This window comes from Stegodyphus dumicola, chromosome 9, assembly GCF_044657685.1.
Source record: "Stegodyphus dumicola isolate Sdum_Otavi_A_Nest chromosome 9, ASM4465768v1".
Taxonomy (NCBI): domain Eukaryota; kingdom Metazoa; phylum Arthropoda; class Arachnida; order Araneae; family Eresidae; genus Stegodyphus; species Stegodyphus dumicola.
Window position 1 is genome coordinate 104,807,212 of NC_140776.1, and position 144,179 is coordinate 104,951,390.

The 144,179-nt window shown below is 34.2% G+C and overlaps 1 protein-coding gene across 3 annotated transcripts; it reads right to left on the reverse strand.

The window, feature by feature from the left end:
* Positions 1-16,665: 16,665 nt before the first annotated feature.
* Positions 16,666-106,713, reverse strand: LOC118200808 (TRAF3-interacting protein 1-like). Of its 3 annotated transcripts, none has more exons than XM_085823858.1 (16): positions 106,360-106,713; positions 106,177-106,245; positions 105,918-105,966; positions 95,428-95,540; positions 84,865-84,966; positions 74,802-75,188; positions 57,214-57,258; positions 52,618-52,699; positions 52,506-52,532; positions 45,273-45,366; positions 37,218-37,316; positions 31,096-31,219; positions 29,075-29,120; positions 28,854-28,936; positions 24,817-25,040; positions 16,666-19,665 (listed from the first exon to the last, which is right to left on the reverse strand). In XM_085823858.1, the coding sequence occupies exons 1-16, from the start codon at positions 106,492-106,494 to the stop codon at positions 19,506-19,508; spliced, it is 1,839 nt and encodes a 612-aa protein (XP_085679984.1). In that variant the 5' UTR covers positions 106,495-106,713; the 3' UTR covers positions 16,666-19,505. The 3 variants fall into 3 exon arrangements, with proteins under 3 accessions (XP_085679984.1, XP_085679983.1, XP_085679982.1); XM_085823857.1 differs by having other exon boundaries at positions 29,075-29,117; positions 57,214-57,261; positions 106,360-106,706; XM_085823856.1 differs by having other exon boundaries at positions 57,214-57,261; positions 106,360-106,705.
* Positions 106,714-144,179: the final 37,466 nt, after the last annotated feature.

The following is a 144,179-nucleotide window of genomic DNA, read 5'->3' on the forward strand; positions in this document are numbered from 1 at the left end:
TGTAATTTTTTGGCTTTTCATATTATTGTGTTAATAATGCTTCATTTTAAGTGTTAACTCAATCAATCAATCAATACATGTATTGATGGGCTATCGCTAATATGTGCAATATTGCCGTCTCATTGATAATTCTGCCTGAGTATGGGCACATGACGTAACAGTCAGACGGGTAAGAGGAGGTCTGAGGTGAAGAGAGGGGGGGGGGGTGACCATGCACCACAAGGTTATAGAAAACAAAACATGAGACCGAAAACCAGTATAGGGCTTGACAAAAGTAAGGGAATCTGACTGATGTTATCAAAAACATACATAAGAATAAAATATAGGTATACAAACATTTTACTAAGAATAAATCAATACAGTAAAATTGGAAATCAAGGATAAATGTGAAAAATACAAACTATTTACACATATATACAAAATTGCAATTAAGTTGGAAAATTTGAGTCACGGGTGAGGTGGGCCGCGTAAGGTCTAATATTTGCATCCCCAGGTAAAATAATATAGTCGAGTGTATTAAAATCACTCAAATGGGAGCAGAGTTTGGCCTTTGTAAAGAACTTTTTGTTCATACGATGGATGAACTCCTTTATACGCTCAACTTTTAAATCATTATGTAGAGTGTCGTTGGATACATAGAAGTGAGCTTGAGTAACAAGCCGTAAGTACTTATTTTGTGTGATATGAAGTTTATTTAGATCTTTATTAGTGACCACTGCCCAGACAAGCGAGGCATAGGTAATAATAGGCCTTATAATGGCTGTGTAAACATGCCTTTTCCTTAGAAGATCTAGTTTAGAAAATTTTCCTATAAGCGGAAATAGATTTTTCATAGTGGAGAGGGCTTTGCCTCGTACTTTATTTATGTGATCACCTGAAGTGAACTTGCTATTGAGAGTGACGCCTAAGTAGTTGGCCTTCTGAACTCTGGGAACTTCAACATTAAAGAGCTTGAGTATTGCAGAGACAGGAGTTCTTTTGGCCTTTTTCTGTATGACGAGTAGCCGTGATTTCTGTGCATTGATAGAAATTCTCCACGCTGTGCACCAGTGTTCTATCTGGGGTGTGATGATCTGTAGTTTATTGAATGCATTATCGACGCTGAGTGACTTAACTGCCAACGCCGTATCATCGGCGTAACATTCCTACGAATCCATTTAAGTCCGTGTAAACACGCGGAAAGTTCGCCACATAAAATATATACAAAATTGGGCCTAAAACAGACCCCTGTGCTACACCTGCATTGAGTCTCTTCTGCGGGGATTTATCCTTACCGATATTCACGAAAAATTTCCGATTCTTGATAAATGAGTAGATAAGTAAGATTAAGTCCCTGTTGAAATTAAGTTTTAACTATAAGCAATTTCCCTTTAATATTGGGGCCCACCAGCGGCCGAGCGGTAAAGTCGCTGAACACTGGTAGTTCGGTCCGAGGTTCGAATCCCGCGAACGGGCTGGCTGCATGGGCGTTTTCGTGGTTTTCCCCATGTGTAACGTGTATACGAGCCAGTTTCCCTTAGAAAGTCCTCCACGAAGGCATCCCTCCCCTTAGGCAGATAGCCCTCGTGTGCTTTGCCATAATTAAATACACCAAACACCCTTTAATATTGTCTCTACATAAAGGCGCTCGCTAGACATTTGCACGACGGCGCCGATTAGGCTTGGCGCGGGCCTGATGGTGGTATAATTCAAGAAGACTTGTTTTCACTTATGGTACGTTTCCGAAAACATATTTATGTTTTTATAGCGGATATCAGAAAGATGAACCGAATGATATCGATTCATCCTACTCAACGGCAGCTACAGAGAATTTTGTGGAAAGCGTCAATTAATGGTCCAATTAAAACTTTTGAGCTGAACACGGTCACCTATGGCACAGTAAGTGCACCTTTTTTAGCCATGAGAACATTACGCCAGCTTGCTATAGATGAGTTCACAAATTTTCCATTAGCAGCTGCAGTTTTACAGAGTGATTTTTACATGGATGATGTGTTAACAGGGTCCAGGTTATTGAGTTCGGCAACAGAGCTACAGCATGAATTAATTGAGATTTTAAAAAGTGCAACTATGACACTGCACAAATGGTGTAGCAACGATCCGGAGCTTGCAGTTAACGTTGATGATGCATACACATTTCTGTGCGCGAATTAAGTTTCAGCTCTTGGTGTTTCCTGGAAAGCAGATAAAGATTGTTTTAATTTTAAAGTGAAACTAGAAAATGAGTGTGGAATTACTAAAAGGCAAGTTTTGTCAACAAATAGCGAGAATCTTTGACTCACTTGGTTTATTGGGTCCCGTGATAGCTAAATCTAAAATATTTCTTCAGAGACTATGGTTTTTGAAGCTCAATTGGAACGAACTTCTACCTGAAAACGAAGCCAAGAATGGAACCAAGAAAGGAAAGCCAAGAAAGGAAACACCAAGAATGGAACCGGTTTATCTCTGAACTGCCACATATATGTAAATTAGAAATTAAGAGATGCATTCTTATCGCAGAAGCAATTGTTATTGAGTTACACGAATTTTGTGACGCCTCTGAGTTAGCTTATGGAGCTGTAGTTTATTGTAAATCCGTCTCCCAATATGGTGAAGTAGTGAAAAGGCTTGTAACAAGTAACTCAAGAATTTCTCCTATAAAGCAAGTTGCCATACCAAGATTAGAGTTATGCGCAGCTGTATTGCTTGCGAAGTTAATGACTCGAGTAATATCTGCTCTGAAACTTAATACGAATAATGTATTTTTCTGGAGTGACTCTATGATAGTCTTGTCTTGGCTGCAAAAGGAGCCTGCTGTATGAAAACGTTTGTTGCTAATCGAGTTGCGGTGTTTCAAGAAATGACGGATGTGCGACAGTGGCGGTATGTTCCATCCGGTGAAAATCCGGCTCCAGGGGACTTGACTCAATCAAGCTTATTCAAAGTGAACTATGGTGGAAAGGTCCTGGTTTCCTGATGAAGGATAAGTATCCATGTAAATTGATTCCTAGGAAAGTTATTGTGAAAGACTTTTCTGATGAACTCAAAAAACTTAGTGGCTCTAAAATTTCACTTAGTCAATTATTTCCTAACAGAATTCTTAAATTTGAGTAATAACTATGTTAAACTTTTCCGTATTTTAAGTTTTATTTACAGGTTCTACAATAATTGCAAGGCTAAGAACAAGATTATCGGTCCTCTTAGCAGTGAGGAAATTAAATATGCGGAAGTAAAACTAATCAAAATCGTTCAAGAAGAAAAGTTTAAAAAAGAATTAGCTAGTCTCCAGAAAGATGGTAAAGTGGTTCCGAATAGTAAGTTAAGACGTTTGTATCTCTTTTTAGATAAGGAAAATATTTTGCGAGTAGACGGAAGACTAGCCAATAGTAAGTATAACCTTGAAAGAAAATTTCCTATAATATTGCGGAAAAATCATAGATTAACGATCTTAATAGCAGAGATGGTCCATAAAAAATACATGCACATCGGACCTCAAGAATTACTGTGTAATATTAGACAAAAATTTTGGCCTTTACGAGCTCGTAATCTTTGTAGGAAATTAGTCCATGACTGCGTGATTTGCTTTAAAGCAAAACCAGTCCCTTGTGAGCAGCTCATGGCCCATTTACCGCAAGAAAGAGTTACACCAAACTTCGCATTCAATTATGTAGGAGTTGATTTTTGCGGGCCATTTCTGATAAAGTACAAAAATCAGAGGAAAGGAGTTCTTAATGAAATATATTTATGAATTTTGTAACAAAGGCTTGCCATTTGAAGCTTGTTACAGACCTTACTAGTGAGGCCTTTATCGCAGCATTAAAAAGATTTGTTAGCAGAAGAGGTAAGTGTGCATGTATCTTTTCCGACAACGTGAGAAACTTTGTTGGAAGTAGTTTAGAATTGGAAAAAAAAAAAAAAAAAAAAAGAACAAATTGATCAATAAACCAGACGATAAGTTGGGTAATTATTTATCCATCGAGGGCATTGATTGGACTTTCATTCCTCCACGTGCTCCTAATCCTCCTAATCACGGAGGACTCTGGGAGATAGCCGTCAAGTTCGTCAAACATCATCTCAAACGTGTGGTGGGAAATTTAAAATTAACATTGGAGGAATTTTTAACTATAATTACTCAAATTGAGAGGATACTTAATTCACGCCCACTGTATCTTATGTCAGCTGAGTTAGACGACTTTGACGTCTTGATGCCTGGTCATTTTTTGATTGGAAGACCAATAACTGCATTAGTAAAAACCAGCATTTTAAATGCAAATGATAACATGTTAAACAACTGGAAAAAATTAACGAAAGTAATTCAGTTCATCTGGAAATGTTGGTCAAACAATTATTTAAGTACACTTCAACAAAGAAATAAATGGTATTATATTATGGAAAAAATAATGTAGAAGTTGGTACTATGGTTGTTCTACGAGAAGATAATACACCTGTTTGTACTTGGCCGTTAGGCAGAATTATAGAAACGCTAGCAGATAAAGATAATAAAGTAAGAGTCGTAAAAGTAAAAACAAAAAAAATGGAACTTTTACAAGGCCAATTTCTAAAATTTGTATTTTACCTTTACCTAAATGAGTAAAATTAAGGTAATTACAAGATGTATATCCATAAGATTTATGTTATTATGTTGTAATTAGATTGTGTTGTAATTCTATACTTGTGAAAATTTTAAATTGTTGAATGTGACCATGTCAACGCCAGGCTGTATGATCGCGCCTGCAAGCGCAGAGCCCCCGGTGAGAAAAAATTGTTACTGGTGAGCCAGTCGACAAGTTGACGAGATGGAGTAGGTTTAATAAATGAGTGTGTTTACCTTGAGTGCCAGTTTTATTTACAGTTCATTTTAGAGAATGAGTCTAGAACAATATTAAAAGTAAACCGTCCAGGCATAAAAACCTTAATCGGAGCATAAGAACAGCATAATTCAATCACATTCAAAACAAGAAACGCACAATTTACCAGTATTTGAGAATACGAAATCTGAGATCACCGAGGCGGGAGTAAAAACATCGTTTAAATGGATTTTAGAGCCACTAAAATGGATATTTTCATTGAAGTATAATACTCGAAATTTTACGCGATTACAGGACTTCGCTTATATCATTCAAGGAAGTAAAAATGGCATTTTTTAAAATCATACTCTTAAAAATTATTTTAATGATGTTTTAAACATCTGTTACATAACACATTTTTTTTTTAAAAAATCACTAATCTCAACCAATAAAGAATACCTTTAAATTCTTTATAAAATTTAATTAAGGTGAACCATCTCATTACGACTAACTGCCTCAGCTAATCACTTTTTAAAACTAATCAGCATTTCTCATAAAATAATTACATATCACTTAGTAAATATAAAAGTAGTAACACAACAACCTTGAGTTTGGCGTAGATTTATATCAAGATCTCAATCGATTTCGAGGGCAAATAGGTACAGGTCAGGAGCAAAGAAATCAAGACACTTGTTTTAGAAAACATAACTTCTCTAGAAGGCCCACTTTCATTGATGATCGAAATCTTGAGGAATCACCTGAAGCTAGCCTGGGGAATGCTCACGATAAGAAAATAGCAAAAAAAGAAAAATCCGCGAGTAAGCACGATAACTTCTCTTTGTATACATATAGATATGAATCTTTATGTGCAATAAGGATGACAATTAAGTTCATGATTAAAGACTTTTTATGTGTACATAATATTAATCTTGGAATTACCACCAAAGCGGATAACACACAACGGCATACGAAGAATGTTACCGAACAGCCACGAACAGACTTTTTATGTATACTTCATATATATACTGTTGCGAAATGCCCAGCTGTGTCAAGATAGCTTCCCCGCAAAGCGAGTTTAGGGTTTAAAGAAATTGGCAAGGAAAGGCAGGGTTGCCAGATTTGGCCCAAAATCGTCCAATTGGCGATGTGCTATAGACGGAGCCAGAACATTCTAAAACGAATTTATATCTGTTTTCACGAGAATGTTCTCAAAGACAGGTCAAAAGCTATATATATACCCTGCCTGTACGCGGGGTATTGAGAGTATCTTGATGTCGGTAGCATAGAGTAGTATCTTGAGTTCAGCAGCAGTATATTTCAGAGTAGTATCTTGAGTTCAGCAGCAGTATATTTCAGAGTAGTTCAGCAGCAGCAGTTCAGAGGTTAGCTTGACAGAGACCGAACCGAGTCGGGAGCTGTACTTTAGTGCTATGCCATGAAGCTGTGTTCACCGTTATAGCCTGTAGTCTGATGCTGTGTTGCTGATTGTTTCAGAGTGTTTATCGTAGGTTTTCAAAACCCACAATCTTTCTCTAGAAGACGGAACTGCGGTTCGAGCACAGTTTTCCAACAGAGTGATCGGCGTCGTATCCGACGAATTGCAAGGCAGAACAGGGACTCTATGGTGCTTCAACTTCAAATCATCAACCAAGGCTCTTCCCAAGAGGTTTCAGCTTGAACCATGCGCAGAGAATGGCAAAGGAGAGGAATGCATAGTCGAGTGCCTGTGAGAAAACCACTCATTTCTGCCCGACATGCAAGAATTCGTTTGCAGTGGTGTCGGGAAAGACACTGAACATCTGAGGATTGGAAACGGGTAATGTGGTCGGGAGAATCACGCTACAGCTTATTTTGCACTGATGGAAGACGTCGAATTTGGCGAGAATATTCGACAAGGGTCTGGGATACTTTATGGACGTAAATGCAACTATACATCGTGCCAGAAGTGTTCAAAATTGGTTTGCTGAACATCAATCTGACTTTCAACACCTTCTCTGGCCACCACATAGCCCGTATCTTAACCCTATAGAAAAGTGTGGGATATGGTGGAAAGGCGCATCCGACAGCACTCTCCTCTTCCATCTAATTTAAAAGATCTAAAAAAGCTGCATAGCTAATGCAATGGTATTCTCTGGACGTAAATGCACTCCAGAAGCATGTAGACTCGATGCTCAAACCAATCAGAGCAGTTATCCGTGCAAAAGGTGGTCTAATAAAATATTGATCTTGGATTTCTACTTGGATCGTACAGAAATGTTTGACACAACGGCTCTCACAACGAAACTATTACACTACGCGAAGGAAAAACAAGTGAAATAGACACAAGGAGGTGTGAGCTACTAAGAATGCATAAATGGAGCTGGCCGCAAGCTAACGGTATGAGTCAGCGCCCGTCCCTTTCGCCGTCGTCATCGAGAGCGTGGACAGCAATGATGGAAGGTGATTATCACAGCCAGCATTGGACAGAGTGGTTCCTATGGAAAGAAGGGATACGGGGTAGTGAGATCTATCGTCGCCTGGTGTCGGTGTGCGGAAACAAAGTACCCTCAAGGCGTACTGTATTCCGTTGGTTGGTCAAGTTCAACAGTGAAGTTGAGACCTCAGCCAAAGGTGTCAGGGCGGGACGACCAGCCCGCCCTGACAATCCGCCCTGACAATTGACAGAGTCAATCGCATACAGCAGCAAATGTGACAGCCGTGTGATTATGGCGGACAGGCGCATAACGTTCAACATGATTTAGGAAGAGATAAGGCATGCGCAAGGAACACTGCAGGCGATTGTGCATGGTGATTTGGAGATGTCAAATGTGTGTACAAAGCGGGTGGACCTCGGACCTCGAACCAAGACCTCAGACTACGCCTTGCTTGACAACATGAAGGACGCAGTCAGGGGCTAACATGTTGAATCTTCTGCCGAATTGCATGCAACTGTCCATAGGTGGTGCACCAACACCCCCACAGGCTGGTTTACAAAAGCCCTTCGGGACCTCCCAGCCAGATGGCAGAAGTGTATTGACATGGGCGAGGATTATTTCTAACTGATGTACTCTCAGAGTTTTGTTAATAAATTGTATTCCGCTCTGTGGCAGCATTTGCGTCATTCATTTCTGTACGACCTAAATAATTCATTGGCCAGTGTGTGTTAACTTCCAACTACCCGTTGTGAGGCTGTGCTGTTTGGTTCGAAACAAGAAGTTCTTCAGTTGTGAAAAGGACAACGTATACATAAAATGCCAATTTTTCTACTACTCAGACAACAAACAAGCAATAAATAGATTTTACAAAGGGGTCTACTTGCCCTTTTCCTCCTTCTTTATTATCTTCTCCCCCCAAAAAAACCATACATACAGTTGGCAAAAATTGCCTTTCATCTTAATACAAACATAATGTACTATGCATTCTCGATACAGAACCAAAAGACTAACTGCTTTTATCCCACGGCGCCAGTCTGTCTGTCTTTATACAATAAACATAAGCTTTCCTCCTTGACGGTTAGCTTTCCACTTCCTTTCTCCTTGAGGACGCTTAGGGACATCTCTGGGAGAAAAGCTGAGTCAAATATTTAAATTAACATCCTCCAACCAGTGATTTAGTGATAACAAATCAATTACTACCGGAAAAAAAAATAGATGCCAAAGAGTCAATTTACGTTTGCATTATACAATTACTTACTATATGGAACAAGGAAAACTAGGTATCCTCTATTATCTAAATGAAATATTCAAAATAAATTTAGAGAAAATTAATAAGTGTACGAAAAATTTATTTTCACAGCAGCAACAACAATGTATGAAAATAAATCTTTAAAAGAATTCGACGTTCATTATTTCAGTCTTTGTGGACAAGTTTAGCATTTTCACAATTTTTATTCGACCACTAAATCTAGTAAACTCTTCAGGAATAGTTTGCACAATTGAATCCTTTTCCGCAACCTCTAATAGCTACAGTTTCCTTGAAGAATGCTCTAAAGTTCCGGTTTTCATTTTTACTTGGGCTACCGGACAGCAACCATCCCTGCTTAAAAAATCTTTTTCACTCTGGCGAAAGGGCAATGGTGTCGTTTGACGTTATCTTTGCCAATCAGGACTACATCACTGATTCTTTTCACCAGTTCCCTAAAAGAGTTGCTCAAATATTCTTTCCGGAGCCAAAGTGGCACGAGATCACACAAGCTATCCCAAACGTACGTATGGAGGACTGCCAGTGATTTATGTATCCACGTCGCATAAGTTAGTCAACAGTTCTTAGTATTTCATAGAAAAGTTTCCTAATACACGTAACAGAAGTCATTTGATAGACTGAATATGTCGATCCCACTAACCGTTCCACCAGGCAGCGGTTGGAGGAAGGAATTTCTAAGTTACAAGTTTTGACACCTGTAATAGAAAGTTGGATTGTGTCCAATTTAAACATTTCAATGAACTGTTCGATCCTGCGAAAATGGTGCCATTGTCTGTGTAGATCGCAGAAGGTCATCCTCATTTTGCAATAAATCTTCTTTGCGCTTATAAAAATGTATCTATGCTCAGAAATAAGACTAGTTCTAGATGAACTCCTTTGGAAACTGCACAGGTAAACAGGATGATCTTTAAGAAAAGAGGTCCAGAAAGATGGATATTAATTACCTCAAAGGTGGCTGCATTGCAAATACGGTCCAAAGGTAAATGGATCAGGGAAGTTTTGTATGCTGTCGAGTTAAATCTCTTGTAGAAAGTACATTTGATTATGACACTTCTAATGGCTCGTCTAGATGTGATTACAAAATATTTCTCTCTTAATTTTGCATACAGAATGTTCATCCTAGAACGGTAATTTTTTATGTGAAGCTCTGTGATTAAATATGTGACTAGATGGGTTTTGGAGGAAAGCAGAACTAGATAGCAAAAAGCAAATTCACTCCCTCTATCAATAATCTTTGTCTTAACTCTTATTAATCCTTTGCCATCTTTAACACTCACTAGATCTTTACAGCTACAAGGGCGAGTCAAATGAAAGTGAGCCAATGCGAATATATGACAAACAGAGTACTTTATTTAAAGTTAGTCTCCATGAACATTGAGACATTTATCCCATTGACAAATGAGCCGCGTGATCCCCGTCTCATAAAACTTCTTGGGCTGTCGATTCAAAAAGTCTGTAACAGACTCTTTCACGGCGTCGTCCGACACGAATCTGGTACCCTTGAGATGTTTTTTCAGTTTCCCGAAAATGTGAAAGTCGCATGGCGACAAATCTGGGCTGTATGGAGGATGTTGCAGCGTGTCCCACTTGAACTTTGCCAGTTGTGTCTTAACCACATCAGCGACGTGGGGACGAGCATTGTCGTGTAGCAAGATCACACTATTCGTCAATCTTCCAGGTCGTTTGTTCTTGACTGCGACACGCAGCCGATCCAGCGTTGCACAATATCGCGAACTATTGATAGTCTCTCCACGTTTAGCAAATTCAATCAGTAATGGCCCCTGACGATCGAAAAAAAAAGTCAATAGCACCTTTCCCGAGGAAATGACAGCCTTTGCTTTCTTCGGGGGTGGTGAATTCAAATGTTTCCACTGTAAGCTTTGCCGGCGTGTTTCAGGTTCGTAGTGGTGGCACCATGATTCGTCTCCGGTCACAATTGCAGACAAGAAGTCGTCACCCTCATTGTGATACCGGATGAGATGAGTCAAAGCAGCGCCGAACCTCTCCGTCTTCTGGCGGTCGTTCAAAATGTTGGGCATCCATTAAGCACACAAAAGCCGATAACCGAGATGATCATGAATTATGGTGTGAACCGAACCGTGACTGATGTTCACACGCTCTGCCAGTTCATCGATGCTTATCCTCCGTTCTTGTCTAATCAGCTCATCAACCTGTGCAATTGTGTCGGGGGTGATTGCAAGGTGGCTTTGGCCCGGTCTTGGATCGTCTTTGCAACTTTCACGTCCTTCTCTGAACCGTTTGCTCCAACGCTTCCCAGTGGCCAATGCGATGCAATGTTCACCGTACACAGCAGTCATACGGCGACTAATTTCATGTTGGGAAACACCTTCAGCTGTCATAAACCTGACCACACCACGCTGTTCCTCTTTTGGAGCGTCCATTATGTCACGCTACCGTCTTCAACCCAGTGTAAGAGAGCCTTAAAGAACTTTTACCTCACACTTTCGTAATTTTTCGTTTTAACCTCACACTTTCGTAAATGAAGGCTGTCTCTGTGCTACGCGCATGCGCCGCAGATGATGGACCGAACCATTCTTGCTGAGGAGGGGTTGGCTCACTTTCATTTGACTCGCCCTTATATTTTCAATCTGCCCAAAACTATTAATTTGAACAGCCTTCCAAAGATGTTTTCCAGCCCTTTGAATTTCCAAAAGTTATAGGACATTTTCCTTGGAAACTGTCCATCTGCAAGCGTAATTATTATTACTGAACTTGAAATTCTAACAACTTTGAAAACTGTGAAAACTTACAGTACCATTAGTCGCTTCTGCGTTTACAGTGAGACAGGTCAAACAAGTCCTTTTTCCCTTACAATTTCATCTGTCTGACCTGTTAATGTAGGCCAGTATATCTCATGTTTATGAAAGAATTCCGACCCCGCATCATCTTGAAGTTAACATTATATCCTCCCGATGCTCCCATCATATAAGCAGCATTTAACTCGCCGGGAATAAAAAGCTATCGGTGTGGTACTGATGTTTTACAGATTTCCCCAACTGTTTCCCTTTCACCACTTCATTGTACCCACGTTTCTGCTGTAAGAGAGTATGTCCAGTAATACACTGGGATATTGGTCAGAGCAAATGCTTCGGGAATGACGACAGAAAATCGCGCTCCCAGTACACCAGCCAAAAGTTCGTGCCTTGGCCATTAGTCATTTTTTTAATGGTTAAAATCAGCCGTTTGCCCATAAATTGCGATAAATCTTTCTTTTCGTATCGCTCGTAGATCACTGTCGCGTACGCATGTTTTCTTGCATTGCAAAATGCATACAGCATCTAACTACTTCAGGTTCCAAATCCTACTTTTATTGGTAATTTTATACTCTGTACTAGCTCAATTTCATCGTTCTACTTCAAAAATATTGACTGATATTATCTCGGAGAGGAACATCCCATTCTGATTTCAGCGTCCAAGCCCCTTGTATCAGTATTTTAGATGGTAGTAACGCAGGGACAAAGTATCGTATTGGATAAAAAATACTCAAAGTTAGTTACAAGATTCCTTCCTTCGAAGACTTAGAATTCTTCAGTACTATTTCTTAAACTCTCATTTTTCTTGTTCCACACTAGACCAAGTACAGGAAGTGAAGAGTTCCTGTTCAATGCAAGAATTCCTGCAATGAAGACTTCCAGCTCAGTGAGAACTCAGAACTAATTTCGTTGCAGGAGCTAAATTTCGACATTCTTAAATCCATTTTGGTTTTGACCATAATTTCAGTAGTGTTTACAACGAAGTCTTTCAGCCTAGCCTCATTTTCTGTGGGTGAAATATAGTTATCCACATAAAAAGGATCTCGGTAATTTTTCTGCAATATATTTTCATTCTCCCAAAATGGTAGCGAACAACAGCTCCCAACAAAAGTGGACTGCAAGAAGCTCCAAATACTACTTCTGTTATGCTGAAACTCTTAAATTTGATTTTCATTTCTCTGCTCCAGAAATCTTAAGCAGTACTTATGTTCCATTTTAACTTCTATTTGCAGAAAAGCTCGTTTTATGTTATAATGTATTTCTCCCGCCTTCCTAGCGTGCCTTCGTCGAGTAGTGGTTCTGCACGCTGGGCCGGTATTCCAGAGGTCCGTGGTTCGATTCCCGGCGAAGGCGTTTGCTAATTTTTCATCTTTCCAGCTTCCAAAAAATCCTAATGTCTTTACAATGTCAGAAAAAACTCTTCTAGTTTTTTCACCTAAATCTCAGCAGAACGGATGGTATCTGTTCAATGAGATTTAGACTCTTTAAAAGACAGTCGTTGTGAGACGGATTTCGACCTATTTTGGAAGATGTATTAGAAACCGGTCTAATTTTTGTCGTTACACTGTCCATTTTGATTACCTGTTTGATGGGGAAGGAAATGCCCTTTTATTTCTATTCTTTCTCTTGGTACTCCCTCTAAATACCCTACACTAACCATTCTGGAAAAGAAAAGAAAAAACACTTATTGCAATCATCCAACTTGTTCAGAGTCTTTATCAGTTTCTTAGTAGTATTCGACAGTCTTCTCTCAGCAATATATTGATTAGATGGAATATCCAATCTATTCTTATGAATCCATGGAAGACTCACTCTATAATTAGAACATCAACATTTTGACTTACATCTTCCAGAAAGATCTCATTAAACTTATTCTTCCTCTCTTTTCCTGGATAATGTGTGTACTGGACCCTCATTCCAATGGTGCATTTTCCAAAGTTCTTGCACTTTCATTTCTCCAATAGCCAAGTTGATTATACAGGTCTGTGTATGCAATGCCCCTAGGGTAGAACTCTTAACCGGACCACAAACCATCCAACCTAACTTAGTTTCTACTGCCCTAATTCTTTCTGCAACTGTTTGATTCTTTCTGTTGAAAGTCTCCCATACACATTACTTCCTATTAACAGCTCGATTTTTGTAAAAACAGTCCCTAAATGAGATAACTAATTTTATTTTGTTTTAAGTTCTGATAGCAGTGAGTTTTTGAAACACAAAGAATATCACCACAAATACCTTCTTGATCCAGAAATTCATAGTTCAAGAACCTCTTTTGAATTTTGAAAGTCAAACATGGAACTTCTAATGAGCATCAGGATATGCCCCTCCAAATAAGATATGTGCTAAACTTTCAGTGGAGACAGGTTTTGGATTTAACAGTTTGGCAGTAGAACTCATTTAACACTTTGGCAGTAGAATTCATTTTGTTTCACTATCTAGAATAGTTACTACTAATGTCATAAGAGTTATATCTCAGGAGCACTCACTACTTGTTCTTGTACTCAGCACCATTTCGAGGAAATCATCCTTTATCTGACTCTTCTTTTCTTATCCCTGTAATGTGCTAACTGGGAACAAAGCATCACTAAGTGATCTTTAGAACAGATATGGCAACATATTTTACTTTTACAAAATTTTGTTACTTGAGCAGGTCGAAGAGACTTTAGACAACCCCTTTTTTCTATAAAAAATTTTTTCTTTTAAAGATAAAGAACATACAATGAAACAGTCTTTGCTTTTATGAATTTTGCTGCATAAGACATTTAATTTCTTTTTCAATGGAAAAAATCCATCATCTTTTGAATATTTAATTTTATCCTTTGACGGATCTGCAGAATTCACGCCAAAAACTCTTTGAAGCTAATAACACACATTCATCTTTTTCTACTACCTTGTGTAGAAATTCCATCGGTTGAGCTAGATGCCGAGTCTGACTCGATTTGAGTGGAATGCTTCGTCACAAGTTTTCACTTTTGACTCCTTTATGTTATGCAAACTTCTGTGCCACACTTTCGGAAGATCTTGGGATAGGCATGGTTCAATAAGTGAGAAAAGCATCTGAGCATTACTTTGATTACATTCATAGTTTATATTGCTCTTAAGTGAGCTTCTAACTTATCAACCAAGTTAAGAGCAAGTTTTCCTTTTGATTTCAGACATTCTGTTCAATGAAGTTTTAATTTACTTTATTAATTCCATTACCTAAACTTCCATTTACTGTTCCACATAGCCAATTCATCTTTTGTAATGCAAAAATTGCTTTTTCATAATTTCCACTAGTAACCAGATAACTATCAATGAGCTCTTTAGCTCGAATACTCGGTACTGTGGCCAGAGATGATAAAACATCAGTTTTGCGTGGTAGCATAGACTGGAAGATAAAATGAAAATTTTCAGTCACTTAAACCATCATTTTCATTATGGCTCAGAATTTAAGAGTTCACTATCAAATTTCCCTAAAGCAATTTCTGGTAGTTTCATTTCATTTCTCCTATTACCCCCACTAGATGAATCTTATTTAACTAGGCCTGACAAATCATAAACAGTTTCTCTTTTACTAATCTTCTGATAGTATTAAATATATCAGAATACCTGGTTGATGGGGAAGGAAATCGGAATATTCTTTTGCTTGCTCGGATTCCCTATCTAATATGCTTTGAGTCATTTTCTGATCGTCTAATAGAATGTTAAAAAAATTCTTGATGTAACTTGGTTAATTTGCTATTTAATTTTTCTAGTTTGGTGAATTTATCATTCAAAATTCTGTAGTCGACTCTAATAATTTGAATCCTTCATTTAGAATTTATTTCCGCCCATATCGCTGGGACTTGCTAACTGATAAACTTCCACCCCTCTTTCCCTACCACTAATCCTCTCAAGAGGATTTTGACTTGATGTCTATTTTGAGCATCCCCTCACTCACAAACATCCATGCCTTCTTCAGGATTCAAACCAAACTCCTTTAGTATGGCAGTAGTGCCACCAACCACTGCTCCATCTGGGTGATAAGAAACTAGTACTGCTGTTGCTTATATGGGTTTGTGTGAATGCTAGGTGAAAATGAAATTTGTTATTAACATTTAACCCTTTCTGGCACGCTACTCTTTAAAGTTGGAATTTTACCAAAAAAATTTGTAGGCAGTCTATTTAGGCCTAGGAGAGTATGCAGGTATAATTTTACTAAGATTGCACAAAACCGTTTTCATTTTGTGGGTACGTCCAAAGCGAACACACTGAGCCGCACGAGCTGCGATAGGTGAGCATTGCTGTGAAGCATGTATTACAGAAACTATTTCGTCTATGATTTAAAACAGTAGAATCTGATCTCAATAGCAGATTTAGCATAATTCAACTTAGCACCACGGGGAAGCCTGCTACTCTACTTTCCCCCAAAAAATACGGGGAAAAAAGGAAACTCTCATTATTTTGGCAATGCTGAGGCCTTTCCAAGCCATTTACACAATTTAAAAATTTTAAGAAACATAATTAAAATACTATAATATTTAAAATTAGTTACTGACTAGAAAAAAATAATTATTAAATATATATACAAATAAAAATCTACAGAAATTAAAACTATGCAAACTACGCACGATGAAAGCAAGATAAAAGAAGGGTCTGCTCTTGCTGAAAATCAAATAGCTAAGTGAAAACAAAGCACCGGGATCTTTAAAACCAAAAACAGGAAAGAATAACAACAAATATAAATAAATCTACGCTCTGAGCCTTCCCCGTGTTTGAAGCACGTGACCAGATTCTTTGAGCCACTTTCACGTGACAGGCGCTACCAGTACAGCGTTCTCAGTCCGAACACACCATACACTGAAGACTTCACTATACACAATATTTCAAAGATAAAAATTTGAAGTAATACAGAATGGGCAGATTAGCATATGAACAACAAAATTATATAAATATCTTTTTTTTCATTGATATTTTTTATATTAAAAAAAATCTGAAACATTTCTTTGAAAAATCAGCGTCTTTAAAAACAATATATCTCAACACTAATGATTTGCTTGTGTGGTGCTGCCATCTATTATTCATGAAAGAGATTAAAAGTAACCATTAGTGTAGTTTTCGTCATATTTATCGATTATTTTCAGTGTCTAAAGAGGGAATATTTTTGGCATGTTCACACCGAACACACTGCACCGAAAAGGGTTAAAACTGGACTATTCTTCTGCATATGCCTTCTGTATGCTGAAACAAGTCATTTTAAGAATCAATTCCGCTCAAACAGAATGAATTGAAAGTATTTTACTTAAGTGTGTGATATCATAATCATTAATTACCAAGTAGTTTTTGGCTTTCAGGTTTAGGTCATATGTTAGGTCATATGGCAATTTATGCAAAAGATAAATATCTTTTTATGTGAATAAATGTAATATTTTGAAAAATGCAGTAATAGATATAACTTTTAGTTTCATCAACAGCATAAAATTCAGTCCATTATTTGCATTGCATTTATTTATAAAACTTACATCTGACAAAACTTTTTTTTTTTTTTTTTTTTACAGAAATTCTGAAGCTGTACAAATTACATGAAACTTAAATGGAAAGCAATAGAGAATCACACTGTGCAGTGACATAATTCATATAAAAATCAACCTGTTTTAATTAGAGGGTTAAACAACCCAGATTCACAGTAATGAATATTTTCAATAAAACATATCACAGTTGCAAATTTTAAGTTATCTATACAACAACGAGAGACTTTATCATAAATAATTTATGCATAAATAAACAACAACAAATTATGCAAATCAACAAATAATACATATTTGGTAAATCTTTGGTGATGAAATTATAACACGACAAACATCCAAAAAATACAGGCTCTTTTCTGAAGTTAATAATACACTCTACAGTTGACCTACAGCAATACCCCAACTTTGCCACTAGTTAAAATAAATAAATAAAATAAAATAATAATAATAAAAAAAACTGGCTCCAAGGCAATGTAGCCACCTAAGATGCTGATTTTTGGAGGGCATCTAGACTAGCATCATTGTATAATTAGAGGGCACCATAGGAACAGTGGATGGGATATGTTACTCATCATAAGAAAGCAGTATAGTTAGAGCTCGAGATTTGGCAGAAATGTTAGATGTTGAACCTGTACTTTAAATACCAACATCCAGTGAAAGAAATGAAGGTTCAATTATAAACATTATGACAAAGCTCTAATAGATATAGAAAAGAAGTTCTAAAACTATTTCTTCAATCCATTTACAGATCTAACACTTCCAAGATAGTTTATCATATCAAGCTGCTCAGTTGTTTTTATAATAATATGAGCAACTTATGTGGTGAGCATAAACTGATGATTTTATTTTTAATAATCTTCAAGTTAGACAAGAATTGATCAGCAGAAACTTACGAAAATTCACAGTTTTTTTTAAATACAAATCATAATAATATTTAAAGGATTTGCTTCCCACATTATATGTATACTCTTTAGAAGATACTTTATCTCAATGCACAGAACAACATGCAATTTTTTTGGGGGGGGGGCGGACATAATTCCATTATTATTAGCTGCAATAGAGAGGGACTTTCCCAAGTTGAAACAGATAAGGACTTATTAGAGGTCATGTTTAAGTGAAGAAAAATTGAGTTCTCCCGCATTTGGATAAATAAAAAATGATATTGCTCAAGAATTACTGCATGTTGCTCAAGAATACGATATTAACAATTGAGCCTTACCATAGGTAAACAGATTTATGATAGGTTGCATTTATAATAGATTGCCAATATTAAGAAAGGCATATTTTTAATTAACTAAATAAAAGTATATTATGGATTATCAAATTAATGTGCATAATTTACATGGGTAGCAATTGTACTGATTGCTAGAGCACCTAAAATGCTGGAGCCAGGAACACTAACAGTAAAAGGGGGGAAATTGCTTTGTATGTTGTATGACAAATGAAATTAATTAGAAATAATCATCTCGCAAATAACATTGACCCAGATAAAATTTTTTTATCTAGTTACTATAAAACTGACTTTTATAATAACCTAAAATATAAATTTGGAATCCGTTTATAAACTGCTTAGAAAGCAAAGAAAAATGCTTGCCAAATAATCTCTAAAGTTATGCACTTAATTTCTCTTTAACGGATGGCACAAGTAAGCAATAAGGAAAATTACAGAATGCATAGATGGAAGTTTCAAAATAACCAGTTTTAAGTTCCAGAACACTGAGAACCTTAATTAAATCTGCTCTGAATTATGAATCCAAAAAATTTCCAAACGAGCATTAGAGCTGAGTGTGTGTGTATGTGGGGAAGAGAATATGCTTAAAATTCTCATATTAACTCAGATTAAAACACTGTTATACATTTCATTTTGTATGCTTGTGTTTTATTTGTAACTTTATACACCTGCTTCAAAAGAAAAAAGTTAAGAGATATTATTAGATACTAATCATATGAATTTAATGCTCAGTTTTTGAATAATACATTTCAGATACTAAATTTAATTGATAAATACATTTCAGGTAAAAATATATAAATTTTATCAACACCTTATTTTATAGAACAGTACATTTCATATAAAAATAATTAAAGGTTCAGAACATTCGTACAGTACATGACAAGCTGCTCAAAATTGAATGGTTTACACAGTAAATTTAAAACCTCAAAATAATGTAACTGGTTGAACGTACCTCTACATAAATTAAATCAGAAAATATTCCAAAATTTGCCGCCTTAAGTGACCACAGAAGAAACAGTAAATCAATTAAAATATCCTGTGACTGACTACATCTAGACAATATATTTTGAATGGTGGCTTGATTAAACCTTTCAACAATAAATACAGCACACCTACATTTATCCTTCAACAGTGAGCATTGACTAGATATGCAATTCAGTGTACTGTTTAAAGAAAAGGGATTTCCATCCCTATCAACAATGGACGGTTACCAGTACACAGGCATATGTTTCTGAGGCAGCGTTGTGGTAGTGGACATAAAAGAAGAAAAAAAATTACGAACATTTCTCACCTGCAGTAAAAGCATTCTGGACAAGGCTTCAACAAATGCATAAATAAAATTTCTAAGCAAACTGAAATCACTACTGTTTAAGTAGGTTTTCTTTAAAACAGAATCACATTTTAAAAAATGTGTTACTGAATATTTAAAATAACTTATGCATATGTGTATATATGTACATACATATAAAGCATCACCAAATATTTTCAGGCACAAGAGACTAATGTGCAGAATGCTGCAAGGAAGTTTTTGCAGCCAGGATGAAAGATCTGCACCAGAGCTGAGCAGTCACGACTTATGGTTGACGGAGGCCAACATCCTCTGTATTCGTTCATCATTTCTAGCGATGGATGACTTCAAGGCGCTGTTGGCATCCAGCTGATTTTGAACAACTTGATCTAGATCATCCAGCTGTGCTCTGAGTGGTTCCAACAGTGACTCGGTAGTACTATCAATAGTAAAAATAGTACAACTGATATCAAACAAATACCCAAATTTTAACAATATATATATTTTTCTGTAAATAATAAAAATGGATAATACACTTTTGCAAAACAGCAGGGAGGCCAGTTGACTTAGCACACTGATTTAATGAGCCCCTGCTACTGGGTTTGGTTTATGACCCAATTTTGATGGTGAATACCCCAAAGGATAGAACTGAGAGTCTCCCACCCCCCTTTGCCTATCACTGACCTGTCCAGAGTACTTTTGGCTTGAAAGCTTTTCAGATGCTCCCATGCTGCAAGATAATATACATTTACAAATCTCCATGCCTTCAGGATTTGAACCCAGGCCCAAGACTACAACTGGTTCATCTACTGCTACGGCAACAGGCCGACACTAACACATATATTGATTGGGTTCTACTTGGGAAGAAAGCTTATCAGCCTGTTTAAGCCCTGCCAGTGATTCTAAATACAAACATATGTCCAGGGGCATGTAGCTTTTAAAGCTGCCATCAAAGGAAAGGGCAATGGAAGAGAAGTCAGCCAAGCTATTAAACTGCTTTATTGTGAATGTTCAGCTGTTCGATGAGACAGCCAAGAAGAGGGCATGTTATTGTTTCAGTAAAATGGATCTGTTTTTCTTGAGATTTCTGATAATTTTATAAGTGACAGACATACTGATACAGATACATATATATATATATCGTTACAATATTACTGTCACAAACTGATGCAAATCCTGTGATGATAATTGATATATCTAAATAAACTAAGTAATCAATGCACATATATAAACACAATCATCTGCTCTGCACAAAGAAAAAAAGGGGGGGGGACGGTTCTAAAATTTTCCATTCTACTGGGCCGATTGATAAAATTTAACTTGTATTTTTCATGTCTTGAAATCACAAAAGATATACAGTACAAAGTCCATAATCTGGAGGTCCATTATCCAGAATTATCTATAATCCGGACCTCAAAGCGACAAACATTTTTTTGTATGCTTTACGTATGCGTGTAATGAGTTTATGCATGCACGTTTAATGTATAATGGACAGTATAAGCTAGACTAAAATTATCTTTACTGATTCTAAGGCATTTCAGTTAATGTTGCAGATTGCGCTGTTCCTTAATCTTCTAATTGGATCCGACTTATTATTTTTCACAGACTGTTAGAGCAATTTTATAAAAATTAAGCTTGAACTTTCGATTATGCCAAAAAGAGTATTCAATTCTGGAGCTGCCAAAGGATCTACAAAGCAAAAGCATGTTTCGATGTCCATCAAACAAAAAGTGGAATTACTGCAAAAAATGGATAAAGGCAAATCCATCTCAAAATTACGCGAGGAGTATGACATGCGAGGTTATGCGAGGAAAGTATATGACATAAGCAAAAAGAAAAAGAAACTTTTTGAATTTTTTTTGGATTCCAACACCCCACTTGCAATGAATAACAGAAAAAGGGTTCATTATGCTAAAAGTGACGATCATGACAAAGTGATGATTGAATGGGTCAGACAGCGTCACAGCAAGGGCGTGCCATTGACAGGTCCAATGCTGATGGCTCAAGCCAAACTTTTTCATGAAAAAATGAACTTAAACACTGAGTGCACATATTCGACAGGTTGGTTAACCAAATTTAAAAATCACCATGGGATAACACAAAAATTTCAGGTGAAAAAGCTTCAGCTGATACTGAAGCTCCTGAACAATTTGCAGATGAATTCATTGAACTCATTACTAGTGAACAATTATCTCCAGAACAAATTTACAGTGCTGATGAAACTGATCTTTTCTTGCAATATGTACTGCGAAATACCTTGGCAACCTCTACAGAAAAGGCTCCAACTGGTGTCAAAGATTCCAAAGCGAGAGACTAACAATTTTAGCGTGCGCAAATGCTGTAGGAACACACAAGTCAAAACTTTTCGTAATCGGAAAACGTGCACGACTTTGAACATTTAAGGAGTAACGATTTCCTCCGTTATATATCGCGCAAATAAAAGAGCATTGATGAACGATTAGTTTGAAAATCATTTTATACCCAAGATCGGCGACATTTGAATTCAGTTGGTTTACCTGATGACTTAAAAATAGTCCTGATTGTTGACAACTGTTCGGCGCATACTTCACTTAAAAGTTTTAGTGAAAGATAATGTATCTGTATTATTCTTCCAAATCGTACATCTGTCATTCAGCCTATGGATATGGGAATAGCGCATGAGCACAAATATAAAGTAGGATTTTTAAAATCTATGTAAAATTTCTTGAACAATGGCAACTCTTCAAGACGTTTTGAAATCTTTTAGCATAAAATCTGCGGTGTGGAGCATTGCAAGATCATGGGAGGATGTGTCTCTAGATACGTTAAAAAAATGCTTGGCATAATTTATGGTCAGCTACCATATTTCATGGTGAGGACGATGAAGATGATAGCAGCGAATTTGAAGGTTTTCGGACATTGCAAACTAAAGGTGAAATTTTCCAGTTATTGGATTTTGTAAAGAAATGTGGAGAAACGGTAATAAATAAAGATGATATAACAAAAGTTTTTCATTGTGATCAAGAGAATTAATTATTCTTGGCACAAACTGAAAAAGTGCACTAAGATATATTTCAAAATTTCTCAGTAAGTTTCTCACAAAGCCATGAAAAATGTAAGTTATATTTCATCAATCAGCACAATAGAATGGGAGATACAGAACTGTTCCATTTTTTCTTTCATGTAGAGTGTACAATATGATACAACACATCAAATAATTACAGTTACAAAATTTTAAACACTTATACAATACCAGTGTACAAGTACATACACACATATATACATTTATATAATGTTATTACAATATTACATATCAGTATTAATGCACTGAAGTTATAATATTGATGAATTGATACTAATGCTGTTATACAGTATTTATTGTGGAGATACAAGTTAATACAAAATTTGTAAAGATGTCTACGTATCATTATATCAATCTTGAAAAGTATGCATAACATATACTGGGAACATTAACCCTTAACTGCTACATACAGCCTTGCAGTTTTTTTTTATTTTTTATTTTTATTTTTTTTATGTGGATAATTAAATATTCTGCAATGGAAGCCATTTAAATGCCTTACATCTGACATCAGAACATTGGGTAGTTGCCTAACTGCTTAGGTTAAGTGCTTTCCAAATTCTTATTATTATATGGCTCATTCAGGTCTGGATTAAGACACACAGAGGTCTTTAAAGTTCTAGTTTATGACACTATGCTAGCCATTTATGCTAGTTTCTAACCTATTCCTCCTCTCAGTTTTGATTTAGCTGCCCTATACATTCCATGATAAAATAGAGAATGAGAATTTTTTATAATTCTAATATAATATATTAAAATTATCTAATATAATATATTCTAATATAATATCTAATATAATCTAATAGTATCATATCTAATATAATGTATTATAATATAATATATTTTATAATTCTATTTTTTTAATAATTTTTATAATTCTATTATTCTAATTATAATTTTATAATTTTGATCCTCCCCTTTGCTTACTGTCAATATTGCCCATCTTTCTACTATTCTGTTTTATGATTTCAACAATACTGACATCCACCACTGCCTGAAGAATAAAACTGAAAAACAGTTGTACATAACAAAGTATCTAATGGAAAGGTAAACACTTCAGTTAAGTGAGCAATTACCGTTTTTTTGGTAGTTTACTTCTTACAGGGGGATGGAACTTTTTATGAAAAGAAATTCATAAACACAAAAACTTTAGAAGCCTGGAAAGACTAATGCAAACAAAACACCTCAACCCCTCAAAAAAAGGGGGGGGGAACTTGGTCATCAGTTTCTGTGATTTAGAACTCATTCAAGCTTCTGCCTCTGTTGTTTATTTGTTTCCACTGACTGACTCATATGTTCAACATATGCTGTGAAAATAAATTTTTCAAGATCTAGGTATTTCCAGAACTGGTCAGTCACACATATACCACATAATTTCTAACTCTAGTTTATCATTTTGTTTTCTAATGTAATTTTATATACTGATGTGATTAATAAAAATTAAATTAATAAGCCTTCTCAGGGACTAAATTGAAAACACTCTTTAAATTCTTCCCATGTTCACCCCAGAAGTCCAAGGCCTACTCAGAGATTTACCCTTACAAAGGAAGAATAGTTGCTGTAATTTATTATATCAGTTTTGAACACTGAATCGAGAGCCATAGCTAAATCTTGCCTAAAACTCAAGACGGCATACTCAAAACCAACCATACACATGAAATTGTACAGTGCAAGATGATTTCTCTCAAATACTGACAGCCATTTATCAATTAATTCATATGTCATCTAGCAGTAGCATTATTATAGCTGCTAACCTTGTCACAAGAAAAAGAGGAAATTCTTGAGCAAAAGATGGAAGTTTCTGGGAGGTGTATACATAATGTGAAGATGTCATTTCAAAGAAATTTCAAACTGATTTAAATTTCATTTAGAATGAGTCATTCAGGTTATTGAACTATATATAAATATCATTCTCTCGTAATGTAATTAACATAATTGTATTTACTAAATTTTATGTTCTCTGGCTAATTCCATTTTGTCATTTTCATATTGAGAAAATTCCATGTATGGAAAGAATTTTATTTATCAAAGTACTTTGAAATATAACGAAAAGATAAATAATTAATATACATGTACAGTTAAACTTAGTAATGTACCATATATTCATTTAAAACAAAATTAAATTGATCAAACTCTGTTGAATCTTCACTGAAAGTTCTACAGATGTCTTCAGCAGACTGACATAATTCATATCAAATAAAATTTAATATGAAAAATTGTGCTAAAAATCAGAAGGGGTAGGGGAATCAAATTTGCAAAATTTTAATTTGATTAATTTCAGAGAAACATTTTCTTGAGTAAAGGCTGAAAATTAAAAACCCGCAGTCTTGGTGATCTACCGAGAGGCCAAAAGATGTGATGAAAACCCAAATAAGTTGACAACTATGGTATTGTAGTATTCCATGAAACATTGGTTTTATTACTGAAATTATTCTGAAATGCCAAGTATGTATCTTTTGGATTAAAAAAAAGTGGCTGAATGCAATTCGTTTAAAAAATAAAAACTTTATAACATCAAATTAGCTACTTTACCTTTGTTCTTTATGTAATGCAATCAAATTTTGTTCATGTTCTTTCTTACACATTTTAAGTTCCATTTTCATAGAATCCAAATCTTCTTGTAAGAAGTCCAGCATTCTTCCTAAAGGAAATGCATTTCTACTTAAAGCTTGCACAAAATTTCTAAGCTGTCCGAGTTCTTTCGATGCAGAGTCACGTTCTCGGTTTCGTGAAGCTTCAGACATTTGAGATTTATCCTGTTTGGAAAGAAAGAAAAAAATTATTTATTTAAATACAATGAACTTAGGCTTTTCTCAATACTATTTTAGAATTTTAACACAATATCTCAGGAAATGCTGTCCCCTTAAATTCCACAACATCAAACTATTCTCTTATTCAGAAAGTTTAAGTACACATTTTATTTAACATTTAAAAAATAAAGTGTTCTGAAATGCAAAAGAAAAGAGAAGATAGTTAAAAAATTATAGTTCTTCATTCTATAATTTAGTTCTTACAATTATTATGTATCCAAATTGTATAAAAGTTCTACATTTTTTTAACAAAATCTAAGAAACTGAATGTTTCCATCCCATTAACCACCCAACCACAGCAAAAGCAGAAAAATCAGGAAGCAAAGCACTGGAAAATTTTAGAACATGCAAAATTAGTAGTGAATTTCTGTTAATATGAAATAAAAAAACAAATTGACCCAGTTAAAATCTCATTTAAGTTTCTAGAATTTATATAGAAAATTTTCCTGAGGAATAGTACTATTTACAGAGGGTATCGGATGCAAAATACTTCCATGACATCAGCTGAGCGAGTACAATCTCATTATCTAGCTCCTTGTTCGATCATGAATGAGCAGCTAAACATCTCTAGGCAGGGAAAAGCTTTATTTAAGTTGCAGTAGCAACAGATGCCTCATGAATGTCATTTTGTGCTTGAAAAAATGTCTAGAAGTCAAATGTCAAGTGGCACAGCTGTACGTCTGCATGTTGACGTTCATAGAAGGAACACGGCACAGCTCTCTGTTTGCATGTCGGTGGCCATAGAAGGAGCATAACAATAAGAAATAATCACTACATTTCTGCTTTAGCAATGAACAGAAATGCTATAAATGCATTAATTGCTGCAGACCTTGATGCAATTCTGGACATCAAATGCTATGGCTAAGCATGGAACACAACATTACCACAAACATTACATCTAAGAAATTGATTGTTATGCTGTAGGTGTACAGATCATGGAAAGGATCAGGGTCAGATTAATACTTTCAGAGGTCCTAAGCACTTACAAGATTTTTCATGCCCAATCATACATTTACATCGATGCATTCTACGGTAAAACTGGCTTAGAAATGTTTCTGGTGCCCCTTTCCCGAGTTCTAAGTACCTTTTTAAGGTGCCTCATTTCCTGAGTATCTTTTTATGGCGACTCCTTTCTTGACTACCTTTTTGTGTGTCTCCTTTCCTTGATACCCTAAGCATGTACTTACTTTGCTTAATGGTTAATCCAATTTTGAAAAACTCTGCCAGAACAGTGCTGCTTATCCTAGCATCAACATTTATCACAATGTGAAACTATAGTCTGGCCACCAATGGTAGACCTCTTGCTGGAAAAGGCCTAAAAAATTCAACTCTCATTTTAGAGAAGAAAGGAATGTTCTTAAAATTTCCCCTTTGATGCAAACGCTGTTATTCTTTCTTCATTACTTTTAGGAAACATTTTGATTTTTTGACTGCTTGTATGCTAGGAGGTATTTAAAAAAACATGAAACTGCAGCAAAACCTTAGAAAAACATGAAATAAACCATTATATTTCACAAAACTGACAAGCTTTTCTTACTAACATTTAGTTTTTCAGCCTGGAAAGGAATGTTAGTCCTGAATAGTATTTTGAGTTGAATTACTATAAATGGGGTATTGCTTTTCAAATTGTTCTCACAAAATATTATCACCCTACATTATATTTAAAGAAATTAAATAATTAAGAATTTGCATAAATGTATACATGTATCTCGCACTGTAAAAAAATTACGGTACCTAGAGTCATCGAATTTTGCATAACGTAGTCCTCCACCCGAACATAGGCACCTGGAAGACTGAATTTTAAATTTGTTTCATTATCTATTTTTTATTTTGTAAAACTTTAATGAATTTTTTATTAACAACTCAACGATTCCAAAGGGAGCAATGGCAACAACACTGTACGGGGAAAACATTTTTCACCAGCGCACAAGACTATCTGTTGCAAATTCCAAAGATATGCTGTTTTTAAAATATTTTGTGGTATTGGTGTTGAAATGAATTTTATGTGGCAAAGAACATGATATTTAATAAATAAAAGTAACACACAAAACCACAATAATAAAAAGAAAAAGGAATAAAAGTTTTATATAAAAAAACTGAACACTGATGGGATGAACTGAGAAAAAGCCTGAAAAAACAAAAATGCATGCCAACACTTACTGCTGCACTGGGAATTCTAAACGTATTAGTATTCTAAATATATCAGTATTAATAATAGTAAAAGAAAGACATTAAAAATGTCAAATAAATTTTTATATAAACTGACTTTTACAAATAACAACACTTATAATATTTTACAAAGAAGGAGGGCGGGTGAGTGAATCTAAAAATTTTAAAAATATCTGAAATTTACAATATTTAAAAAGATTTAAAATAAAATTTAGCAGACTCATTCCACAATTATAAATTGCTTTAAATTTTTAAACTTGTATCATTTGAAATTACTCACATTATGCAAATTCCTTGTACAACAACAAAATCGTTCAACCAATGTTACAATATGGACGAGGTGGTGAAAGAAAACAATATTTGCTAATATTTTTCTCAAAATTGCACACTATTACCTGTATTCCACTATAGAGATTCCAAGAATAAATATTAAAATATACACAGTCTATCTCAAGTCACTTTGAATAGCATAGAAAGCATTCTTATAACTTTGGCATAATTTCACAGATAATTAAGACTTTATACCACTGATGTAAAAAGTCACTTTGCTGTACAGCAATACAGTGGAAGATGAAGAATCAATGAGTAAGTTGAATTTTATGTGGTGCAAGTGCTAAGAATGTGATATTTAATAAATAAAGTAAACACACAAAATGTTAATAATAATAATAATAAAAAAAAAAAACTGTTTTGCAAACCCATCTTAGTAAGAAAACTGAACATTGATAGGATGAAGTAAGGAAAGACTGAAAAAACATAAAATGTACGGCAACATTTAATGCTATTGGGAATTCTAAACATACAGTGCTATGCTGCTTTTAATTTTTTTTTGTAATTTTGCTATTGAATTGTATATGGCATAAGTATGAAGAATAATTAATAATAAAGTTAAAAAATGTATTACTATGGATTTGTAATCACACAGCATTAACATGCATTGGTAACCATGGCAGAATCAGAAACGATTTCACAAAACACATCTGCATAGTCATACCGCTGAATGTGAGACATCATTGGAATAGCATTGTCACAATCACAGCAAGCAGATTAGTAAATCTGCACTTCTTTTTCCACCTTAGTCACTTTGTTTCATTATCTATTTTTTTATCTATTTCAGAAACATTTCATTATCTATTTCATTATCTATTATTTCATTATCTATTTCAGAAAACTATTCTAATAATTAAAAAAAAAAAAAAAAACATTCAAGGGTGTTGCTCTTACTGAAGTCTTCATGAAATAGCAGCACTGCTCAGTTGGAAGCTTACAGATCTACTCACCGAGCCATTACTGATATGACAATAGCACAATGCAAGAGGCTTATCTAATGGTGTATCTTGATTAAATACTCACAAGGCAGAATGACCATTCACAAATGTGCAATGAAGTTTATTCCAGTTCTGCATTAAATAATGTTATATTGAGGTCAATTTCCAAGACATGCAGAGTAACTTGACATTTTCAAGACAGACTTTCTATTTCACATCTATTATAACAGCAAAGACTGAAGCTATAATATTTCTCCTACAACATTTGTGAGGAGAAAAAAAAATTTTTGAAGAATAATTTTTTTTAACTCCTAAAACTTACAATTTCCACTTTTTTGGTAGGAGTGTGTTGACTGCCACCTTCTAAATCTTTCTTCGTTTCAAGTAACTTTTTTACAAGACTTCCTATAAAAGCAAGAATGAGATAAGAAAAAAGAAATGCTAAATAAAATTTCAATAGCCAAGATCTCCATCAAAAATTAAAAAAAAACTTTTGTTCCAGATTAATTATTCTTATTACAATAATGAAAAACAGTAGATTACCTTTATCTTCTTCTGGGGTTTCAGCAGGCAAATTATTAGACTTCTGCTATTAAAAAAAAAAAAAAAAAAAAAAAAAAAAAGAAAGAGAGAGAGAGAGGCAGAGAAGTGCATAAAAATTAAAAATATGAATATAAAATATATTATATGATTAATTAGTAATTTAAAAAACAATTTAAATAACTTTAAAATAATCACTATTCTAAAATAAACATTGTGACATATTTCAATGACATAGTAAAGATATTTACTTCATAGGTTAAGAACATTTCAATAATGAATGGAAAGGGGCCTGGATTTTGATAAGATAATAACCTGAAATGCATGAGCAGAGAATAATAAGATTTAGGCCAACTTGAATGGTGTGGTGCCAACTGCTATTGGATTAGGTTCAAATTTCAGAGAAGGCATGAATGTCAGTAAATGTATAGTATCTTTCAGCATGGAGGTACTTTAAACAGTGTCGATCCAAAGGTCCCTTTGAGAGGCTATAATGGTAGAAGAAAAGGTTGGATATCCCCCCCAGAGTATTCACAATGAAAATTAGAATGAATCTGATTAGGGGCAACAGCTGATGAAACTTTGGTCCAAAGCCTCAGGCACATGGGCCATTCCAGCTCATTTAAGACTCGAAGAAGAACAATCAAACTCTGCTCGTGCACTGTGCTGCTTTGGGGAGTTCTTAATTAGAAACATGGTTCACTAATGACATACATAATTGCAGTATTATTAAAACTGCATTCTGACATCTAAAAAATTCTTCATTTTTCAAGAATAATTACACTTCTAAAAGCAGCAGTGACAGAACATATACATTTCTAAAGAGAACAATCTCTAATCACTTAAATGATTTTTGGTAGAACCATATACATTTACTGCTGGGCTTTCCAATGAAGTCGGTGTTGAAGAAATTTTAAAGGAATCAATGATAATGAAGGGATCAACAGTTGAATATGCACCGCTAAATTGATTAGAATCCCACTGATTAAAAAATTCATAATTAATTCCTTATTGATATAAATCTGTATCATGTAGAAAGGGAGAACTTAATACACACAAATTATTTAATAAACTCTATAAACCAATTAACATTTTTTAAACTATATAATGGAAAACAAGAAATAGTTGAATATTTTTGAATGAAGTGATTTAAAAAATAAATTAAGCAATTTTATTCTGAAGTGTAAAAAAAATGTTTTAGTGCATGAAGCACAGCCATTACATTCATCAAAATTGAACTTTTGTGCAATTAGAATCTGTGATTTTGTTTCTGAGAACTTGTTTATATTTGTAAAATTAATAATTGTAATAAACCCTTTTTTTCAAAACTTTGTTCATATTTAGTCTAATTATTATCTTTAAGTTGTTTATGCATAATTATTTATGCTATGTGCTGTATATTATACAGAAAAATGAAAGGAGGTCAATAAAGAAAAGAGGTCAGTAGAAGAAAAAGGTTTGGAATATATGATTTACAGAATAATATCCGTCTTTTCCGCATTTCTTCACTCTCAGTCTTGGTTTAGCTGTTACATGGTAAAACTGGAAGTGGAAAATTTTTGCGGTGTGCCCTTTCCTAGAGTCCCAAAGCACCTTTTCATTGTGCCCTCATTCCTTGAGATCTTAAACATATGCTTATTTTGCTTTTGACAACAACTAACTAGCAAGTAAATAGAACTATAGGGTTGGTATAAGCTATTTCAAATACGAGCTGTGGAAGACAAACAAAGATTACAATTCTTTATTTGCTCTCTTACCAAGAAAAGACAAAGAAATAAAAATTCACATCATTTTAGAACAACTCGGAATAGTTTCTAGGGTTGCCAAATCCTTGCAAGAATCAAATTTGAGAGTGGTATTTTTGACAATGTATGTAAGGGTATCGGCTAATACTCAATACCTTTATAATTTACAACCCTAGATTAACTGGATTCATTAGACAAAATAATCAATACACTTTTTATGATTTCTTTATAGTAAGAAATAATACCAAATAATTTAGCTAATTAAATTTAAATACATACTTGTAAGTCTAAATTTTCTGCAGGTTCTGTTTCTAGCAAAATGAAAGTTTCCTCTTCCTCTTCAGACTGATGGCCTTGATCCAATATCACATTTTCGACGGGTTTTGCAGTAGCTGGCCGCAAACTGGAACATCAAAATGCAAGTAAATATAATAACAACATTGCATTCAAAAATACTGAGGAAAAAAGGGTACTTAAGTATTATCAAAATCCACCTAAGTTGCTACATTTTCAGAACATGCCAAACAGTGGCAAAAATGTTCATAACAATCTTTCAGTAAAGCAACATTCCCATTTTTTCATGCATTCCAAGTTTTAATGGTTTTTATAGACAAACTGTGGTATTTGTTGCTTTTACTGAATCCTAAAATACTGCTTGTGGAGTTTGATCGCGATGGAAGAAACTGTGCTAAAATATCTGCAGGAATAGAGCATTTTGCCATAAAATCACTAAAGGGAACGATAATGAGATGCATTTGGTAGATAGCCAATGCACAATGCTGAGTTGGTGTAATTCTCTGATTTTTAGCCCAAACAGGCATTAGCTCAGAAGGGCTATTAGTCTCGAAATGGCAATTTGCATCAAATCGCTATAAACGGTTGTATCACTTTTCAAATTGCTGCCACCAAATATTATCACCCTATATAATATTTAAATAAATTATGAAGAATCTGCATGAATGTATGTTTCTCATACTGTGAAAAAACTACGAAACCTAGACAGGGTTTGTACACATTTCTGCACAGGACTTCTAAGAACCAAGAATGACAAAAAATAAGGACATATCAAGCAAACAGGAACTGAATAAACTAAAGCAATTAATCTACATTTGAACTTCAGTTTTATGATACAGTTTTGTAACTTGTAAGAATAAAATTAATCTAAATATGATGCACTATTATTAAACATAATCTAATATTGAACTTAATTATGAAACAAATTCAAAAATAAAATTAATGCCTTAATTTTTTCAAGTAATTAGCATTAAATTATAAAATTTCTTGAAACATTTATATTTTACATTTATAATAATCCCACACATTTTAAAGAAGATTAGTGGCTTTTTATTTAAATTTTATTAATAGTTAGATTTGTAGTAATTCTTTCTTTTATACCTCATTTTGTCACATACTCACTTAGTCCAGAGTTTCATGGGAATTTTATCACGTGGGAAATCAACAATAAAGATTAAAAGAAGGCAATAACTCATTTTAACATGTAGAGATAACTTCTAAAGGTGAGTTAAGCAGTTAGTTACAAATAATTAAGTTATGCAATTAATCAATAGATTACATGGTTACAATAACAATTTTTTTTTAATTTCTAAAAAAATATCCATTAACAAATAACTACGGACATTTTACAGCAGCTATAATGTTGCAATAACAAAATGTTTATGCATCTTTTTAATTTTAAAATTTTCCAGATATTTTAGCTAATTTACATCAATTTCCTTCTTTAGCATCTTTTCCAAGTTTATTTGGTTCAATAAACAAATTAATGTTCTCACTAGTTTCTGCTTCATTTCCTGATTTATAAATGTTTCAACAATATACCAGTGAAGAATAATTTTCTCTCACTTTTTATAAAATCAATTTCTTCTTCAACGAGTTTCCTCTTCATTTTAGAATTTTCAGATTTATTTAAAGATTTCTGTTATTCTAAAGAACTGATTGTACTATACTAGAATGTATAGGAAAAACTGTGAATTTTATTTCATTAATAGTATGAGTATTGAGAATAAATATGAAATAATATAAAGTCAGAGCTGGAACTAGAGCTAGTGTGACAGAATTTTTAGAATTTAGTGAAGCACAGAACAACAAAACTTAGGGATGGCAAAGTTTTTAGAATTTAGGGCAGGCACTGAGACATATGATAAATTTTTTAATAAATTGTCAGTTTTCAATTTCTTTGCTTTCTCAGATTGTTTCAATGTTTGTATCTAGAGTAAAGCTAAGAAAATTAAGGGAGGATAAACATGTTAAGAGAAAGACTTCTGGGATCAAAATGAGAAAATTCAAATAGTTTTGTTTTTACGTTTTTCCAAAAATTCTCCAAAAGATAAGAAATTCATCACACATGCCCATTACATGTTAATACCATGAAGATACTTTTCATTTTATCACATTTTATTTTTTTGGAAATTGTAAATATCAAATCCTTCTTAAATATTGCCTAAAAATCCTTCTAAATCTTCTAGAATGCAAGGTCTAAAATCTGAAAGAAAGATTATTCCAACCCACTCTGTAAGAGCATAAAGCCAGAAGAATTTTGAAAAAATTTCAGAAAGAAAAAGAGTAAAGTGAATTTTCAAGAGAAAACCAACAAGCATTTAAATATTCTGAAGCAATTACATGGGGGGGGGGAACTCTTACCATGAAAAAATATAAAAGACAAATGATAATTTTTAAATAATTACAGTAGAATTTTTTTTCTTCCTAACAAACATTTTGAAAATTGTGGTTTATAACATTTATTATCTTGTTTATTTTTCAGAATCAAAATATTCCAAAGTTAATAAAATGAAAAGTAATCTCTCTGTAAAGTATGACAGGAGAAAATAAAAATGTTTTATTTTAAGTTATTTCTTAAATATAATCATAATGTAATATTATTTTTATATTATTGGGTTTTAACGAAGGTTTTCCACCACCGAAAATATCTGTGCAAACAGTTCACGCTGTAATGTTTAAACACATTTTATCAAACGATTCTTGGCATTTGAAACAAAAAGACTTATTTAGAGTACTGTGTTGTGAAGTTTGTAAAAAAGTACCATTATCTTAAAGTACAATGCATCTGAAATGGAACTAGTATCATGCTACCAGATTAGAACCATAATTTACTTCCAGTTTTGATGCAAAAAGTCAGTTACAGAATGTTACCAAATTGTGTGTAGAGCAAATAAAGTTACTAATGTTGTATCATAAGACACTGTGAAGGTTTGGTGCCGAAAATTCAAGAACTAGGACTATGACGTTTAAGAAGCAGAGTGCCCTGGCCAGCATATTTATGAGGCCCATCTGCAAGAACTTTTGGAAGAAGATCAGTATGAAACCACTATAGAGCCTGCAAAAGAGTCAGATGTTAGTTTCATGCTCATTAGTCGTGCTATGCATCACACAGCTTAAACTTGACATAAAAGTTCAATTGCTGGGTACTGTATGAGCTGATTTAAGCAGATAAGGGCAGACTTAGTGGGACCTCCACTTATCTCCACTTGAATATCTGCTCCTTTGGACTTCTACCATTTTTCACACCTGCAGCCACATCTTGCTGGTGCTATCTTTCATTCTGCACAAAACATCTGAAATGAGGATTTGTTTTTGGACTTACAGCCACAATGTTTCTGAGCCGAAGGTTTTGAAAAACTCCAAAACACTGGCAGAAAATAGATTTGGGTGATGTTTACTACCTGCACTAAAGATACTGCATTCATTTTTTTCTCCCCATCTTTATTAATAATATTTTTTTGGTGGAAAACTTTCTTTACAACCAAACATTTATCAGTGTTGTTATGTTTGTAAGCAAAAATCGTCAAACATTCGCTAATCTCAGAATATAAGATTTTGAAATTATTAAAATGTTGATAAGTCGCCAAATTTAGCACTACATGATAAAAATTATATCCCAAATCAGCAAACACTGTTTTTGATGCAATATTTTATGAAATCTTCATTTGCAAAAAAGAAATTATTTTGAAATGTTTATGTTTCAACCGAGGCAGGGCTTTGTATCTTAAACTCAAGTGTCCACTGCTTACATTTAGTAGGAGTGCAGAATTCAAAGATTTACCCATCAAATATACATTTGTCAATGCACTGCCAAAAACTATTCCTCTAAAATGTTATTTTCCACTCAAAATGGCAGTCATAAAAACAGACAGAAATATCAGCTGAGTAAAATTAAGAACCTTTTGCGAATTTTGGCTGAAATTAAGCATTTCTAACAAACCTGAGAACTTTTAAGTTCTTTAAAAGACCATACGAAACCTGCTAGAGCCAACAAATTTTGAATAATGTAGTTAGTCCAACACCTGAATATGTAGCCCAAAATTGGAATTTGTTTTATTGTCTGTTTCACATTTGGTAAACCTTTAACGAATTTTTGACTAACAAACTCGAATGATTTCAAGGCAAGAAATAGTAACACTGTTTGTAAAAAATATTTTTATTTCCAACAGTCAAGACTCTATCAAAAATTCTAAATACATGCTGTTTTTAAATATTTTTAGCCCCAATGCTCTAAAAATGTGTATGTGTGTAAATGAAAAAAATGCCCCTTTGTGGTTTTATAAAATCTGAAAACCTTCAGATAATCCCCCCTCCTCCTCAAATCAGATTACTGTGCACATAGGAAGATGAAAAGTCTAAAAAAAATTGAAAAGGATTATGTAAATAATCCTTATTTAATAATTAAAGAAAATTTTTTTAATATTTAAAGTACATTTTCTTTTTGATACATTGATAATGTTTGCTGAGTTACAATAAATATGGATCATTTGGAAACTTTTTAAAAAAAAGAGTCATGAAAATCACCAACTTACATCCGATAAGTAATTTTTATCTTACTTCTGTAAACAAATTGCCAGGTTTCACTCCGGTAGTTGTGTTCATGCATAAGTACCAAGGAAAGAATACATGACATACATTTAAAATACAACTGTTTTAAAAAAGCACGAAACTTAGAAGATTTTTTCATTCACATAATATTCAGAATATTGCTTGATATTTAATTAGTCAATTAACAGATGATCACAGATTTAAAATCTATTACTATTACATGATAAATAGATATATATAATGTCAGTCTGTAAGCTGAACAAAAATAAATCAAAGGAATCCCATGCACAGTCCTACAATTAAATCCTTCAATTTAATTTTTAAGGATTAACAAAATTATTAACAAATTCAAAAGACACACACACCAACAATATAACTAATAAGGCAACAATTAACAGACCAACAACAGTACTAATTGTTTCTGATGCACAGATACAATTACAAAACCAGAAGCCCATACAACTCAAGACGAGAAGTAGAGCACAAATTAGAATTTTGAGGTTTTTCAGGTGTGAAAAATCTTTAGATTTAAGACTAGAAACAGAAGAATGAAAGAAAATCCATTTAAAAAAAGGATATATATTTTTTGCTCACTTTTTTTAAAAAAAGCTCATATATTTTTTCCTCACTTTTTTATAGAGAAATATAATAACTATTTTATAGTCTTGAAAAGAAAAAGCATATAAAATATTACATTTTATATTTTTCTACATGTATTTAGAATGCTTTGTTTTAAGATTTCAGGATGTTTTAGCTCGAGACCCTTTCCCTCAAATTATACAGAAATATTACTTTCTGATCAGTCTGTTGCTCTAATTTAATTTTTCAATATTACTCAAAGGAATGATGAGTTTCTTAAAAACTTGCCAATCTGATATGATTAAAATTTTTTCTTAGTTATAAGCATATTAAAAGTAAAAAACTACGGTGGTAATTTTCCAAAAATGGAGTCCCAGTCATTACCAAGCATTCATGCTGGGCCCTAAAGTCTGCTAGAATAGAACTGGCAACCATAACAATATAGTCTAAAAGCATCACACTTCAAAAATATCATTGTGATTATTTGAACAAAATGTTTCAGCATGGGCACTTACTTATTACCAAAATTACAATTACTGCTTATTTGCTTAGAACAACACAGGGTTAATCTTCAATTATTAGTACAAGTTTGTGACGTTAGATAAAATACTTATTTAATGACAATTACAAAAGTGATAACCAATAGAATATGGTAGCTAGTTTCAATACTGAATGGGAAACTTGTTGCCAATAATTAAAAATGTTGTTTCAAATTGTCAAAGCTGCATTTCATTGTTGAAATTTGGTAGACTGTGCAGATTTTCAATCTTTTACCATGCTTCAAACATAGGCAAGTTTTCAAGATATCAATCGCAGTTGCATGACAAAATTTACAGAATTTTCCCTTTTTTTAGGTTCACAGTTCCTTTTTCTTTGCTATGGGGGAAAAAAAAAAGCCCTGAAGGCAACAAATTTAAATTTATGAATCCAATTTATAAAAGTACATGAGGTATAAAAAATTATTATAATGCTACTACCTGGGCTCTTCATTTTCTACAACATGTCGAATGCGAATTCTAGGAGGAGCGGGCCTAGAACTTGATGGTCTAGCAGATGGAGGACGAGCTGATGGTGGTCTGAAAGTGGCCAGATTTAAAATTAAATTATGCAGCATTTAAAAAAAAAATTAAAAACATTAGTATAAGTTATAAAATAATATCTCAAGTAATTTAGCATAAAATAACTAGCAATACTCTTGTATATGATATATTATGAAATAATGAAGAAAAAGATGGTTTAGAACAGACAGATGTTGATTATTAATTAGACTAATATTCAGCCCCACTAAAGCAATTTTGAAACCAAGAACAGTTGAACTGTTAGTATCATGTATGAATTAAATATATTATTATTTCAAACCAAACTAGTAATTTTTACTTATAATTAGTAATTATTTACAAGTAGGTGGCAACAGCAGTATTTCAAAGTGATTAATGTTCTAGCACTTTTTTTGTTATGCAAGAAGCATCTTTTGGTTCTGTATTCTGCTGTGATGTTACTGCGTAAAATAAAATATATAAAACTAAATATACTTTACCATATAATATAAAATTCTCATTAAATTTATTTTTATTTATTTAATTAAAATATTTTATTAATATTGCAGCTATATAATTAAAAATAATTTTAACATTTGTTACCCAAACTCAATGTACTTTCACAAGGGGAAGTTATTAATGATTTCATCCTTTGCTACCTACAGAAATGCTAGCGAATTTAGCATTCTTTAAACAAGATCCCAAATAAGTTTCTATCATTTCTTGCCCAGGAAAATTCATCTATATTGCAGCTATTGTTACCAAACCAGAAAAAGAATTTGTAAGGCAACCCATAATTGGCAAAAATATCTAGTGAAGAATACACATAGAGTATAGAAAGCATCATCTATTTTTAATGTTTTAAAAATAGGTTATTTAAAACTCCACAATTCTACACTATCTCCTCAGCATTAATATCAGACTAATGGCTGCTTAAAGCACAGTGCTAGCTGCACTTTTCCCAAATAATCTCTTATTCAGTATTTTAAGACTATAACAACTTGCACTGATTAGCTCTCAAATTGTTGTTTCAATGAAGAAAGCGTTTGATTTATAAAAGGACTGAAGAAATGTTTCTGAAGCTAGTACAGCTTCAGCAGAATATTCATACTTGCTTCTTTTACCAAATGCTAATAATTCTGAACACAGGTTCAACATAAATTGTTTCAGCCAATTTCCAAGTCTCAACCATAGTGCTTTTATGTCTGCTGTCCTAATAAGGAGGGAAGAACTTTTCTGCACCTTTTAAAAGTTGAACTTGTATAAGATGATTTCTTGAGGAAAATTACTTATCCAAATAATACAGCATCTACACAAGGGTTTTACAAATCACAAGTGGCATGACTTTGTTGTTGGGCAACCAGACCTTGCTACTTTATGGAAACTGGTAGAAAGATTTTGTCTTTTCAAATTTATGCCAACTTGGTATAAGAACTGATCAATCACAGTGAAGCAAATATGAACTAAACTTGACGATTTTGTTGGCTAGCCTGCCCAATCACTCATGCACAACTTTATCTTCTTTGACTGGCTATAGCTTTACATCTGTCCATAGGTATGGACGGAGTTAATAACTTTCATGCATTAGCATTACGACAATAATGGCGAATAGACCATCACATGAATGTTCTCTCAGATGTCAAGTGTGGGTGACTGGAATGATCTGCTCACATGGAAAAAGGAACTCAGGAAAAAGCCTCATTCCAAATAACAGTGAAATAATCTCAGAATACGATACTTCACTTAATAAGCTACAAGCTTTGCTTTAAGCATCATCAAAATATACATTATATTCTGAAAGACCAATCAGAGCTTCATTAATATTCCCTTTTGGAATCTATATCTTTCCCACAAAGTCTAATTTCCATTTTGTGAAAGAAAGAAAGAAAAAAAAAAAAAAAAAAAAAAAAAAAAAAAAGAAATTTAACAGTTAGATCCAAGAAGAGATGAGAAAACTCCCCACCTATCCAATGATCCACAAAGCATGCCATGGATGAATTCAAACAGGGTTACATGGTTGGCAAATGATTTAACAGTATTACTGACGCCCACAATTTCCAAACAACAGTTGTGAGTATCAGTTATACTGAATACTCTACTATCAGCAATATATTCTTATTCAAATCTAAACTCTTCATCTAAGTACCAGCATACTTGCTTTCATTTACTCTACAGCTGAAAATTATTCTGATTAAAAAATTCAAAATAATAATGCTGTCGATCCTTGGCCACTGCAGCTTTTGGTTTCCAGAAATCACACAAAATATTCTACAGATTTGAAAATGCATCCAGTTGTTTCACCATAACTTATTGTTGTAGACATCTTTTCTTTATGTCTCATATCTGGCATGCAATTGAGGAATTATTGAATAATATATGGCTATAATAATATTTGGCTACATTTGATTTTATCTTTTAATTTTTTGCTAGCAAATTTTATTTCTGAATCAAATAACTTCATGTAAAACTATGAGAAAAATCAGGTACTTCTTTTTAAAGCAGTCACAAACTTAATTGCCAGATTTATAATATGAAACTGTTAAATGTCGCCAAAAGATTAAACAAGGGAGAGCTGAAAATAATTACTAAGCTATCAGTTAACCTTTTTCAAATAACACACAGTTTCGTGCCATGGTTTTTAAGAGTAAACACAGCCTAAATTCTTGTAATCACCAGCAGAAAAAATATTTGAAAATGAGAATAAATTCTCACCATACTTCTAGATTCCAGTTTACCAATTATTTTCTGATTTATTAACTCAAAAGAAAGGAAATAAATAATTTTTTTAAAATCCTATCATTAAAGTATTGTGCACCTTTGTTTACAGTAGTTGAACACTTAAGGACTAGAAGCTATAAAAAGTAACATGCAGGGTCCCAATGAAATTCAACTTTTAATTTTACTAAGCAAACTTGATAAAACAGTTATTAAATATATATATATATATAGCTGAATAAATTTTTGTATTTTGCATAAAATACAATGAAATAACTACACACATAAAAATTTAATACACCTCCTTGCTAACATAAAGCAAATGAAAGACATATATAGCAATTTTGCAATTCATTCTTTATTCCCTAAAAACTGCAATATCAATACCTGCACATGTTTCTTTTTGGCCTATTCTCTTCGTACATTTAGCAAATTAAAAGACTACAGTCAATGCTGCGATTAACTTCCATAATATGATCAGAAGTGGTTTCAACCAAGTAATTTTTGGTAGTTGTTCAGCTGTTAATTTTCATGCAACCATTTCAACTTAGTCATCATTGTCTAAGTTGTCTTGCCATTCTTTATAAGCCTAAAGTTCATCTAAGTTAATAACTGTTAATAAAACTGTATAAAAATTAACTGAGCAAAAAGAGACTTGATTGTACAAAGGCAGGGGGGTAAACAAATATTTAAGCATTAAAAATGATTTTGTGTTGTAATTTTTTAGAGTTTTATTTTATTTTGTTCAATTACAATTTAGTTTGTTTTGAAATTTTCAAACCAGACTACAGCAAATCCGGACTAAGGACTAATGGAGGCCAGATTATGTGAAATATTGCTGTATATATACATATATATATATACACATACATATATATATAAAATATGAATCTGAAAACCATTAAAAGTAGGTATTTTATTAACTTCTGAAAAAATATGTTCGTTTTGCAAAAAAAGTTTATAACAATAGTACATTACTCATAGTATTAGTTATGTATTATTTCAGAGTATCTGGTTGTAACGAAAGATTCTCACCAAACAACGTTCTTGATAAAGTTAGGGAAAAAAAATCCATGAAAGCAGTACCTTTAGTACAGGTAATAATCACCACTCAAAATCTATGATTTTCTGTCAAAGTTTTGATAGTTTTCTTAAAGCCTTTGGTGCAGAAACTTGGTGACCGCAAGTCCAAAAACAGATCAACCTCATTTTGAACATAAAATGGAAAATAGTACCAGCACATTTGAATCTGTACAGAATTCAGCAGATGAATGCAGACACGTGTGGTCTTGCATTATCTTGATGGAACAGTACCTTTTTGCATTGGAATTCAGTTTAATATTTTTCCTTGATAGCAGTGTCAACATGGACTAGCATCTCGCTGTCAAGAGTTTTACTTTTTCCCAGATAATCTTTGTGGAAAATACCATGGCAATTTCACCAGATACAAAGCATGATCTTTCCTAACTCTGTGATGGGTTCACACCAACCCCTTCTCAGCCTGTGTTGTTGAAGTAAACCATTTCGTTACAAGTGATGATCCGGTCCAGAATTTTGTCCATGTATTGATATTCGAGCAGATTAGTGCATGCTCAAACATGTCTGTCCTCATCTGCTTGAGTCAACCCATGCGGCACCCAGTAATTGAACTTGTACATCAACTTTATGCATAGCACAACTAATGGAAATGGCACTAATGCCTAACTCCTTAGCAAGCTCTCTAGTGGTTGCATGCTGATCTTCTTTCACAAGCTCTTGCAAGTGGGCCTCATAAACGTCAGCAGGCTGGCCAGAGCATTCTGTTTCTTGAATGTTATAGTCCTTGTTTTTGAACTTTCGATACCAAATTTTCACAGTGTCATATGATACAACATTAGTACCTAAAGCCATACATATGATTTGGTGACATTCTGTAGCTGACTTCTTGCAACAGAAGTGGAAGTAAATGATGGTTCTAATCTGGTAGCATGATAGTTCCATTTCAGATTGAACTTACAAATTTCACAGCCACAGTGTTCTAAAGCAAGTCTCTTTCTTTCAAATGTTAAAAATCACTTGACAAAGTACGATTAAACAGTCCAACATGAATTGTTTGCGAAGACGATATCTGTGGTAGTGGAAAACTTTAATTAAAACCTGATAAATTGAGGAACTAAGCATACGACTGAAAAGTGTTTAATTAATCCAGTTATTTTATGTTAAACTGCTTTTGAGTCCTCCTCATTTCTCCTTTTCTTGCCAGAATGTAAATTTCTAGCTCGTGCGATATTCAAATAAGGTAAAAAGGAGATAATATTTAAATAAAAGTTTTAAAGGGTAGAACTAGAACATATTCTGTCTGCTAAAGGCCATATTGCTAATTTGATTCTCTTGAGAGAAATATATGCGGCATTGCATTATTCTCGCCATTAGGCTTGTCATGCCATCTTAGGTCAGAGCCAACTTGCATGTTACCCTATTGGTACAGCCTTACTTTTATTAGTTAAGTCAGATTCAATACTTTTGATGTAAACCATAAATGCTGGCTTCTATAATCACTAGCGGTGCCTTCTATTAACTTTTATTTGAGTTAAATATAAGGGTCCTTTACACCCTTATTCAGTCTCTGTGGTACTTTATAAGAGACAGTGATAATTCACTTTTAAGTCTTAAAAAGTTTTGTACATTTTATGCTACCAAAATCAACAAGACGTTATAAATTCTCAACTATGTTACTTATTTTTGAAGGGCAATCATAGTTTTAAAGAACGAGGTAAACAGCAATTACATTTCTTCAGAGAAGATCAAGGTAAAAGACATTAATAGATAGAAAGAGCAAAATTTGTGTCAGCTATGAGTTCTGTAAGACAACAATAATTCTTCATTTCCTTTCTTTTTGAGACAAAGAACTCTTATTTACTGGATATTATTTAAAACATTAAGTTTGAAAGTTATTTTAAAAAGTTATGTATGTTTAATGTAGTATTAAAACATTAACTTTGAAGTAATCATGTAATATGACAGGGGTGGCCAAAGTGCGGCTCGTCAGCCTGATATGGCTCTCGCAGGCAATTTGTGCGGCTCATGCATATAAAATATTTGTATGAAATATGGTAAACTAAAACTATTCAGTGTCCAAAAGGAAGTAATTAATTAGTTTAGACTCTTTTTACGAAGTTATCAGGGATTTCTTTCTATTTAAAACCTCCTCCACTACTTGTATAATGATGTAAATATTATTACGAAATATCCAGGCGTGGTAAGATAGCTTTCCCGCAAAGCAGGTTTAGGGCTACCATAAAATAGCAACAGAAGGCAGGGTTCTCACATTTGGCGATATACCATGGACAGATGGAGGACCTTCTGGAACGAATTCTTACCGGTTTAGCCCAGAATGTTCTCGAACACAAGCCGAAAGCTATATGAACCCTGCTGGTTCGCAGTCAGGGAAAGTGCCTCGTCAGTGTGCGAAATAGTATCGAGTCACTTAGCCAGTCCGTGTGGAGTCAATTGAGTTGACAGTCGGTCAGGGAGTGCCGAGTTGGTTGTCAAGTGCACCGAAAGAGTCTCTTAGTGTATTGCAGTTAGTGAATCATCGAGAGAGTTTGTTGAGCTCTGAGAACGACTGAATTGGGGATCGGGAATTGTACTCTAGGGTATCGTTGAATGCATCACAAGTTTTAGCGTAGAGAGGCTCGAAAGTACTTGGAGTTCCGAGAACAACCGAGCAGAGTCGAGAGCCTCCGGTGCTTCACCGTGATAGCCTGATAGTTGCTGCTGATTGTTCCAGAATATTTATAGTAGATCTTCGACGACTGTAAACGTGTTTTAGAGCTCTCCTGAGAATACTGGCCAATAAACTGTGTTTTGATACTTCATCGAGTGTCGATGTGGTTATTCACTGCAATCCACACAAACCCCATATGAACGTGAAGGAAGACAATAACGTAACAACTGGTGTCAGAAGAAAAAAACACAACAAAATGAACTTGTGGCTTTTAGAAAATGTAGATGCGGCTCTCGAACATTCCTGAATTTAAATGTGCTGCTCTTACTGACATGAAGTCTGGCCAATCCTGTAATATGGTATCTATTGCTTTTATTTATTTATTTATTACATGGTGACCCTAGAATGCTATTTTAAAGTTTGAGCATGTGATAAAATGGTGAGAAAAAGAAATGATGAAAACAACGAATTTTAGTGCCATCACCTAAAAAATAAATATAATAACCAACTAAATACAGTAGACCACATACTACATAATTATTGTACTGTCTATACAACTTTTTTTTAAAACTTACCTGTCTTTTTTGGCAAATGATAATTTTCTAATTTTTAATTTAACAATCTAACTTCTAATCTGAGGGGGAAAGGTGTTTTTTGATTATCTGTATCCCCATTAAAAAGTACTGATAAGAGAATGCACCATGTCATCAAAAAGTATTCATGTCCCAAAGTCCCAAAGTATTGGCAATACAATGTCCAAAAGTATTGATGTACAACTTGGGTATACGTGTAGCAAATCTGTATTTGAATACAGGCATTTTTGTGCATATACTTAAACATCAAGTCGCTGAAGAAACCAGATTACTGAAGAAACGCACTTTTGAAATTCAACTACCATTTATCTAGTTAGTATTTCTTTTTGCATTTGGTACATTTTGTTGTAATAAATCTCAATGGAACTGGGAAGTTTGTTCGCCAATAAGGGGAAAAAACAAACACCATTGCATTTCTTCAAAATATGACGTTTTGCACAACAACAGAGAATTTGAATTCTTTGCAGTTGTGCTCCTTAAATAACCAGATTTTATGGAACATGAAAAACTGCAAGAAAGTGTTAAAATGCAAGTCAAAACTGGTTTCAAGACACTTGTAATTCATTTACAAAAGTTATTTGTTTTATTTAATGTTGAATAAAGGAATACACGTCAATGAAATTCTATAAAGAAGTGGGATTATCCCTAAACACAGCTATTGAATGATGTAATTAGCTTAAAAAATTATGCAAACCTGATGTAGTAGAAGAAATTAAAATTAATAAATTAATTAAATAAAAATAATTAGAAAATAAACAGCACTGGATGCATTGTTGAAATAGATGCAAAGATATCCAAACAAACATTTCTTTCCAAAAATGCCCATGAGTTTGTGACTTTTTGGTGTGGGTGCAAATACGTAAGAAGTACCAAAAAAATTACATTTCTCTGACTTTTAAAATGAATGGAAACCCAGGGCCAACCAGCCACATTCTTTTCTAATAGTAAGGTGCACTGAATTTAAAATAAAATGAAAAATACCTTTGTAAAGGCAAGCTTTCAAAATCTGGTTCAGGAACTGAAGGCACATTACCCATTATGGCAGAGGAAGTAGCCATTAATGGCTCCCTAGAAGCTAGGACAGAAATGGCAAAATGTCATATTTTTAAGTGAGAACAATTTTCACAGAAATCACAGTATTATCCTAGTGACTGAAGAAATATTTTACATACAAATAAATTGTAATCACTATGAAAATAATAAATATCCCAATACTATTTAAGTTAAATTCTTCATCAACTTAAAAATGACGCATGAACCGAAGAAATTTTTGTGTGCAGTATAATTCATATTTCTTCACACAGAATTTAAAGAGAAAATATTGTCTTACATATTTTGTATGCTCTCTGGAAGTATGTCCTTACCTAAATAAAACAATATAGAAACTTTTAAGGAAGTACTATAAGTTTGCTTATAGTTAATATAATGCTAACTAAAAAGAAAATCTGAAAGGTTTCAGATTTTAAATTACGTTCCAACGGGCATTAACATTTTGTGTGCTTTGTTTATTTATTAAATATCATGTTCTTCGCACTTAAACCATAAAATCCAGTTCAAGAGTAATATCAAAAAATAATTTTTAATTGAGCATATCTTTAGAATTTCTGACACACAGTCTCACGCGCTGGAGATAAAAATGTTTTTTCTGTACAACGTTGCCATCGGTCGCTTTGAAAGAGTTTGTTAATCAAAAATTTTTTAAAGATTTACAAAATATGAAATTGATAATAAAACAAATTTCAATTTGGGCTTCCAGATGCCCATATTCACAGTAGGATTACATCATTCAAAATTTGATGGCTCTAGGTACAGTTGTTTCATCACAATGTGAGAAACATACATACATTTATACAAATTCTTCATTATTGAATTTCTTCAAATATAATACAGGGCGATAGCATTTGATGGCAATGATTTGAAAAGTGATACAGCCTTTTAAAGTTTTCAACGCAAAATGTCAAAACGAAATTAATAGTCCTTCAGGACAAATTGCCCCTTTGGACTAATAATATGTGAAATCTAAGCCAAATTACTAAAATAAATATTTAAATAAATCATTAAACTTCCCAATTTTCTTTTCTAAATCATTAAACTTCCCAATTTTCTTTTCTAAAGAAAATTACAATCAAATTTATTTATGATATGAAAAAAAAAATCACACAATAACATGTTGATTGAAGTCCTTTTGCAGCCAGTGGTTACAGACATAAATGATGCAAATATTTATGTTTTAGCGTTTTTAAATTAAAAAGTCAGTTTTGTAAAATTTACAAGATTTACTTTTTATGCATTCCTCCAGTACTTTGCTTATATTTAAGAAATATTTATACTTTATAAGAAATAGATATGAAAAGTTTAATTCCTGTATGGTTTTTATTCATTTGCGCCCTTAATATTTCTTCTCCAGCAATGCTCTTACCAATGGAACCTGACGATTTGAGAACGACTGCTAAAGAGAGAGGTTTCTTTGTTATTGATAAGGTTTAAGAGTTGCTTAGCATTACACATAAATAGCATTCTTCCTTTCATTTGCCCCTTTCTGTTTCTTATACAATTGTCTGTATCATTCATAAACTCATTCTCAAAGTTCTTTTTTAAATTATTGTTTTTATTTAATTGACAGCCATTTGCTCATTAAGCAATCATCTAGAACAGCCAAACCCATCAGTCATTTAACTGTCTCCTCATCAAAACCATTCCACAGAGTTGATCGCAGAAGGCGATCCATATTACATTCGTGAGAAATGTGACAGACAACTACAACAATTCACACCTTATCTGTGATTTGAACCTGGGTTTAATCAGATGATACTGAACTCTGTTAAACCTCATACCAGATGAGGTGGCTCTACTTTTCAAATTATTTTCTTTTCTGCAATAATATAAGAAAATAAGAAGCTGAAAGATTGAAGTTGCAATTGGAAGTGTGCTTTACTTTCTGTTCCTTGTTGTCAAATGGTAAATTACTTAGACATTTATGGTTTTTCCTCATCAGCAATGTAAATATACAGGACTCTTACTACTAGCCCATCTATTAAGGCCTGCAGACAGATAGCTATCATGTGCTTTGCTGTAATTAAATAATCCAATTCTCTGATTAGGATTCATAATTTAATCCTTAACCCCTTGAGGACCAGTACACAGAGAACAAAGTGCAGCCACGGGACCAAACCCCCTGAAATGGAACGTTGCTACCAGCCCATGCATTTTCAACAGTTAAGCCTACGTTTACAAACAAATTCATATAAAATCAGCATTTTAATACAATGACTTCAATTTCTGAAGTTATGTGCTTAATATACTAATTCTTAATATGCATTAATATAAAAAAAATCACATTAATAGAAATAAATGAAACATGCAAAATACTAAAATTATAACTATAGGCATAAAAACAAAATTACAAATACGAGATGTAAAAAAAATTAAGCAATAATTATCTGTAGGTAATTAAATCCCAATTTAATAATTCTGCTGTTTGTGGAATAATATAAAACAAGGATCAACACACAGTACAATGAAGGCTTTTTTCGCCAAACATATGCTGAGCAAGTAAGATGCATCAGGAAAGCAGATGTCTTCCCCCTTCTGTAATAATGCTGTAAACAGGGTTCATAGCCACATTTTAGTTAAAAAAATAAGCACCTATAAGCACTTTTCAAGCACATTTTAAGAAAAAAATAAGCACCTGTATAATTACATTATACACAACTGCATAACCTTAAAAATTAGACTTGTAATTTAAAATATGAGAAATGCAGTATTTATTACGAGAGAATAAGCATTACCTCAACCATGGAAAATAATTACTTTTTTTTTTTTTTAAATTTTAAATAAAAGTTCAATTTACAGAACTAGTTTACAATGAGAGAAAAAAAAAACTATGCAGAACTAAACTATATCACAAGATTTAATGATGATATTTCAGTTCAAAATAAAGAAAATAAATAATAATAAGGCATATTTATTGTATTTGCTTGGAACTTAATAATAAATACAATTTATTTTTCTACTCATATTGATATTTAAATAATTTAAATCTAAATTCTGAACATTTTCTAAATTTTCATTGTTTATCAGTTTTCCCTTAACAGATATTGCAAGCAAAGTAATTTAAGTAAAAAAGAGGAACATTTCTGAAATCAAAAGACAGAAATTTGCTTCATGCAGTCATCCTTTAACAGTAAAAGCTTAACTAACACGCATACTTGGAAATTGGCGAATATTCGGACAGTCGATCGTAACTTGAAAAAGAGGAGCGGAGGGGGGGGATAGACAGTTGCCGCTCCTTTGATTTTTCCGCTAAATAAATGCTTTTTACATTTCGATATGTGCATCATATAAAAATAAATTAATGGAACTGAAAAATATTCTGCTTAGCAAGCACAGTAAAACTCTTATAAGTGTTCATAAACAAATCTCGGACAGAACATAAAAAATTCATTATCTCTGCAAAATATTGCGAACGTTATTGCGCAATATGTGTGCCACAAATCTTCCCTACGTGACATTACGCAATCGGAATCAACAGCTGCCGGTATTGAGAGAATAAATAACTGGGGTGTTTTTCATTCTAATTTTCAACAGGCAGCGTTAAATTTCCGGAATAGAATCATTCTTCGCTTGGGTTGGTAGATCGCAGAACTTTTAGTCCTATTCAATCCAGATTGTAAAATGACAAAAAAAAAAAAAAAAAAAAAAGGAAAGGTTTGTTGCTTGTTTTGCAGCGAACTAGTAGTTTTCAATATTCGAGATTTTGCGGAGAAAGGGGAGAACCTCCCAATCTTCGTACTGTATGATGTATTGGCCAAAAAAATGAAATTATTTTGACTATTTGATTACTTTCCCTTTATTTAAGCCATTCCGAATATTATTCCTTAGAAAGCTAATCTGTGTCAAAACACAACCATTTTTGGAAGTTTAGGAAGTTTACTATACTTCAGCAGTTACTGCAACTATGTTATTATAAACATTCATACATATGCTCATAATATAAGCATAATGATAATAATAAACACGAATATGAACTGCGGAACGAGAATGCAAATTATTAAGATCTTGATAGAAATTCAAACGTGTGTAGTATTTGGGTGGAAGTAAAAGAATGCAGAATGTACCGGAATTTTCTACTGCTTTCGCAATTCTTTGACCAATAGAACGACGGGCACCTGTCTGTACTCTTCGTGAACACCAAAGGTTATGTTAAGGCAGAAAAAGGGGGAAAAGCTATTTCCGGGCCGGGAGTATGATTCACCATCTGACATTTCATATTAGGAAGAAAAGTTGTTTATTTAGTTTCGGCTTTGGTACGGGGAAAAATAGCGTGTTCATTAAAAAAAAAAAAAGCACTAAAAGCAAAAAATAAGCACTAAAAACAAAAAAATAAGGGCTTTAAGGAAAAAGTAAGCACCTATAAGGACCTTTATATTTTATTTTCAAATATAAGGACTTATAAGCACTTATAAAGACCGCTACGAACCCTGTGTAAAGTTACTTTTTAATTAACCAAGAAAGTCTATGTTAAGTTTAAAAAATATATATAAAATCTGAACGCGTTCAGATTTTACATTACGCCCAAAGGAGCATTTTTTTAATGTTTTGTGTGTTACCTTTATTTATTAAATATCACGTTCTTTGCACTTAAACCATAAAATTCAGTTCAACAGCAATACCACAAAATAATTTTTAAATCAATAAAGCTTTAGAATTGTCAACACACAGTCTGGCACGCTAAAGATTAAAATGCTTTTTTTTTATGTAAAGTGTTATTATTGCTCTCTTTGAAATCGTTGAGTTTGCTAATAAAAAACTTGTTAAAGTGTTACAAAATATAAATTTATAATAAAACAAATTTCAAATTCCAAATTTAGGCTTCTAGATGCCCATATTCAGTGGAATATTTTGTTATTCAAAATTTGATGGCTCTAGGTATCGATGTTTAATCCCAATGCGAGAAACATACATATATTTATGCAGATTCTTCATTATTTAATTTCTTTAAATATAACACAAGCCATATTTGGTGGCAACAATTTGAAAAGTGAACCAACGCAAAATGCCAAAATGAAATTAATAGTCCTTCAGGACAAATTGCTCCTTTAAGCTAAAAAGGACAACTGGTCACGGATGTTTGGCGATTTTACACCTGCTCTAGTCATCTAGATACATTTTCCTACATTCTCCTAATTAAACAAAATCTGTAAACATTGAGCTCAATGCACTTCCCCACATTATAATAATGAAAAACGCAAAGAATAAAAACAAAGAAAAAAAAAAAAAACTAATGAAATAAACAAACACATCGGTGTCCCTTTAATTTAAAGAGCTGTGATTCCCAGCGTATTTACACCAAAAAATCTATCAAAACCAGAAGCACAGAAGAGAAACTTATGCTCATATATTAAGGTCAAAAGCCACATGACTTAATTGATGTGAAAACTGTTACCATTTAGCATCATCTAATGGCATTTAAAAATTCAAAAAAATTATTCCATTTTCAAGTTATGTATACGTGACACTGGGCTGAAGAGATTGATCGGAGCTCTTTGCGTATATACGACACTGGGCTGGTAAAAGTGGAATCATTGCATTGCGACTACGTAAGGTTGGTCCTGAACAGGTTAATGACCATATGCACTAGATCTGAATTCTTGGAGAATGTGTAATTTTGTCAGTCAAAGCTAGATTAGAAATCCTGCATTAAAAAGCACAAACTTTATATCAGAACACAAGATTTAATCAGGACCACCTTCCAGCATAAGCAACATAAGCAGACACCTCAAGCATTGCTTTCTAGAGAATGCCAATAAAGTTATTCTTACAGGCAACAACTAAATAAGGCAAATTTCACTCTGAATTATTTTTAAATTTAGACGAGGCACCAACTGTACTGACTCCCTACAGAGCAAAAAAATGCTTTCAGATTTGGCAAAATTCAATAATTTTACTTTTAAATCCATATCTCCAAAGTTAACCTTACATATTTACTTTTTGCTAATATATAAGGAAATTATAATTAAAGGAAAGTAAAAATTAAAGGAATTATAAAAAATTATATAAAGTATAAATTAAAGGAAGTACTGTAATCGCAACAATTTTGGGTATCATATTTCAACTACTCTCAAACCCATTTAAAAGATGTTTTTGGGTGACATCTGTATGTACGGACAGAATAAAGGACTGTTTTTCCCAAAAAAAGACTGTAAAACAGATTTAAAATGGATTCAGAAGAGATTTTTTTTTTTTTTTTTATGTCTATACATATGTATGTCTCTCTCATAACTCAGAAATGAGTAGCTATAGAATGTTGAAATTTGATTATAACATGTAGCTGTGCATTTTCTTTTTTGTTGCAATTGGCTGCACCAATCGTATATAAATATATATATATTCATACTTTGCTACCTACCTTGGTGAGCTTAATTTTTTAATTCTTATATATTGGAATACTGTGCATTATTTACTTTAAAAGCGATTGAATTATGTGGTTTTTATGTTCCATTAGGGTATTACAACTTTAATTAATCTGCATGCAATAGTTGTAGAATTATCAACAATTTAAAAGTTAAAGTGGCGAGTTAAGCCCAATGAGCCGCCATTTGTTTACATTTGAAACTCAGTAAAATAGTCAGTTTTTGCACCTTCAATGCCTTTTTGTCAGATGGGACCGAAAATAAACTTTCAGTTTTGTGCACCGAAAAATCTGCCTTCTTGCCCACTGGTTGAACTGCTTGTTTTTGCATAGAAGCACTAATTTTTAACGTTAAAAAAAAACTTTTTTAAAGCTGTTTTTAACTGTATTTCGTGTTTTATGTTTTTATGTATTTTTGCTTTGCCTCGAAGAGAGAACTGAATAAATTGAATATTAATTAAATGAGAAATATATCTGTAATGAAATTCGAGGAAATAAGTTTAAGGGAAACAGCAAAAAACGTGTATAATTTAATAGGCCATACAAGGAAGTCATGTGGTGTCCACATAAGATTTTTTAATAGGTGAAACCACTTTTTTCCCAAACAGTAATAAAGAATATGTATATTTATAACAGCTGTATTACTTTGTAAATGTGTTAAAAGAGACATATTAAGCATTCAATATCTAAACATCAAAATCACTCCTAGTAGCTGTATAAATGGCCTAACATAAAAAATGCATAAATGGTCTAACACTAAAAATGTGAGGTTACCTTTAACAGAAGATAAGTGAAATACATACCTCCAATTGCACTGCTACTGTTTTCAACTGAAAAACAAACATCATTAAATTAAATGTTCTGATTATTTTAAAAATTGCATTTAAAAAAAAAATTTCAAAAGATGAAACTTACTGGGCTTGGTTCTTTTATTTCTGGCTGATGGTGGACGTGCACTGCGACTAGAAGGAGGTCGACGATTTTTCTCTTGAACAAGCTGAAATATAATGTAAATTTAAATGCTCATTGAAAGATATGTTTAGTATTGAACAATAATATGAAATTTCTCAGTGATATTGAGTTTAAGAGTATCAATCCCAAACTACACATTTTGTATACCATGATAATTTATGATAAGAAAAGAGTGTCTGCATGTGTATCATATGATGCTGAGATGGTGAGGCCTACAGATATGAAATTTGGCACGTAGTTTGTTCATAGGAAGCCTCTATGTGATTTTCAGTGAATTTTTGCAAAATTTAATTTGTATTATTTTTATTTAATGTTAAAATTACTTTTGTTGATTTCTGATGCTGAACTTCTAACCAGAGAATTTCTTTATTTGTATCTGTTGAAACAGTCTGCATTTTTTTACATAATACTGCATAAGGACTTCATCATAATTTCTGTTGAAAGAAATTAAATTTTTTATCAAATATCCTCACAGAAACATCCTAGAAGCATTTGTAACCTTGGTCACATGTGACTAAAAGTAGGGTACTGTTCCGTTATTCAAACCGAATTCAGAAATATATGAACATATGAATGTGTGTTTGCCTGTATATGCATATATGTGCATATGTATACATACACATATATTCATACTTACAAATATACACATGCATACATGAATAACTTCTGAACCTGGTCCTGATAACGGAACAGTACCAAAAACAGAACCGTAGGATGTCCATATAAGAACCATATTAGGACATAAATGGGATTTAAAGGAGCAGCAGATGTAATAACATGAAAATTAAACATATAAATTTTAACATATTTAGATTTCTCATTGATAATTTTGATTAAAAAAATATTACCATTAGCTGTCTAATGGCTTTAGTCACACACCATAATAGCTGCATTGACTAAACAAAAAATATTTTTTACTGGTAAAAGTTTACAATTGGGTGCCCCTTGTTTATTGGCGATTCTTTTTTGACGCCAAGATCGGCGCCAGGTAGGCACAATTTCAAGATGGCTGCTGCACAAAACCAAAATAAAAAATAAAAGAATTGCACAACATCTGTGTCCATGTACACATTGATCTGTTTTTACTTAAAAAAACATCCTAGAAATGCACAAACTAGGCATCGCGCACTGCCTTAAATAAGTCCATGTACACATGAATCTATTTTCATTTAAATAAAATCCGGAAGCTAAAGCAAAGTTAAAACTATCATGGTAATCAGAAGTGAGGTTTTATCGCCAAAAATTTTAAAACAATTGTCACCAATCGAAGGGGCACTCAATTCTACACTAGAGCCTTTTTACTTTTTATCACCCTTTACTGAAGCCCTTGAAAAAATTTTTCATATATACTTTATTATTTTTGTATTGATTTTATTTAGATAACAGTGCAGAGCAAAATTAAGTCAAAATAAACTGTATAGAAGAAAAGAAAATAAGACCAAAATTTACAAAACAATCTAAATTCTATATTCAGAATTTATCAAATGTAACATATGAGCCTGAATATAAATATTATATTTGCACTTAGCTTTAGAACACATATTTGATTTTTTTTTAAATAGGCTACTGAAAAAAAAAAAAAAAAAAAAAAAAAAAATTAACATAAACAAAATTAAATTTTACAAGAAAGCACCTTTTATGAATCTTAACACAGTTTTACATTTATTTACAATGAATAAATTTATTTAACTTTTCTTCTGCATACAAAATTTCCACTGAAAATCACCAATATTAAGTTTTTAATTTGCTTATTTTCCATGATCAAACAGAACAGTTCTGTGACTAACTATGATGAATTAGCTAAAAAATTAAGAATGAACGAAAAATATGTTTATCACAAAATACAGTGAAAAAACTAAAGATGTTACAAAAATTATTCTTACTTATTATTGTGCAACAAATGAAAGATATGCATATCTATCTATATTTTGAACTCCCATCCCATTCAATAAAGAACACTGCAAGGAGACAATCTTAAATCCTGTGTAGAAATTGCCGAAACAACTGATCAGTTATCTGCTCAATGTATGCAGCCATAAGGCTGATAGCATAGGCATTGATTAACCACATTTGACTGAAAATTTGATTACCCTCATCAACCTTAATTTGACCCACTAGGCCTTTGTTACAAATACAAAGTAATAAAATAATAGAGTAAGGCAGGAAAACATACATAACATATACCGAATAATTTCCTCTTATCCTCTTGCTCTTTATAAATGTAGACAGGGCATGTCTACATTTGTAAAGAGCAGATTCAGATTTGTATTTTTTTTTTTTAATTCGATTCCGATGTCTATTCTTGGTAAATAATTACATTATTTGGAGTTTTCTATTAGTGAAATGAAATGGAATTCAATTTCAGAATCTATCTAAATGTGAAAGCAAATCTGTACAGAAGTATAAATATTGGTCAAATAAAAAATATTTAAATGCAAATTACGATTTAAATTAACAGTAGCTCTTTAATGCTTAATTTTATTTTGGATATTTCTCCTTGCTATTCTCAAAATAGTAATAACTTTTTCTGAACTATATCATTTCGAAGCTAATCTATATCAAATGATTCTGTTGGTGTTACCTATCCTAATTGGTTAGCCATTAGGCTAGACCAGATCCATGAGTCCAAGAATCATCAGTAAGTCCAGAATGAAAGTAGGTTTTTTTAATAGGTCCTCTTTTAAAAGTCCCAAACAGATGAGAAGATGTTCAGGAACGAAATGATCAGTATTACATTTCTTACAGATGGGATAGATCTTATTTCCATGGTCAAAATTAAAGGCATTTCATGTGTCCACTTAGGAACCTCATCAAAGTGATTAGCCCAATTACTCATAAAAGCTGAGCCCAATTACCTCCAAAAGCAATAGCTCATCCTAGCTGCCTTGCAGAGTGACTCTTGCATAACTCTCGCATACAAACGGTGACACAAATGGAACTCAAATAGCCGATAATAATTTTACAACATTATTTATTAGCCAATAAAATGCATTGAAACTGAAACTAATAAATCCTGAATTAAATTTTTATCCTTAACACAAGGCACTTGCTTCCTGCAGTCTGGCCTGACTGCTGCTGGCTGCTTCCTGTTCTTCTGCAAAATAATATTAAAAATATAACTGTTCTGGAACAGGCACAATTAATGTGCTAAGTATTTGTGACTGCCAAAAGTTTCATTACAATAAATGAAGCATGATTTAAATCTGCTACGATTGGTCACATAGTATCTATATTACTTAATATTCAATTGATTGACTTAATATTCATAAAACAGCTATATGACTTAATATTTATAAAACAGCTATATGACTTAATATTCATAATGTTTAATATTCATTATGGACCAACATTCTGAACTTCTACACCATCAATATTTCTACATCATTACATTTAAGTCCACAGTTTCATTACATGTGTTAAGATCATTGCTAGCATAGAAATAAAACTAGTTAAATTTTGTACAAAAATATTGAATTTAGTAATACAGTACAAAGTCCGTAATCCGGACTCGTCGGGACTTCGGCGATTCCGCATCATAGATCATCAATTTAAATCTGGTAAGATGGCATGCAGAAATTATACAATTAAAAATATGAAACCGTAATTTATGAAATAAAGAGCAATTATGATCTAAAGGGTATCAAAATTTACAAAAAAAAAAAAAAAAAAAAAAAAAACTTAATATTTATATGTTTACTTTATTAAACATTTCTTTCAATGTAAGTTTTTTAAAGTTGCTTCCTTTTTTGTGCTGATAATTTCTCTTTAATTCTATAAACAGACGTAATTTCTTGTTCAGTTACAAAGTTCCACTGTTCAAGTCCTGTAATTGCTGTGTCGAGAATACCGACTAACTTGTCAATCAAAATTTTTTCATTTTCAATAACCTCTCTGTCACTTTCTTCACTATAAGAAGCGGTACTTTCTGAATCTAGAACCATACTACAGATTTCGCCGTCCATTAATTGATTGATGATTGCGGCATTGTTGTCGCAGTGAAAAGCTGTTATATCTCCTTCATTTATTACCGCTATTCCACATTTCTTTACAAAATCCAATAACTGGAAAACTTCACCTTTAGTTTGTGATGTCCGAAAAGCTACAAATTCGTCACTATCATCTTCATAGTCCTTACCATGAAATATGGTAGTTGGCCATAAATTATATTAAGCATTTTTTAACGTATCTGGAGACACATGCTCCAAACGTGCATGCGTAAAGCATACAAAAAAAAAAAGTTTGTGCCTTTGAGGCTCGGATTATAGATAATTCCGGATAATGGACGTCCAGATTATGGACTTTGTGTTGTATAACAAAGTACATATTATTCCATGCATATGGGTTCATAATAGATTGAATGCACAAGTCCTATAAAAAGCTAATTAATTTTATTCTTATCACAAAAAATATAACAAAATGCTGGATTTGTCCTCAAAGATATTCATAGAATATCATGCAGTTATTATATTTTATTAAGTATAGTTTTATTATTTATAATAAAAATATCTAGTAAAGCTCATAAAAAATTAATTCATTTACCTTATCACTGGTTGAATCTGTAGTCTCGTTTTCCCTAAGTTCCTCCTGCTTGAAAAAATAATATATATTATTAAAAACAGTGAGAATTATCCAAATTAAATTAAAAACAACATAAAATAAAAAATGGAATTTAAATAAATACAAGTAATAAATAACATTAAATTCTTTCAAAATTAGCAAGAAGATTATGAGATTTTGATTTTTCTTCCATTTTACTTTCACTGTGCTCCAAGTATTAATTTCAACTTATGGTCATCAAGAAATTGTAATGTAAACTAAGCAAATAATTATTAACCATTTTAAATATTTTAAAAATTATAAATTAGTTAAACATCAACTAACTTTAAAGTATTCAATAAATGTTTAGTAATACAAACTCACTATTTCATCTTATTAAACACTTGCTGGGAGCTGGAAACAATTTTTTAGGAAAGTGTTCATTCTGTACGCTATTTATAAGTTTATTGAACTTGGTATTTATATATAAGTTACATACAACTTATAATACTTATGATAAATATTAAAAATTTAAAAAACAAATCCACCCACTTGTACCCAATAAGTAATTTCTGCCTTTTCATCTGTTAAAAAAAAATCACCAAATTAAAAGCAAACATTATTTTTACATCTCCTGTATGTCTCTGAAAAACCTGCATTTTGCTAAGTGAATTCCTTAGGAGGTAAATCTTCCTTAAGAAATGAATACTTTTATGTCGTGCCACACTTAACCTATTTTTTAGGACATTATTTCTTTTTACTATGCTATTTAATGTTATGTTCATACTTTACTAATTTGGGAAAGAGCTTTAGCCCATGCACCCAGTTCTCATGGCCTGAGGTTACCTCGGTATCTATTCTCATTTTTTATTTACTACATTTTTCTTTATTTCATATGGGAAAAAAATACATATACATGTATATTTTATTTACTAAATTTTATTTTATGCATATAGAAAAAATACATATACATGTATGTAAATAATTATAAACCTGTTTATTAATTATTACAACACCTCATAGTTTTGATAAAGTTTTTAACCTCAGAGAAAAATTACTAGAAACTCTCCTCATCATGAATTGCAGATGCTCATCAATGAATCCGGTTCTTTTATTAAACTTGTTAATTTTTTTACTGCAGGGAAAAAATTAACATATAAATATCGTCTCTTACAAAGTGATTATTCTTATTGCAAAAATTCATAACTGAGAGTATTTATCTTTTGCCAAGTCTGAAGAAAAGATAATCAAATCTTTATCTTCAAATCTTTGAATTAGCTTTACATCACAGTGTAAATTAATTAGCTCCATTTGCATATTTTCTGGGGCATTACTCCCATTCATTTTTAATGATAATAAGAATAGTGCAAAAGTGGGCTCCATTAAAATCTTAAACATTTTCCTTACATTCTTATCATAATAATTAGTAATGTCATAATAATTACACTGGGGAATAGGTCACTTGTTTTTAACTAACTTTTAGCCTCTGAATCCAAAAATAACCTTAGTTTTTGCCTATAACAATAATAAACAAACTTTTTTTAACCAAACCATAAACATAAATATTAAGGTAAAAATCTGTGGAGATTCTCGCTTCATGCTCCAAAAACAGCCAGTCATGATATGTACATTCCATCTAACTAGGTACTGAGTACATTCAATCTAACTAGGTACTGAGGATCCATAACCTTCAAATCTTGGTGGAATCGCTTACACTACTCATCACTAACCACATTAAGATTTTGGGAAGTTAGCAGGATTGCTACCTAAAAAATGCAGTTTGATGCACTTGTTGCAGCCAAGCATTTTGAAGCTCTCCAAAAGTTGCCAGGATATATAGAAAAAGTCTTTAACAACATTTTTCAATGCTGACAAACATTCTTTTGAAATTTTGTCATTGTTCTAATGATATGTTCATCTTTAAGGAACTGTTGAATCTGTGGACTATGAAACACATCACCCTTTATCTTTTCAAATGACAGGCTACAAAATACTGAAATGAGATACTTGAAACAGTTTCCTTCAATTGGCAAAGCTTTAAAAAACTGCTTCATGAGACCCAGTTTTATATGCAGAGGAAGAAATATAATTTTCTTTCTCTCGACAAGTGGCGGATGGATCCCCATGTTTTAGGTGACATCTTGGAGGTCAATTTGACTGGACCCACATGCTCTGGTATTTGGTATTTGGTATATTCATGTTACTGACCAAGGAGGAAGCAACCATTTTAAGGTGAACCCGGATGACCCATTGGTGCATGTGACATTGCAACAAATCAATTACTTTTCTTTATATCTTCATATTCTTCACACAAACAAACTGAATGGCCTATTGGGACTGCATTAAATAAATTTCCATTGTACAGGAGGATACACTTCAAGCTCTGCATTGAACTACTGATGACAATCACCAATGAGTTGCATTATAGGCTGAAATTCCCATCTATTCCAATACATCACATATGCCAAATCCATCACTTTGACACTATTGCAGAAAAGCATACTTTCCTTTGATCGAAAATGGGATATCTCAGCTCCCTTTTCAAGCAAGCTTTTCTCACGCTGTCTTGATGCTAATAGCTCTGAAGCTTTTTTGGATAGTCTCAAATCTCGTGCCAAATCATTCAGCTCATCTCGGTCAAATCCCTTGTAATGTATTTTGCAGTAATTAACAAAGCAGGCAATCTTCTTAATAGAACATAAATTTCATTTCTAGTTCACGGAGATAGATAATTTGAAGAAATTCTTTACTGGCAAAACATTCGTACTACTACTAGCTGGTAAAAACTTCAGAATCTTAATTTTTAAAACAATTTTTCACATTGCTGAGCAATGGTTACATAATATAAATATGGTGTTGCCACTTCAACAATTACAACCTCTCCCCCCTCCAGATAAACTTTAATTTATATTTTTATAAATTAAAGTTTACTTTTTTTTTTTTTACTAAACAACAATATCAGCACAATACAGTATTGAAATACAAGAATTTAAAGAATTAAACAAGAAATAACATAATAACATACACTAAGGAAGAGAGGAAGGAACAAATTTTTTTTTTTTTTTTTATCTATATACAGAAACAAATTATTTAATCAGGCCAGGGAAGTACGACTTAATGCGTCTACATTTTTATGGTTTTTACCACTTCGATCAACGACAGCGTAATTGTAGGGTTGTAGTACTAGTGCCCATCTCATAAGTCGTGGATTTAGACTCACATTATTTTTGAGCCAAACTAAGGGGTTATGATCGGTCATGATGAGGAATTTAGTATGCCCATCTAAATAACATTGAAGTTTCTTTACAGCAAATATTATGGCGTTGAATTCCTTTTCTGTGGTAGAGTACTTTTTTTCAGTTTCTGTAAACTTCTTACTGAGGTATAATACTGGATGTTCATTGTCTCGTTCATCTTTTTGAGCTAAAATGACACCCATATCAGAGTTTGAAGCATCAGTTTGCAAAATAAACTCGTTATTGAAATCAGGTGCATGTAGTACAGGCCTTGGAGACAGTTTCTCCTTTAGCTCTTCAAATGCTTTTGTGCACTCTTCTGTCCAATTTATTTTCCCTTTCTTTAAGTTTCTGTTAAAGGTGCTGCTATAGATGAGAACATGGAAATGTAATGATTATAATATCCCGCTAAACCTAAAAATGCTCTGACTTGGCTTTTTGTGGATGGCACTGGAAAATCAAGAATAGCTTTTACTTTCACTTCACTTGGCATTCTTATACCACGACCTACAATATGCCCTAGATATTTTACTCTATCTTGAGAAAATTTACATTTTATTGGTTTAATAGTTAAACCAGCGTCCTTTATTTTGGTCAAAACAGCTTTCAGGTGACTTAGATGTTCTTTCCATGTGTTTGAAAAGATTGCCACGTCATCTAAATATGGAACAACAGCAAAGTTTTCATAACCGTGAAGGATTTGGCCATCATTTTACTAAATTAAAATAGTGCATTTTTAAGTCTGAAAGGCATCCGCAGAGGTCTAAATGTGCCAAAACTTGTAACAAAAGTGGCTAATCTTTGAGCATTAGGTGTTAAAGGTATTTGGCAGTATCCCTTTGTTAAATCCTTTGTAAAATGAGTTATATATTTTGCGCCTGCTACCAGTTCTACTCGTTGTTTGATGTTAGGCAAGGAAAAGAATTGTGTTTTTGTCAACTTATTCAATTTTCTATAGTCGATACAAGGTCTTGGATCCCTCCCTGCTACTTCCACTAAAATCATAGGAGAAGTGTAATCTGAATCACCTATTTAAATTATTTTATGTTGAAGCATTTCATCAATTTCCGTTTTTAATATATCCGTTTGTCTAGGAGACATTCTGTATGGTTTACAGTGGATTGAGGTGTTTTCTGACAATTGAATATCATGCGTTATTAAATGAGTTTTTTCAGGCTTGTGGCGACACACTGCCTTTCTGTGGCAACCCTAAAGAATTCGTCTGTCACGAGGATCACGTGCCCAGATGCATCATTATGTCTATGTCTGCTTTTCTGTTTGATAGTTAGTTTCATTTAATATTTTGTAGAATTAGAAATGGCATGAATATAAATGTTGGTGTTTTTAAAAAGTATCGGCTCAGATTTTCGAACCTATGATTTACTTATTAAGCAACAAATTTGGCGAGCCAGCCAGGATTGATGTCACAGGGTGACATTATCGATTTCGACACTTGATAATTTACGAAAATAAGAGAAGTTTCTAGGTGCAAACATGGAGGACTCGGAAATACTAAAACAGAAGCGGAAAGCAATTAGGAGTGCATTTACAAAAACAGCTAATAAGTTGGATGAACTGATACGATCAGATTCTCCGGATTTGGACGATTTAGAAATTTATTTAGATCAAATTTCAGAGAAGTATAAAACTTTACGAAATACAGATGACTCTTTTTTGGAACTTCTACAGAAAAAGGGCTGTACTCAAAAGAATACAAAAGAGAATTTAGTGAAGCTCAAGAATATTACGATAAATTATCTACGTCGAAAGTAAAAGCCAACAGGAAAAAGGATTAAGTATTCACAGCCTTCTACTGGTTCAACAAATAGCGGTTCTTCATCAGGAATAGTTACAGCCGCAAAACAGAAACTGCTTGAGATCGAACTGGTGAAGTTCGATGGAGACTCCCGAAAGTGGTTGACGTTTTGGACGAGGTTTAGTAAAATACATGAAGATACTCGCATTGACAAGAGAGACAAGTTTCATTATCTACTACAATCTACGAAACCAGAGACTGTGCCAAGAGCAATAGTGGAAAGTTTTCCTGCTACGAAAGAAAATTACGAAAAAAAAAAGCTGTGGAGTATCTCAAAGAACGATTTGGAAATGAAAATGTTTTAATTCAAATTTATGTTAGAGAGCTATTAAAACTGGTAATCAATGACAAACAAAAGATAGACTTATTAACTCTTTATGACAAGTTGCAAACTCAACTATGCACATTGGAATCACTTGGTTTAACTAAAGATAAATTTGCAGTTGTTTTATTTCCTTTAGTGGAATCAGCACTTCCTGCTGATTTAATACAAATTTGGGAAAGACAACGAGGTATGTCTCCTGATGTTTCAGGAGACATACCTCGTTGTCTTTCCAGGTAAGAGTGATTTGGAGTCATTAATTGATTTTCTAAAAAGGAAAGTAGAAACTGAATTTAGAGTTAAACTTACCTGTGATGTTTTGGGTTCTGATAAAGTAAGTAATAAGAAAAATAAGTTTTTTGACACAAAACCTGCTGTTCCAACTGCATGTGAACTAATTAATGCAAATAATGGTAAGAGTAGTTAAGTGTAATGATAATTTTCAAAAGTATAAAAAGTCTGATACTTGTATTTTTTGTGAAAAATCCCATTTGTCTGAAAGTTGTAAAGATGCATCTTTAATGAGTTTAGAATGTAAGAAAGATATTATTCAGAAAAGAATGTTTGTTTTGTGTGCCTTAAGAAAAATCATAGAGCAAATCAGTGCACAGCTAAACATAGGTGTACCTTATGTAAAAATCGACATTTTGTGATTATGTGTCCTGATTTGCCTTCTAACAAAACAAAAAGTGTCACAAAGTTAGGGAATGACGAAAGCAAAACAGGCATTCTTAATAATTATGTTAAGGTATCAGATGTATATCTTCAAACGTTAATTATAAAAATTCAGAATGGTTCTAAAAAAATGTTTGTACAAGCAATTTATGATAGCGGTTCTATGAAATCATATTTATGTAATGATGTTGCTCAAAGGTTAAATTGTAAGTGTATTGGTGAATCAAAAATTAAGCAATTTCTTTTTGGTGGAGTTGAGACTTCAGAAAATGTATATAAAAACTATGTTATTGAAGTAAGCAATATATATAGTAAATATATGTGTATATTAGAGGTACTTTGTCAAAACAAAATTTGTTCTGAAATTAGGCAACTCCTATCTGGTTCGTGGTTACGTGAATTTAAGTCACATGGTATCAAATTAAGTGATTTAGAAAATGGTACATGTAACGTCGATAAAGAGATAAAATTACTAATTGGTGCGGATTTTGCTGGTAAGTTGCTAACTGGAAAAATTGTTCCCCTTACTTGCGGTGTCAGCGCGGTGCATACACAGTTAGGCTGGACTGTTATGGGTAAATTTACTGGCACTGAGCCAACTACGATAAATACTGCATTCCTCCTAATTTCTTCTCTGTTAGTGAAGGGTCAATGTATAAGTGATCTCTGGAAGTTAGATGTTTTGGGTATTAGTGAACCTTCCATAAGTAAAACCAAAACTCATTTACAGGAGGATATGCAAAAATATTTTGAAGAGATTCTTACGGTAAATTCAGAGGGAAGGTACGGAGTAGCATTACCCTGGGTGTCGGATAGCTCGCTTTTACCCGAAAACAAAGTGATAGCAGAAAAATGTCTTGTAAGTACTAAAAGAAAATTAATGACTACGGAAAATTTTGACTCTTACAGAGACGTTTTCCAGAACTGGTTAGCACTCGGGATAAATGAAAAAGTACCGGATAAGAATAAATATAAGGGTGTACATTATTTACTTCATAGAGCGGTTGTTAAAGAAAATAGTAGCATGAGTATAAGACCAGTGTTTAATGCAAGTTCTCATTCACCTGGTTACCCATCACTGAACGATTGTTTGTCTACTGGACCAAATTTAATTGAAATTATACCTTCGATTCTTAATCGGTTTCGCAAAAATTACATTGGTGTCACTTCAGATATAGAAAACACGTTCTTGCAAATATCTATAAGGGAAAAAGATCGAGACTTTTTGAGATTTATGTGGTTCAGTAGGGATAATCAAGAACAAGTAGAACTGTATCGGCATAGAAGGGTAGTTTTTGGTATTATGTGTAGTCTGTATTTATTGGCCACTACAATACAATATCTTTTGAGTGTAGTTCCCGAAAGCTTAAGTCATACAGTGGAGATTTTGAAAACATCCTTTTACATAGATAACTGTGCGACTAGTATGGATTCAGAAATAGAAATGAGAAAGTTTGTAAATGAATCACAAATAATTATGGCTTCGGGTCATTTTAATTTAAGATTCTGGAAATCCAATATAAGAAGTGTTGTGCCAGAGGTTCCTCCACGGAAGGAGATGTGTCTGTTTTGGGCCTTGTATGGCATACAGTTACAGATACCTTATCTTGCAAAATAAGTCAAGATATAAAATTGGATGACCCAGTTACTAAAAGGCAAGTTTTAGCAATAGCTCATCAGGTGTTTGACGTTATAGGGCATACGGCTCCTGTATTGTTGATTCCAAAACTAATTTTACAGGAAACTTGGAATTTAAGGCTTAAATGGGACGATATTCTTCCCAATGAATTAACCAAAAAGTTTAGGTTTTGGCTTAAAAAGTTGTACTTGCTATCCAGTATCCAAATACCTAGATGGATAGGTCTCAGATCTATTAATGAAGCTGTGAGTATACATCTCTTTTGTGACAGTAGTAAAAGTGCGTATGGTGCATGCGTCTTTTTAAGAGTAACAAAAAGGTAAAGGTTAGTTTGGTACACGCAAGATCGAGAGTAGCACCTTTAAAACCTATTACGATTCCTCGATTAGAACTTCTTGCTTATTATATTGGTTCTAGGTTATAGTCTTCAGTTATTAATGATATTGGCCTACATGAAGTTCGTATTCATTGTTGGACTGACACCTCGATGAGCTAAGTTCGATACGGCGAAATCAACGTTGGGGAGCATTCGTTTTTAATCGTGTACAGGAAATCAGGTCTTTGACCTCCCCCACTGTATGGCAACATGTCCCTGGTAGTCTCAATCCTGCTGACCTACTTTCAAGAGGTTGTCATGGAGAACAATTAATAGAACGAAAATGGTGGGAGGGACCTGATTGGTTATGGGAAGATGAGGCAAATTGGTCTAAATCTAATGATGAACCAGATGAGGATTTAGTTAATTCAGAAATACGTAAGACAGTTATTGTTACGTTGGCAAAGAGTGATAATTGTATTGGATGGTACTATAAGTATTTCTCATCATTTAAGAAAATTGTAAGAATGTTATCATGGATATTTAGATTTTATAATAATGTACGTAAGAATAATAATAACAACCATTCTAAGGATTTAACTGTATCTGAAATAGAAAGGGGAGAAATAGCTTTAATGTTATTAATACAAAAAGAGTCATTTAATGGTGAAACAGATGATAAGCTAAGACGACTCAGACCATTTGCCGATAGTCAGGGTCTAATAAGAGCCAAGTCTAATGTTGCTTATCGTGATGACTCTAACAGCTTTAAGTTCCCCATCATATTACCTTCTGAACATCCAGCAGTCAAATTATTGATATTAAGTGCACACAAAGATTTGTTGCATGCAGGTACTACATTATTGATGTCGCATTTAAGAGAAAGATACTGGATCTTAAAATCACATAAAACTATAAGGAACTGTATAAGAAAATGTGTAACATGTCAGAGGTTTAAGGCTAAAAGAGTAGAGACAGTCCCAGGCGTTTTACCAAATGATAGGGTTCATGATTCAGCCATTTTTGAAGTCGTAGGGTGTGATCTTGCAGGACCCTTGCATTTAAAGGCTGAACGAAAATCGTATATTGTGCTCTTCACCTGTGCGGTTTATCGTGCTATACATATGGAACAGGTTTCCTCATTAACAACTGAATAATTTTTTTAAGCTTTAAGGCATTTTATCGCACGTCGTGGACACCTTACCACCATATATTCCGATAATGGGACAAATTTTGTGGATGCAGAGAGAGTTCTGCAAACTATTGACTGGGACAGCCTCTGCTCTAGGGCTGCTGAAAAGAGAATACAATGAAAATTTAATCCTCCATCCACTGCTTGGTGGGGTGGATGGTGGGAGCGTTTAATACAAATTGTAAAACAAATATTAAGAAAAATTTTAGGTCGTGCTTCTCTTGGTTATGAAGAGTTACTCCCCATCTTGTGTGATTGTGAAAGAATTGTCAACTCAAGACCACTTACGTGCGTGTCTGACGATATTGAAGATCCCTTGCCTTTAACTCCAGAAAAATTTCTGCATGAAACTCCACAGTCGGGTGTACCTGATATTGACAATGCGGACAAAGAAAAATTGAGTAGAAGAGCGAAGTATCTCCAGAGAATGAGAGAATTGTTAAGAGTGAGATTTCGCTCTGAATATCTAGGGCAGCAGTCTACCAGAAATTACAAAAATAAACCTCTCTCTGTAGGAGAAATTGTCTTGCTGGAGGATCAAAATAAAAACCGTGCATATTGGAATTTAGCACGCATTATTCGAGTGATCCCTGGTCGAGATGGCAACATAAGAGTTGCTCTTGTAAAAAGTAATAATTCAGAGTTCTTGAGACCAATACAGAGATTGTTTAGATTGGAACTGGATAATATAATAGGTAATACTCAAAATGAGCAAGTTCCTTTCACCACCAGTAGTTGTAGAGTTGTAAAATCACGAATTATGTAATTCATGTCTTTGAGTTATTATGATTAATTTTTGTGCTATTATTGTTATATTATTCATCACTATTAATTTTGTTTTCAAGTAATATGATTTAAGTATTAAGTATTTTTCTTTGTTATATAAACCTCATTTATATTGATGTAAGTTTTATGTTTTGAGTGTGTAGCCATCCACTCAAAAGGTGGGAGAATTGTGGCGACACACTGCCTTTCTGTGGCAACCCTAAAGAATTCGTCTGTCATGAGGATCACGTGCCCAGATGCATCATTACGTCTACTTCTGCTTTTCTGTTTGATAGTTAGTTGCATTTAATATTTTGTAGAATTAGAAATGGCATGAAAATAAATGTTGGTGTTTTTAAAAAGTGTTGGCTCAGATTTTCGAACCTATGATTTACTTGTTAAGCAACAAGGCTTATTAGAAAAGATTTTTAAAAACATCAGCAGGATATCATGCAATTCTTGAATCTGTTGTTCATTTAGCTTATCAATTAAGGAACTGTTTTCTTTAATGTCCTCAAAATTGAACAATGTTGGTTCAGAGTCAATTGTTGGCACATTTTCCTCCATATCATCCATTTCAGATTCATCTTCTGCAATCATAAGGTTAACCGATTCTGCTCGCCTATGATAAGGTTTTAGCATGTTAACATGGTAGACTTGATTAAAGTCTTTTTTTCCTTCGAAACTCACAACATAATTAGTTTTGGATAATTTCTTCTCAACCTTCCCCAGACCTTTCCATTCAACTGCTAGTCTGTTTGGTTTATTCGTTGATACAACTAATACTAAATCTCCTTCAGAGAATTCTCTTTTAATAGCTTTACGATCGTACCACACTTTTCTTTTGGTTTGCATTTCCAGCATTTTATTTGTAGCCTCTTTGCACCTTTTTAATCGATTTATCAATTGAAAAACGTATTCAACAATATTATTTCCTTCGTCTTCAGGATTCATCCACTGTTCATATAATAATGTTACTGGTGTTCTGAGATTTCGGTCATATACTAATTCTGCAGGTGTAAATCCCGTAGTCTCATGTGTTATTGTTCTTAAAGCAAATAGAGCTGTGGGAAATTGCTTCTTCCACTCAGGGGCTGCTGATACATAAAACTTTTAAAATTTGTTTGATTGTTCGGTGAAATCTTTCAACAGGGTTGCTCTGCGGATGGTGTACTGAGCTTCTAGTTACCTTACTTTTATTTCAAATTTTTCTACAAATTCAATGGCTAGATTGCTCATAAAGGAGGTACCTTGATCAGTTTGTATTTCTTTCGGGAAACCCATTCTACTAAATATTTGTAACATGGCTTCAATTACTCACGTTGTGCCAATATTAGGAACAGGTACAGCATCCGGATATTTTGAAGCTACACAAATAGCTGTAATTAAATATCTATTGCCATTCGGTGTTATTAGTAAAGGACCGCATGTGTCAATGAAAATACTTCTGCAATAATTGGTACTAAAATCAAAGGTGCTTTGGCTTTATCATTAGATTTTCCCACTCTTTGACATGGATCGCAAGTTTTAACATACTCTTCTATTTCTTTATAGCAATTAGGCCAGTAAAAGTATCTTGTTAATCTATCTTTAGTTTTGACAACGGCTAAATGTCCAGATGTGCTATCATGACATAATGACTTTATTTGATCCCTATATTTTTCAGGAATAACAATTAATTCCCTTTCATTTCCATTTTTATCTATTTTCCTTTTCACCAACAATCTGTTTTCTTTTACTTTGAAATCATTTGTCTTGCTGGAATTTTCATTTTTAGCTTCGTTCAGCAATGACGCTAGATGTCGGCTTTGATGCTGAGTTTCAATTAATTTCTTTGAATTAACATTAATCACTTTCTTAATTTCCTTGTCTTCCTCATCAGCTTGCAGTAAAATATCTTCGTCAGTCTCAATAAACGTCAGTTCTTCTAGTTTCTCCATTTCGATTTCTCTACTTCGATCTTCTTCATGAGATCTTTTTACTTGAGATTGTGTCAAAACTGCATTTATTTTTTCTAAATTTAAGACTGATTTATTTTTGAACAATTGGGCAGTTTTGTTACCCAATACATATCTGCCGGGATCATCTGTAACAACAGCTGCCTTTGTCTTTATATGACCAAGTTCGCAATTAATTTCAACTTCCGCTAACGGTAGACACACTAAATGGTCATCTAAAATATATTGTACCCAGACATCTTCTCCAGTCATTTTTGCGTTATCTATGTATTTCCGAGAAATAACATCAACAGTGGCTCCTGTGTCTCGAAGAATAGGCATTTCATACCCATTAACTAAACCGTTAATTGTATATGTCTCTAACAAATCATCATTCGAAGATAAGCAATTTACCTTTTCATTTGGTTTTAAGGAAGGACACTGAGGCTTAAAATGTTTGTGTGATCCACACTCGAAACAATGTGGTCGATATCTTTTGTCATATAAATTTTCTTGGTTTCTTGTTTTGAAATTGACATCTTTGTCGGTGATCTTTCTAGTATTTTAAATCATCCCATTTATCAGAATGCTTAAAATGAGGCAAATGCTCTATTTTTTTCACAAAATGATCCTTTGTTAATTTTCTCAGTCTGATTGGCAGAAAATTTAGGTTTTATTGTTTTTCTCACATCTTCAAAATCTTCAATTTTCTTAACCATTTCAGTAGGTGAAATGATGGTTGTCCATTAATCCATAAAATGTTCTTTGAAATCAGAAGTACGCTTTTTAATTTGATCAACCAGCATTAGATCTTTTAGCTGTTCAAAAGTTTTAATGTTTAATCCGTTAAACCATCCTTCTAAATAATTCTTTAATTCATAGTAGAAATCATACCAAGTACTTTCAGTAAATTTCAGTAAAATAGTTGTCGAAATTTTTCTGCACTCAATTTAAATCGTTGTAACAGTAAAGTTTTTACATATTGATACTTTTTCGCGTCCTCTTCTTGTTCTCTAGCAATAAGCTGAACAATGTCAGGAGGCAGCAATGAAATAAGTTGAGTCACTTGAATTTCAGCAGGTATATCCATTATTTTAGCTTGACGCTCAAACAAAACCAGAAATAAACTTATTTCATCTTCTTTAGGGTTGAAACGTGGCATGACATCGTGAATTCTGATTTTTAAAGGCTGCTCAGGTAACTACGTAGTTTCTATCAGCTGTGCTGTTGCAGCCATTGCTTCCAACTGAAGTTTCTGTAGCTCAAAGGCTCTAATTCGCTCTTCTTTTCTTTCTTCTCTTTTGCATTCTTTTTTTCTTTCTCTTTCTTCCCTTTCGCGTTCCTTTTCTCTTTCTTCTCTTTCGGGTTGTTCTCTTCTTTCTCTTCCTTCTCTTTCGCGTTCTTTTTCTCTTTCTTCCCTTTCGCATTCTTCTTTTCTTTCCCTTTCTTCTCTAATTGCAGCCAGTAGTTCTCGAGTAAACTCCTCATCATAACCAGAACTTTCAGTAATCAGTTTATGCAACTGAGCAATCTTAAATTCAGGTTTTACGGTTAAACCTAAATCTTCTGCTAGTACTTTTAAATCCCGTTTTTTACTCCTAGCTAAGAATGACATGTTGACACAAATTACCTCTATTAGGCTTCCTTTTGAAATTGGATCTAAAAGATCATACTTGTATTAAAAATGTATAATATCTGGCGAGACTTAATTTCTCAAACACGAAATTCACACTAACCAACTGGAGAGAATTATTTAAACAACTTCGGAGGGTTGGCTTAAAATAATATAATACTACGTCGGGTTGACGTTTTAACTCACTATTCACCAGTTTCGTTAGCTATAACTATATAAACACATTTGCCAGTTAGGCAATACAATGGAATTTTACCCACGTCAGTTTGACGTTTTTACTATCTATCTCCACACCTGGTTGGCGATTACAAAAACAATTTTTGCCAGTTTGGCAATACAACTTTTACAATATACAATCTGTAATGCGTCAGGATGATGTTACTATCTACTACATGCCTGGATCGCGAGAACTAAGAAAAATCTTTTGCCAATTCTGCAGTATAATCAAATCACACTACGTCAGTTTGACATAACTACTTATTTTCCATTTGCTTGCTTGGCAACAAATTCAAAAACTCAGCTAGCAGTTCTTTTTTTCTTTTTTATAGATGCCAGGATGACGTGCATATATCAATTATCAACAAAAAAATTCAATACAAATAAGAGTAAAGGCTAAATAATAATTTAAAATACTTTTCTACTACAAATATCAATTATAAATTTAAGCTGAATATTTTTAATGTCAGTTATTTTAAATAAAATCTTACATGATATAACTATAATTCTGAAACAAAGTATTAAAATTCAATAAAAGCTTATTTAAGAAAACCAAAAGTTAATCTTATCTTCAGAGATCATTAATATCCTGTTCTGTCAATTCTTTGCTGTGACACAAGCTATAGAAATACACAAGATAACCTTTGAATGATCTGCTTCAAAAATCTGGGTTTAAAACGGCAGACTTCTGACATACATTTCTCCTTGAAATAAACTTCAATTGGTACTACCAAATTTGTTCTAAAAAATTTCAGCAACTTTCTGGGATTAAGAGACCAGCACCATCGAAATTGATAATTGCACTCCTAATTTCCAGTATCTCGGTAGAACCTCCAATTAATTAAGACTGTAATGTATTTTGCAGTAATTAACAAAACAGGCAATCTTCTTAGTAGAACATAAATTTTATTTCTAGTTCATGGTGATAGATAATTTGAAGAAATTCTTTAGTGGCAAAACTTTTATACTACTACTAGCTGGTAAAAACTTCAGAATCTTAATTTTTAAAACAATTTCTCACGTTTCTGATCAACGGTTACATAATATATATATGACGTTGCCACTTCAACAATAAATATAGTTATTTATTAAATAAAAAGATATTATACCCTTATGAACAGAGTCAGTTTCAATTTCAAAATCTTCGACATTGGGGTCAATTCAACATTCACCCAAACTGTGGTCCGGCATTTACCAAAGAGGATAGTTCTTTGAAAATTGGCACTGGAAGTTCGACTGAGTGAGGCACTGAGCATATAGCTGATGGTAAATTATTATATTCTATTTTCCATTCTTTTATTACATTCTGATGTTTTCATTACAGAAAAATAGCAATCACTTGAGTGATTATTGGGCCTCGTCAAATCATAGGTATACCAAATGGAAATTCAGAATCATGAGCCCCTTACAAAGTGTGCAAGCAGCGTGTCGATAGTTTGCAGATACCATCATCCACATCTGCAAACTCTTGACACACTGCTTGCTTTGAAAGACCTTCGGGAGGACTTCCAAAACAACCTGAGACCTTTGGGTCACTTTGGGAGGAGACCATGATCTCGTTGACCATGATCGTTATCTTGATCACAAGTTTTTGCTTTAAAACAGGAAATATAGGCTTGTCTGACAAATGTATTGATGTTTATCTATTGACTGGAAATGGTAAAACTGCCACACTTTTAACAAAACGAAACCAGGGCTGTTTAAGCACTTATAACATGAACTAGCAAAGGCACACAGAAGGAAAGGTTTTAGTTCATATATAAATAAACACTAAACAATGCTAATCTTGTAAGACTTGCACTCCATATTGGAATGCACTTCATATTAACACACAATGTTGCAGTATAGTATCTCACACATAACTGAAGCAGTCTAGTCAAGTATGCATCTGCCACTGGTATCCTATGGCGTCATTCTTTTGGCACCAAATGGAGGGTTTATGTCAGACAATAAGAGAGAAGTTTTACTTTCTATGATCCATGCTTGATGCCACTAAGAGTGGTCACATTCACATAAGGTGTAGAGAAAAAAAACTCAACATGGTAGAAGAAAACTAACTATAGTTTTGAAATCAACTAACTATTTAACTCTAAATTAGCTCAATCTTGAACTCAACAGAAAATTGTGTTACAACAGTGTTATTATTATGTCTAATTAATTTACAGGAAATGCATTCGTGGGCCATGTAATATTGTTTTGGGGTGTGCAGGCTGCAGTTTGAAACCACTAACTTACAATATCATGAAATCAGCTTGGAAGAAATATGCCGAAAATGTCTTGCATGCAGAAAACCATAGGCATGGAACTTAATCATGAAGCTATAAAGGAGATATTACAGAAATATAAAAATGAGTTCAGGCAAGAAGAACTGAAGTGACAAAAACTAAATATGTCTTCAATATCTTTAAAGGAGGAAGAAGGAAGGGAAGATGATTTTAATTCTTTGATCCAGAAAAATGGTACAAATTGAGATAAACAGTAAGGTTTCATGGAATAAAATCACCTTGACAGAGCAGTTGCAAGAATGCAGAAATTACTTATACTACATAAATGACAAAAAATGCAAAAATGACAGTGAGAAATGAAGTGACCACAAATTGAAAAAACACAAAAATAATTTTTAATGAGATAGAGGTGCAATGAGCTTCAAGCTGAGTTGAGTTGCATTTAGAGAAAAAGAAGAAGCCTAAGAAGGCATGATGTTTTTGTGGAAAAAGACTCTCCATCCAAATGATAACATATTTCCCCTTTCTTTCCCTCACCACCTTCCATTAATATACCATCAATTCTCCTTCATGCAGGCATGATAAAATTAAATAAAGTTTTTGTCTATTTTTTGTTTGGCATTATATTTACTTTTTGTTGCCTTACAATTAATGATTTCCATTTCATAAACTTTTACACAAAGTGAAAATTTATGTAAACAATCAATCTGTGGTCCAGGAATGGATTTATCTATTTCATACGGTACTTATGTATTAGCACAATCAACAATTATGTATTGGTGAATTTTTCAGAAGAAAAAGAATGATGATATGTAAAAAGTAATAAATATACTTATAAATAATAATTTACTTATAAATGTAAAAAGTTATTGGTAATGATGTAGTACGTGATCTACCACTTTTATTTATTTAATTCTTAGAATAACACAATTTTTAAACCTGAAACTAAATAGAAATAATAATAAAAAAATGTGCGGGTTTTGATTTCTTTTGTTCTGCTGAAAATTTTCTGGCAATCATTTTGAGAACAGATTCAAAGGAAGTTCCCTTCTTAGCAATTTTGCAGCAAAATAGTGTATTTCTGGGAAAATGTTACCACAGTTTTTAACACTGTAAGCAAATTGCACAAGCATATATTTAAAAACTCTGTTTCAGACAAAAAGTATCACAATCTTGGTATAACATTATTGGAATCTGGAAGACAACAACAAGAACACATATGAAAATGGTGACATTTGTTGTTAAAACTGAAGAATTTGCATGTAAAGAATGTTACTCTTGCAATTGTCAGAGTTTGAACTTTGGTAATTTTTACTAAACTAATTGTAATAACAACTATGACCATTTACATTAATTCCAACAGAGAAAATAGTATCAATTTAAAAGTCTTTTGGGTGAGAAATGACATTCAGGAATGAATTACATTTGACAACTGAGGTTTCGCTGCATACATAATACTTTATGAAGGTAATGCAAATTCAATTCAAAGTAAAAAATATAAAAATACATTAAATAATAGAAAATACTTCATTTTAAATTATGTATTCCCCCCAAAAAAATACTACTGAAAGTGCAAATAATAAATTATTAAACATTTTTATTACTGCATACTCTCTTACTTTTTCTTGGGATTCTCCATTCATCATTGTGCTAGTGGATGGCACTTCATTTAACTGCAATTCAGAAATAACATTATTTTCCACATTGTTATTGGAATCGTTTATGCCTCTATCCATCATAGGTTCCACTTTCATTTCGTCATCTATCTGAACATCTTCCTTCAGTTTAGAACTTTTATCTTTTGTTTTTTTCGAATCGTCTGTTTTGTGCTTTGTTCTTTCACGAGACTTTTCCCTGTCTTTTCTCGAGTCTTTGGGTCTTTCCTTTGTTTTTTCCCCATCTTTACTCTTGGTTGTCTCTTTGCTTTGATTAGACACAGAGCTCTTTTTTGCAGGATCAATGGTTTTGGTCAGAGAACGAGTATGAGCTTTTTCATTTGCTCCTTTCTGGAATTTTTTCCCAAATTAGTTACAGTTCAAAAGACAATTGTTATTATATAAATGCAACACAAAAATAACATACATAACACATTATGTAATATATACAACAACAAAAAACATAATTAGAAGAGATTATTTGGATCAACATAAATTTTACATTAAAGTCGATGAAATATACAAATCAAGCCTCATTATCAGGTCATCCAGATAAAAAAAAAAAAAATCGCTTTATTTATTACAACAGATCCTCTTTTTGTCCCTGCCTCACTTCCTATACATTTTTCATATAATGTATATCAGTAATGTTCTGTTTTATATAACGTATATTAGTCCCAACCTCTTTTGGGTGTCCTGATACCAGATAGCAGGTCGCATTCAGACACTTGGGAAGAACGAAATTATTCATTCTCCAAAAGAAAGGGAGGTTTATTTTTCAGCCAAAATTTTTCTTTAGACTGCAACTATATTCTTACTACCCAAAAGTCTTACACTCAAAGGATCAACATTACATCGAACCGACACTGAATGAGGCCACATGGCACAGGATCAACAAGGATATAAATTAACTGTTATTGTATTTCTCTTGTGTTTTGAAAAAGTGATTTAAGTCTGAGATCTGCTTTCTACAGAACAACAAGCAGTGCATTATTTTCAAAATTATGGGAATCTACCATAAAAAAATGAAGTGGATTTTAAAGGAGCCAATGTCGCCAGCTCAATATGGCCAACAAAAGAACAGTAGGCTGGTAGAATTACCAGCAGGAAATTTATACTAACAGCATTTTAAGTATAGCTTCTGGTAAAATCGAAGAGCCTAATAAAAATAGTAGAAATCAAAGAAAGTCTTTTTACAAAGTGATCACTTCATGATCGTGAAAGCTTTTCACAAAATACGAAAATCAGCAAGTTGAATACTGATTATTTATTAAATAAAGAAGTGTAAGTTCCTTCAGAATTCTGCAGGGATGATGAGCACAACTTTGGAAGAATCTCTTCCAGTTTTTATAATTCAATGATAGCCAAATTTAAAAGTGAATGGGATAATATGCAGACCAATTTCCTCCAGAGTTTCAAATACGAGTGCAAGGAAATGTATCAGAAAACATCAATAAAAGGTTTATAAAAGTTTGGATGTTGTAAAAAGATATACATTTTTTATACACATTCTGTTATAACTGTGTAGGGTTTTACCTTTCTCAACACGCTGATGTCTACGTCCTGATTTTTCCCTCTGGCGCATTCATACTAAAAATCTCGACTTGCAAAAAGAACTATTCCTTTCTGTTTTACAAGTTCATTTTCACACTCTGTTCATTCCTGAGATTAATATTATTCTAATGCTATGTATTTATTTTGATTTATTAAATGTATTTATTCTGCACAAACTGATGTTTAATAATTACCTAAAAACCTCCAAACTGGAGAATTTGAACGTTAAGAACACATTTTTAGTAGTTTGAACATGATAGTAAATGATGAAACCATTGTTTCAATGCAAGCACCTGAAATCAACAGAATTTCTGTTAAAGTGCCATTCTGGAAAAACAATCCAAGTACACGGTTTCTAAAAATTGAAAGCTACTTCATAAACAGTGGGATAGCTGCCAAAACCACAAAATATATCATGGTGCAATACACTGAGACCAACATATTAAGTCAGGTCAGTAAGATAATTGATCCTCCTTCAGTTATTGATACATATGAAACTCTTACAATAAGGCTAACTGAAATTTTTGGACTCTGAAATTTAAAAAAAAAAAAAGAGAGAGAGAGAGATTCACCCAGCTGGTTTACTCTGACAAATGCATAAATTGGCTGAAATTTTGTCGGAACCATATTATTAAAATTTTTGTGGCTTCAGTGTCCTCCAGCCCAGATGCAAACCATGCCTCTTCTGGTATCGAATTTAAAACAAATTAGCAAGTATGGTTGACAAAATCTCTGACACCACAACTCCTGGTCAGCTTCATGCCATGTAAATCAAACTGAAAGTAACTAATGCTAATGATATAAGTGACGCTTTAGATAATTCGCAGAAACAAATATCCGATTTCAATAAAAAAGTAGATAAACTCTTTACATTGTATTCTCGCATTCAATCTCACTTTCGGGATCGTTCTAATTCTAGATCTAGATTCCTGCCCATGAATAAACAAAATGAAAAAACTTCCATGTGTTAGTACCACAGCAAGTTTGGTGAGAAAGCCATTAAATGCAACAATCCTTGAAAATCTAAAGTGAGAAACTAGAAGACCATGTGTAGCAGCAAATGATACAGGCAATGCAAATTTGCTTCAGAACGCATAAATTTTTTAGGCCATTTTATCCCCAAAATTGAAATTACTCTCTTACCAGAAAAAAAAAAAAAAAAAAAAATAAAGTAATTCAAGATTTTTTTAAATCAAAAACTGTTAATGAACACAGATGTTTTGTAGGAATACTTAATTTCTGTAGGCGATATTTAAATCTCAGTACTGATGCAGTTCAACTTCTTTTAAACAGAAAGTTGGAAAGTTGTAAGAAAAATGGCCAAACACCCTTAGATCACTAGACAGATGGCAGTTGGTTTAGGATGAATTAGTACGAAGTGCTTCCGAGTTCTGTAAACAGCTTTTCACACAAGCTACAAATTTAATGCATCAAGATCCAAAAAAAGAAAACTGACCTTAAGCGCAATGCCTCAGAAAAAGCCCAAGGGTTCCAGCAACTTAACATACAAACTTGGGAATCACTATGGTTCATCTCATGAAAACTATGTGATATTGTACAGAAATAAACATAATACAGATATATGATACAGATGTCATTTTGGTGATATTTGCCACTAATCATTACTTCAGATATCTGCTTGAAGGTACGAACTTTACAGTGTTCACAGATTATAAGACATTTACAAAAGCATTTTTTCAAAAGTATGACAAACTCTCCCTTTGATAAATTGATGAATTTAATTTCATAGGTCAGTTCTCTATTGATATTCAACATCTGAGTGCTGCAGAAAATGGACTAGCCAATGCTCTTTCTCGCTTCGAAATGGTTACTAATCTAATTCCTATTAACTATGACTCTATGTTGCAAGCGCAACAGAGTGACACCATACTCCAATCCTTTTTAAACAAAGAAAATTCAGTTGTTCAACTAAAGAAGTTAAAAATGCCTGAGAGTTTCACAGAACTACATTACTAGATTCCAACTGATAAAATCTGTCCTTTTGTTTCAGACAGTCATAGAAAAATTGCTTTTTTTAAGCTCTGCATAACCTTTCTCATTCTAGACCTAAAGCAATACTGAAGTTGCTCAGTGACAAATTTGTCTTGCCTGGAATGAAAAAGGGTGTCATGAAATTCGCTAAAACTTGCATCAGAATTCAAGAATGTCAAAAGGCTAATGTACCTTGTCATGAATACTCTTAATTACTTTTATAGTTCTAGATGAATGTTTTTTGCATATCAAAGTAGATTTGATTGGACCTCTTTTCTCATCTCAAGGAACGTTTTACTGACTGACATGCACTGACAAGTATACTCGTTGACCTAAGCCTATCCATTGAAAGATATGCAGGAAGAGAACGATGCCATTCCTCTTTATGCAGGCTGGATCTCTAATTTTGGTGTACCTGCGCAGATCACAACTGATTGTGGTAGTCAATTTCAAAGTGAGCTCTTTGGAGAGCCAGATAAAAACTTTGGTATCACTGAATCTATCAAGTGTGGCTCAAAATTCCACAGGAACAATTGGTACAATTTTGGCAGGATCTTGAGCAACATTCATGGTTACACGATAAGATAATTCTTAAGTACTAAATATTTTGCTGATTTGTACCCAAAAAGGCCTATTCTTACAACAGCAGAAAACAGTTACTCAAGGATGACCTCTTAAATGAGGTCTGACAGTATCTACTGAAAACATATTGTTCTGATCTGATTGGTACAAAATTTATGGCAGTGAGGAAATTTTTTTTTTTTTTTTTTTTTTTTTTAGAGGGAGCTAATTTTTTTTTCCCATATTGGTATGCTTCTCTTGCAGACATACCTAAATTTTTATTTCAAATAAAACTGGAGTTAAATAAGAGCATCAAAAACATATACTATACATTTAAAAGCAGATTGATTTAAAATTGAATCTCAAGGCATGAAGGAGAAAATATTTAAAATATTTCATATTCTGCCCCCTCAAATAAAAAACATTCCCTTATATTTTATATAGTTCCAACAAAGGGAAAGTATACAGGTGTAAAATGAAATCTACACACCTAGCAATATATGCCTAGTTTAAACTGACATTCTAATACTACATAATTACGTCATGTTTTGTAGAACATATGCAAAATCAGGATATGACACAAATATAGCACATTAGTAGAACATGTTATGCTAATATTCCATATCTATCAACTTTGAAATACGAATAACTGAGAGTTTCTACAAGGTTTTCATGCCGCATGATTACACTACTTCAAAAAAACTCGAAATTGACTTAAATTCTTTTCATGATACATGACTCAGGTTACTCAACTATTTTTAATATGTGTTATGTAGAAAAAATGTCTGAATTTTTTCGCTAAGAAAAGAAATAAGGGTAATTGTAATTATTTGGGAAAACTGGAATTATTCTAATCTATTTTGTTTCTTTGTGCTTTGGGGTTAATAGTTTTATTTTGGTATTTTTCCCTAAATTATTGATCTGAAAACTAGTGCTTCAATGCTAATTTTTGTTTGCTAAATTTAATTGGAAAATTTGTGAAATAGGGAAATAATTTGTACATGCAAAATCAGGAGAGTTAACGATGCAGATTTTTGCTGTGTCATTCTATTCTGCAAAATACAGGAAGCGGAGAATGTTCTCGAAGCTTTATCCATTGTTTCTTATCTTAAGGGGGGTTAGTGTATGTGTTGTCTTTCAGTAAAGGGTAAATGTGAAGTTCCGCGAGGAGGTAAACAAGTTTCGGCGAGGTGGTGTCCACTGTTGGCTACTAGTTTGACTAGCTGTGCTTGTGCAAAAGGTTGTTTTTGACTGATTTAGCAGAATAGTGATTTTAATCGTGTTTAGGGAATGCAAAATTCATAATTTCTGGTATCCTGGTTTTTGTGTGATCATGCGTAGGATTTCTGAGCGTTAGCCACTTGTTCCTTGGCTGTTAATGGTGTAGTAGCTTCAGTTATGCTCCCTGACTGTTCTTACCATTGGAAGTTTGGACAGTCAGACTTGATAAGCGATTGCTATGCCAATCAGGTAAATGTAGCTTTGGTGGAGCAGATGTTTTAGACACACTTGGTGTTAGGTGTAGTGTCGAGATGAATTTTTCTTCTACTTGAATCCAGTGGAGAGGTGTATGAATTAAATTTTATGAGCTGTTGAATGCTCAGCCAAAATTTTATGTGGAGCCTAGCATGAAATTAGTATCATCTTGTGGCACGTGTAGTCTGACCATATGAGCCAAGGAAGAGATGTATTTTCACCGAGTCTGAAAGCCTGGAGCATCTACTTGTGAAATGCTAATATAGGCACAGAAATGTTTCAGGAGAGTTTCCCATCAATATTGGTAACTAAGTGTTGTGCTAGTTATACCAGTGTGAAATATCCCAAATGTTCTTCATACACATCTAATCACTGTGCTTCCCGTATGTGTTTCAACACGGCGGATCTGGCGATGCCTCTTGACCTTTTTCCTGGACTAGACATCTCAACCTCGTGCGTCTTCCTTCAAATGCTCTCATCAGGTTTTTTCTGGAGGAGCCGGATTCTCATAGGGAGATTTTTTTTATACAGCAGAATCGCCGGCCTAGGCTTTGTTCCCAACCCATCGAAGGACCTGTTTTCATCTTAGCACTGGGCATCATCAGCAAGATTGGTTCTCCTACATAAGCTTCTTTTCTTTCTTTTTTTTAATTGTCTTAGTTTACATCTAATCTGATTAACTGTTAAAGTTTTGTATGAATGAGCAGCTGGAATTTTCTTCACTATCTTTTCTTGATGTCGGTATCTTTGACATTAAATTAACTGTTAGCTTGAAATGAACTGTTAGACAGTTATTGAAAATATCATAAAAATATAAGTAGATGTTCAAGTAGCTTAATTTATTAGAATGAAGTGATAATGCTAGATAAATGTAATCAGCTTTTCTGTGCCAGGAAAGAAACTGAATACCCCTTACTTATGTGGAGATATGATTTTCCTTAATATATGTTCTTTTTATTTTTGTTACATAATAGTTAACCTAGCACATAAAGTTAAATTGAATAAACAGATTAATTACTTAAATGCTCCGTTTATCATTTTGTCTTTCTTAATACGGTTGTTCACAGAAGCACGAGCCCTAAGATAACACAATGCATTTGTCCCATAACATTCGGTCTTAAATTTGAGTTTGTTGAAACCGACCTAAATATAGATTATAAGTTTAAATTAGAATTACGAAAAATACGTTTCTGGTAATTTTCAAACCATCTGAGATTATTTTTTTCCTAAGTCAGTGCCATGGTCGTACAGAACATACGATTCTGATGGAAAAAAAAGAATTTTACCTTGTTCTCTATCTTATTTCTTTTCATTACTTTTGCCAGAAATTTTAAAAATAGATTTACATGCTTTCAAATTAAAAGTTAGTAGCACTGTCTAACCATTTCATAGCTTACTAGCAGTTTTTTTGCCTTCAGACTAATTATACTGCCTTTATAAATCTGGCAACTGAAAAGAAATACACTAATCCTTGAAATTTTGAAAAAAAAAAAAAAAAAAAAAAAAAAAAAAAAAAAAACACCATTAGTTAGTTGAGCTGTTCTTTGTACTGAAGTAAGATAATATAAACTTTCGAATCGAATAATAAAAAAAGGCCAGAAAAAATTTTTAAAACAAATTTCTGGCCTTTTTTTTTTTTATTATTTTACATATGACCCTATTCATTTAATTGAATATTTTTGTAACAGAGTATTCTTCTTTTTGTAAACATTTTATTTACATGTTTGGATATCTTGAATTTATTATTATTAAATACTTAAGTAATTTTCTTTCACTTTTTTCGTTTTTAAAATACTGTATTAAAAAAATTTACATCATGTAGGGTAATTCTCAAACATGCCTACAGGTTTGCTTATTTTGGTACATTGATTATTAGATGAATAAAAAAAGTTCCTTTAAATTGCATATACCTGACAAGGACAAAACACAATGTCTGAACAATTAGGGAGAGAGATAAGCTAATTCACTCTCATAAGTCGGCTTTGTCTCACTGACCTTTCAAATGTTCATTTTCTTTTAATCCTCAAATTTTCATTTGATTTGCATTTAAATAAAAATCGCTTTACTACTACTATTAGCTAATGCTTGACAGACAATTTTTCTTTTTACTTCCATTCTTCACTTCTTTATGTTCATTTTATATTTTTTACAAATTAGTTCTTTTTAAATAAAATTTAGACTTTTGATAGGAGCATTTCCATTTGAATACTATTTAATTATATATTCTAAACTATTTGTTTTATAGCTAATTTCTTTCTGCAATTTTCTTACATGTTTACACAGAAAAAAATTTTGAGTTGTGAAGGAGAGATTTATTTTATTTATGAATGTACTTTTAAACACAATAAAGATAAAATAAATAATTATACTATTGTGTGGCTAAACATAGCTATGTATCATACTCATTTGGAGCAAAATTAAACACAAACATTAACTTATTAAACACTGATTGAATCTTCATATACATTTCCACAAATATTTACAGTAGATTAAAACACTTCAGAACAAATCAAATCGAATGAGAAAAATTATGCTGAAAACCACTAAAAGTAAATGATTTAAATTTCCACAATTTCATTAATCCAATGCATTTCATTTATTGTTTGGTACTTACATATCACCCCATCAGCCATGAAAGTGTCACCAGGCACCAAAATTTAGCAACAGTTATGGATATGCATCATGTCACTACATACTCATAACATCTGCACTTTCATCTGATGTAATTTTTATCGAATCTCTGTAAGCCCTCTTTTATTTCTGTTAAGAAGGATATAAATTAACTATTATTGTTGTACAGTCAAAAGTCGTTAATTCGGACACCCATAATCCGGACGTCAAAGCTAAAAACTTTCTGTGCATGCGCCGTGTTGGCACATGCGCACAGGCGTTTTATGCGCGCGCATAAGACCTTCACTACTGCGCATATGCGTGTGCGCATGTGCAGAATACGTTTTCGCCTGCACGTTTAATGTATAAAGGACGGTGTAAGCTAAAATTATCTAATTATATATTTCAGTTAATGTTAATGATTGCGTTGTTCCTTAAACTTCGAATTGGATCCCGCTTATTATTTTTTGCAGACTGTAAGAGCAATTTTATAAAAGTAAACTTGAACTTTCGATTATGTCAAATAGAATTTCCGATGCTGGAACTTCCAAAGGATCTACAAAACGAAAGTATGTTTCGATGTCCAACAAACAAAAAGTGGAATTGCTGCAAAAAATGGATAAAGACATGAAGAATGTGACAGAGAGGTTAGTGAAAACGAAAAAATTTCGATTGACAAGTTAGTCGGTATTCTCGGCACAGCAATTAACGGGACTTGAACAGCGGAACTTTGCAACTGAACAAGAAATTATGTCTGTTTATAGAATTAAAGAGAAAGCATTATCACATAAAACGAAGGAACTTAAACAACTTACATTGAAAGAAATGTTTAATAAAGTAAACAAGTAAATATTAAGCTTTTTGTTTGTAAATTGTGATACCCTTTAGATCATAATTGCTCTTTATTTCATAAATTACGATTTCATATTTTTAATTTTAGAATTTCTGCATGCCATCTTACGAGATTTAAACTGATGATCTATAATCCGGAAAAATCGATAATCCGGAATCGAAGTTCCGATGAGTCCGGATTAATGACTTTTGACTGCATTTACTTCTGGCATTTTGAAGAACATGAGTTAAAGGGGTGCAGAATCATATTTGTGACTACACTCCAGTATATTACAGCTCACCAAAAGAATTAACATTTTGAATGCGAAAAGAACAGCTAGCTGACAAAACAACAATAGATTGGAACAATTATTTGCAAAATGTTTGTACTCATAGTGTTTTAAACATAGCATCTGGTAAAATTCTGGAGCAAACTGTTGCTCAGTTATACTTTATATAAAGTTTTAAATTTATGAAAGCTCTGAATTATTTACATATTTAAAAATAAAATTTGGAAAAGATTTTGATTTTACAGGTTCTACTGATTAAAGAGTCTATATTTCCCAAATCTGGAAATTCTGAATTTGAGAATGTAAAAAATCTGGATCTGGTTATATCTGGAAGACAAAAAGGCCTCAGGACTGAATCCTGTTGTCAAACATGGAGGTGAAGGTTTAAGTCTGATGTTTTGCAACCTTTCATAGAGAAAATTTAGTTGTTATGGGAAACCCCCCCCCAAAATTCTAAATTCATACCTGGGGAAAAAAAAAAAAAAAAAAAAAAAAAAGAAAGAAAGAAAGAAAGAAAAAGAAAAGTAATAATAATTATAATAAAAAATAGAAATAAAATAAAATACCTTAAATAACTTTCATATCCCAAATAAAAGTATAATGTTTTCAATTTCAAAAAAAAAACTTCTACTTCACCTCCAAAATCATAGTTATTAAAAGCACCTAAAACAATAAGCTATTTATTAATAAAGTATAAGAAATGCTGATCTTACTGCACGTTTATCTACAGACATTCGACGTTCTTTCGGCACTTTTGTTGGTGATCCCTGTATTTTTTCATTCAATACTTTTTCTACAGCTTCTTTGCTATCAAGCTGAAAGAAAATTATTAAATGTTCATTTAAAGTATGTTATAGTTGTGTGATATAGATATTATATTACACAGATATTTTCCCATTAAGGGAGCAGCAGTTGTCTCAAAGATAAATAAATAACATTAAATAGTAAAAACATCTTTGATGGTATATTCAAGATGTGTTGTTGCTTAAAGGCATGACAGTACACAAATATTTGAGAAAATTTATGAAATATTTGAAAACATAAAAACAGGTTCTTGAAATATATCATTTTATTGAACCAATTCCAAGTTCAGAATTCTTTCTTCACTTGGCATGATCAATAGTTACAGCCCTATTCAATCTTGCAGTTAACAGAATAAAATTTTTCACTATAAATAATTCCTTCTTCCTGAAAGAATTTAACAGTAACTTCCTTGGCGATTTCTAAATCATAAAATCCGTACAGGTTTCCTCATCAAAATCATCTACAGCACTCAAGATGATATATAAATTCAAGTCTTATACTCATGCTAATTTTAGAAAGAAAAATGGGTACTTTCTGATTATCGCTTCCATGCCAAAATGTTACAAATGTGCTAGCAATTTCGAAGAGAAATGTATATTTAGGTATCCTTACATCTATTTTAATGATGTATCCAATGCCCTCATACAACTGTAACATACTTTAAGTGAACTCAAGTGAACATATTTTCATATCCTTCTTTTTCCATACAAGATGCACACAATTCTTGGCGGTAATTACACCAGTTGATAGTAGTGTTTTTCATAGAATTTCATGTGTATATTCCTCTGTCCAACAACAAAGCAAACAACTGTCATAAACAAGATATGGTCATCTTCTAACCAATTTTTGACTCGCATTCTAACAATTTGCAATTTTTTACACTGGATTTCCATAAAATTTTGTTGTTTAAAAAGTACACTGCGAAAAAAAAAGGGGGACATTTCTATCTCTCCCATTCTACTGGGTCGATTAACGAAATTCAAATTGCGTTTTTCATGTCTTGAAAGCACAACTTGGGATATATATTACATTTTATATGTAGCACTATTCAAACATAGGTATTTTGACACAAAATCGGACTTTTTCTGAAATAACATACCAAATTTTTTACATATTTTGATTCTACAACTCAAATTATGCCTAAATACTATTAAATTTTGTAAAATTTGCTGCGAAATTTACGGAGAAATTAAAAAATTTACGTTGCCACTTTTTTTCAGTTTGTGCCAAGAATAGTTCATTTGGCGAACTTCTTAATATATGGCAACCTATTTTCCTTTCACTTTTTACATTGTGCGTGAGCAGAAGAAAAGTGACTCTGTTTCTTCTTTCAAATAATGTTCTTTATATTATATTTTTAATTATAATTTTTATTATTTTAAGTAATTTTTTTTCTTTTTTGAAACTAATTTTAATTGTTTTGCATAGTTTTTCTCAACCATTTAAAAATGAGCAATGGCAGCACTCTACCGGGGGGGGGGACCTTTTTATCTCCTGTGTGCGGAACTGTGTATCGGAAATTCTAAAGATATGCTCATTTTAAAATCATTTTGTGACATTGCTGTTGAACTGAATTTTATGGCTTAAGTGCAAAGAACATGATATTTAATAAATAAAGCTAACACACAAAACATTAAAAAAAAGGGGGGATTTAAAATCCGAAAACGTTCAGATTTTAAAAAATTTTTTCAAATAGTTTTCTTTATTCTATATTTTTTATTTTTTAGTCATAGTTATTATTTTAGGTAATTTTTAAATTTTTAGACTTTATTTTTAATTGTTTATGTTGCATTGTCTCTTCAGATAATTGTTTTAAAATTTTCTATTCAATCATTCGAATTGCACATTTTAAATATATTTACTAATATAATTTTTTTAGAATTTTATTTTATTTATTTGAATTGTGTTTCTTTCGGAAAAATACTCTGTGGCCCAGAATAAGGTGCATTTGAAAACTGCATATATTAAAAGAGAAAATACAGTAAAGCACAGTTAACATGCCTTTTAATGTTTCGTTCAGAAAAGATATATAAATAAGAGAGATGTATATCCGACATTTTAACTTAGGATGACTTGCATACATTGCTTTAGCCAGTTTTATCATTGCTTTATACAATTTTATCTTCCTACATTTAGTTTCTTAAGATGTTAGTCATATTTTAGTCAATTTTTTTTTTTCAGATCGCAAGAATCAAATATCACAAAATTTAAAAAATTTTAATTAAACAAAATACTAAATTTTATGCAAAAATTTATTTTTTCTTCTTATTGGCTTGCTCTTTTTTTTTCAGGCATTCTGCAAGTAGAATATTACTAAAAGCATCCAACTTTTCAAAACATCTTGCTATTTCTGACATTTTAAATAAAGTTATTGCCTTCCATTTCATAAGGGCCCACAAACTGTTGAGTGGTTAAGGTCGCTGAACACTGGCAGTTCACTCCGGAGTTCAAATCCTGGCAAACGGGCTGATTGCTTGGGCGTTTTCATGATTTTTCTCATGTGTAATGTGTATATGAGCTGGTTTTATTTAGAAAGTTCTTTGTGAAGGCACTCCTCCTCTTAGGCAGATAGCCCTGCTTTGCCTTAATAATCCAATTCAATCCATTTCATCAGTATCTGGTCACAGCCTTTATCAGTCTTTAGAGGGTTGGCATTTTGAAGGCATGAGATGAAAGGAAAGACTGGTTTTATCAAGAGGGAAAACGTCTTTAGATTAATCTTAAGATTTAAGTCCTTGGATAAATTCCCGAATCTTCAAATAATTCGGCTGAGAAATCATGGGATGCTCCATTTATGATATGATATGATGTTCTATGACAAAATTTTAATTCATACAACCATATAGTCGAAAAACCAGTCCCTGTTCTCTTTAATCTGCAATGATATCGTTTTTATCTTACCGATATCTGCCAGCACAAACTCAATTGCTGCTACTTGCTGGTGTACACATCCAAGTGTTTTCTCTTTGAACACCTAACTTCCTTAAAGTAGGTTACCCTTTAAATTTTTACTTTTTTCCCCACTAATTTCCTTCTTTTCTTCTACATTTGTTTTCAGAGCTGACACAAGAAAAAAAAGATATTTCAATTGTTGCATTCTTGACAAATTTTTTAAAATATCATTTGCATGAAATGCGTTTCAGCTGAAGCCTGCTTTTCATTTTCTAGACATTTTAACTATAAATGAAGTTTAAAGCAAAGTCGAAAAGATAAATGTTAAAAGATTTAAATTAAAGAATTAAAAATTTTTTGTTAAATAAGGAAGAAATAAACCACTTCAGCAGTGCTTATCCTGTATCACCGAGTAACCTGATTCTTATATCGGTTGCAAACAATCTAAATCATATTATTTAGAGTTTTTAAGCTTAATAATTTCTATATTAAAGAGCATGTTTTTTATATAATATATAACACGAGAGAAAATTACTACTTAAAACATTTTAAGAGAATTAATGTAAAAATTTGTATTTATATATATATTTTTTTAAAGCTGGGACATGACCCCAAACTGTCAACTTTCTGTTTGCTTAAAAACATTGTGAAAATAAACATCAAACAAACTTTCTCAATTTTAGACAATTCAATTTAAATGAAGTTAAAGTAAAGCAACACACGATAACACGGCAAAGATAAAAATTTACTCTTACAAATATAAAAAAAAGGGGGGGGAAGAAAGAAAGTAATTTTCCAGAAAAAAAGTTAAAAATTTGAATAATATCATTTATAATTAAAAAAATAGCTTTCCATATAGTATTAATAATTATTTATTACACATCATTGTGGGGAAAAATTCATGTAATTAATTTTCGGTAAAAATTTATTTGAAATTTAAGGTTAAAAATAGCTGCGGCAATTCACTAACAAAATCCATAAACCACATTTGGCATTATTATCGCTCAAAAAAAGATGCCCAATTTCAAAACTCGCCAATATGTAAATTCGTATATATCTTAGAATAAAAAACTCTAATTTTTTGCAGGTATGCTTAGAAATACACCTACTTTAAAGGTGATAGTAAAACTTTTATAGGTTACAATACAAAAATATTTTCGAAAAATTAAAAAAAAATTATTTAAGAATACAAGTTTTAAAAACAAATCATAAAAAATGAGTGAATTTTATTTGGAATGAACCTATATTTCGAAATGTGAAAGAAAAAATAAAAAAAAATTAATAAAAAAAGAGATATTAATAAATATATACCAAATTCAATTAACACTGAGGAGTTAAAATTTTGAGAACTAATTTTTTAAAAACTACTCATGGAATTTTTGCAAAACTTGGCAGTCTGGCATAATTTGAGTCACAGAATCGTAATATCGAAAAAATATTGGTATATTATTTTAGAAAAGTCCGATTTTGTGTCAAAATACCTATGTTAGAATAGTGCTATACATAAATCTAATACAGTACAAAGTCCGTAATCCAGACACGTCGGGACTTCGGCGATTCCGGATTAGGGGTTTTTCCGGATTATAGATTATCAATTTAAATCTGGTAAGATGGCATGCAGAAATTATACAATTAAAAATATGAAACCGTAATTTATGAAATAAAGAGCAATTATGATCTAAAAGGTATTAAATTTTACAAAAAAAAAAGCTTAATATTTATTTATTTACTTTATTAAACATTTTTTTTCAACATGTGCATGCATAAAGTTTGTGGCTTTGAGGTCCAGATTATAGATCATTCCGGACGATAGCCGTCCGGATTCGGGCTTTGTACTGCATATATTTTAAGTGGTGCTTTCGAGACATGAAAAATGCAATTTGAATTTCATCAATCGGCCCAGTAGAATGAGAAATATAGAACTGTCCCATTTTATTTTTTTCCCCCCTCGCAGTGTACATCTTTATAGAATGTAAATTTTTGTATCCTCTATTATTGGGGAAAATAGCATATTTCTGAAGAAATGCAATGTTTTCTTTCTTTCCCTTTTTAATCAACTGGGTAACTCTACAATCTCATTACAATTAATTATCATAAAAACAAATGCATTCACTGTAAAAAGCAGGGCTGTGGAGTCTGAATCGGAATTGGGTAACAGGAATCAGAGTTGGAGTCACTAAAAAACACTTTGACTCCGACTCCAGTTTTTGTTGGACAGTTTGAATTTGAAATAAAATTAAAGTGAATTGAAAAAAAAAAAAAAAAAAAAAAAAAAATTAATGACAAACTGAGTTAATATTTTTATTTATGGACTATATACATTAATAAATAGTTATTTTCTATTCTATTGGCATATTAGTAAAAAAATATAAGGGAGTAGGAAGGATGTGATATTTGCCATTATTGATTAAACTGATTCATTTAGTTACTAATCTCATTGGTGAATTTAGGTAAGCAGCAAGAACTCCCAAAATTGATGCCATTCTTAGGAAGTGAGCAGGAAAACGAGCAACACAATGGAGAAGTATATACTTGATGATATAAATGGTTGTTAGGATTAAGAACTTTTTCAGAAGATGTAAATAACCCTAATATTTTACTAACAGAAAGACTGTGGAATGAACTTGCAGAACTGGAAATCCTTCTTTCAACACCATATATAGCCACAAAAAAGCTACATTCCAAAGAATTCACAAGAGGCAAGACTGGAAGAATGTGATGTTTGTTCTTCCTGAAATGGAGGGTTTATTGCAGAAGGAATCATTTCTTCAAAGAAGAAAAGAGAAACTAGTTTGCTGGACAATAAGATTGTGCTGCGTTCAATATATGTAGATAGAAAACGCTGAATTTTGTTGGATGACAAACAAATTAAAAAGGCAAAGAAAGCCATCTATGAACTTTCGTTAAGAATGAAATTATTCTCAGAACAACTGGAGTATTCAAATCAGGACAGTCAAACTGCAGATATTGCAACTGAGTCTGTATCATCTTCTTCCACTGATGAATTAGATTTTGAGAAATATTTAGATAATATTGAAAAGGCTAAGGCAAAGCGAATGAAAATAAAGAACCAAGAACCTTTAGATATGAAAATGAAAAAATACAAACAAGATTTATACATGGCCTTTGAAGAAATAGATACAGGGGTTGGACAAAAATATGGAAACACCTTTAAAAAAACATGTTTCTTTGCTTAATATGGTGTAGGAAACCCGTTGGCATCCAAAACAGCTTGCAGTCTTCTCGGAATGGATAAATACAGTTCCTGTATGTTTGCCAAGGGAATATTATACCATTCTTCCAGCAAAACGGTGGCAAGTTCAGATAACGATGTTGGCGGTGGATAACGAGAACGCACTTTCCGTTCCAATGTAGACCACAAAGGTTCGATAATATTCAGGTCTGGTGACTGTGGTGGCCAGGGGAGATGAGACAACTCATCCTCGTGCTCAGAAAACCAGTCCTGGACAATGTGAGCTGTGTGAACAGGGGCTTTGTCGTCTTGGAAGACACCATCACCATCGGCGAACAAAGTTTGTACCATGGGATGAACTTGATCGGCCAAAATGTTCACATAAGTCTTGGCAGTCATGTGCCCTGACACAGTTATCATGGGGCTAGCAGAGAACTACGATATGGCTGCCCAAACCATAACAGAACCCCCGCCATGTTTCACTCTTGGCAACAAGCAGTCTGTATTATAGGCTTGAGATGGCGTTCTCCAGACGTAAACTCGGCCAAAAGTGGGAAACAATGTGAAAGAAGACTCGTCAGACCATATTACTCGCTTTCACTGCTCTTTAGTCCAGGCTTTATGACTTAAACACCACCTTTTCCTGTTACGGGCATTAGCATCACTGATGAGTGGCTTCTCAATTGCAGCACGGCCAGCAATTCCCTGTTTATGAAGCTCCCTTCTAATTGTTTTGGTACTCACAGGGTTCGGTAACACAACATTCATTTCAGCAGTAACTTTTGCAGCTGTGGTCTTCTTATTTTTCGTCACAATTGCCCTTAATGATCGTCTGTCAAGATCACTGAAGACACACTTTCGTCCGCGCTGTGATTTAGCAGATGATGTTTTTCCGCTTTTCAAATATGCGGAATAAATCTTCGATACAGTACCTCTTGAAACACTAAACACCTCGGCTACCTTGCTTATGGAAGCACCTACCATACGTGCTCCAACAATTTGCCCACGTTCAAAGTCTGTTAATTCTGACATAATGCAATGACAACCTCACATAACAGTACTCCGCCAACAAGTGAACTGTTTAGCACATTTACGAAGTTGTATAGGTTGCGTCAGTAGTCAAAAACGCTGGGGCCACCTACATATTTCATTAAAATCAAGCTTTCTTTTCAAACATGCATTTCACAAGGTGTTTCCATATTTTTGTCCATCCACTGTAAATATGATTGCTCTTGCAAAACACCTCTTTTAGAACTTACAAAAGTCTATCCTGAAAAGTTAAAGGAAGTAGCCGTAACTCTTCTTCTTATTCAAGTCAGTGTGGAAAGACTCTTCTCAGTTCTGAGTTTATCAAATCGGATTTATGGTCCTCTAACAAAGAAGATCTTGTCGAAGTTTTACTGTTTCTTAGAAATTACTAATGTCAGTTTTTCCATTTCATAATAAATGCTAATTAATATAAAAAATTTGCTATGCATCAGTTTTTATCTGTAGCATCTACTACTTGTTTTATATTAAAAAAAAAGCTGTAACCAATGTTTATATGTTTACATATTTATGAAGAAGTCGGAGTCATTAAAATTCCAGGAGTCGGTCATTTTTCCTACTGACTCCACAGCCCTGGTAAAAAGGTTAGGTTATTTGAATAGGGCAAAATAAGGGACATATGCCAAAAGCAGAAGCTTTTGCGAAGTATTTTTTGGAGGAAATTAGTTCTTATTCACATTACATTAGGAAAACTACAAAAATTAAACACAGAGACAGCCTGTTTGTCTGGAATCAAGGCCTGGTCAAATTACCAGCTTTCAGTAGCCTTAACTGAACATTCTGGGACTGGTAAGGCCTCGATGGAAAAAAAAAAAAAAAAAAAAATACTAATCAGAATGCTGTACTTCAAAAGTGCAAATCCACATGCACTCAAAAGCTTGTGTGATTATGTGTTACACCCATAATCATACAAGCAAGGGTTGCTACATTAATACTTTTTTGTGACATGCTGCATTGCTTCATTAAAATATTTTCACAATTTTTTGACAGGGATGGGAATGATCAGAAAATACATAAAACAACATTAGATTTGATGATAAACATGTTACAATATTTCACATAGTACACATTTACAATACTAGAAATAGTATTTTTATAAGTTTTCAGTGAAATGAAACAATGCTAATACATTTAAAATCAGAACCAAAGGCTATTAAGTACCAAAATATTTTAAAAACATGGAATTCTGCGAGATTATATGCAATATTTTTGTACCCTATTCCATTTATTTAAGTAACTTTCATCAATATATATCTTGTTTGAAATTATAGATGGAGGTTTTCAGTTCTTGTTGAATTGATCTAAAATTTTCCTAAAAGTAGACAGCCACTGCACTTTACACTAAAATATATTAACTGACATATTCATTGATGCCATATAATCTACTTGGTAGTTCCCATACAATCATTTTAATAAAATGAATACACATTACAGAATAAACAGCAGTTTGAAATTTTTTAAATCTTATTAAATACAATCATATACAGCATATATAATCTAGACAAAGAAACAGTTTAAGAACTTTGGAAAAGGTTAAAATGGAGAGAGTCTTAAAAATCTTAACCTCAATCCACAATAAATACTTTTAAAACCAACTGAAAATATATCACAGATATACTAAAAATATATCACAGATATTCTGTTGGGGGGGGTGTTACCGACTGTGATTTCTGCTTGTTTGTCAAAGTGACGGTACGTCTCGAAATACTCGGCTGAATTTGTAATGTGTGCTGTAGCTCCATCGTCTTTAAGCCACACATTTTGGCCACAATCATCTTCTTGAAAAGCAAATGCACTGCATTGAGTATTTGCAAAGGAGGTCTCTGTTTTGCCATTCGTCATGGTTGGCATGTCAGGAAAAACTGGACAAAACTTACCAATGTGCCCGAATTTATTACAACGAAAACAGATGCCATTGAAACCTTTCACACCATCACTGGTCTTACTAAGTTTGTTCATTGTTTTGGCATTATTTGTTGTCAAGGGTTGGGATTGGCTGACCATCTGAGGTTTCTTACCACTCTTCTTCCATTTCTTTCCACTATGTTTTGCGCTATAATTAGCATTTGCCACAAATGTTATCGTACTTTCGTTTCTAAGCCCTTGATTTCTTCTTTGCAGCCACATGTTGATCTGTTTGATCAGTTTTTCAGGTGACTTTTTTGTCTTTGGCATTGAGTCCCACAGTGATTTGAACTCGATATATTCGTCATCAGGAAGAATAGATAAGATTCGCAGTGCTAGCAAGTTCAAAACGGGAACTTTCCTTCACCGCTCAACTCTTGCTCATGTTGAAGATCCACAGTGTACGTAAACGTGCGAGTGATTGCATTACACTTTCGTCTTTCTCAATCCGAAAAGTGAAAAACTGTTGCAGAAGAGTGTCCAATTTCATGCTTGACACCTTCTCAAAATTACTTAATAACTGATTCCATATTGCTAGTGCAGAATTACCATGCATACAGATCAAATTTAATATATTCGGGAATACATTTCTGTGAATGATCACAGCAGCTTTTGCATTCGCCTTTGCGGCTTCGTTGTACTCGCGTATCATTTTTTCATTTGTGCTTTCTGCCAGAGCTTTTGGCTCGATAAGAGAATTATCGAAGATGCCCACACAATCGTTGAGCACAAATAAATAGTATATTTCAAATTTCCAATCAGTCCAGTTGGATAACCCTTCCAATTTGGTACACTGAACAAAATTTTTAGCTTCCATATTACATTGTCATTAACCAGGAAATATGCAGCAAAATAAAAAGGATATTGGTACACTGTAGCATCTACCTACACACTGTTCAGGTGGAAGTGTTGAAATCGAAAACGAAAGTAAGAAATATCCGTGATTCAAATACGTCAACATAGCCATTGTTAATTTATTTGCACAGTTAAACATCGCTAAAACCCCTAACCTGTTATAAAATTAACAAACAGAGTGATGGCTAATTGAATTTTGGACTTTATTAACAAAAAAAGTGAAGAGAGTTTACGTATGTCTTATTGTTTACATGACAACTTTTAGAATGATGAAAATAATAGTGATGTCAGATGCATAAAACGTATTAAAACAATAAAACAATGATGACACTGAAACTGCTCATAATATTAATTAAATGCTTGATTTTCAACAGTGACAACAATCTGAAAAGTGATACCCTGTTTATAGTGATTCAACACAAATTCCTGTTTTGAGACTAATAGCCCATTTGGACTAATTCTCCTTTTAGACTAAAAACTGGACTAAAATAAAAAGAATTTTCTCTTAAAATAAAATTAGCTAATACTTTAGTACTGCTGTTCTAGCTTTGAAGTCATACTATAAATAAACATTCAATACCTTATTTTTCACTGCTGTTCCTAAGATTTGAAGAAAAACATTAGTCTTCTGTGGATCATGACCAGCTACCACTTTAGAAGGTTTCAAATTGATCGGCTGGCTAGTAACTAATGCTTAAAAAAAAAAAAAAAAAAGAAATGTACAATAAAAATTACAATACTAAAAAAAACTATAACCTTTATTTAACTAATTTTACTAGAGCTACAAATTGTAAACTTGCATTATAAGTTAATATTTATAAAATTTATGAAGCATTTTAAATACAAAGTTCTTTGCAGATTGTGACAATTTTTAACATTTAAAAAAAAAAAAAAAAAAAAAAGTCATACTTTTCCATACTTGATAAAAATATAACAAAATTTAATATGATATAATTGTTGCAGTGATGTAATTTTAGGTACTTATATTATTGCTACCACATCAGCAAAAGTCACAAATTTTCAGAATGTGTTCAACAAATGGCAACCATGCACATAAACCATTCTTCAGCAAACCAATGAATCATAACAATCCTTTATTCAAGCAACACTGCCATTTTTGTATGCATTCTCTTTTTTTCCCCTATTCCAAGTTCCAACAATTTTTGTTGACAAATCATGCACATTTTTGCATTAAAATCAATATTAAAATATGTGCTTGCGAAATTTGCCAGCGGTGCAAGAGAACAAGGTAACATTTCTACAGAAATATAGTATTTAGCTGGAAAATCACCAAAGGGAATAATGATGAGATGCTTTTGGTAGCTAGCAAGTGTGCTATGGCAAGTTTATACAATTCTCCAATATTTTTCGAGCAAAAACATATCACTGCATACATGGAGAGAACAGCATGAAAGAATTATAGAAGGATCTTGGAAAAAATGTAAACATTTAATTTTTTAATACATCATATAATTTATTAATTCTTACTTAATAATTAAAATTTATATTTCAAATGATAAAAGTGTGTTTTCTAAGTTCATAATGTCTGCACACTTACGATAAATATCAATAGTTTAGCAATCTTTTTTAAAAGGAGTCATAAAAAATGCTAAATATGCAACTTTTACCTATTTTCATCTATAAAAATCTCTAAATTGTGCCAAGGTGGTTTTCTTATTATGGAAGCAATAAATTTAATATTGAAGAAAAAGATTTAATAGTATGAATTAAGAGCTTATACGATTGTGACAGAGAAAGTTCTAAATAGTAAATAAAATGGGAAACATTATTTGGTACTCATGGATGTAATAAATTACTGGTAACTTTGTGACATTTTATTTTTATCAACAGTTAGCTTTATGTTATTTCTTTCATGCCTCATTTCATCACATACTTGATCAAGCAGATTCATGGTAAGCGACGAGTAGATGATGGTTACTATACACTAGAAAAAGCTACTGATCAGAGTAGACCTGAATGCCTGACCATTTTCATTGTGTATTAAGAAAAGATGATAGCTCATGTGACATGTATGAATAACTTTTAAAGATGAGTAGCTAGTTATATGGTATCAATGCTGTATCTTTAACAAAACGCATAAAAGAATTATTATGGTTAACAAATACTGAATCAGCTGCAAATTTTCAGTGAACATACACCAAATAATAACGTGATAGCATGTTTATTATTATTATTATTATTTTGAAAAAGTAATTTTGAAAAGTGTAAACTGAAGCACACTAATGCCGAGTTTAAATTTATTCAAAACATCATAATAAAGTTAAAACTTTATTGTAAGCAATAAGAATAACCAGTACTTCTTTGTTGAAGTAACTACGACATACACCATTGGCTAAAGTTGAAATTTGCATGCTGTAGATCTACTGATTAGAGATATGCCCATTTGGATAACTAAGTGTGGCAGTCACAAGGAAATCTAATAAGAAAATATTGATAAACTTTGTGGACAAAGATAAAAAATACACAGGTTGTTTCAGCATTTTTTTAATATCTTAAGCAAGCAAGTGATGAAATTAATAAAGTATATAAAAAAATCACAGTAACAGCTTTTTATCCGAGTTATAAATCACTACTTGTTTTTGTCAAATTTTTTATGAATTCAGTGTAGAAGTAAATGATAAATTAAATTCGAAGGCTACATATTTGTACTTTTCTAGAAAAAATGGTCTCAGTTTTTAATAAAAGACCACCAAAGGAATCTTAAAATACATAATGATACAATGAAAAATATAATTCATATCAAAGAAGAAAAAACTTGCAGCTTTTTACAGCCAATAGAATATGAAATATTTATATGCAAAACAGGTATGTACTTCAGAGACCATTTCAAAAATTCAATTTGTGTTTCTAAAACAGGAACCACCTGTTTGATAAGTAATATCAGCTTTTAAAATATCTTTCCGTATCATGTATAAAATAATAAATAAAGACTTGAATTTTTAACAAGCAAAAAGAAAGAAATCACTATCTTTGAAGATTTGAAGCAGCATATAAAATCATACATACAACTTTTTGTACAAATCATCAACTACTGTGTAAAAAATGGAAATTTGTTCTAACTGTAAATGAAGGAAGTACTTCTATACCCGAATGATTTATGATAAATCATGTGCAGTCAAACCTCACTTAAGGAGAGCACCTCTAATAATGCAGATTCATATAGAAAGCAAAACAAAATGTAAAAAAAAAATACTCTCTTAATGAGCAGTTTCACAGAATGAGTGACATGGAGACACTGTGATGTCGTATGCAGGATCCTACCTGCATCTCGGCTAGAAGCAGAGGAAATTGTCGAATCATATTTTCAGAAATATCCCCATAATAATGAGGCAATAGCTATGCATGCTATAAATTTATTTAATATTTTTTTTTCAAAATTTTGAAGCATAGGCAAAAACATATGTCTTTAGACAACTCTGTAGCAAAAGAATGTATTATAAATAATAAATTACATCATTACTGCAGTGGACCACACAAAGATAAGAAATTCATGTAGCCCCCCCATAGGTTGCAGTGCTTGAACTGTTACAAGAAACGAGATGACAGGTTTTGACATAGGAGAAGCAATAATTCATTCAGTTATGGTTCCGCCTGATGTTACAAGAATCATAAATTCATTGTCAGTGCCAAGGTATTTGAGCCATCTGCACTGTGTCTGTCACCAAAGCCTCTAAATTTCAAGAATTTTGGTGACCAATGATCCTCTTGTTCCTCTGATATCTTTTCAACTAGAATGAGTCACAGAATGTAAATTACAACAAGAAATTAAGAAGGCACAACTAATTCAGTCTGCAAACTATTTCAGACAAGGCAAGAACTCGGAATGCTCCTAAACTCTTAATTAGAGAGACTCTTGCCACTAGGAAGATCTTCACATAATGAGGACTGTAATCATTTCTACGCCTTCAGTATTATTTTAGAACTTCTCATACATTCATAATAAATGTCATTTTGTTTTATATGCAGTAATTAATACACAATCTTAACAAATGCAACCAACACCAGTTGCATGGAATTGCACCATCAATGCAGCATATTGTCCACATACCATTATAAATTAATTTTTTTATCAGAATAAAATGCATTATCCTATTTTACATAGATTACAATAGACAAGATTATTTTGCTTAATTAGTGTTTCACATAACAACTAAGACATGGGAACAAATTATGCTCTTTAAGCAATGTCCACTGTAGTTATTATTTTAAAAGGGAACAGAAAGACCTCATTTCTATATACTAAAAATATAAAAGAAGTTGAAATTTGCCAAGACACAGCCAAAAGTAATCCAAGTTCAACAGCTCAATAAGCCATAACAACATTGCGTGAAATGACAAAACAATATCACATATCTGAAACATCATGAAGAGAAGGCAGAAGCAATACTCTTTGGCATATTTTTAGTAAAGGTCAGTTTTAGTTAAAATGTCGAGAAAATGAAAAGCAGTCTTCAGCTGAAACGCATTTGATGCAACGGGTATTTTAAAAAATTTGACAAGAATACAAAATTTATGGAAGTGTAACAATTGAAAAGTCTTCATTTCCTTGTGTCATCACTGAAAACATATGTAGAAGTTAAGAAAGAAATTAGGGGGCGAAAAGCAAAAATTTAAAGGAGGAATCTACTTTAATGAAGTCGGGTGTTCAAAGAGAAAACACTTGGACGTGCACACCAGCAAATAGAAGCAATTGAGTTAGTAACTAATGGAAAAGACAGAAACCATAGCGTTGCAGTTTAAATTGAAGAGCGACTGGTTTTCGACTGTATGGTTGTATAAATTTGAATTATGTCATAGAACATCATATGGTATCATAAAAGGAACACCCCATGATTTCTCAGTCGAATTATTTGAAGATTCAGGAATTTATCCAGTGATGTTAAAAGGTATTACTCACGCCTTCTTAGCGCGCCTCCGTGGTGTAGTGGTCTGCACATTCAATGCGTATTCAAGAGGTCCGTGGTTCGACTCCCGGTGAGGGCATTGTTCATTTTTCATTTCCCCTGCTTCCCCCTTCCAAAAACACCTAATGTCTCTACAGTGGTGCCTGAACTAAAAGGTGGTGAAAGATGATTCTTCACCACCAGGATTTGGTGACAGGGTTCCCTAATCTCCAGTCGCTCTTTAAAAGTACATACGGGTAGTATATTAGGTATTTCTCCTGCCTTCTTAGCGTGCCTCCGTAGTGTAGTGGTTTGCATGCTCAACACATACTTGAGAGGTCCGTGGTTCGTTTCCCTGCAATTGTTCATTTTTCAAGTTTCCTGTTTCCAAAAAATTCTAATGTCTCTAAAACGTATATGGATATCATCTAAATTCTTTTCCCTCTTGCTGAAACCAGTCTTTTGTTTCATCTCATGCATTCAAAATGCTTAGCCTCTAGAGACTGATAAAGGCTCTGACCAAATTCTGACAAAATGGATTGAATTGGATTATTAAGTTATGGCAAAACAGAGCTATCTGCCTAAAAGGAAGGATGCCTTTGTGAAGAACTTTATAAGAAAAACCAGCTGGTATACACGTTACACATGAGAAAAAACCCGAAAACGGTCATGCAACCAAATTGTTTGCCGGGATTTGACCTCGGAGAGAACTACCAATATTCAGCGACTTTACCGCTCGGCCGTTTGTGGGCTGTTTTGAAATGGAAGGTGATAAATTTATTTAAAATTAATGTCAGAAATACCAATATAATTCGAAAATTCGAATGCTTTTTAATATACTTGCACGAAGCCTAAAAAAGAAAAGAGCATGCCATTAAAAAGAAAAAATAAATTTTTGCATAAAATTTAGTAATTTTTCTTATTTAAATTTTTTTAAGTCTTGCGAATTCAAAAATAAAATATTTGATTAAAATGTTAATAACATTTTTAGAAATTAAATATAGGATGATAAAATTGTTTAAAGCAATGTATGCAAGTTATTCTAAATTAAAATGTCGGATATATATCTCTCTTATTTATATATCTTCTTTTATGAACGGAACATTGAAAGGCGTGTTAACTGTGCTTTACTGTATTTTCTCTTTTAATATATGCTGTTTTCAAATGCATCTTAGTCTGGGCCACAGAGTATTCTTCCAAAAGAAACCCAATTCAAATAAATAAAATCAAATTCTAGAAAATTTATACAGTCAAAAGGCGTTAATCCGGACTCGTCGGGACTTCGGCGATTCCGGATTATCGATTTTTCCGGATTATAGATCATCAGTTTAAAACTGGTAAGATGGCATGCAGAAATTACAAAATTAAAAATATGAAACCGTAATTTATGAAATAAAGAACACTTATGATCTAAAGGGTATCAAAATTTACAAAAAGAAAAAGCTTAATATTTATTTGTTTACTTTATTAAACATTTCTTTCAATGTAAGTTGCTTCGTTTCATGTGATAATACTTTCTCTTTAATTCTATTAAACAGACATAATTTCTTGTTTACTTACAAAGTTCCGCTGTTCAAGTCCTATAATTGCTGTGTTGAGAATACCAACTAATTTGTCAATAGAAATTTTTTCGTTTTCAATAACCTCTGGGTCACTTTCTTCACTATCGGAAGTGAATTATAATGACGAGGAACTTGATTTAAATCATATCAAAGACGGAGTACATCGAGATGAAATACTACACTTAGTAAGGAATTATAAGCCAAATAAAATAAAAACATCTGCCCTGAAGATAAGGATAGTGCTGACAGATCAACTTCCAATCCGCGGCGTGAAATTGATAAACAGATTTCGGATTTCAAAACATACTTTCGCTTTGTAGATACAAATTACATATTAGTAAATATATATCGGAAATTCTATTTGACATAATCGAAAGTTCAAGCTCACTTTTATGAAATTGCTCTAACAGTCTGCAAAAAATAATAAGCCGGATCCAATTCGAAGATTAAGGAACAACGCAATCTGCAACATTAACTGAATTAGATAATTTTAGTTTAGCTTATACGTCCGTTACACATTAAACGCGCATGCGCACAAACATATTTGCAGCCGTAAAGGTCTTACGTGCACTCTTAAACGCCTGTGCGCATGCGTAAACATGATGCATGCGCAGAAATTTTGTAGCTTTGAGGTCCGGATTATAGATCATTCCGGATTATGGGTGTCCGAATTAACGACTTTTGACTGTATTAGTAAATATATTTAAAATGTGCAATTTGAATGATTGAATAGAAAATTTTAAAAAATTATCTGAAGAGACAATGCAACACAAACAATTAAAATAAAAGTCTAAAAATTAAAAAATTACGTAAAATAATAATTATGACTAAAAAATATAGTATAAAGAAAACTTTTTGAAAAAAAAAATAATAAATGATGCACCTTTTATTTAAACTACGCAATTCGAATGAGTAAATAGAAAATTTTAAAACAGTTACTTGAAAGAAGCCATGCAACTTAAACAATTAAAATGAAATTCGAAAAAGAAAAAAAAGTATTTAAAATAATAACATAAAAATATAATATAAAAAACATTATTTGAAAGAAAGAAAGCTGTGTCTTATTTTCCTCTCACGCACAATGTAAAAAGGAAAAGGATAATTGGTTATTATATATTAAGAAGTTCGCCAAGTGAACTATTCTTGGCGCAAACTAAAAAAAAAAAAGCGCCAATCTAAATGTTTGAATTTTTCCATAAATTTCGCACAAAATTTTACAAAATTAAATATCTAGGCATAATTTGAGTCGTAGAATTGAAATATGTAAAAAAATTGGTATGTTATTTCAGAAAAAGGCCGATTTTGTGTCAAAATACCTATTTTAGATTAGTGCTATATATAAATCTAATATATATCCTAAGTCGCGCTTTCAAGCCATGAAAAACGCAATTTGAATTTTGTCAATCAGCCTAGTAGAACGGGAGATATAGAACTGTCTCCTCCTTTTTTTTTTGGCACAGTGTACATACATCAATACATGCATATATAAATATATATTTCTGAATCCAGTCTGATACAGAAAAGTACCAAACTTTGTTTATAGGAACAGATGAATTACTTTCCCTTTATTAGTAAAGTTAATTTATCTGGAACAATTTAATGCCGCATAATGAGGTACCACTGTATTCCTATTATGTTACATAAGCAAGTAGCTCACCAGAGAATGTGTTTCAATACAGATTTGTCGAAGCAGTGTAGAACTGCACAAGTACAACAAGCACTCAAATACAACTATGTAACAATGCAGCCGAATAGTACATATATATATGATAAAGGTAGTATTACTGATTTTTTTTCCTATTGAAATTTTATTAGCTGTAGCATTAGTAGTAATTATAACATTATCATTATATACTACAACTTAAGATTTTGACTTTAATTTGTAATATCTAATCAGTAACTAAAACATCCTTTATATTTTACCTTTCTACTCTAAGAACAGTAAAATGCTTATAGTGATGCCTCTTTGATGTGCATCATGTAAAAATTTAATGGATTTCATATGATTCTTATATAATGCAGGTAGTGCATGCACTGACATAACAGTAGAAATAAAACTGGTCTTTTATCCAATTTTTATTAGCTGCAAATAATAAAGCAATACTATAACTCACGACTAAGAAATAAAACAACTTTACATTTTAGTAATGTATACTTTCTCTTACAATACTTATGCTTACATGGTAAATATGTAATCTAAATTTTTTAAAAAATACACTTTATTTAGGTCATTGATGGTGTTGCATTGTGGTTGGAGTGTTGTAATCGATTTTTAACTTACTTCCTTATATGCTAACGAGTTTAAATTTTGTACATGTTAGTTGAAGACAATGAATGCAATGCGATGAAGCTAAATTTTTTTTAAATTCAATTGGTTTTTTTTTTTTTATTTGGTGTTTAAAGAATTTTTTGCACATATCTTCATTTAATGGTAAAATCAAACATAACAGAATTATAGTGCTTATGCCTTAAATAAACAAACAACAAAAAAAAAAAAAAAAACTTTTCAATGTAACTTGTAATTTAATTTCTGAATTTTTAAAAATCCCTCAATTTTTTAGACTATTTGATGTTTATCATTTTAAAATTTCAACATCTAAAAATGTATCTGATATAAAGTTTTGAAAATTTTTCCAAATTATAAAACTAACTTTTTGCCTTCTTTTAAACCTCTGACTGCTCATCCCGCGATTTCCACGGGCAACTCAAATATAGCAAACTCTGCTCATCTTGCAGGCATGTGTTTTTCTTCCTTTATTGAGGAGCACATCCCGTTTTTTCCCCGTTTAACCACTGAAATAAATTATATACAGTCTTAGACGTTTAGTTTACATTTTGGCCAACAAATATCATTAGTTGTCCTTTAAACTGCGGCATTTGAAGGCACATGGTATTACCACTCAAACTCCACTTTTTGTGCCTTTTTCTTACAGAAATGGCTGCTGGAAAACATTCAGCAATTATCTTGATTATTTAATTAAATTGTTGAATTATTAATTAGATTTATTGAATCTGGTGCAAAGACTGAGAAGTTGGACTTTGCCTTGAACTCTGTTTTGAAGTCTATCATACTAAACTGCATTTCTAAGGTATTTTTTCCTCACCGCTTTATATTTTCTTAAATTTTAAATATTTTACTTTTTTTATTATACAATAAATAGAAATTGACTGAAATTTATTTAAAAAAATTTTGGGGGGAGTGATAACATCTGAAATTGGTTTTTCTGGCAACTTAGTTTCTCATGATACAAATCTATATAAAAAATCTATTCTAGAAAGGAAAAATGCATTTTTGAATTCTCCAATATATACAGATTTAAAATATGAAAAAAAAAAAAAAAAAAAAAAAAAAAAAAAAAAAAAAAAAAAAAAATTGCACAATTTTTTAAGTGATTTCGGTTTACAAATTGAGCAGTCGGAGGGTTAAAAGAATGATATATTAATTGAGCAATTTTTTACATTTTTTTATAATAATTTGTTTCAGTCTAAACTAAAAGGGGCAAAAAAGAGTTTCTTGCAGAAAAATTGCTTTAGAGTTCACTATCTTGGCATACTTATAAAATTTGCCGTCATGGTACATTTAATAACAAATTGACAATATTAATTTTTTTTATTTCAGCTTCAAGTGAAATAACTCATAACCTCGTTATTACATCCAATTTCTGAAACAGAATATTCAGACCCATTTCTTCATTCTCTGAATGATGTTCTGTTATCTTTCTTTATTTCATAATTTTCTTATAATTTACTGCTTGTGTTTTAGTAATGAGTAAATTTCATTACTGATAACATGTAATTGAGACTAAAAAACAGAAAATAAAATACAATTACAGAAAAGGTTTTTTTATACAATAAGCTTTTATTTAGAATGGATATAATAATTAATGTGTTACAAAGCAAAAAATTATTTATCATACAGTTGAATGTGAGTAACAGATTGAATAATTCTACTTATAGAAATCAGGAGTAACAGATTAAATAATTATAGAAATCATCTACAATTTTATATCATGAGTAATAAAAGCATGGGTGCCTAAATAACAAAATCTATTAATTTAATTGCATTGTCAAATATATGAACTATTATCATTTTGAATTTCCAATTAACTGCATTATCAAGTGTATCATTATCTTTTTTAATTCATCATTAGTGCCCCATATTTTTATTGCATGCAATATAAAACTGTAGATGAATTCTGTTAATCTATTATTCTCATTAAACTGTGTGATTTTTTTTTCTTTTTTTTTTTAAATTTTAATTAATTTTTGTACACATTTTAAACAAAAGCTTTGTATCAATACTTTTTTTTTTTTTTTTTTTAAGTAGCCAGATGTAATAACTTCAATCATGTTTTCTATATTTATATTTTATAGAGCCACAAATACTAAACACATGAAATTAATAAAAAAAGCAAAGTCTCCAGCACTGCTCCATTATGTTTGTCTATTAATCACACTCCAAAAAATGATCTATGGAAGTCTACAACAATACACTTATCAATAGAAAGAAGCATTAGATTCATCATAATTTGTACTATTTATGTCATAGCTTAAAAATTTTATCACATATATAAAATATAAGAGTTGCAATAAGATATACTTACCTAAAACATCTATGGCTTTTTGAAGAAAAACTATCTTGGTTTCTTTATCCTATAGGTTACAAAAATAAATAAATAAACACAGTTAAAACAGCAAATCACACAAATCTTTTAAAGAGAAATTATACCACATGTGTGAATATTACCAAAGCTTGAGAAATAAATCTTCTTTATATTTATAAATATATTATTATTTCAAACATTTAATACTTTTTATTCGTACTTAAAAACTAAAATTAGAAAAGAAGAGACATTTAAGTACCTTTACGTTATCTGATTGCAATTCTTCGGAAGTGTATAATCCTTTATAAAATCCTGACGTTTTTATTACCTACAAAAGAAAACATAATAAACCATTCGATACTGACAAAAAACTTAAGCTGAACATCATGATTCTTAAAAATACATAATAATAGTTTCTTAAGTGAATACAGTGTAAACTTACATTGGTAATGATATCATGAAGAAATCGAAAAGGTGGTTTTTTTAAAGATTTTTCCGTAAGAGCTGGCTTTTTTATAACACTTCCAAGAATTTCTTGTGTTTTCTTGATTACTGATGTGTCTATTTCTTCGGCCATGACACGAAGCAATAACTAAACAACCTAAACCGACAAAAGAAACATTTAAAATTTCGACTTGACAGCAATAATACACATCTTTCGGCAAAGTTAATCCTATCTCATCTGTCACTATACATCTTACTTTCATTGGTTACTTGGAATGTCAATCATCTTAGAACTTGTTGCCAGTCCATTCATTTAATTTCATACCCATAATTTTGTGAGGCTTCTAAAACAAAAACTGTTATTTTGCACACACAGATCGTATTTTATTCTCGAGTGTCAAGATGTAGAAACATCTTTTTACTCGACTTCTGATAAAGATCGGGAGGGAGGAGAAAGAGAAGGGGAAAAGGAGTGTGGGAGGCGGAAGAAAGAGAGTGAGGTCCGCACTAGCGGCGGCGAAAAAAGCGGAGGTGTCAAATTCAGTGTCGTTATAAGATGTAGCCGCGGGTGGTAAAAACCGCAGAGTCAGTTTTGCGTGAATGAGTCTATTAAGGTTGTGAATCCTATGTGGGGAGGATATCACAAGGGTAGCGATGTTTTTCTCTGGGACGCGGGGAGTGTCTATTAGGTCTATTAGGCGCGGGAGTGTCTATTAGGCGGGGAGTGTCTAAAGGTATAAATATTAAAAAGGTACGGCGAAAGTGCCGACCCCTGTGGGGCACCAGCATTGATTACTCTGGTGGTAGAGTATGCAGTACCGATTTTGATTCTGAATGTTCTGTTGCTGAGAAAAGAGGCTATTAAGCGAATAAAATGATCTGGAAAATTGAGAGTGATTAGTTTGTAAATAAGTCCTCGATGCCATACCCTGTCAAAAGCTTTCGCGATATCGAGAAATATAGCACCGGTTGGAAGCTTGCAGTTGTAGCCTTCAGTGATAATGTTGATAACTCTAAGAAGTTGGTGGCAAGTGCTATGATGATTACGAAAACCGAATTGTTCTTCTGGGAGAAAATTCATGGAAGGGTGAATTTTTTGGATGTTGAAAAGTAGGATTTTCTCAGTAACTTTAGACAGGTGGCTAAGTAAACTGATAGGGCAATAGTTCTGTGGGAGAGTTGGATTTTGTTGCGGTTTAGCAAAAACAATTATTATAGCTTGCTTCCATGAGTTAGGAAAATGAGCGAATTTGATAATGTTGTTGATAATTTTAGTTAGGCAGGTAAGAGCGTTTATCGGAAGATGCTTCAGTGCTTTGGTTGAGATGCCATCGAGCCCTGGGGCTTTCTTCGTTTGTAAGGCGCTGATGGTGTTGGCAACGATGGTTGGGGTAGTCAGGAAAGTGAAGTTGTACGGAGCAGGGGTGTTAAGGAAGTTATTGACAACCTGGTTGACCCGTTCAATATGGCTATTGTCGTACGGAGTGGGATTAAGAGTGAATGTATTTTCCATATAGTCCGCAAAAGATTTAGCTTTATCTTCTTCTATATATGAAGTTCCACTAAGTCCATGGATAGGTGGAATAGGTTTATAAGGTTTCTTGAATTTGCGGGAGATGTCAAATAGGGAATTGTCCTCTATAGCAAGGCTATTTAGGAAATTGGTCCATTTTTGGTTTTTGTAGTTCTTGATTCGTCTGTTGATTTCTTTTTGCATAGAGTTTAGTTCGTGTTTGAGTTGTGGATCCCTGGTGGTTTGCCATCTTTCGCAGATCCGGTTTTTCTCTTTAATCCTATTTCTTATATCGGCAGGCAGGGGAAGGAAAGACTTGTTCACATAAAAAGTATTGGTGGCTTCCTTTAAAGCAGAATTGATGCTGTTGGTAAATTTTGAGACTTCATGTTCAAAATCTTCTGTGTTGTTGATGCATGGGTTACCTTGTATGGAGTTATTCAGAATTTCAGAGTATTTGATCCAATTTGTAACTCCTATACTTCTGTCAAGTGAGGGGAGGTATTTATTAATGGGGATTTCAAATACAATGGGGTTGTGGTCGGAGGACAGGGCTGAAATTACAGAGATATTGCATCTGTTAGTAATGTTATTTGAGATGAAGAAGTCAATTGTAGTGGCGCTATTGTACCCGTAATGGGTGGGCTCGTCTGGAGCATGAATGTTATAATTATTTGATTGAATGAGCTTAAATATGTCATTTCCTTTTTTTTTTGTTAGCAGGTCCTCGGTTCCAACAGGGATGTTTGACGTTGAAGTCCCCTCCGACAATGGTAGAAGTATTAGAATTAAGGAGGTGAATCAATTCTTGTGCACTGGGATTATTATTTGGTGAGATGTGTATATTCGAAATTTTGAATTTTTTATGTTTTATTACAATTTCTATTGTGTTACTTTCGAAAGTGGTACTGGAATTAGGAATTTGAGCGTGTTTTATGCTCCTTTTAACAAATGTGCTGATGCCACCGCCTCTTCCTGTCTCACGATCAGTACGGTAGGTGTTATAATTAGCATAAAGTACTTTGAGTGCTGGTTTAAGGTGAGTCTCTTGTATGAGTATTACGTCAGGTTCAATTTCACTAATGAGGTTCGATAATTCATCTTTTTTATGGTAAAGACCGTTAGCGTTCCAAGAGAGGATTTTTATGTTGCATCTGTTCTTGAATTTATTAGCATTAAAGATGATTTCCTATTTTTTCAATGATTTCGACTACTGCGATTATTTTATCAAGAGGTGATTTCTTGGTTTTAATCTCTTTGAGTCCTTGTATCACTATTGTCCAGATTGTTTTTAGCGTAGAGAAGTCAAAGAGGTCTGACAGGGAGGATTCTGCGGTGCTGGTAGTTTCTTCTGTTAGAATTTCGTTTTGAATGGAGGTTTGAGCGATATTTTCGTTACTGTTTGATGTCAGCGGAGGAAAGTCTTGTTTTCTGTTAGTCCAGGGATTGGTTGCTGGTGGAGGACTGGGTTGGAACTGAACTTGTTTGTTTTTTGGTCTGGCTGGGCAATTTGAAAAGTTGGCTGGGTGAGGACCTTTGCAGTGATAACATATGGCTGGCTGGTCGCGACTACGGGTGCATTCTATAGGTTTGTGATTGCCTCCGCAACGGACGCAAACCCAGTCTCTGGTGCAGAGCAGGGAACTGAGAAAAAAATCCCTGGCATCTATAGCATTGTGGAGGGCCAGGTTTCTTGCGTAATGATTCTATTGTTACGTTCATATAACCTATGCGTTTGATTTTGAATACTTCCTTATTTTCTTCTGATTTTGGTATATGTACTAAGAAAAGCGGCATTGGTTTGTTTTCTTTTCTGTTTCTTAATAGTGTTATAAAGTTAACCTTAAATCCTTTGTCAAGAAGTTCTTGAGTGATGGTTTGGGGATCTGTGGTGATGGGTAAGCCTCTTATCATGACTTTTAAAACTTTATCTTTGGGCAGTAAGTAGGTGTGGGCTTTAAGCTTAGTTTCTTCGACTATTTTGCGAATGAATCAATGTGATTCAGAGTCTGCAGGCTGTATTTCAAGGCGGCGTCCTTTTAAGGTGCCAGTTATCTCTTTTCCGGTTTGCGTGTTTAAGTTTTTTAAGAATTCAGCCGCTTTTGGTACGTCATCTACGACAATAATTGGCACTTTATCAATTCTGCTTGTTTTAGGGCTGGAGTTTGGTTTTCTATTTGCGGGAATGGTGTCACTTTTGTTTGGTTGGTCTTTTGGGGTGATAGTGAGCTGAGTGGCTGATTCATCTTCGTTGTCCAAATGCATGTCGTCTATTTGGTTCTCTAATTGTTTATATCGATTGCTGGTTTTGAGGGAAGGCTCCTCATCGGAGTCAGAATCCGTTTGTCTATGGCGCAATTTTCTTTTTCTTTGTTCTTTGAAACCACTAGTGGATTGAAGTATGTCGCAGAAGTTTTTAATCTCTTCAAATTGCTTAGCGAGCTTTTCGTTAGAGGTTTGTAATTCGTTTATTTTTGCATTGGCCATCTCGTTTTCCTGCATACGCAGTTGATTAATGGCTTTAACAAGGTAAAAGTTTAGTTCTTTTTGACCACTAGCGGACAAAATCACATTTGTGTCGTTACGGATATCTTGGATATCTTCCACCAAGGATCTGGTAGTTTCGACGTCATTGGATAAAGTAATTTTGTGGCTTAATATTTGGAGAGGGGTGGGTTCATCGAGATGTCTCATGTGAGGATTTTCTGAGTTTGGAGGTGAGTTTTCCATGTTTATGTTATTATTAGTTACAATTATGTTTGTTGTGTCATATTGATTAATCATGTGAGGTAAATAAGTTGGAAAAAGGCCTAACTAGGGGCCGTACCCGAAGGTACCCTTATCAGCACGGTAAATAAAGAAAATCAGAAGAAAGAATAAAATACGACCTGTTTTATCCAGCGAATGGTGCAGCAGTGAAGTAAAGGCGATGCTTTTGCGAGGCGAAAGCCGAAGAAACAACCTAGAGCCCGTGAGGCGAGGTCGATGAACTCGGTACAGTAGTGCGGGTAGTTGCAACGCAAGGAAACGGAGAGCGAAGCGATAAGACATCTATCTCGAACGCTGTCCCACCTCGGAATGTGTTATTCTGCATAATTATCATTATCAATTTCTACTTTAGTCTTTCCTGAATAACTGCCGAATACTTTTTGCAAAGAGCAAATGTTGAGTATCTAAAGTGAGTGTAAATACTTTAGATGGATAGATATTCTGTAACTGCGATACATAAATTAGATTACGTACATCAGCTGCTACATTACTTTCTGGAGAAGTGCCGCCGTAATAACTGCAATTAAATTATGTTAAGTAAATATTAACTGTTAAGTAAATATTCTTTTCTTATAAAGTTGATCATTAAAAAGATCTTAAAAAAATATTCCGTGCTAATTGTATTAGTGTATTTACGTCTGTGTTAAATTTCCAGTGTTTGTAAAATACCTTAAAGTGTAGTATCGCCATTTAATAACCACGCGACCCTGCCTTTTTTTTTCACCTTTGTAACTCTGTTCCAACTAACCTCTTTGCTCTGTTCGCAAAAAGACTGTTAATATTATCATATATTTAAACCGGACTCAGATTTTTTTTTTTTTTTTTTTTTTTCAATTTCGATTTTCTTGGCCTTTAGGTTAAGGCAAGTCTAATTAATTAAAGATCAAAAGTTAATTTGTAACTTAAAAATCTTGAGTGAATTTGATACTCTTGTCTTTTCGTCTGCATTAAACAAATGGAAATTGTAGCTTGTTAAAATTGTTTATGTGAGCCCTTTTCCCCCCTTGCATGTTTAACTTCTTTTAAATTTTAATGAATCACTTTTAAATATGGAATTCATTTACTACTATTAAATATGAAATTACTAAATTGCGCATGTTAAATATCTGAAAATTTTATATGGGAACATTCCTTGAAACTTATTTAACACACAGAGCACAATTTAATACAATATGAAATAAATTCCTAACAGTTAACATCTTTTTTTTTTAAAAAAAAAAGTTCCGTATTATCTGTAGCAATCTGTAGCAATCTTGCTTTTGAGCAAGAAGAAAGGAGGTGAGGACTTTGGCGAACGCCGTTTCCTCCAGTCCGTGAGGCGCAGTAAGTTAGAAGTTGGCGAGTAAACAACGCTACTTCGGAGTTCTTAGAATGGAATTTTTAACTACTCATTCAGTCTGTGCTCAAAATTTTCTCGTACATAGCCATTTGCGCAAAAGGATTTCTTGAAAGTATTAACTTAAATTTAAGGTAGTACGTGAGGAGACTTCGAGTGAGGAATTTGTTAAATTTTACTTTTCATTTTTCTTGAGTCGGGCCAATTTAACATCAGGTGATTGGAATTTTAATACTTTTTTTTTTTTTTTTTTTTTTAAAAAAAAAAAACAATTTTACTTTCGTATTCTGGCGAACGCCGTAAAACCAGTCCGTGAGGCCCAGGAAAGTTAGAAGAAGTTGGCGAGTAAACGACCCAACTTCGGAATTCATAGATTGAAATTGTTAACTAAATCTGCAGGAAGAATGTATTGAATGTTTTCTTTATCGCAGTATTTGGCGATAGAGTTCCTTAGATGAATGTATTTTTTACATTCATTCAGTCTGTGCTCAAAATCATCACGTACTTTGCAATTTATGCATAAAGGAGTACTTGAAAGTTTTAACTTGAATTTAAGGTAGTTCGTGAGGATACTTCGAGTGAGGATTTTGTTAATTTTACTTTCCATTTTCCTTGAGTCAGGCCAATTAATATTCAAGTGTTTGGTATTTAAAACATTTTTAAAAGAACAATAATACTTCGTGTTCTGCCAGGTGGTCTCAATTTCCCTCTCCCTGTCTTCCCTAATTTCTTTTTTGATATCCTGCTATGTATAAATTGGGAGGATTGCGTGAATTTACCGCCTGTTTAGCCAAAAAATCTGCCCTTTCGTTGATCTCAATGCCTTTGTGACCGGGTATCCAACAAATTATTATCTTACTATTTGGCATGTTTTTGTAAATTTCATATCGAATATTCTCAATTATGTTGTTATTTGAATCTTCGAAGGAGGCAATAGCTTCCACTGCCGCAAGACTGTCAGTGAAAATTATCGTCGCTTCGGAAAGGTTAGCTAGATATTCCAAAATGTACCAAATTGCTGAAACTTCCGCGGTGTATATAGAAGCATTTCTTTCAATCTTGATGGCTCTGTTAACGGTATTTTTTAGATTGGTTATTCCAAAACCAGTTCCGTCCAAATTTTTGGAACCGTCTGAGCCCCATACGTTTTCTGCTTTAACACCTGCAGTCAAATTTTTAATAAAAGGAGCGTAATCAGTGACAAAATCGTGGAGATTCTTTAAATCAATGTTACACAATTTCCTAAAGTCTATCCAAGGCGGAATCCGTTTCTTTTGCCGGACAACGTTCTTATCTAAAATCCATTTAGATTCATAGCTGTCAAGATCAGCTCTTAAATCCTTACTTTCTTTCTTAAACCTTCCGCCTCTAGTGGCGGGGAAAAAATAATCGGTTCCCTGAAATTTTTTATTTATGACAGATAATATTCTTTTCCATTTTTTTATCTTATTGTAATGCGGAATTGCTGCAGTTCTCCTAATAACATCGTTGGGAGCAAAATGACTTACCCCTAAGGCTTTTCTAATCGCTTTATTGATGTAGATATCGTACTTATTTTGGGAGGAGATACATTCTCCCCATCTGATTTCACATCCGTATATGAGTTGGGGAATCATGATTTGCTGGATGATTTTTAGTAAGTTTCTCGTTCTCATTCCTTGAGTTGGGTGGGAGAGGATTTTGATCAAGTTTAAAGTGTTATTTAATCTTTTAACTAGATAAGCTTCGTGTGCACGCCAACTGAGATTGTGTTCGAAAATAACGCCAAGTATTTTATGCTCTTTTTTCCATCCAATACTGAGATTACCTATTCTGATGGGGGTAGAGTATTTCTTTCTTCCTCTTGAAAAGTCAATTAGTGTTGATTTCTCAAAGGAGAAAGCAACCTTATCTTCAGCAGACCAGCTAATGATCTTTTTGAGAGTGTCTTGTAAGCTGGAATACCGGTTGTCCTTCCTAACAGTAACATGTACAGTCGGTCACAAAAGTATTCGAACACCGGTACCCTATCAGAAAATGACAAGATGGCGTTTTTTTCTCTTTCTCTCTGTGTGTCGTGTTATTCCATCCTAGGTTTTCTTCTCCCCCCATCTTGGAAAAAACTGGAAAAAATTGGTTACGATCTCTTTTTGAATGGGGAGATGCCATTTTGAGAAAAAGCTGACGACCCTATCTTGGAGAATGAACATGACCGCTCTACACACCCTTTCTCTCTCTCTCTCTCTTTGAATTGGGAAGCCATTTTGGGAAAAAGCAGACGACCCTATCTTGGAGAATGGAAATGAACGCCTCTCCCTCTCTCTTTGAAATGGGAAGCCATTTTGGGACCCTCTATTCTTGGGGAGGGAGAAAACTGAAGTCTGCACTTCGCTGTCTCTGAATGCGGAAAGCCATTTTGGGAAAAGCGGACCCTCTTCTTCTGATCTTGGAGAACTGGAAATGAACGCTCTACACGATCTCTCTTTGAATTCAGAAGGTATTTTGGAACCTTCTAATGTTGGAAAACTGAAATGGACGCTCTACGCTTTATCTCTCTCTCTTTGAGATGAGTACCATTTTGGTACTCATCTCCACCACCATCCTAACCTTGGAAAACTGAAATGAACGCTCTACACCTTCTCTCTCTCTCTCTGAAATGGGTAGTCATTTGAAAACTCCCTAACTTTGAAAAAAACAGTAATGAACGCTCTACACCATCTCTCTTTGAAAATGGGGGGTGTCATTTTGAGACCTCCCTCCCCTAAACTTGAAAAAAAAACTGAAATGAATGCTCTACACTTTCTCTCTTTGGACATGGGTAGCCCTTTGGGGACCCTCTCCTCTTGGTAGAAAAAAAAGAACTGAAGTGAAGGCTCTACACAATCTGGGATCCATATTTCGGGAAACGTGGATCACCTCATGCTGGAAAACTGAAGTGAACCACCAAGATTGGACTCTATATAATATTTTTTTTAATTGACATCATGACCCTCCTCCAATTTGTTATTAAAAAAATTTTTTTTTGTTTTGGTTTTTATCCCATTTCCGATGTGATTTCAGAAATGCAATTCCATAACAGTTTAATTTCATTCGAGGTTAAATGATCTAAACAGTCTTTGACCCACCCATCCGTATGATTATTTTCTTCTCCTTCCTGTTGCATCAAATTTTGTAAGTCCATATAATCATGCCATACGGGAAGGGCTGGATCCTCACAAGGCTGTCTTGAAACACTTGGAGTCTCTTTGGGATGAGTGGAGGGATCTAGGATGTCTGGACCCGGCTGCGATTCTACCTCCATGATTTCTGGACCCGTTGGAACTTGTGAACCCGGCTGAAATTCTACCTCTACGATTTCTGGACCCGTTGGAACTTGTGAACCCGGCTGTGATTCTGCCTCCATGATTTCTGGACCCGTTGGAACTTCTGGACCCGGCTGACATTCTACCTCTACGATGTCGGGACAGGTTAGAGAAGAAGAAGAAGAAGAAGAGGATACTGGAAGAGGTTCTGTCTGTGAGGAGTCCGAAAGAGGTTGCCTGTTTGAACAAGTCGGGGAAGAAGAAGAAGAAGCTTCTGGATTCTGAAGCGGATCTTGCACGCCAGGTAGGTTCCGGTAAGTCGACCGTTTTTTAAGAGGTAATTTTTTTTCTTCCTCCTCATCTTCAATTGTGATGACTTTAATTTCATTCCGTTGCCGGGTCGATTTTGTTTCGGGAAATAACGGTTTGGTCCAGCTCCTCTTATCATCTAAGGAAGGGATGGGTAAAGGTGGCGGGGGGTTTTCTTCTTTTTCTTGAAACACCATCGGCGATTGGAAAGAAATCTCCTCTTTCAATTGTTTCCAAAGCGAGTACGAGCACCGATCGACGAGAAAGAGACTCTTCTGGGTTGTGACGATGAGATATTGCGTTTTCGGGGGAACGACATAGTTTTGAAAAGGTCTTAGAATATATTTCTTATATTTCATCCTGTCGCTGACTTTAAAACTTCTTTCCTTCAGATTGGGGGACGATGATTCGTAATAGGCGAGAGGAGCGGCTGTGGTCTGAACAATATGAACTTCGTCCTCAGCCGTCGTTCTCACTCCAAACGTAAAATATCGTTTCGTGAGAAAAATATTCTTCCACCGAAAACTCGTGCGCGGATCCGTATATCACCGGTCTGTTTGAATGGGCCGTCTCAAAGCTCGATCCATCCGATTCCAAGAGAAGGGAGATTCCTCTTTCGTTTGTTGCGATTCGAATAAATTTCTGTATATATTCTGAACGAGCAGGTTGGAGGATTCGACATCTTGGTTGAAAGAAACGATCGCTTGATGAGGTGGTAAATGCGGAATAAATGTCGCACAATGACACGCCAAAAAAATTTTCAAGTTGGAGATTTGCTTTAGCGTCTTCAAATCCTCCCCGTTTGAAATCCGTTGAGTTGGGAAAACGTCTAATAGCGACATGGCTCCCAATGGAAAAGAAATGATCTCGCCCAGTACTCTCGCCTTTTTATATATATAGACACACACAGACACACATAGAGGCTCTATGACGTCCGTTTTATTTGTTTTTTTTGTTTCTCTCTCTCTTCTTTCCAAGAAATCTTATCTCCATGACTTCTTTTTCTTTTCTTAAAAAGATGAATGTGTGTGGGAATGAGGAAGTGAAAGTAATAATTTAATAAACAAAAAATTATCCAACCATGACCTTCTTTTTTTTTTCAAAGTCACCCTTTCCAATCCAAGGACGTCCAGAGATAGAGGAAGCAGGGGGAGAGGAGGAGGGAAGGGAAGGTCACACTTTCTTTCTCTTTATAAATAAAAGGGGAGAGCCCCAAAGTCGTATTTTTGTCCAAGTGGATCATGACGAGGCATCCCCAGCTCACTACGTGTATTCCTTTCAAATATAAATATGTTGATCTTTCCTTTTATATCATCCAAGGAGTCGTTTACTTGAAAGCCTCCGATTTTTCAAAATGTGCGGGTTATCATACCGTGGGGAGTTATCAAAAGATGCGAGACGAATTTTTGTCCGACGAAAACGTGTTGATGGCTCGTGACATTCCACCTTTGGATGCACAAATTTTGTTAATGAAACGAGCCAAATATTTTTACACGTCCCACTTTCTAACCGTCTCGCAAATGAATAGGATTATGGATCGTCTTGAGAAGACAAAAGGGATTCTCGTTCATTTTAGTGAATGGTTGCACAAATGTTTGCACGAACCTCTCTCGATCGAGAAGACTGGGAAGAATACCTATTATATTCTTCTCGAGGACTCTCCTCCTTCGTCTCATCTTAAGGAGGCCACGACTTTTGAAAAAATCCTCGAGCAAGAAAAAATAGAATGGTGGAACAACTACCCCATCCCTCTCCCCGAGCATCAAGAGGAGCCTGTTCAGAAGAAAAAGAAAAAACCTTTCCAAAAGCCTATCCTCATCCTCCTCGATAATGACGGGGATGAGGAGAAGCCTGTTCAGATTCCTCTCCGATTGTCAAAACCCGTCGAGGATGAAACACCTCTTCCTTTCTCAAGACCCCTTGAGGAAGAGAGACCCCTCGAGAAGGAGAGATCTCTCCCATTGTCAAACCTCCTCGAAGATGAAAAACCTCTCCCTTTCTCAAGACCCCTCGAGAAGGAGGGACCTCTTCCTTTATCAAACCCCCTCGAAGATGAAAAACCTCTCCATTTATCAAGACCCCTCGAAAATGAGGGACCTCTCGATTTGTCAAAACCCCTCGAGGATAAGGGAACCAAAACTTCTCTCTCTTTCGAAGAGGAGGGACCTCTCAATTTGTCAAGACCCCTCGAGAATAAGGGAACCGAAAATCCTCTCCCTTTCTCAAGACTTCTCGAGGAGGAGGAGGAGGAGGAGAGACCGCTCCATGTCTCAAGACAGGACCCCCCTCTATCTCTTGAGGATCCGAGGGAAACGATTCCTATACAAAAACCATCTATCGACGATCCCCAGAAAAGGTCTTCGGAGGAGATTAGACTTCCATGTAGAAAACGAATCTGCCACAATAATAATAATAATAATAATAATAATAATAATAATAATAATAGACCCCCTTCTCAACAACAGAATCCTACAACATTTGCAGATAAATGCATTCAAACCAATCCCTTTATTGTAACCCTTTTGATTGGAGAACCCGTGCATTAGCCTAGAAAAAAAAATGAGATTCTAGACTGTTTCTATGACCAGAATGTTAAGCCAATAGATAGGTCTAGCTCAGAATTTTTCTTTTTAAAAGAAAATAAATAAATAATCCAAAGACTATTCGTAAATATAAATGGTAAAGTCTCGAGTCGGCTGGAAAAAAATTTTCAGAGGTGAAAAAAATTCTCCAACTCAAAAAAAAAAAAAAAAAAAAAAAAAAAAAAAAAAAAAAAAAACTTTTTGTTAATTTTTGTCATGTCTTAGACATGATAAAAATTAATGACCCCCTTCCCTTTTCGTCTGGGAATGTTGTCTCACTCTTTTGAAAAACAAATCGTGATTTATTCATGGAATGATTGCCATTAGAGAAAGGATGAGTCATGGTCTATTTTTAGAAAGGGTGAAACATCCTTCCCGGACAAAAAGGGAGGGTCATTAATTTTTATCATGTCTAAGACATGATAAAAATTAACCAAAAGTTTTTTTTTTTTTTTTTCATTAGAGAATTTTATTTCAGCTCTGAGAAATTTTTATTCTCCCAGCCGATTCGAGACTTTACCATTTGTTTTTAAGAATGATTTTTCCCTGATCTATTATTTCAAAATTCTAAGTTTCGCTTCAGAACCATCTGTGCTGTTGAAGAAGTAACGTGATATATGTATTTTTTTAATAAGTTCTGTCAAGATTGAATTGTGCAGGATCGACCTTGCGAATTTCTTCTCTGTGTCTTTAAATAATAATGATACCGAACCGCTTTTTGTAGAGCGCAATGGAAAAAACCTTTTGTATGGTTAGGACAATTCATGTGTTCGATCCCATTGTATTTGAGAATCTCTTGCGTCGATCCCGAAATGCAATAAATGGATCTTTGCAACCATTTCTCTAAAAACCGCCGTTTCATTTCTCCTCGCACCCAAATCATGGAAAAGTGTTCCGTCAACATCGTTAACACCCATGGAAAATAACTGTACGGAATTTCTCCTTCGTACCACGACAAGCCGTGATAATAATCACTCGCCCACACAGCGGTTCGTTTTTCTTTCTCGGTGAGCATTTGCCATGGAAACGGGGGTTTTAAAACAAATACCCCTCGAGAAGTACCGTCCAATGTGACGTAAGCCAATTCTTTCACAATAAAGGCTCCTTGAGAATTGTAGAAACCTTCAAAGTCGAGCACGAGTTCCATGTTTTTTATTTCTTTTTCTTTCCAAGGTGACCTTTATTATTATTATTATTATTATTATTATTATTATTATGGATGTGTATTGAGATACGCACGATATTATTCAAGAACAAATATATATACGAATGTGACCTTTCCCAGAATTCATACGACTTGTCACGTGCAACCTTCTCTCTCTATATATAAAAGAGGAGACGGCGAGAGAACGCTATCCATTTTTTTCTTCAGGACACACAGCGAGAGAGAGAGAGAGAGAGAGAGAATTTTGTTTTCTTTTTTTCCTCAATTGAAGAAGATGGACATTTTGAGTGCCAAACCTCTCAAAGATTCCTACATTGTTCTGGACATGGAATACTTTCACTGTTATGATCCAAAGACGGGAGATATATGTTTCATCTTGAAAGAACTGGGCTACATCACTTGCGATTTAACCTTATGCGGATCCATGATTTTTCTCCCTCCTGTCCATTACGATGACTTATCGTCCCGCAATCAAGCTGTGGTCAACCAGACTACAAATAATCGACACGGCCTGCAATGGACCGAGGGTCGTCTTTCCTACGAGCATCTTCCTACGATCGTGAAAATACTGACCGAAAATGTGGAGACGATCTACGTCAATGGATACGATAAAGCCGAATTTTTCAGCAAGCTCTGCCAGCGATCCGTTTACGAGTTTTACATCCCAGGGAAAACCGAGTGGCGGAACAAGTCGAAATGCACGCGACACCAATATTTCCAAAAGATGATTCATTGTGCCGAGAACAAGGTGAGAAATTTTCGATACCATTTGATGGAGGGTAGTTACGTTTTCCGGAAATTACATTGTTACCCCTCCGAGAGCAAAGCTGTCGAAGACGAAGAGGAGGCGGAAGAATCTCCCCAGGAGAACTCGTGCGACGATGAGGAGGAGGAGGAGGATGAACTTTCTAATAATAATAATAAATGTCTAAGTTGGGATGCTTTAGAGACCCAAGAATATTGGTCTCAACCCTTATCTCACCTAGACCTGAAAGAGGATCCTCAAGTGTACTCTTTGTGGTCCTCTTCTAAAATTTGGTCTTGGAGAGAACCCTTGAATGTTCATGAATGAAATGGTATGTAAATCCCTAGAGAAAAAAATCAAAAAAAAAGTTCCTTTTTTTTGTAATGTGTTGATTTCTTTCCAGTCCCATTTCTTTTCCATAACTCCACCCCAATCGACGAGAAGAAGAAGAATCTTCCAAGTTACACAAGACGAATCTTCCAAGTTACACAAGACGAATCTTCCAAGTTACACAAGACGAATCTTCCAAGTTACACAAGATGAATCTTCCAAGTTACACAAGGATTTATAAATCACACTCTCCCACATGATATATGTATAGAGAGAAAAAGACCCTCTGTTCTCTAGCCAATACGTCAAGACCTCCCTAAACTAAGAGAGACCATGAGTACCGAGGAAACCTTAGCAGAGCAAGTGGAAAGACTTTCAAAGAGATTAGAAGAGTTAAGACGGGATAGATTTACAGTTCCGCCAACTAAAGAGGAAACTATCAACGATTTCAACAAACCGCTGTACTTTCATCCCCTACCCCAAAGAATGAGACGAGTGGACTCGCCGTTGAACAGTTCCAATGAGAAACAAAATGTCACTTATTTGAATAGCCAATTTCAACACATGAATATTTCATAAGTATTTTTTTGTTTTTTTTCCCCTAAAGCGTAGGGAGATCGGATCAGTAGTTTTTCCCTTTTCATCGTCGAAAAAGATTGGGAGGAAAAATCTTTCTCAACTCTCTCAGAAAAATTTTTCAACCTTAAAAAAAAAAAAAAAAAAAAAAAAAAAAAAAAAAAACTTTTTGTTAATTTTTATCATGTCTTAGACATGATAAAAATTAACTCTACCCCCTTTTGTCTGGGAATGTTGTCTCACACTTTCTAAAAATAGACCATCACTCCTCCTTTCCTAAAGAATAGAATTTCAAGAATGGGATCTGGTCTATTTTTAGAAACGGTGAGACCCTATTACCAGACAAAAGGCGGGTAGAGTTAATTTTTATCATGTCTAAAGTTCAGGGTCCATCCATCTTCTTATGTGAAACGGTGACCCTGACGAGATCGAGATAAACAAGTCCTGTGAGTTGTTTTGTAATCTTGACGCGATCCAAGAAAGACTTTTTATTTTTTTTTGAAACAGGCGGGGGGTGGGGAGAGAAAATGTTCTGACGACCCTCAGATATCTTTTCATAAATATATTTTTTATCAAAGTGTTTCTTTCATCCCGATCCTTTTAAGAGGTTGGAATGACACTGACATTTAGATGGGGTCGCGATCCCGACAGATGTCGCGCGAGTATAAAAGTGTGTGTCCTCCGCGAGATTTCTTCAGAGAACAGAAGAAGACGTGAACTGAGCTGGTAAGTCCCTTTGGTCCTATGAATATGGTTATCTATAAAATCGATTTGATTCTTAGTTTTTTTTAATAATCATAATAATCATAACTTCATTTAAAAAGACCTTTGAAACATTGAGACTTCTTAACCCTTTGAAAAGAAAAATGTCTCTTTCAAGACGACGACTCTAAAACGTTTTATTGTTTTTTTTTCCCCTTTCTAGATCTTCCCTGTCATACATATATACCTTTTCGACTCTTTTTTTGCTCCTGTTTGTGGAAGACATCACCGTATTCATCGCCATGGCATGTTCAGAAAACTTTATCGTGCTCGATCTAGAGGGTTTCCAGTGCTACAACCACAAGAAGGGTGAATTTACCTACGTTTTAAAAGAATTGGGCTATGCGACAAAAGATTTTTTGACCGTGGGATCGTTGACGTTTGCTCCTCCTCACCCCTTCCACCAACTGAGTGACAAAAACCAAAAGACGAATGCCTGGCTGACGAGAAACCGGCACGGACTTCGTTGGAACGAGGGTCATATTCCCTACAACCATTTAGGACGCATTCTCCAATCGCTCACTCACAGCTTCTCCACGATTTATGTGGTGGGATGCCAGAAAGCTAAATTCTTTGCTAAAGCCTTGGATTATCAAAAACCCGTGACGGAAATTTATGTGCCAGATGGAATCATTTGGAACTATCGGGAAAAATGTGCCCGACATCATCAAAGGAGGAAATATTTCCATTGTGCCGAAAACAAAGTGCGCAACTATCGATGGCATATTACGGAAGGAGATTTTCATATCAATCACGTCTATCCAGACGGAACGGAGAAAGAGGAGAGGATTCAGGAGGAAGCAGACAATCCTCTGCAAGCTTTTGATAAGGCCTACGATCAGTTAGAGAAGGATCCGTCCCCAAAAGCGTACGATAACCTCATCCAGAAATGGGATAATCTGTCCTGTTTCCAAGTGATGGAACATCCGGATGAGCATACGCCTTTAAACTTGATGGGCTCTTCTACTTCTTCTTTGTCGTCAACTTCCTCCAATAACTCGAGGAAGACGGAGGGTTGGGGAGACATACCTGAAAATATTCCCCATTACGATCCAGCAGCCTGTTGGGACGAACCTTCCAAAGAATCTCATGAGACCCCCAAAATATCTTCAGAGGATCCAAAGACAAAATCCACTGAGTGTTGGGACAATGAACGGACGACTCATGCTCCAAAATCCACTAAGACTATGTCCACTGAGTGTTGGGACAATGAACGGACGACTCATGCTCCAAAATCTACTGAGACTATGTCCACTGAATGTTGGGACAATGAACTGACGACCCATTCTCCAAAATCTACTGAGACTATGTCCACTGAGTGTTGGGACGATGAAACCGAAAAGACGACAGAAAATTGGGATGACCGTTCTCAAAAGTATTTGAATTGATATATACATAAACTCAGGAGTAAAGAAAAAGAAAAGATTTTTAGAAATAAGTAGGGAAAGGTTCTCCGCTTTCCCTATATTTATGGAAATGGACTGAGAAGAGAGAGAGAGACGAATCAGGAGACCAAAAAAAATGGGTCCTGGAAGGAATGAGTGCAAATGCATTCGATTCCTTCCGAGACCCATTTTTTTTGGGTCCCTCTCTCATCCAATCTTGGAAAAGAACTTTGTCCTATTTTTCTAGGTCCATTCGAAAAGAAATGAATCTATCCATAAATTTTCTTAAAAGAAAAAACAAAAAGATCCATTACGTCTTGACGGTCCAAAGTCGAGAATCTTGGAAAAAGTCATCCACTCTCCATCCAGTCAAGCTTCTCTGTAGAAAATCTAGTAGGTGCATCTGCATTCCTGAACACCCGGCAGTTATTATTGGACGCGAAACGTCGAATGCTGAAATAATTAACAGTGAGCCCATTCTTAAAGAAACGGGGATGTTTTATTCATCCAGTCGAGTGCGGAAAAATTTCTGAGAGCCGGAGAAAAACTTCTCTGGCTGAAAAAAAAAAAAAAAAAAAAAAAAAAAAAAAAAAACTTTTTAGTCTGAAAATTGATGTCTTCAATTTTTCAAAAATTGAAGACATCAATTTTGAAATTTTCAGACTAAAAAGGGGGGTAATTTATTTTTCAGAAACTTTTCCCAGCCGACTCGATGTGAATAAAACTTTACTGTTTGTTAAGAATGTTATTTAATGGAGCGATTTCAACCTATCGAGTTTCGCTTGAGTTCCGGCCGTGCTGTGGGCCCACCTGGATACAAGTTTTCCCCTTTTGGAATAGAATAAAACTTTACTGTTTTTTAAGAATGTTATTTAATGGATCGATTTCAACCTATCGAGTTTCGCTTGAGTTTTAGATGTGAATAAAACTTTACTGTTTTTTAAGAATGTTATTTAATGGATCGAGTTTCGCTTGAGTTCCGGCCGTGCTGTGGGCCCACCTGGATACAAGTTTTCCCCATTTGGAATAGAATTTCCGTCAAGGTAGGCTACTTTTCCTCTTTTTGCATTTTTCATGTCATTTCATTTGTATTACAATATACTGAATACGGGCGTTCGAACTGATTTCTAGGCTATTTCTATACAAATGGAGCTCGATCCAAGAAAGAAATGATGTCTTTTTTTTATTTTGTGGACTGCCAATTTGTATTGGAATATACTGAAAACGGGTGTTTGAGTCGGTTTTCAGTATATTTCAATACAAATGGAGCTCGATCCAAGAAAGAAATGATGTCTTTTTTTTTATTTTGTGGACTGCCAATTTGTATTGGAATATACTGAAAACGGGTGTTTGAGTCGGTTTTCAGTATATTTCAATACAAATGGAGCTCGATCCAAGAAAGAAATTATGTCTTTTTTTTTATTTTGTGGACTGCCAATTTGTATTGGAATATACTGAAAACGGGCGTTCACGTCGGTTTTCAGTATATTCCAATACAAGTGGAGCTCGATCCAATAAAGACATGATGTCTTTTTTTATTTTGTGGACAACCAATTTTGTATTGGAATATACTGAAAACGGGCGTTCACGTCGGTTTTCAGTATATTTCAATACAAGTGGAGCTCGATCCAAGAATGAAATGATGTCTTTTTTTATTTTGTGGACAACCAATTTTGTATTGGAATATACTGAAAACGGGCATTCACGTCGGTTTTCAGTATATTTCAATACAAATGGAGCTCGATCCAAGAATGAAATGATGTCTTTTTTTTATTTTGTGGACAACCAATTTTGTATTGGAATATACTGAAAACGGGCGTTCACGTCGGTTTTCAGTATATTTCAATACAAATGGAGCTCGATCCAAGAAAAAAATGATGTCTTTTTTTATGTTGTGGACAGCCAATTTTGTATTGGAATATACTGAAAACGGGCGTTCATGTCGGTTTTCAGTATATTCCAATACAAGTGGAGCTCGATCCAAGAAAAAAATGATGTCTTTTTTTTATGTTGTGGACAGCCAATTTTGTATTGGAATATACTGAAAACGGGCGTTCATGTCGGTTTTCAGTATATTCCAATACAAGTGGAGCTCGATCCAAGAAAAAAATGATGTCTTTTTTTTTATGTTGTGGACAGCCAATTTTGTATTGGAATATACTGAAAACGGGCGTTCACGTTGGTTTTCAGTATATTCCAATACAAATGGAGCTCCATCCAAGGAAAAAAAATGATGTCTTTTTTTTATTTTGTGGACAACCAATTTTGTATTGGAATATACTGAAAACGGGCGTTCACGTCGGTTTTCACTATATTCTAATACAAATGGAGCTCCATCCAAGAAAAAAATGATATCTTTTTTTATGTTGTGGACTGCCCTATTTTGTATTGGAATATACTGAAAACGGGCGTTCGAGTCGGTTTTCAGTATATTCAAATACAAATAGAGCTCCATCCAAGAAAAAAATGATGTCTTTTTTTTATGTTGTGGACTGCCCTATTTTGTATGGGAATATACTGAAAACGGGCGTTCGAGTCCTTTTTCAGACTAATTCTATACACATTCCACTATATCAAAATGACGTCATCGTTGAGTCCAAACAGAGTCGTCCCCGGACAGAGTCGTCTCCGGACAAAGTCGTCCCCGGACAATTTTATACCGAATTTGTATAGAGATATACTGAAAATGGGCTTGAGGGCCGCTTTCTGGTATATTCCTATATACATTCGGTTGCATTCAGAAACAAAAAGAATGTCTTTTTGAATGGACAGGATGACTATGGAAACCGGATCTCTCTCTCTCTCTCTGCCAAGATTGGATGAGAGAGTGCCTCCTATTTGTATTGCAATATACTGAAAACGGGCTTTCGAGTCAGTTTCTAGACTATTTCTATAAAAGTGGAGCTCTATTTACGAAAAAAATGATGTCTTCTTTATTGTGTGGACAGCCCTATTTATATTGCAATATACTGAAAACAGGCGTTCGAGTCGGTTTCTAGACTTTTCCTATACAAATTTCACCATCTATATAGAAATGATGTCCAAACAAAGTCGTCCCCGGACCATCTTGATGACCGAATATGTATAGAAATAGTCTGAAAATGGGCTTGAGGGCCGGTTTCTGGACGATTCATCTACAAATTCGGCCGCATCCAGAAAAACAAAAATACATAGTTTCTTTTTGGGTGGACAGGAGATGATAAATTTCTTTTCTCTCTCTCCCAATATTGGAGGAGAGAGTGGCGCAAAAATGGGTCTTGGAAGGAATCAAATGCATTTTGAAATGCACTCATTCCTTCCAAGACCCATTTTTTTGGTCTCCTGATTCAACTCTCCAGTCTATGGTATAGGGAATGCGGAGAACGTTTCCCCTTCCTTAAGCGACTGGAGACCATAGCGCATCATCATCATCATCATCACCATCATTCTCTTTCTGATACTTTTCAACGAAGGCTTGATGTCTCTGGATGATTTTGGGGAGATGATGGATCTCGAATTGAGTGATGAAAAAGAGAGGACTCTTTTTCCTTTCTTGTTCGTCTTGCACAGTCTCTCGGAGGGTGATATACGTTTCCCCGTCCTCCTCAATTTTCGTCAGAGGTCTCATGAATATTTTACACATCCAAGGGAAGAGCGACTTGTTATGCAGGGATTTCGAAGCAACGAAGGCCGCTTCATTCGAAGTGAGGAAAATCTGGTTCGGATGACCCCATTCTTTGGAGTAGTTGTCCAAATCGCCTAGTCGAAGAAAATGGTGTCGATTAGGAAAAAAGACTTGGAGAACACTCGTCGTATGCGAGACGTTCGTAGGCAAGAGATTCAAGATATCTTTGGCATTCCAGTACAGGAATCCTAGATCCACATACGCGTGCACGTAATAGTCATCGTTATATTCCAGTTTGAGCAGCATGGCTTTTGTATTTTTTTTCCGTTCTCAAGGCGTAACACTCGTCTGATATGAACAAGAGCTCGCTGGCGATCCGTTTATATAGACTCCTCAGAGAGAGAGAGAGGGAGAGGGGAGGAGGAACAAGGTTGATGAATTCTAAAATAAAAAAAAATGATAAAACATGAGTGTTTGTGAAGGTCATAGAGAGATGATTATAAAGTTGTTTTATTTTTTATTTCCTCAAAAGAAAAAACCAAAAGGGTCCCATTCCATACGACATGGCCTTTGAGAAGGTGACGGGGTCATGTGTCTACAAAGTTGATAAACTCTAGAATAAAAAAAAAAGCTGTCATCACGTAGCTCTCGAGAGGAAAATGACAGGGGTCTCTAGGAGAAGGTCATAGGTAGTATACAAAGGATGGTTGTTTTTTTCTTTCGTTCCTCTCAATCCCATGACTTTTGAAAAGGTGACGGGGTGTCCTTTAGGAAAAAAAATAGAAGGTCATAGAGAGAGAGAGGTAGACAAAGTTGATTTTTTTTTCTATAAGTCAACCGTCACGTCGCCCATCACGTGGTCTTCTCGTATATATAGAGAGGCGAGTGGAAGACAGACTCTATTTCCCAGAGAGAGAGAGAGACTGCTGTGCGTAGCCGTATTTCTACTCAAGATGATGATCCGCATCTTATATAATGAGTTTGTGAGCATTCGCTGTTATGTGGATGACGGAAGATTGTTTTGGAACGCTACGGACATTTTGCCTCTGATTCATACTTCCAGTAAAAGAACCTGGGACATTCTCTCCGTGTTTTTCGACGAACACCACGTCTTCAGGAAAATAAAAGATCTCGAAAGTCTCGGGAGTTCTCAAGAGGGATATGTCCTCTCCAGCGAAGAAATGTTACATCTGGCCGAAAAGAATCCTAAAAATAATCAGCTTCTGGCCTGGGTGTATAGCATTTTAACTCAGCCGCCGGTTCGAGTTGTACCCAATCAACCCGTTTACCGACTGCTCTATCCGAGGGAGAAATTTCCCTTCATCACCCTCTTTAATCTGGGAGTGCGCTACATACCGCCTCATCCAGGCATGACGGACTCTTCTACTTACCCTAAACAATATGCCAGCGCTTATTGCCAGACAGACCCCCGTCAAGAAAAGGTCGTCGAGACTCAAACGGATCCTCTGGTGGTCTCTTTAAATGTCACTAAAGTTATCACCTTCTAAAAAAAACAACCACAACCACCCAAAAAAAAATTTGCTCCTCCTCCAAATTTTTTTTTATCTTCTCGAAAGAAAAAAAAAGAAACTTTTCCATCTACCCTCTTTCTTTCAATCCCTCTTAAGAGAGAGAGGGAGGAGAAAAGAAAGAGAGTTCTGAGGAGGCAAAAGAAATGGGTCTGGAAGGAAACGGGTGCATTGCGAGAAAAAGAGGGTCCTCTTTTCTTTTCTCGAAATGCACTCTTTTCCTTCCAGACCCATTTTTTTTTATCACTTCTTCAAACCAATCTTGGAAAGGGGGGGACACAATAAATTGTGCGTAAAGACCATTTCGATCAAGACTGGATTTTTTTTTTGAAAAGAAAACATAATGTTATATATAGATAGCTAAATCTTTATCATGATATTCTTTAAGAATTTCTTAGCCATTTGTCAAAGAAGGGGACTATAATTGAAGAATTTATGAATTTGGGAACATGTCACCCATGGCAAATCTAAAATCTTGGAAGTGGATATTGGAAAGCCTTGCTCTGATTATAATTCTGAGTTCTAGCATGGGACATTTTTTAGATCAATAAGCTAAACTATTTTTCTAGTCTCATATTCTCTCGTGACTAGGGTTCCAGATTTGGGTAGAGAGAGACACTGTTCTGAACAGAAACGTGGAATGCTTTTATAGAAAAGTGAAGAGTTGAAAGTGAAAGTCGAAAAACGAAATGGGATCGGCTAGGAAAAATTTCTCAGAGCTCAGAAAAAAATTCTGAGATTAAAAAAAAAAAAAACAACTTTTTGTTAATTTTTATCATGTTTTCTAGACATGATAAAAATTAACTGACCCCCCTTTTGTCTGGGAATGTTGTCTCCCACTTTCTAAAAATAGACCATGACTCATCCTTTTAAAGAATAGAATTCCAAGAAAAGCCTGGGTTCTGGTCTATTTTTAGAAACGGTGAGACAACATACCCAGACAAAAGGGGGATGAGTTAATTTTTATCATGTCTAGAAGACATGATAAAAATTAACAAAAAGTTTTTTTTTTTTTTTTTTTTTTTTTTTTTACATCTCAAAATTTTTTTCTGAGCTCTGAATATATTTTGCCAGCCGATCTCATTTCGTTTTTCAACTTTCACTTTCAACTCTTCTCTTTTCTATAAAAGCATTCCACGTTTCTCTTCAAAACACTGTGGGCTGTTGAAAAGGCAACACGCCTCCCTCTCTACCCTAATCGGGAATCCTGATCAAGGTGTCCCCCGCTTCACGCTACCCATCTTCACCCATTTCTAAAGAATCTCAAAGGCCATGCCGTATGGAATGGGACCCTTTTGGTTTTTTCTTTTGAGGAAATAAAAAATAAAACAACTTTATAATCATCTCTCTATGACCTTCACAAACAATCATGTTTTATCATTTTTTTTATTTTAGAATTCATCAACCTTGTTCCTCCTCCCCTCTCCCTCTCTCTCTCTCTCTGAGGAGTCTATATAAACGGATCGCCAGCGAGCTCTTGTTCATATCAGACGAGTGTTTCGCCTTGAGAACGGAAAAAAAATACAAAAGCCATGCTGCTCAAACTGGAATATAACGATGACTATTACGTGCACGCGTATGTGGATCTAGGATTCCTGTACTGGAATGCCAAAGATATCTTGACTCTCTTGCCTACGAACGTCTCGCATACGACGAGTGTTCTCCAAGTCTTTTTTCCTAATCGACACCATTTTCTTCGACTAGGCGATTTGGACAACTACTCCAAAGAATGGGGTCATCCGAACCAGATTTTCCTCACTTCGAATGAAGCGGCCTTCGTTGCTTCGAAATCCCTGCATAACAAGTCGCTCTTCCCTTGGATGTGTAAAATATTCATGAGACCTCTGACGAAAATTGAGGAGGACGGGGAAACGTATATCACCCTCCGAGAGACTGTGCAAGACGAACAAGAAAGGAAAAAGAGTCCTCTCTTTTTCATCACTCAATTCGGGATCCATCATCTCCCCAAAATCATCCAGAGACATCAAGCCTTCGTTGAAAAGTATCAGAAAGAGGATGATGGTGATGATGATGATGATGATGCGCTATGGTCTCCAGTCGCTTAAGGAAGGGGAAACGTTCTCCGCATTCCCTATACCATAGACTGGAGAGTTGAATCAGGAGACCAAAAAAATGGGTCTTGGAAGGAATGAGTGCATTTCAAAATGCATTCGATTCCTTCCAAGACCCATTTTTTTGGGCCACTCTCTCCTCCAATATTGGGAGAGAGAGAAAAGAAATTTATCATCTCCTGTCCACCCAAAAAGAAACTATGTATTTTTGTTTTTCTGGATGCGGCCGAATTTGTAGATGAATCGTCCAGAAACCGGCCCTCAAGCCCATTTTCAGACTATTTCTATACATATTCGGTCATCAAGATGGTCCGGGGACGACTTTGTTTGGACATCATTTCTATATAGATGGTGAAATTTGTATAGGAAAAGTCTAGAAACCGACTCGAACGCCTGTTTTCAGTATATTGCAATACAAATAGGGCTGTCCACACAATAAAGAAGACATCATTTTTTTCGTAAATAGAGCTCCATTTTTATAGAAATAGTCTAGAAACTGACTCGAAAGCCCGTTTTCAGTATATTGCAATACAAATAGGAGGCACTCTCTCATCCAATCTTGGCAGAGAGAGAGAGAGAGAGAGAGAGATCCGGTTTCCATAGTCATCCTGTCCATTCAAAAAGACATTCTTTTTGTTTCTGAATACAACCGAATGTATATAGGAATATACCAGAAAGCGGCCCTCAAGCCCATTTTCAGTATATCTCTATACAAATTCGGTATAAAATTGTCCGGGGACGACTTTGTCCGGAGACGACTCTGTCCGGGGACGACTCTGTTTGGACTCAACGATGACGTCATTTTGATATAGTGGAATGTGTATAGAATTAGTCTGAAAAAGGACTCGAACGCCCGTTTTCAGTATATTCCCATACAAAATAGGGCAGTCCACAACATAAAAAAAAGACATCATTTTTTTCTTGGATGGAGCTCCATTTGTATTTGAATATACTGAAAACCGACTCGAACGCCCGTTTTCAGTATATTCCAATACAAAATAGGGCAGTCCACAACATAAAGAAAAGACATCATTTTTTTCTTGGATGGAGCTCCATTTGTATTAGAATATACTGAAAACCGACGTGAACGCCCGTTTTCAGTATATTCCAATACAAAATTGATTGTCCACAAAATAAAAAAAAGACATCAATTTTTTCCTTGGATGGAGCTCCATTTGTATTGGAATATACTGAAAACCAACATGAACGCCCGTTTTCAGTATATTCCAATACAAATTTGGCTGTCCACAACATAAAAAAAAAGACATCATTTTTTTCTTGGATCGAGCTCCACTTGTATTGGAATATACTGAAAACCGACGTGAACGCCCGTTTTCAGTATATTCCAATACAAAATTGGTTGTCCACAAAATAAAAAAAAGACATCATTTCTTTCTTGGATCGAGCTCCATTTGTATTGAAATATACTGAAAACCAACGTGAATGCCCGTTTTCAGTATATTCCAATACAAAATTGGTTGTCCACAAAATAAAAAAAGACATCATTTCATTCTTGGATCGAGCTCCACTTGTATTGAAATATACTGAAAACCGACGTGAACGCCCGTTTTCAGTATATTCCAATACAAAATTGGCAGTCCACAAAATAAAAAAAGACATCATTTCTTTATTGGATCGAGCTCCACTTGTATTGGAATATACTGAAAACCGACGTGAACGCCCGTTTTCAGTATATTCCAATACAAATTGGCAGTCCACAAAATAAAAAAAAGACATAATTTCTTTCTTGGATCGAGCTCCATTTGTATTGAAATATACTGAAAACCGACTCAAACACCCGTTTTCAGTATATTCCAATACAAATTGGCAGTCCACAAAATAAAAAAAAGACATAATTTCTTTCTTGGATCGAGCTCCATTTGTATTGAAATATACTGAAAACCGACTCAAACACCCGTTTTCAGTATATTCCAATACAAATTGGCAGTCCACAAAATAAAAAAAAGACATCATTTCTTTCTTGGATCGAGCTCCATTTGTATTGAAATATACTGAAAACCAACGTGAATGCCCGTTTTCAGTATATTCCAATACAAAATTGGTTGTCCACAAAATAAAAAAAGACATCATTTCATTCTTGGATCGAGCTCCACTTGTATTGAAATATACTGAAAACCGACGTGAACGCCCGTTTTCAGTATATTCCAATACAAAATTGGCAGTCCACAAAATAAAAAAAGACATCATTTCTTTATTGGATCGAGCTCCACTTGTATTGGAATATACTGAAAACCGACGTGAACGCCCGTTTTCAGTATATTCCAATACAAATTGGCAGTCCACAAAATAAAAAAAAGACATAATTTCTTTCTTGGATCGAGCTCCATTTGTATTGAAATATACTGAAAACCGACTCAAACACCCGTTTTCAGTATATTCCAATACAAATTGGCAGTCCACAAAATAAAAAAAAAGACATCATTTCTTTCTTGGATCGAGCTCCATTTGTATTGAAATATACTGAAAACCGACTCAAACACCCGTTTTCAGTATATTCCAATACAAATTGGCAGTCCACAAAATAAAAAAAAGACATCATTTCTTTCTTGGATCGAGCTCCATTTGTATTGAAATATACTGAAAACCGACTCAAACACCCGTTTTCAGTATATTCCAATACAAATTGGCAGTCCACAAAATAAAAAAAAAGACATCATTTCTTTCTTGGATCGAGCTCCATTTGTATAGAAATAGCCTAGAAATCAGTTCGAACGCCCGTATTCAGTATATTGTAATACAAATGAAATGACATGAAAAATGCAAAAAGAGGAAAAGTAGCCTACCTTGACGGAAATTCTATTCCAAAAGGGGAAAACTTGTATCCAGGTGGGCCCACAGCACGGCCGGAACTCAAGCGAAACTCGATCCATTAAATAACATTCTTAAAAAACAGTAAAGTTTTATTCACATCTAAAACTCAAGCGAAACTCGATAGGTTGAAATCGATCCATTAAATAACATTCTTAAAAAACAGTAAAGTTTTATTCTATTCCAAAAGGGGAAAACTTGTATCCAGGTGGGCCCACAGCACGGCCGGAACTCAAGCGAAACTCGATAGGTTGAAATCGATCCATTAAATAACATTCTTAACAAACAGTAAAGTTTTATTCACATCGAGTCGGCTGGGAAAAGTTTCTGAAAAATAAATTACCCCCCTTTTTAGTCTGAAAATTTCAAAATTGATGTCTTCAATTTTTGAAAAATTGAAGACATCAATTTTCAGACTAAAAAGTTTTTTTTTTTTTTTTTTTTTTTTTTTTTTCAGCCAGAGAAGTTTTTCTCCGGCTCTCAGAAATTTTTCCGCACTCGACTGGATGAATAAAACATCCCCGTTTCTTTAAGAATGGGCTCACTGTTAATTATTTCAGCATTCGACGTTTCGCGTCCAATAATAACTGCCGGGTGTTCAGGAATGCAGATGCACCTACTAGATTTTCTACAGAGAAGCCTGACTGGATGGAGAGTGGATGACTTTTTCCAAGATTCTCGACTTTGGACCGTCAAGAGGTAATGGATCTTTTTGTTTTTTCTTTTAAGAAAATTTATGGATAGATTCATTTCTTTTCGAATGGACCTAGAAAAATAGGACAAAGTTCTTTTCCAAGATTGGATGAGAGAGGGACCCAAAAAAAATGGGTCTCGGAAGGAATCGAATGCATTTGCACTCATTCCTTCCAAGACCCATTTTTTTTGGTCTCCTGATTCGTCTCTCTCTCTCTTCTCAGTCCATTTCCATAAATATAGGGAAAGCGGAGAACCTTTCCCTACTTATTTCTAAAAATCTTTTCTTTTTTTTTACTCCTGAGTTTATGTATATATCAATTCAAATACTTTTGAGAACGGTCATCCCAATTTTCTGTCGTCTTTTCGGTTTCATCGTCCCAACACTCAGTGGACATAGTCTCAGTAGATTTTGGAGCATGAGTCGTCCGTTCATTGTCCCAACACTCAGTGGACATAGTCTTAGTGGATTTTGGAGCATGAGTCGTCCGTTCATTGTCCCAACACTCAGTGGATTTTGTCTTTGGATCCTCTGAAGATATTTTGGGGGTCTCATGAGATTCTTTGGAAGGTTCGTCCCAACAGGCTGCTGGATCGTAATGGGGAATATTTTCAGGTATTGGAGGAAGTTGACGACAAAGAAGAAGTAGAACAGCCCATCAAGTTTAAAGGCGTATGCTCATCCGGATGTTCCATCACTTGGAAACAGGACAGATTATCCCATTTCTGGATGAGGTTATCGTACGCTTTTGGGGACGGATCCTTCTCTAACTGATCGTAGGCCTTATCAAAAGCTTGCAGAGGATTGTCTGCTTCCTCCTGAATCCTCTCCTCTTTCTCCGTTCCGTCTGGATAGACGTGATTGATATGAAAATCTCCTTCCGTAATATGCCATCGATAGTTGCGCACTTTGTTTTCGGCACAATGGAAATATTTCCTCCTTTGATGATGTCGGGCACATTTTTCCCGATAGTTCCAAATGATTCCATCTGGCACATAAATTTCCGTCACGGGTTTTTGATAATCCACGGCCTTAGTAAAGAATTTAGCTTTCTGGCATCCCACCACATAAATCGTGGAGAAGCTGTGAGTGAGCGATTGGAGAATGCGTCCTAAATGGTTGTAGGGAATATGACCCTCGTTCCAACGAAGTCCGTGCCGGTTTCTCGTCAGCCAGGCATTCGTCTTTTGGTTTTTGTCACTCAGTTGGTGGAAGGGGTGAGGAGGAGGAAACGTCAACGATCCCACGGTCAAAAAATCTTTTGTCGCATAGCCCAATTCTTTTAAAACGTAGGTAAATTCACCCTTCTTGTGGTTGTAGCACTGGAAACCCTCTAGATCGAGCACGATAAAGTTTTCTGAACATGCCATGGCGATGAATACGGTGATGTCTTCCACAAACAGGAGCAAAAAAAGAGTCGAAAAGGTATATATGTATGACAGGGAAGATCTAGAAAGGGGGAAAAAAACAATAAAACGTTTTAGAGTCGTCGTCTTGAAAGAGACATTTTTCTTTTCAAAGGGTTAAGAAGTCTCAAAGTTTCAAAGGTCTTTTTAAATGAAGTTATGATTATTATGATTATTAAAAAAACTAAGAATCAAATCGATTTTATAGATAACCATATTCATAGGACCAAAGGGACTTACCAGCTCAGTTCACGTCTTCTTCTGTTCTCTGAAGAAATCTCGCGGAGGACACACACTTTTATACTCGCGCGACATCTGTCGGGATCGCGACCCCATCTAAATGTCAGGGTCATTCTAACCTCTTAAAAGGATCGGGATGAAAGAAACACTTTGATAAAAAATATATTTATGAAAAGATATCTGAGGGTCGTGAGAACATTTTCTCTCCCCACCCCCCGCCTATTTCAAAAAAAAAAATAAAAAGTCTTTCTTGGATCGCGTCAAGATTACAAAACAACTCACAGGACTTGTTTATCTCGATCTCGTCAGGGTCACCGTTTCACATAAGAAGATGGATGGACCCTGAACTTTAGACATGATAAAAATTAACTCTACCCGCCTTTTGTCTGGGAATAGGGTCTCACCGTTTCTAAAAATAGACCAGATCCCATTCTTGGAATTCTATTCTTTAGGAAAGGAGGAGTGATGGTCTATTTTTAGAAAGTGTGAGACAACATTCCCAGACAAAAGGGGGGTAGAGTTAATTTTTATCATGTCTAAGACATGATAAAAATTAACAAAAAGTTTTTTTTTTTTTTTTTTTTTTTTTTAAGGTTGAAAAATTTTTCTGAGAGAGTTCAGAAAGATTTTTCCTCCCAATCTTTTTCGACGATGAAAACGGAAAAACTACTGATCCGATCTCCCTACGCTTTAGGGGAAAAAAAACAAAAAAATACTTATGAAATATTCATGTGTTGAAATTGGCTATTCAAATAAGTGACATTTTGTTTCTCATTGGAACTGTTCAACGGCGAGTCCACTCGTCTCATTCTTTGGGGTAGGGGATGAAAGTACAGCGGTTTGTTGAAATCGATGATAGTTTCCTCTTTAGTTGGCGGAACTGTAAATCTATCCCGTCTTAACTCTTCTAATCTCTTTGAAAGTCTTTCCACTTGCTCTGCTAAGGTTTCCTCGGTACTCATGGTCTCTCTTAGTTTAGGGAGGTCTTGACGTATTGGCTAGAGAACAGAGGGTCTTTTTCTCTCTATACATATATCATGTGGGAGAGTGTGATTTATAAATCCTTGTGTAACTTGGAAGATTCATCTTGTGTAACTTGGAAGATTCGTCTTGTGTAACTTGGAAGATTCGTCTTGTGTAACTTGGAAGATTCGTCTTGTGTAACTTGGAAGATTCTTCTTCTTCTCGTCGATTGGGGTGGAGTTATGGAAAAGAAATGGGACTGGAAAGAAATCAACACATTACAAAAAAAAGGAACTTTTTTTTTGATTTTTTTCTCTAGGGATTTACATACCATTTCATTCATGAACATTCAAGGGTTCTCTCCAAGACCAAATTTTAGAAGAGGACCACAAAGAGTACACTTGAGGATCCTCTTTCAGGTCTAGGTGAGATAAGGGTTGAGACCAATATTCTTGGGTCTCTAAAGCATCCCAACTTAGACATTTATTATTATTATTAGAAAGTTCATCCTCCTCCTCCTCCTCATCGTCGCACGAGTTCTCCTGGGGAGATTCTTCCGCCTCCTCTTCGTCTTCGACAGCTTTGCTCTCGGAGGGGTAACAATGTAATTTCCGGAAAACGTAACTACCCTCCATCAAATGGTATCGAAAATTTCTCACCTTGTTCTCGGCACAATGAATCATCTTTTGGAAATATTGGTGTCGCGTGCATTTCGACTTGTTCCGCCACTCGGTTTTCCCTGGGATGTAAAACTCGTAAACGGATCGCTGGCAGAGCTTGCTGAAAAATTCGGCTTTATCCATTGACGTAGATCGTCTCCACATTTTCGGTCAGTATTTTCAGGATCGTAGGAAGATGCTCGTAGGAAAGACGACCCTCGGTCCATTGCAGGCCGTGTCGATTATTTGTAGTCTGGTTGACCACAGCTTGATTGCGGGACGATAAGTCATCGTAATGGACAGGAGGGAGAAAAATCATTGATCCGCATAAGGTTAAATCGCAAGTGATGTAGCCCAGTTCTCTCAAGATGAAACATATATCTCCCGTCTTTGGATCATAACAGTGAAAGTATTCCATGTCCAGAACAATGTAGGAATCTTTGAGAGGTTTGGCACTCAAAATGTCCATCTTCTTCAATTGAGGAAAAAAAGAAAACAAAATTCTCTCTCTCTCTCTCTCTCTCTCGCTGTGTGTCCTGAAGGAAAAAATGGATAGCCTTCTCTCGCCGTCTCCTCTTTTATATATAGAGAGAGAAGGTTGCACGTGACAGGTCGTATGAATTCTGGGAAAGGTCACATTCGTATATATATTTGTTTTTGAATAATATCGTGCGTATCTCAATACACATCCATAATAATAATAATAATAACAACAATAATAATAATAAAGGTCACCTTGGAAAGAAAAAGAAATAAAAAACATGGAACTCGTGCTCGACTTTGAAGGTTTCTACGATTCTCAAGGAGCCTTTATTGTGAAAGAATTGGCTTACGTCACATTGGACGGTACTTCTCGAGGGGTATTTGTTTTTAATCCCCCGTTTCCATGGCAAATGCTCACCGAGAAAGAAAAACGAACCGCTGTGTGGGCGAGTGATTATTATCACGGCTTGTCGTGGTACGAAGGAGAAATTCCGTACAGTTATTTTCCCTGGGTGTTAACGATGTTGACGGAACCCTTTTCCATGATTTGGGTGCGAGGAGAAATGAAACGGCGGTTTTTAGAGAAATGGTTGCAAAGATCCATTTATTGCATTTCGGGATCGACGCAAGAGATTCTTAAATACAATGGGATCGAACACATGAATTGTCCTAACCATACAAAAGGTTTTTTCCATTGCGCTCTACAAAAAGCGGTTCGGTATCATTATTATTTAAAGACACAGAGAAGAAATTCGCAAGGTCGATCCTGAACAATTCAATCTTGACAGAACTCATTAAAAAAATACATATATCACGTTACTTCTTCAACAGCACAGATGGTTCTGAAGCGAAACTTGGAATTTTGAAATAATAGATCAGGGAAAAATTATTCTTAAAAACAAATGGTAAAGTCTCGAATCGGCTGGGAGAAAAAAATTTCTCAGAGCTGAAATAAAATTCTCTAATGAAAAAAAAAAAAAAAAAAAACTTTTGGTTAATTTTTATCATGTCTTAGACATGATAAAAATTAATGACCCTCCCTTTTTGTCTGGGAAGGATGTTTCACCCTTTCTAAAAATAGACCATGACTCATCCTTTCTCTAATGGCAATCATTCCATGAATGAATCACGATTTGTTTTTCAAAAGAGTGAGACAACATTCCCAGACGAAAAGGGAAGGGGGTCGTTAATTTTTATCATGTCTAAGACATGATAAAAATTAACAAAAAGTTTTTTTTTTTTTTTTTTGAGTTGGAGAATTTTTCTCAGCTCTGAAAGTTTTTTTCCAGCCGACTCGAGACTTTACCATTTATATTTACGAATAGTCTTTGGATTATTTATTTATTTTCTTTTAAAAAGAAAAATTCTGAGCTAGACCTATCTATTGGCTTAACATTCTGGTCATAGAAACAGTCTAGAATCTCATTTTTTTTTCGAGGCTAATGCACGGGTTCTCCAATCAAAAGGGTTACTATAAAGGGATTGGTTTGAATGCATTTATCTGCAAATGTTGTAGGATTCTGTTGTTGAGAAGGGGGTCTATTATTATTATTATTATTATTATCATTATTATTATTACTATTATTGTGGCAGATTCGTTTTCTACATGGAAGTCTAATCTCCTCCGAAGACCTTTTCTGGGGATCGTCGATAGATGGTTTTTCAATAGGAATCGTTTCCCTCGGATCCTCAAGAGATAGAGGGGGGGTCCTGTCTTGAGACATGGAGTGGTCTCTCCTCCTCCTCCTCCTCCTCGAGAAGTCTTGAGAAAGGGAGAGATTTTCGGTTCCCTTATTCTCGAGGGGTCTTGACAAATTGAGAGGTCCCTCCTCTTCGAAAGAGAGAGAAGTTTTGGTTCCCTTATCCTCGAGGGGTTTTGACAAATCGAGAGGTCCCTCATGTTCGAGGGGTCTTGATAAATGGAGAGGTTTTTCATCTTCGAGGGGGTTTGATAAAGGAAGAGGTCCCTCCTTCTCGAGGGGTCTTGAGAAAGGGAGAGGTTTTTCATCTTCGAGGAGGTTTGACAATGGGAGAGATCTCTCCTTCTCGAGGGGTCTCTCTTCCTCAAGGGGTCTTGAGAAAGGAAGAGGTTTTTCATCCTCGACGGGTTTTGACAATCGGAGAGGAATCTGAACAGGCTTCTCCTCATCCCCATCATTATCGAGGAGGATGAGGATAGGCTTTTGGAAAGGTTTTTTCTTTTTCTTCTGAACAGGCTCCTCTTGATGCTCGGGGAGAGGGATGGGGTAGTTGTTCCACCATTCTATTTTTTCTTGCTCGAGGATTTTTTCAAAAGTCGTGGCCTCCTTAAGATGAGACGAAGGAGGAGAGTCCTCGAGAAGAATATAATAGGTATTCTTCCCAGTCTTCTCGATCGAGAGAGGTTCGTGCAAACATTTGTGCAACCATTCACTAAAATGAACGAGAATCCCTTTTGTCTTCTCAAGACGATCCATAATCCTATTCATTTGCGAGACGGTTAGAAAGTGGGACGTGTAAAAATATTTGGCTCGTTTCATTAACAAAATTTGTGCATCCAAAGGTGGAATGTCACGAGCCATCAACACGTTTTCGTCGGACAAAAATTCGTCCTGCATCTTTTGATAACTCCCCACGGTATGATAACCCGCACATTTTGAAAAATCGGAGGCTTTCAAGTAAACGACTCCTTGGATGATATAAAAGGAAAGATCAACATATTTATATTTGAAAGGAATACACGTAGTGAGCTGGGGATGCCTCCTCATGATCCACTTGGACAAAAATACGACATTGGGGCTCTCCCCTTTTATTTATAAAGAGAAAGAGAGTGTGACCTTCCCTTCCCTCCTCCTATCCCCCTGCTTCCTCTATCTCTGGACGTCCTTGGATTGGAAAGGGTGACTTTGAAAAAAAAAAGAAGGTCATGGTTGGATAATTTTTTGTTTATTAAATTATTACTTTCACTTCCTCATTCCCACACACATTCATCTTTTTAAGAAAAGAAAAAGAGGTCATGGAGATAAGATTTCTTGGAAAGAAGAGAGAGAGAAACAAAAAAAAAACAAATAAAACGGACGTCATAGAGCCTCTATGTGTGTCTGTGTGTGTCTATATATATAAAAAGGCGAGAGTACTGGGCGAGATCATTTCTTTTCCATTGGGAGCCATGTCGCTATTAGACGTTTTCCCAACTCAACGGATTTCGAACGGGGAGGATTTGAAGACGCTAAAGCAAATCTCCAACTTGAAAATTTTTTTGGCGTGTCATTGTGCGACATTTATTCCGCATTTACCACCTCATCAAGCGATCGTTTCTTTCAACCAAGATGTCGAATCCTCCAACCTGCTCGTTCAGAATATATACAGAAATTTATTCGAATCGCAACAAACGAAAGAGGAATCTCCCTTCTCTTGGAATCGGATGGATCGAGCTTTGAGACGGCCCATTCAAACAGACCGGCGATATACGGATCCGCGCACGAGTTTTCGGTGGAACAATATTTTTCTCACGAAACGATATTTTACGTTTGGAGTGAGAACGACGGCTGAGGAGGAAGTTCATATTGTTCAGACCACAGCCGCTCCTCTCGCCTATTACGAATCATCGTCCCCCAATCTGAAGGAAAGAAGTTTTAAAGTCAGCGACAGGATGAAATATAAGAAATATATTCTAAGACCTTTTCAAAACTATGTCGTTCCCCCGAAAACGCAATATCTCATCGTCACAACCCAGAAGAGTCTCTTTCTCGTCGATCGGTGCTCGTACTCGCTTTGGAAACAAGTGAAAGAGGAGATTTCTTTCCAATCGCCGATGGTGTTTCAGGAAAAAGAAGAAAACCCCCCGCCACCTTTACCCATCCCTTCCTTAGATGATAAGAGGAGCTGGACCAAACCGTTATTTCCCGAAACAAAATCGACCCGGCAACGGAATGAAATTGAAGTCATCACAATTGAAGATGAGGAGGAAGAAAAAAATTACCTCTTAAAAAACGGTCGACTTACCGGAACCTACCTGGCGTGCAAGATCCGCTTCAGAATCCAGAAGCTTCTTCTTCTTCTTCCCCGACTTGTTCAAACAGGCAACCTCTTTCGGACTCCTCACAGACAGAACCTCTTCCAGTATCCTCTTCTTCTTCTTCTTCTTCTCTAACCTGTCCCGACATCGTAGAGGTAGAATGTCAGACGGGTCCACAAGCTTCAAAAATTCCCGACATCGTAGAGGTAGAATGTCAGCCGGGTCCACAAGTTCCAACGGGTCCAGAAATCATGGAGGCAGAATCACAGCCGGGTTCACAAGTTCCAACGGGTCCAGAAATCGTAGAGGTAGAATTTCAGCCGGGTTCACAAGTTCCAACGGGTCCAGAAATCATGGAGGTAGAATCGCAGCCGGGTCCAGACATCCTAGATCCCTCCACTCATCCCAAAGAGACCCAAGTGTTTCAAGACAGCCTTGGGAGGATCCAGCCCTTCCCGTATGGCATGATTATATGGACTTACAAAATTTGATGCAACAGGAAGGAGAAGAAAATAATCATACGGATGGGTGGGTCAAAGACTGTTTAGATCATTTAACCTCGAATGAAATTGAACTGTTATGGAATTGCATTTCTGAAATCACATCGGAAATGGGATAAAAACCAAAACAAAAAAAAACTTTTTTAATAACAAATTGGAGGAGGGTCATGATGTCAATTAAAAAAAAATATTATATAGAGTCCAATCTTGGTGGTTCACTTCAGTTTTCCAGCATGAGGTGATCCACGTTTCCCGAAATATGGATCCCAGATTGTGTAGAGCCTTCACTTCAGTTCTTTTTTTTCTACCAAGAGGAGAGGGTCCCCAAAGGGCTACCCATGTCCAAAGAGAGAAAGTGTAGAGCATTCATTTCAGTTTTTTTTTCAAGTTTAGGGGAGGGAGGTCTCAAAATGACACCCCCCATTTTCAAAGAGAGATGGTGTAGAGCGTTCATTACTGTTTTTTTCAAAGTTAGGGAGTTTTCAAATGACTACCCATTTCAGAGAGAGAGAGAGAGAGAGAAGGTGTAGAGCGTTCATTTCAGTTTTCCAAGGTTAGGATGGTGGTGGAGAATCCTCCAAAATGGTACTCATCTCAAAGAGAGAGAGAGAGAGAGAAAGCGTAGAGCGTCCATTTCAGTTTTCCAACATTAGAAGGTTCCAAAATACCTTCTGAATTCAAAGAGAGATCGTGTAGAGCGTTCATTTCCAGTTCTCCAAGATCAGAAGAAGAGGGTCCGCTTTTCCCAAAATGGCTTTCCGCATTCAGAGACAGCGAAGTGCAGACTTCAGTTTTCTCCCTCCCCAAGAATAGAGGGTCCCAAAATGGCTTCCCATTTCAAAGAGAGAGGGAGAGGCGTTCATTTCCATTCTCCAAGATAGGGTCGTCTGCTTTTTCCCAAAATGGCTTCCCAATTCAAAGAGAGAGAGAGAGAGAAAGGGTGTGTAGAGCGGTCATGTTCATTCTCCAAGATAGGGTCGTCAGCTTTTTCTCAAAATGGCATCTCCCCATTCAAAAAGAGATCGTAACCAATTTTTTCCAGTTTTTTCCAAGATGGGGGGAGAAGAAAACCTAGGATGGAATAACACGACACACAGAGAGAAAGAGAAAAAAACGCCATCTTGTCATTTTCTGATAGGGTACCGGTGTTCGAATACTTTTGTGACCGACTGTCTGATTATACGGGGAGAGCCATAAAATCGGAAAAGCGATGGGTTTCACAGTTAACGAGGCAATCGAAGACAGACTGGGAAAGAGAGATCCTTTTTTTTAGCTGAGAAGCAGATTACCCTGGAAATCCGTGACTCTGACCATAGAATTTCTCCATAGACTCTTTGAACGGTATTCAGGAGACATCCTCCATGAGGAAAAAAAAATCTCCCCTTCCCCTTCTAAATCGACTGGAAAGAGGATGAGGTGGAAGAGATCCATCCACGAGAGATCATACTCTTGAACGTCAGACAAATATGAAGTCGAATAGCTTAAACAAAAAGTGCTTGAAAAGTCATCGAGTCTCGAAAATCTAGGCCTCTCTCTCTCTGAAGGAAATGAGAAAATGGGAATCTGCGTTTTTCTTCCTCAACGGCTGACATTCATCTGAAGTGACACTCGAAATGCTTAAATAGATAAACGAGAGTCCATTCTTAAAAAAATGGCGCTGTGTCGTCAATTGGAGAATCGAGTCGGCTGGGAAAATATTTTGAGAGCCAGGAAAAAAAATTTTCTAACTCTATAAAAAAAAAAAAAAAAAAAAAAAAACTTTTGGTTAATTTTTATCATGTCTTTAGACATGATAAAAATTAACTACCTTCCCCTTTTGTCTGGGAATGTTGTGTCACCGTTTCTAAAAATAGACCATCACTTATCCTTTCTAAAAAGAATAAAAATCCAAGAATGGGTTCTGGTCTATTTTTAGAAACGGAGAGACAACATTCCCATACAAAAGGAGGGTAGAGTTAATTTTTATCATGTCTATAAGACATGATAAAAATTAACCAAAAGTTTTTTTTTTTTTTTTTTTGTAGAGTTAGAGAATTTTTTTTCCCGGCTCTCAAAATTTTTTCCCAGCCGACTCGATTCTCCATTGACA

Excerpts from the sequence above, each read along its gene's own strand:
- LOC118200808 (XM_085823856.1), bottom strand. The coding sequence starts at position 106,494 with ATGGCCGAAGAAATAGACACATCAGTAATCAAGAAAACACAAGAAATT. Across the intron at positions 95,541-105,917 it reads AAAAGCCATAGATGTTTTAG|CATTAGTTACTAGCCAGCCG; the intron begins GTAAGTATATCT and ends TTTTTTTTTAAG. Across the intron at positions 52,700-57,213 it reads CAGATTCAACCAGTGATAAG|CTTGTTCAAGAGAAAAATCG; the intron begins GTAAATGAATTA and ends ATTATATTTCAG.